The sequence below is a fragment of the Heteronotia binoei genome, chromosome 2 (genome assembly GCF_032191835.1).
Source record: "Heteronotia binoei isolate CCM8104 ecotype False Entrance Well chromosome 2, APGP_CSIRO_Hbin_v1, whole genome shotgun sequence".
Classification (NCBI taxonomy): domain Eukaryota; kingdom Metazoa; phylum Chordata; class Lepidosauria; order Squamata; family Gekkonidae; genus Heteronotia; species Heteronotia binoei.
In genome coordinates, this window is record NC_083224.1 from 118,226,388 (window position 1) to 118,355,886 (window position 129,499).

At 44.5% G+C, this 129,499-nt stretch overlaps 2 protein-coding genes across 4 annotated transcripts; both read right to left on the reverse strand.

The window, feature by feature from the left end:
* Window positions 1-14,179: 14,179 nt before the first annotated feature.
* On the reverse strand, window positions 14,180-81,845 carry OMA1 (OMA1 zinc metallopeptidase). 3 transcript variants are annotated; one of them, XM_060231890.1, is made up of 10 exons: window positions 81,670-81,845; window positions 76,224-76,314; window positions 74,786-75,307; window positions 69,339-69,567; window positions 65,699-65,872; window positions 65,488-65,595; window positions 61,970-62,098; window positions 54,626-54,700; window positions 50,629-50,778; window positions 14,180-14,709 (listed from the first exon to the last, which is right to left on the reverse strand). In XM_060231890.1, the coding sequence occupies exons 3-10, from the start codon at window positions 75,277-75,279 to the stop codon at window positions 14,500-14,502; spliced, it is 1,569 nt and encodes a 522-aa protein (XP_060087873.1). In that variant the 5' UTR covers window positions 75,280-75,307; window positions 76,224-76,314; window positions 81,670-81,845; the 3' UTR covers window positions 14,180-14,499. The 3 variants fall into 3 exon arrangements, with proteins under 3 accessions (XP_060087873.1, XP_060087872.1, XP_060087874.1); XM_060231889.1 differs by lacking the exon at window positions 76,224-76,314; XM_060231891.1 differs by lacking the exons at window positions 61,970-62,098; window positions 76,224-76,314; window positions 81,670-81,845 and having other exon boundaries at window positions 74,786-75,302.
* Window positions 81,846-104,154: 22,309 nt separating this feature from the next.
* Window positions 104,155-105,508, reverse strand: TACSTD2 (tumor associated calcium signal transducer 2). Its single transcript, XM_060231893.1, has one exon. The coding sequence runs from the start codon at window positions 105,401-105,403 to the stop codon at window positions 104,477-104,479; it is 927 nt and encodes a 308-aa protein (XP_060087876.1). The 5' UTR covers window positions 105,404-105,508; the 3' UTR covers window positions 104,155-104,476.
* Window positions 105,509-129,499: the final 23,991 nt, after the last annotated feature.

Genomic DNA, 129,499 nt, shown 5'->3' on the forward strand with positions numbered 1-129,499 from the left:
CCCCTTCCTTTGTTTGGCCATTACCTTATATATCTCTTCCATTGGAGTGTCTAACCAAAGCTCTCCCTTTTCACTGATCATCTTAACTCTCTTATGCAAGCCTGCTATGTTTAACCAGTATTGATTACCTAAATCTTCTATAATTTCCTGTAAGGGTTTTAGCTTACCACCCCTAAACATATCGTCCACTCTAAAATAGTCTTTGTTTTTAAGCCTTTCCCACCATTTTATAGCATGCACCTCCTTAACAATAGCTTCTAGGGGGCTCCACCTTGAAACCTTCCCTAGCCACTGTGGGTACCATTTCATCCAGGTTTCTAATGCTGCTCTTCTGGGCCCTATAGCTAATTTTAGATCTTTTGTCGACACTGTGGAAAAAAATCCAAATCTTCCAATGCCACTGTTGACCGCATTCTCGAAATTAATCCACTTCTGTACCTTATCCTCACTCAAATCAAGTAACGCTCTTAGTTGGAAGGCCTCATAATATTTACTTAAATTTGGGATTCCCCAACCTAATTCTGATTTAAGGTTTTATAGAATTCTCTTATGAAACCTACTGTTTTTATTATTAAAAATCCACACTTTGATTGCTTTATTCCATTGTTCAATTTGATTTTTCCTCAAACCTAAGGGTAACGTTTGGAATAAATACATTAACTTTGGTATCATGAACATTTTAAGAGATCTTATTCTAGATGATATCCCTAGTATTTTATGATTCCAATTATTCATATCCCTCTCTATTTTCTTCCATATTTTACCATAGTTCTCCTTTATCATTTTGTCCATATTTTTTTTGAGGACTATCCCTAAATATTTTAATCTCTTGGCTCCCATTCCTATATTCGTAATCCTATTTATTTCCTGTTTTTCCTCTCTATTAACATTAAGGTATAGAATTTCTGATTTTGCCATATTCACTCCGAGCCCTGAACACTTTTCAAAATCATCTAAAATTATCTTAATCTCTTTAACTCCGTCTTTTGGGTTAGACATAATTACTATGATATCATCCGCAAATAAATTAATTTTCATTTCTTCAATACCTGACTTATACCCCTCTATTCTCCCGGCATTCCTAATTCGCTCTGCTAGTTGCTCTATAGCTATTATAAATATAAGCGGGGATAGTGGACAGCCTTGTCTTACCCCTCCTTGAATTGGGAACGCTTGTGAGTGGTCAGTGTTGACTCTAACTTTGGCCTTACCTCCGTTGTATATTTCCTGTATAGCGTGTAAGAACAGTTCCTCTAAACCTATCTTCTTTAATATTTGCCACAAGAATTCATGTGAGAGAGTATCAAAGGCTTTATAAACATCCAACTTTAACAGAGCTATTTTTTTCTTTTGGCCATGGTGCAATACATTTAAGATATTTCTAATAGGATGGGCAATAGATCTACCCTCAATAAAACCGTATTGGTCCCCTTTTATTATTGACGGGATAACTCTCTTAAGTCTATTTGCTAAAATCTTAGCAAAAATCTTATAATCTTGATTTAGTAAACTAATGGGCCTATATGAACCTACTTCTTCCGGATCTTTCTGGGGCTTTAATATCAAAATTATTTCTGTTTCCTTCCATGAGTCCGGGGCTTTCTTTCCTTCCAAGACTTCGTTAAAAACTACCTGCAATTCAGGTGCTATAATTTCTACCATTTCTTTATAAAAGTCAGAAGTAAAGCCATCCAGCCCTGGTGATTTACCCTTTTTGAGCGCTTTTATTACTTCCTTTATCTCTTGGAGTGTAATCTCAGCACCCAGTGAGGCTTTTGCTTCCTCCTCTATAATTAGCTTAGGTGCGTCCCACACCTCCGTTATATTCTTTTTCATATATAAATTTTTATAGAAGTCTTCAAATGCCTTAGTGATTTCCTTAGAGTTTTGAGTTGTACTATTATTAATTTTAATAGTTCTAATTGATTGTTTTGCCTTTTAACTTTCAAATAATTAGCTAATCTTTTTGCTGTATTAATGCTATTCCTCTGGAAGTCGTTCTTAACCATTATTTCCTTTTTCCACATTGTTGCCATATCTAGGGCCTCCAACTGTTTTTGAATCTCTTTAATTCTAATCTGTAAACTAGGATTACACTTTCCCACTATTTCTTTTTGTAACTCCTCCAATTCCTTAAGTTTTGTTTGCCTTTTTTTATACCATTCACTTTTTATGTCTTTTTCCTTCCTAACCAAATGGCCCCTTATTACCGCTTTAGCAGCGTCCCACAATATATTAGTTGACACAGTTCCTCTATTTTCCTTAAAATATAATTTTAACTGTGTCATTAAGTATTCCCTATCCTCTTCTTTTGTCATTACCAAGTTGTTATACCTCCAAGGTCTATTTTTCGAGGGAAGATTTAATTCTAATTCAATACTTAGAGGGGCATGGTCAGAAATCAAAATTGGATGGGTCTTGATCTCTTTAACCACCATATTATTATTTTTTTCCAAAATTATATAATCTAAGCGGGATGCTGTTTTATGTCTACAAGAAATATGTGTCGGGCTGGGTCTCGTATTGGTGAACTCATGAGCGTCCTTCAAGCCCCAATCTCTTAGGTTAATACTATTGTTCTTAGTTATGTCCATATTTAGATCGCCCACTACAATTAGTTCGCCCTCTGAAAACTGTTATATCTTCTTAAAAACCAAGTTTAAGAATTTCCTTTGTCTTTTATTTGGTGCATAAACATTTACTATAGTGATTTTTATGGCTTCCAGCTTAAACTTAACTAAGAGGTATCTACCTTCCTTATCTACTAATTTTTCCATGTTCTCCACCTTAATATCCTTACGAATCAATGTAGCCACGCCTCTAGCTTTGGAAGACCCTCTTGCTTCTGCTAAAACCTGCCACCTCAGATCTTTTATCAATGGTTTTCTATTATTTATTTTTTTGTGAGTTTCCTGTAGGCACAACAAATCTATTCTTTGTTCTTTAGCCATTTTAATTACTCTGAATCTCTTAAGATTTGATGATAGACCATTCGCATTCAGTGAAAGGACTCAAAGATCTATCCATTCTCTTTATATGTAACAGACTTGGGCCCTAATGGCTGAGGGTATTTTTCTATACTTCTTACTGAACCCCCCCCCCCCCCCCTATTCCCTTCCCCTGTGGCACAGACAACTTCCTGGATGAAACCATCATCCTGTCTTCCACCTTCCAGGGGGCACGCATCCCGCCCTCCCCTTCAAGCTTATAGCTAAATTTAGCTCAAAATATTTTATACTTCCCTTTAGTAGTCCGTTCTTGGCCTTTTCTCTTGTCTACTTGAGCTTCCTTCTCCCGGGTCCACACCGAGCTCCACTGTTTCTTCTTCTTCTTCTTCCTCTCTCGGGTCTCTCGGGTCTCTTAGGTCGTCTGTGGCGATGCCCAGGCGAGTGAGGAGATCTCTTGCTTCTTTAGGGTTGCGGGCCACCAGCCTTTTTTCATCTTTAAAAATAATTATTGAGGAGGGGTACCCCCAAGAGAATTTAATCTTGTTGTCATATAATTTTTGCCCAAAGGGTCTCATTAGCCTTCTCTTTCTGATGGTTTCCTGGCAGAAGTCTTCTCTCACCCAAACTTTCCTTCCTCTAAAAGAAAGGTCTTTCCTTTTTTTCAAAGTCTTGAAAACTGTCTGCTGAGTCTTTTCCATTGAAAATTTAATTATGACTTCCCTTGGGGCACCCCCATCTTGTCTCCTTTGCAGTCTATGAGCTCTCTCAATATCCTGAGATTGCAGAGTGACTCCTTGCTCACCCATCCAGTCTATAAGGGTTCCTTCCAGGAGCTTATTATTTATTTCCTCTGAAATTCCACCCAGGATCAGATTCGCTCTTCTGTTACTATCAGAGAGCTCTGTAAGTTGCGAATTCAGCTGGAGTAATTTTTGTTTATTAGATAAGGCCAGCTCATTAGCAGAGATTGCAATGTTCCGTGTGTCCTTGAGCTCTGCACTCAACTCTGTAAAAGCGTCCCTCAGTGATTTAATTTCAGATCTCATCTGGTCCTGGGACGACATTATTAAAGTCTGGAAAGCTGATATCTGCTCAGATAATTCTTTAATTGTCTTAGCCATGATGATTATTTTCCAGAGTTACCCGCGACCGCTGAGTAATTAACCAGGGCGTTGCCTCATTAATTTGATAGTAAAAGTTGTTGTCTTACCCTCTGGGACCCCAGAAAGGAATTCTTATGATCTTCAGACCTTCGTAAGTAAGCTCGTTCTTCAAATAGACTTGCCAAAGAGCTATTTACATTCTTTTGAGCTATTTAAAATTCCAGTTCGAAGGGGAGGACGAGCACACAGCCGGCTTAGTTAACGCATGCGTACAAACCCCGAGCAGTTGGAATTCCTGAAGGTCAACTTGCCTCTGTTCGGCTCCCCAAACGTAGACTTTGAGAGTGAATGAAGTGAGCACCTACTTGTGCCTGCATCCTCTCTTGGCCCATGCTTGGAAGATGGTTGTAAAACGCTCTCCCACTAAACATAGACTAGAGTCCAAAAACAGCCCAAAAACTCACTCACAAATTGATTGGCAGTGCACCCCCCCACCCCTCATCCATCCCCAAACCAAAAGTAAATGCAGGTTTAAAATCTACAAAGCAATCCAAATTTCCCCAGTCCCCAACCACACATGCCTAATAATAATGAAAGGGCCATTACAGCCCCCAACTGTAACTGACAGCACCCACAAGCCTAGCCAGGATAACCCAGTTTTTTTTTCAGGGGCAGGAGGAAGAAAGAGGGAGGTGACAGTGATGATGACAGGCAGCCAACAGCCATACCAATGCTAAGGTCCCTCTAATGGGACAGTGATAGCTGGTGTGTTGCTGCTGAGCTGAGAGAGAAGGAATGGTTCCCTTCCTCTCACACAATCTGAGGCCCTTCCAGTGATCTTCCTAATTTGGGGTGCAACTCTGGCTCGCCTCCTCATGGTGCACCCTGGGTATCACAAAAGAGTCAACCATCCATTACTCAAGGTAAGTCTAAATGCTTCTTACTTTGTGTCAGATACAGAATGATGTGGAGCTAGGTGTGGTCAATCGCTTCTCTTGTTTGAGAGTTTTGTTGTTTGGGGCAGGGCTGGAGAGCTGGCATCTGTAGATTGTGTGTTTTGTGGCAGGGAAGCTGGCATCTGGGTGAGAGACCCAGAACCAGCATGCTTGTTGTGCTTGGCCAGCTCTCCCCATATTGTTTGGGGCAGGGCTGGAGAGCTGGCATCTGGATTTGCTGCAGCCAGCTGAGCAGATTGTGTTTTGTGTGGCAGTGACGTTGTGTCAGAGTGTAGGAAGTTCCTTGTGTAGAGCACTCTGGTCAGCCCAGCCCCAGCTATAGTTCTAGTGAAGACAAACTCAACAACAGCCAGTTCAACAAGTATATTAGGGTTCAGTCGGCCAAATGCACGGCTTGCCTTTGCCAGCCTGTTGTCAATTTGGCCGACTGCACAAAAGAGTGTGGAGCAACAAGCATCTGAAAAAAGGCACAAAGATCAATGTTTACAAAGCGGTTGTGATGACAACCCTCATCTACGGCTCCGAATCGTGGGTTTTATACCGTCATCACCTGCGACTCCTTGAGCGCTTTCATCAGCGCTGCCTTCGCACCATCCTCAACATCCACTGGAGTGACTTTGTGACCAACACTGAAGTCCTCAAGAGGGCAGAGGTTACAAGCATTGAGGCACTGCTGTTGAAGACGCAGCTTCGCTGGGCAGGGCATATTTCTAGGATGGAAAACCACCGCCTTCCCAAGATTGCTCTGTATGGCGAACTTTCCACCGGCCATCGAAATAGAGGGGTGTCATGGGTGCTGGGGGCCCTGCAGAAGAAGCCGAGCCTGCAGAAGAAACTGTGCCCCTGCCACCTGCACCAGTGCCCCTGCCTCCTGCTGGAGAAGATCCAAGCCCCCCTGCCTCGCCCTCTTGGGTGGCTTGTGTGCGTGACCGCCTTCGTCAGGACCTCAGGGATCGGAGGAGGGTGGCACGCTCACGAGCAAGACGCTCCCTGAGCCCTGAGTTCTATTACCTGCAGAAGAAGCTGAGCCTGCAGAAGAAACTGTGCCCCTGCCACCTGCACCAGTGCAGGCCCAGATCTACACCAAGCTGGACCTCCGTGGAGCGTACAATTTGGTACGCATACGGCCAGGAGACGAGTGGTAGCCAGGCCAATGGTAGCCAGGCCAATGAGCCTGCAGAAGAAACTGTGCCCCTGCCACCTGCACCAGTGCCCCTGCCACCGGCACCAGTGCCCCTGCCTCCTACTGGAGAAGATCCAAGCCCCCCTGCCTTGCCCTCTCGGGTGGCTCATGTGCGTGACCGCCTTTGTCAGGACCTCAGGGATCGGAGGAGGGCGGCACGCTCACGAGCAAGACGCTCCCTGAACCCTGAGTTCTAAAAGGATCCTGGCCCCTCTAGAAGTGAGGATGCTTGAGTCTCAGCAGGATCCTGGCCGCCCTCTGAGTCAGCAATTAGTCCAAATGGGCAACAGACAGCAGAGGGCTATATAGCTGTGGGCTTTGGGAGAAGGCTTTATGGAAGTAACTAGTCACTTACCTGATGTTCTAGCATCCACTTCGGCTTCTGACTTTGGCTTCTGGACCCCTTGACGTTGGCTTTGACTTCTGGACCCCCTGACTTCGGCTTCTGAACCTCTGACCTGCAATACTTGGACTGTGACTTGGTTTTGGCGCTTTGAACCCTCTTTGCTCACCAGCTACAGACCTTGGACTGCCCCTGGACTTCGCCTGGCCTGGCCCCAGCTCGTGACACTCAGCAAGTACTTGTTTCACAGAGCTATACAGAGGGAAAAGCTTTCTGTTGCAAAAAGAAAAACAAAACATTGTTGCACTTACCTGTAACTGATGTTCATGGAGTGTCTTCTGTGCAGGCTCACATGAGGACTGCTTCAGAGCAGGCCTGCTGCAGAGTTTTCTACAAGGTTCTAGAATTTACAGCCAAGTGTTCCCCATCCCCTCAGCACAACAGAGCTACGAGCTCTGTTCCCACCCAAATGCTCACATGACAAGAGGTGGAGGGAGCATCTTTCCCTCAGTCCTCTTTCCTCTGATATAGAGATTATGAAGGAGACACTCGATGAACATCAGTGACAGGTAAGTGCGACCATATTTTCATCTCTATGTTTTCTGTGCAGTCTTACATCAGAGATTAGCAAGTTCACTTACCGTGGGGGTGGGCTGATTAATGAAACAGAGATTGTTAACACTGCTTTTCCAACAGCTGCTTCTCTCATGGAATCTACATCTAAGATTAGTTTTTGATGAATGTCGATGGAGAGGATCAAGTTGCAGCTCTGCAGATCTCCCTGATGTCAAGGTTGCATCAAAAGGCTGTTGTAGAAGCCCTTGTTAAATGCACTTTTAGGGGAAATGGGCATTCCAAACCTGGTCTAGTGTAAGACATCGTAATTGCAGTTGTCACCTGTCTAGATAGGGTTTATAAAGACACTGCTTTTCCTGTTTGGGTCTTCAAAGCAAACCAAGATGTTAGCTTTTCTGAATGCTGAGGTATGATCTAAAGAAAATAATAATGCTGTCCTGATATCTACTGTGTGCACTGCTTGTTCTGTTGGGGATTGAAGTTCAGGGGAAAATACTAGTAAAATTATGTCTTGAAACAAGTGAAATTGGGAGACCACTTTTGGAGTGAATTCGAAACTGGGTCTCAAAACAATTTTATCCTTGTGAAATCTAGTAAATGGTGGGTTGTATTTGAACACTTTGATCTCACCCATTCTGCATGCTGATGTTATTGCAACCAAGCATGCTGTCTTATAAGACAATGAAGAAAGATCACATGAGCCATGGGTTCAAAAGGTTTATATATTAACTGAAATAATACAAGAGATATTAATACAAGAGACATTGAGGGATTTGATTGGTGGGTACAAGTGAATGAAAACTTTGAGGAATCTCTTAGAGCATTTGAAAACACAGGCTTCAAATTCACACCATTGTGGAAGCCTGATATGGCTGCTAGGTGAACCTTAATGAAGGAGGTATGTAGACCAGAGTCTATCAAAGAAAGGCTAAGAGGCAGGACTCTGGCCTAATCCTCCTGTCCCTTGCCAATGTTGTAAAACATTCAGGCCCAGTGCTAGGGGGTTCTGCCGCTCCCGGTAGACCCCTGTGTCACCCCCCCCCCCCCAACCTTCATTTTTTTCACACGCACACAGCACGCATGGCACGATGACATCACTAGTAACATCATCATGCAGGGTGGAGTGGGGGAGAGAGTGACGGGCGACGCACAAGAGTGCTGCCACTCCGCTGCTTTCCCCCTGCATAGCCTGGACGCTTTCAAGCCAAAAGTGGCTGCCGTGCTCTTTCCTTGGAAGCCTCCACATAGCACGATGTTTTAGTGGCGCACAGCCGCTTTAGGTTGAAAGTGGCCAGGTGCTGCTAAAACACCATGCTTTTTGGAGGCTTCTAAGGAAGCCTCCAAAGAGCGTGGTGGCTGAATGGCACCTTCCAGCTGAGGAAAGGGCAAGGGGAGTAAGAAGACGCCTAGTGGCACTCCCAGGCAGGGTAGCAGCCTAGGCAGCTGCCTACCTTGCCTACTCCCACGAGTTGGCCCTGAAAACATTGCCATTTAGCTTTGTAAGATTTCCAGGTGGCTGGTTTGTGTGATGACACTAAACCTTCAGCCACTCTTTCTGACCATTGGTCTACGGTGAAACAAACCATGGATGGAGATGTAATATCTCTACGTTGTGGTAATGGATTGGTCCCACTGAGAGTGTTGTAGGTATTTTTCTGCCCTTGGCCAGGCTCCACAAAGTTGGGAATCATGTCCTCCTGGACCATAAGGGGACTATTAAGATACATACTGTGTTGTCTGATTTCAGTTTCAATATCACATAGGGAAGGAGTAGGAAGGGTGGGAAGGCATAATAAGGGATGTGGAACCAATGCAGATGGAATGCATCTCCCAGGAAGTGGTCATCCATGGCCACTCTTGAGCAGAAGGCTTGGTGTTTTGTGTTGTTTGAGTTCCCTACCATTTTAACAAAGCATCTGTAAACAAATGAAAAGTGGAGGAGGGAATTGCTAGAGATATCCCTTTTAATAGGTCTGAATCTAGCAACCACCAGGACAGGGATTTACTGGTCTAGGTGTGAAGAGTTTTTGCCATTGTTGGTCTGTTCCCATTTTGAGCTTTCTTAGAAACAAGTTCTGTAGGGGATGCATGCAAAGTCTTGCATGCCAAATTGAAATGAAATGACATCAAAAGATATTAGCACCTGTTTTAATTTAAATATGTAATTAATATGTTAAAGTAATGTGTTGAAATATTATTGTGATTTTATTGGTTGTGAGCTGCCCTGAGTCTGAGTCTAATAAACCATAAACCAAATTGTAGCTGTGATGGAAGGAATCAGGCCTTAAAGCTTTTGAATGTTAACCACTTTTTGAAATCTTGAGGAAAATCTGATGCCCATTTTTGTATTGCTCTAGCGCTAGTTATTGGGAGATATGTTTTACGTAAGACAAAATTTAGTCTTGCTCCAATGAACTCCACATCCTGAATAGGGACTAGAATGGATTTTGGAAAATTTATGAAGATGCCCAACCATTCTAGGGTGTTATTGTCAAAGATATATGTGATGCGAATTGTGACTTAGATTCTCCAGTGAATAACCAGTCATCCAATAAGAATAAACTGAACAGCCCCACAAACACAAGTAAGCTACAATTGCTGAGGAATATTTTGTGAAGACCCTTGGGGCTGTAGCCAAGCCAAATGGCAACACTGTGTACTGTGAACCAAAATCTCAGTAATTTCCCTCAAAGTTTCATAAATAGTGATGTGGAAGTAAGCATTTTTAAAATCCAGGATGGTAAACCAGCATGCTTTGTTGATAAAGGGGAAGATATCTTCTAGGGTTAGCATATGAAACTTGCAGATGTTCAAATGTTTACTGAGTTCCCTGAAGTCTAAGACAGGCCTCACACCACCTTCCTTTTTATCTATCAAAAAGTAGTTGGAATAAAACCCCATATGAGGGGGGGCATGATCTACACAGCTCATTTTGAGATTTTTATATATTTTTTTTGCTATAAAAGCAAATTGGAAGTAGTCCCTTTGGGATTAAAATAAATACAATAAGGAGTGGATTTAAATTTCAGAAAATATCCAAACTTTATTATATTTAGAACCCAAACATCTTGTGTAATTGAACTCCAGAGGTGTGCAAATAAGGAAAGCCTATCAGAAAACTGTGGAAAGCTACCTAGTTATTGGGGTGCCTTTCCTTTAGATGAGGGGTCCCTGGGAAATTGTCCCTGACAGCCTCTCTGGCTAGGCTGTTGCCATCCAGGTTGGGACTGGGTGGTGAAAGGGGTACGATAGTGCTGATAATTCTGGACAGGTTAGAAGCTTTATGTCTTCCCAAATTGAGGTTGTTGATTGTGTCTTGGGAAGTACCTGTGTTTAAAGTTCTCAGATTGCTGGGAAGTGATACCCAGAGACTTGGCTGTCAGCTTGATCTTACTGATTCTGTGTAGTGGAAATTACATGAGATAAGTGGTGAGCCATACAGCCCTTCTCCATGTGAATGCAGTCCCAGGGCAGCAGGGGGTTAAATCCTACACATCAGTGTAAATGAAGAACACCTGGGATGAGAGAGCTGTGTAGATAAGAAGCAGACAACTTCGGAGAGAAGGGCAAGAGAAGGGTGGCAGCTTCAGATGGCAGGGGGAGAATGGCTGCAAGCACAGAAGACAGCGTGGGAGAGAAGAGAACTCAGCGAGGGAGGACAGACTTCTAAGCTGCTTGGAAGCTGTAGAGAAACCTTGCACTCCAGCAGGGCCGGCACTGGGCTTTCTGCCACTGGAGGCAGACCCCAGCTCAGCGCCCCCCCCCCAAATCTTCTTTTAGGAAAAAACATTCGTGCATGCGTTCTGTGCACGCGCGGCATGATGACATCACAAAAAGTGACGTCATCAAGCAGCCCCCCCATCCCCCTCAGGCTTCCAGATCGGAGTGGGAGGTGTGGGGAGCTGACACTTGTGTCCCATGCGCCATGCAGGATGCAAGCCCCTTCCCCTGCTCAGCCTTCCTGCTGATGGGGGAAGTGGGGGAGCCAACAGTTACCTCCCATGCACCTTTCAAGGCACGTGGAATGCAAGCCCCTTCCCCCGCTTCAGGGAACTCGATGCAGAAAGGCTGATTGGGGGCCGAAGGAGCTGATGGCTGCCTCCCCCACACCTTTCAAGGCGTGTGGGATGTGAGCCCCAGCCCGGCTCATGGGGGCGCACCCAGCAGCTGCCTACCCCGCCTACTGGGATAGGGATAAAACTGGGGAAACAGGAATTCAGTGCATCACAACATGTGGCAGATTCATGTAGCCGAACTATGGCCTCAGCAATAGTTATAAGATAGCAGTCATGGCTGAGAACTTTTGGCCCTACCTCCAGACACTAGGACCCATGTGGGAGGATCTTCCCTTAAAGGGGATAACTCTGTTTAGTGAACAGATGGATGAGGTGCTTGACAGGATGTATTACCCATGGTTCTAGAGATTCCTACAAACAATAAATTGTGGCCAAAGAAATGCAGCTTTATTCAGCTTTAACAATGAGTAACAGTGAAAATATCCCTCACCCACCCAGTGAGCTTTATAAGGAGAAAGAAAAGTCTACTTCACAAGGCTAGCAGTCTGTCCAGGAAACTAGGCTGGCTCTTTTTTGAGGGGAATCTAGAGTTTTCAGAACCCCAAATGACTGCTTCCACAAAGCAGCCTTGAGGCAAACAGCCCTTTCTTGCTGCATTTTTGGAGTGAAGAGGCTACATGCCTGAAAAGAAGACATGTTGTGCTTTTCCCTCAAGCACATAAGACACTGGTCATGGTAATTTTTTTGCACCATTTTTGTGCCACAATTGTGGCATTTCTTTAAAAGTACATCTATATTATTATAAATAGGAAATGGTTGGGCGGGGGGGGGGGACATACACATTCATCAAAGAAATATTTCTGAAGTTATAATATGTCCTTTCTCCATAGTGGCAGATAAAGAACTGAGGGAAGGGTGCTCCCTCTGCCCCTCATCGTATAATCATTTGGGTGGGAACAAAGCTCATAGCTCTGCTGTGTCAAGAGGAATTCTAGAAACTTCTAGAGAACTCCAAAGCAGGTCTGCTCTGAAGCACTCCTCATGTGGGACTGCATAGAAGACACAAGGATGAACAATGTATGATTCAGAAATAAGGGGTGCATTCCAACAATCACACACTCCCCCGAAAAGTCAGAATAGCAGAAAATTATTTCGGTGTTGGTAAACACTGAAACATCCTCTAACATCTACAACTGATATAATGAAACTTGTTGGCAGAAAGCCAAGTACCGTGCAACAGCATGAGGCAAAGGAATGACTTAAAATATTTTGGGGGTAGGGGAGAACTTCAAACCACTGTGAGAAACAGTGATGCCACCATAAAATATGTGGTACATAAGAGAAGCCATGTTAGATCAGGCCAATGGCCCATCCAGTCCAACATATATATATATATATATATATATATATATATATATATATATATATATATATATATATATATATATACACACACATACATACACACACACACATACACACTGTGGCTAATAGCCACTGATGGACCTCTGCTCCATATTTTTATCTAACCCCCTCTTGAAGGTGGCCATGCTTGTGGCCGCCACCACCTCCTGTGGCAGTGAATTCCACATGTTAATCACCCTTTGGGTGAAGAAGTACTTCCTTTTATCCGTTTTAACCTGTCTGCTCAGCAATTTCATCGAATGCCCACGAGTTCTTGTATTGTGAGAAAGGGAGAAAAGTACTTCTTTCTCTACTTTCTCCATCCCATGCATTATCTTGTAAACCTCTATCATGTCACCCCTCAGTCGACGTTTCTCCAAGCTAAAGAGCCCTAAGCGTTTCAACCTTTCTTCATAGGGAAGGTGTTCCAGCCCTTTAATCATTCTAGTTGCCCTTTTCTGAACTTTCTCCAATGCTATAATATTCTTTTTGAGGTGCGGCGACCAGAACTGCACACAGTACTCCAAATGAGACCGCACCATCGATTTATACAGGGGCATTATGATACTGGCTGATTTGTTTTCAATTCCCTTCCTAATAATTCCCAGCATGGCGTTGGCCTTTTTTATTGCAAACGCACACTGTCTTGACATTTTCAGTGAGTTATCTACCACGACCCCAAGATCTCTCTCTTGGTCAGTCTCTGCCAGTTCACACCCCATCAACTTGTATTTGTAGCTGGGATTCTTGGCCCCAATGTGCATTACTTTGCACTTGGCCACATTGAACCGCATCTGCCACGTTGACGCCCACTCACCCAGCCTCAACAGATCCCTTTGGAGTTCCTCACAATCCTCTCTGGTTCTCACCACCCTGAACAATTTAGTGTCATCCGCAAATTTGGCCACTTCACTGCTCACTCCCAACTCTAAATCATTTATGAACAAGTTAAAGAGCATGGGACCCAGTACCGAGCCCTGCGGCACCCCACTGCTTACCGTCCTCCACTGTGAAGACTGCCCATTTATACTCACTCTCTGCTTCCTATTACTCAGCCAGTTTTTGATCCACAAGAGGACCTGTCCTTTTACTCCATGACTCTCAAGCTTTCTAAGGAGCCTTTGATGAGGAACTTTATCAAAAGCTTTCTGGAAGCTGACTTTCTCCAAGCTGACTATGTCCTGATATAACTAATTTCACCTTGTTTACTTAAGACAGCAATAAATAATTTAACAGTCCCCAATGCTACCAGTCAGACTGTAATCAGCAACATTTCACTTTGTGCCTTACATTTTTACTCCACAAGGTTAACTGCTCAGTCCTTTGAGATTACATTCAAGTGAAGCACTGACTCAATCTGTCTTTTAAGACATACAAAACAAGACAATCCCAGCAGTGAGCCAAACAGCAGTTAGGTGGAATTCTGCACAGCCCACTATTCAGTTTATCACATCTTGCTTTTTGTAGCAGGTAGAGAATTCTTATTATTTCCTCCATACACTTGGGTACAGATAACTGAAGTTACAGCAAGCTCAAATGGATATCATAGTTAAGAAAGATGACTTCGTTGTGTGTCTCTCCCCCACTTCATTTAACTGGTAGTTCCTTTGAGACCTCTCTTTTCAAACAAAATGGGAGATTACAACACTGTTATGAAAATATATATTTATTGCCAGAGTATACTCAAACATATATTTGCACAGGTGAGCACATTTCTGCCCCCTATAAATGCATAGAGTGCTGCACGATGCCACATTTAAATAGTTGTTTCCATTTTATCGCTGTGAAAGCAACTGCTTCCCACATACAGAGATTTTCACATTGGACACACTGAGTATTCCATGTGTACATTGCAATCAAAGGACAGAGTCATGATTTATATCCATCCCATCCATATGTTGTTATACCATTTCAGAATCCCTGGAAAGTTTAAGAAGTATACAATAAGCATTCTAATAGAATTATTGCCTTCATCTTGACAGTTCTCCAGATGAAATATCCACAGGCATCTTCTTCTTTTGAATGAAAGGACGAATCACATTTGTTTTACCATGATCGGTAACATTTGGTTCTCCATCTTTAGATGTTTGCAGAAGATGCTGCATACTCAATCTGAAAATAAGACGCGGGTCCTCACTGGCCAAAGCAGGGCAATTGCAACACTCTCGTATTTTAAGAGCCTGATTTGGGAGGGGGGGGGGGAGAGAAAATACAACCAAAAAAAGAAAGTCATTATATTAACAAATAGAAGCACTGCCATTTTATAAAACAGAGAAACACTTTTTCAGGGCTGATGTGAAGGGAAAAACAAACAAAGGCAAAGTATAACACATGTTTAAAAGCTGTATACAAATACTTAATGAAATAACTAATGCAACTCAGCAATGCAACCAGGAGACAGGATTTGCACACCTGGATCTCACAGAACAGATGTGGTTGATACTGGAACCTTAAACATACTGATAATTTGTTTAGGGAAATGCAAATCTTAGGAATAGAGTAAATTAATACATCATATGTCATTTTTTCAGGATGCTTTTAAAATCATATTATTCAGAATGTGTGTGTGTGTAAATTTTGTAAACAGGACATGTGATTGATGAATTGACTGGATACAACAACAACAACAACAAATTTTATTTGTATCCCGCCCTCCCCGCCGGAGCAGGCTCAGGGCGGCTAACAACATGGTTCAGGGTTGAATTATACAAGTGGATAAAATTACATTAAACATTATAAGCATTTAATTAAAATCTGGTTAAGTTTTAAAATTAAATTAATTAATTTTTAAAAGTGCTAGTGCTATGTTTACTTTTTCTGATGGCGGTTTCCTTTGCAATTTCCGTTTTCATCAGGGAAAGCCAGTCTGAAGAGGAAGGTCTTGCAGGCCCTGCGGAACTGTTCTAGGTCCCGCAGGGCCCGCATTTCCTCTGGAAGTTGGTTCCATAGGCTCGGGGCTATAGAGGAGAAGGCCCGGTTACGGGTGCTTTGCAGCTTCACCTCTCTCGGTCCGGGGATAGTCAGCAGGTTTTTCCCGGCTGACCTCAGTGCTCTCTGGGGTTCATATGAGGAGAGACGGTCCCTAAGGTAGACAGGTCCTCGACCATATAGGGCTTTAAAGGTAATAACCAGCACTTTGTAACGAACCCGGTATGTAACTGGCAGCCAGTGCAGTTCGCGCAGCCCAGGCTGTATGTGCTCCCATTTAGGGAGTCCCAGCAACAGTCTAGCCGCTGCGTTCTGCACCAGCTGCAGCTTCCGGGTTCGGTACAGAGGCAGCCCCATGTAGAGGGCATTACAGTAATCCAGTCTCGAGGTGACCGTTGCATGAAGCACCATTGCCAGATCTTGGCACTCTAGCAAGGGAGCCAACTGCTTTGCCCGCCTTAGATGGAAAAAGGCTGACTTGGCAGTGGCTGCAATCTGGGCCTCTATTGATAATGCAGGCTCCAGTAAAACTCCCAGGCTCTTAACCCGGTGCGCCGCTTTCAACGGCGCCCCGTCGAAGACCGGGAGAGGTATTTCCCCTCCCCGAGCGCCCCGACCCAGACAAAGGACTTCTGTCTTCGCTGGATTTAGTTTCAGCCCGCTCTTCCTCAACCAGGTTGCCAAATCCTGCAGGGCCCGGTCTAAATTCTCTGGGACGCAGTCAGGCCGGCCGTCCATTAGCAGATAGAGTTGGGTGTCATCTGCATATTCATGGCACCCAAGTCCATGTCTCCTGGCAATCTGGGCAAGGGGGCGCATATAGATATTAAATAGCATTGGTCAGAGAACTGCCCCCTGAGGCACTCCACAATCCAGTGTGCGCCTCTGGGACAGCTCGCCCCCAATTGCCACCCTTTGTCCCCGATCCTCGAGGAAGGAGGCAAGCCATTGTAAGGCAGACCCCCTCACCCCTACATCGGCGAGGCGGCGGGTCAGTAGCCGATAGTCAACCGTGTCGAACGCAGCCGACAGGTCCAACAACATCAGCACCGCCACACCGCCCCGATCCAGGTGCCGTTGGAGATCATCTACCAGGGCGGCCAGTACTGTCTCCGTCCCGTAACCCGGGCGAAAGCCGGACCAGCAAGGGTCTAGGATGGAAGCGTCATCCAGAAAGCTCTGCAACTGTGACGCCACTGCCCTCTCTATAATTTTACCTAAAAACGGTAAATTAGAGACTGGTCGGTAGTTTGCCAATTCGGCTGGATCCGCTGTACTTTTTTTCAAGAGGGGACGGACCAAAGCCTCTTTTAGAGATGATGGAAAGCGCCCCTCCGAGAGGGATCTATTTATGATGTCCCGTAAAGGACATTCAAGCTCTCTCAGGCAGGATTTAATTAGCCAGGAGGGGCATGGGTCCAAATCGCAAGTTGTAGGGCGTGCAGAGGAGAGAATTCCGTCAACTTCCTCCAGGCTGAGCGGGTTGAAGTGATCCAGGATTAAATCCGAAGACAGGCACGGGGCCTCGGGCTCACATACTGTATCCAAGGTGATGGGCAGGTCCTGGCGGAGCGACGTGATTTTGTCTGCAAAAAATTTCGCAAAAGCCTCACAGCCTATTTCCAATTCTCTAACATTTGGTCTGCCTTGGGGCAGTGTGGTTAGCTGTCCAATTATTTTAAACAATTGTGCTGGGCGCGAATTTGCAGACGCAATCTTGGCCGCGAAGTACTTCTTCTTCGCGGCCTTGACTGCCACCTCATAAGACCTCATAAACGTTCTATAGGATGTTCTCGCCGCTTGGTCACGAGTGCGCCGCCACTGCCTCTCTAGTCGTCGGAGTCCTTGTTTCAACCGGCGTAGCTCCAAGGTATACCAAGGAGCAAGCCTTGAACGAGGGCGCAGAGGACGTCGAGGTGCGATCTCGTTGATTACCCCGGATAGCCGATCTTGCCAGGCATCAACCAGGGCATCAAGGGAATCGCCAGGGGGCCAAGGATCCCGAAGAGCCATTTGGAACCGTTCCGGGTCCATCAGGCTCCGCGGGCGAGCCAAAATAGGCTCTCCGCCCTTACAGGGTTGTGGTAGCGTCTCCATACGAGCCTTGAGGGCTAAGTGATCCGACCATGGTATCGTCTCCGTTGCGATTTCGTTCACTTGAATCCCGGTCGCAAAGATCAGATCTAATGTGTGCCCAGCCTGATGCGCGGGAGTCGTAACAAATTGGGAGAGTCCCAGTGTCGCCATGGAAGACACTAGGTCCATCGCCTGTGTGGAGGCCGCGTCATCGGCATGGACATTGAAGTCGCCCAGGACCAGAAGCCCTGGGTACTCCAGCGCCCAGCCGGACACCGCCTCCATCAGGGATGGTAAGGCGCTGGACGGTGCGTTAGGCGGACGGTACACCAGCCAGATCGCCAACCTCTCCCCGACGTCCCACGCAAGGCCAACACACTCAATACCATCGATCTTTGGGGCCGGGAGAGCCCGGAAGGAGTAACCCTCCTGTATGAGTACCGCCACCCCCGCCCGCTAATCTGGGACTGGTGAAAGACCGAGTAACCTGGGGGGGTCATCTGGGAGAGTGCCGTCATCTCCCCCTCTTGAACCCAGGTCTCGGTCACGCAAGCCAGGTCTGCGTCCTGTCGAAGCAGGAAGTCCCTAATGGTTTCGGTCTTATTATTTATAGACCTGGCGTTGCATAACACCAGTGTCGGACGCGGGCAATTTCTCTTGGTCCCACTACTTGTCACCGTCGGGATGGGAAGTAGACTAGAAGGGGGCCGAGCACTGTTTTGTCTCAGCCTCCTTCTCTCACATCTCCATCTATTCCCACCGTCATATCTTCCCCTCCCCAGGAGCACTGGGATCCCCTGACCGGACATCCCGACCTATTCTCCCAATGATCGTATTCCACTGACTAATTAGTATTGATACACAGCATAGATCTCCTGCCCACCTTCGTCCTCTGTTCCCAGTTGTCTAGTTCACCATAATCTTCCAATTTGATTAGTAAATAATTCCTACTTAGCACTATAATAAAATCCAATTCCTAACTAATTTAAAGTGCTAACGTGAATAAATAATCAATTGAATTAATTAATTCTATATGCATTTAAAAGCATAAATACATAATAAATCCAGTTTCTAATCAATTTAAATCTAATTCATTCTTAATAATAATTCTAGTGGTGATCTATAGTCAATGGGCAGTGGGGATGAAAGTTGGAGGTGAGGTAGGGTTTAGTTCTTAAAGTGCTGGTGGTTGGTATAAGTATTCAAAATCGAATGTCCAGGTTTTAGGCGTCTTTGGTGCTTTGTGGTGGCTTTTAAAGTGCAGGTGCTGTTTTCTAGTATAGGGACCGTTTTAAGCACAGTTCTTAATATAGTTCTTAGAGGCATGGGTGAGAGAGCTTCTCGGTTGATGACCTTGTCGCGGGTGGGGGGGGGCGGGGGGGGGTGGGAGCGTGAAGGAGGCGAGGGGGGAAAGCCAGAAGAGAAAGGGGAGAAGGGGGGGCAAAGACAGAGACCGGGGTGTCCATCGGGACCTACGTCCCGGGGCCAGTCCACTCCTCCGCTCACTCGCACCCCTCAGCTCCATCTCCCTCCGCAGCTGCCCCTCTCCCTCCTCGTTGTATCAGTCCATGCCCCAGTCCTTTGCAAAAGACCTGCTCCTGCCGTTTGCCTATGGCCGCGCCCGATCCTTCTTAGTCTCGGCGTCGGCCGGCAATGTTTCTCGGCAGCAGCGCTCCTCCGCAGCTTGAACTCAGCTGACGCCCCGCCGCGGCCCCAGTTGGCTCTACGCTCCGTTCTCCCCGCACCTCTACGACCTCTTCCCCAGCACCGGCTCGATTTCTCCCGGCCTCTGCCCGACGCCAGCCCGCGGCTGCGTCTCGGCCCTGTTTCGACTGCTCGATGGACCCCTGCGGCCCGACGCTCGCACCTCAGCTTTGCCGACAGCCGCCGCCTCGTTCTCAGTTTGGTTGATGGTTTGTTGTTATCTCCGATTGTTCTTCCAGTTCGCTCGCTGATGCTACTGGTTGCTATAGTATAGTAGTTGTTATTGCTATTAATTGTTATCAGCCAGCGGGAGCCCTAGCACTGGGCTTCTACCGCCGCCGCCATCTTTTCCCGGCTGCCCATTTTCTGTTGGTGACTTGCTGTTTTCTGTTGGTGACTTGCTGCTGTAGAGAACAGTCTCTGGAAGGGATGAAGCATCTCCCTTTGGGGCCTTTCAGCAAGACAGAACAACAAAATAGTGCCCTTGGGCAACTTCAATAGGTTCTGGCATTTCTATTGATATTATCTGTTTTAAATGGCACACTTCAATTATTGTAATAGATGATTATTTTTGTATTATACTGCTCTCAATCCTGACTGTTGGGAAGAAAAGCTATACATAATTTCTCCAATTATGAACATATTACCCTGGCTGCAGAGAAGAAGCAAGAGCTAAAGAAGAATTCCATTTGAAGTGCTTCTGTGGTCTGTTTGGTTTTTGGAAGAGCCCAGAAAAAGTCTGTCTCTCAAAGCTGACTCTCAAAGCTGTCTATGGGTTGGTTCAGATGTAAAGACCCTAATACGGTAAAAACTATGGTTTGGAAAAGTGTGATTATGCCACAGGCTCACGCAGACCCCTTCTCCTGTCCCCCTCAGTGTACTCACATTCCTTTTGGAAAACAATTATTTGCTGTTATCTGCAAATTTAGCAAACTATGGTTGTTTCAAGACCATAATTACAAACCATGATTTGGATCAAGGTTTGCATTTCTGTTTTTGGGTGTATGTTTTTTTTAAAGAAAGCAGTGATTGTATAAGACAAACCATGAAGGGAAAGGAAGGAGGCAAGCTGAGTGTGCAAGAGGGAGAAAGAGGTAGGGGAGTATGCAAGCTTGAGGGGGGGCAGTGCCAACAATTCCAAACCAATAAATTTCAAAGTCACATGTTTCCAATCATAATTATCTTTCCTAGGTAGGCTTCCCAAATCCCCCGCCTGGCCAGGGGACCTAGATTTGGAGCCTCCTCCCCCCACTCGCGAAAAACCCAGAAAGCGGGGGGTGGGTGGGTGGAAATGGCGGCCCTTCCCACCCAGCCTCACAGCAGCATCTCCTTGCCGCTTCCCTTCCCTAGCGGAGGAGAAGTGCTCTCCTCTCTATCAGTGAAGAGAAACCACTTCCAGATTTTGCAAAGGGCAAAAGAAACCCCCTGCAAGCTCGCCAGGGTCCATCTGAGGAAGCGTCCATTTGCGCTTGAGAAATTTCCCTGTGGGGGTGGTGGAGAGGGCGGATCCTGCTCGGTTGGCGCGGATGGGACTTTGTGGCGCTGGGAAGCAAGCCCCACGTCTCTCTGGGTCTGTCCTTGGAGCAACGAGGAGGACTGTATCGCGGCTGCCAAGAGTAATCTCGCGCTACAGTCTCCTTAGGGGCGAGAGCCGCGTGCTTGAAAAAACGGGAAGATTGCTTGGAAGGCTTGGGAGGAACACCTTACCCCCAGGGCAGACGAGTGGGTGTGAGGAAGGCAGAACAGACAAATGGTTGTGCGCTCTTTCAGAAAAAGAAGTGACCCCGTGAGGGAAGAATAGTGCAGGAAAGTGAGGCCAGTCCCCCTGCGGAGATAAGTGAAGAGAGAATGGGTGTTTGTGTGTTCGTCAGGCTGAGGCCCCTGCAGGGGAAACTGGTGTGACTTCAAGCACTTTGTGACTTCACCCGCAAGGCGGCTAACAAGCCCTCCAAGATGCAGTCTCCGCCTCCACGCCCATTGCCGACGAAAGGCAGCCGCTAATTCCCAAGGGGACCCACCCTGGGTGGCACGGGAGGATGCCCTGCGCCTTTACGCAGGGAGTGGCCTTCGTCCCCACGCTGCTGGTGTCCTGGTCTTCGGGGGAGAACTGGGTTCCATTCCCCACCTTCACCAGCAGCTGCTGGAACGGCCTTGGGTCAGCCATATCCTTCACAGAGTTGTCCATGAAAGGGCAGCTGCTGCAAGAGCTCTCTCAACCCCACCCATCTCACAGGGTGTTTGTTGTAGAGGAGGAAGATAAAGGAGACTGTGAGCCGCTCTGAGATTCAGAGTGAAGGGCTGGATATAAATCCAATATCTTCTTCCTCTTCTTCTTCCTCATCTTAGAGTGTTACTAGTTAACTAGGAGTTTGGAGACCTAGGTTCAAATCCCCATTCTGCCATGGAAGCTCCCTGGGGGACCTTGGGCCTGTCACTCAGCTTAACCTACCTCACAGGGTTATAGGCTTCACGGTGTTTTGCTTTCTTTCAGACAAGCGAGTGTGTGTGTAAAAGAGAGCAGCATAGCCCCTGTACTTTCCAGACCTTGTTGTGGAGGCACCAGAGACAGTTAAGCATGTGTGTGAGTGAGAGAAAGAAAGCGCAGGGGGGAGGGAGGGGAGGTAACTATTATTCCCTATGGAGATTTATTTTCATAGGAAATAATGGAGAATTGATCCACGGGTATTTAGGGCTCTGGGGAGGCTGTTTTTTTTAGGTAGAGGCACCAAATTTGCAGCATAGCATCCAGGGCCTCTCCCCAAAATACCCCCCAAGTTTCAAAAAGATTGGACCAGGAGATCCAATTCTATGAGCCCCAAAAGAAGGTGTCCCTATCCTTCATTGTTTCCTATGGAGGGAAGGGATTTAAAAGATGTGATGGCCAGAACTCCCTTGACATTCAATTATGTTTGTCACACCCTTGCTTCTGGCTCCGCCCCCAATGTCTCCTGGCTCCACCCCCAAAGTCCCCAGATATTTCTTGAATTGGACTTGGCACCCTATTCCTAGGGCAATAAAAACATTCCTGGAACTGGATCTAGCCTATCATCAGCCTTTACAGACTGTCATGATCCTGAGCCTAGTGAGGCCTACAGGCTCCAGAGAAGCCTGCCTAGGAATATTACAGAAATCCTGCATTTCTCAGGATCCCTTCTGTCCCTCTGATTGGGTGGCAAGGTTTTAGAGGGAAACCAGCCCAGAGAGGAGTGGAGTCTGGGAGAAGAGCATTAAAAAGCCAAGCTCAGGCAGGGTGTGTTCTTTCCTGAAGGGGCTGCAATAGGGTTGCCAAGTCCAATTCAAGAAATATCTGGGGACTTTGGGGGTGGAGCCAGGAGACATTTGGGGTGGAGCCAAGATCAAGGCTGTGAAGCATCACTGAACTCCAAAGGGAGTTCTGGCCATCACATTTAAAGGGATGGCACACCTTTTCAATTCCTTCCTTCCATAGGAAATAATGAAGGATAGGGGCACCTTCTTTGGGGGCTCATAGAATTGGACCCCCTGGTCCAATCTTTTTGAAACTTGGGGGGTATTTTGGGGAGAGGCACTAGATGCTATACTGAAAATTTGGTGCCTCTACCCCAAAAAACAGCTCCTCCAGAACCCCAGATACCTGCGTATCAATTCTCCATGATTTTCTATGGGAATAAATCTCCATAGAGAATAACAGAGTTCCCAGTAGACATTTCCCTCCCCTCCCCCCGCTTTCTGATGCCCCTGAAGCGGGGGGAGGGCCTCCAAACCGGGGGATCCCCTGCCCCCACCTGGGGATTGGAAACCCTAGGCTGCAGGCAGGGAGGTTCTCTGTCTAGAGAGGTTGCAGACAGAGAAACACTGATCTCTGGAACAGGCAGTAGGAAGAGCCCTCACCCAGGGGAAGTGTGGTGAGCTTGGTATTAGAGTAAGGACTGCATAGCTAAATGCATCAAGGCTTTTGTTTATTTGCACCAACCTTTACTGTTTCATATTCACTTTGGCACTAAATCTTTATCACCCACTTATTGTTTTTGAGCACTAATAATAAACTTCTTTTTGTTGTTATACTGCCTGGGTTCTCACATCTCCTTAGTTAAAAAGTATTTATTAATAAGGAAGACAAGGGTGGTAGGGTGCTCTGGGCCCTCCACGCAGACCCTTACCAGAGTGGTGGCAGCCAGTAGAAGGCCCTGCTAGGCTCCTGCTGTGTGACACAGACATATGGCAAGTATTTTCTCATCTGTGCAAGCTGGTTTGAATGTAATTTTATATGGTTGCCAGCAGGGGCAGATTAAGCACGTGCTTAGGGCACCAGGGCCAAAGGGGGCACTACAACATTGGAAAAAGTGTGAAAAGAAAAAAAAATGAAGATTTGTGAAAAAATAAATAAAACTAGTGCAAATTGATCATGATGCACTCTAGGGTTATCTTCTATTTTTTGTTGGCGAGGTGCGGTGTCATAGGTTATGTTTAAAAGTAAAATGCATGTGTTTAAAAGTGAAATGATGGAGCCAAATTAAGTTGTAATGACAGTCATTTCAATTACCCTCTCTGCCTCTTTTTAATTTCAGCCCCATGTAAACGTTAAAATGAAGCACATTTAGTTGAGTAGTGCGCAAAAGAGAAAACGTGCAAAAGAGAATGAGCAAAAGAATCTGCCGGCTGTAGCCAAGACAGGAAAGCTGACAGATTTTTTCTTACAAACTGCAGAGAAAGATGATCCAGATCAAAACCAGTGCCAGTCTTCAGAGACAGGAAGTGAATCAAATCTATCTCCTTCATCAGAAACAGGCAGTTTTGGTGCAAGACCAGATTTTTATGATGACGTTGCACATGATGAAGTGCTACAACCTGGATCTACTTCCACAACAAGATGTGTAAATGCTTTTGAACTGTCCAAGGAGTTAAGAGAACTTACCAAGGATGAAATGAACAAAGCTAAGGACCCAGGGTTGTGGGATGAATTTTATGGTGTTGATGTAACTTATTGGGTTGCTTGTGGACTCAGTGAATGTCAGCACCACAATGGGCCATTTGACAAATCGTGTCGCAATTTCATCAGTGGGAAGCCAAAGAGGTACTGTCCACAGAAGATATTATTTGGAATAAAAGCCAATGCTGAACACTACAAGAGAGAATGGCTGTTATACTTTCCTTCAAAAGGATCAGTTTAATGTTTTGTTTGTAAACTATTTGTGCCCAAAGGGTCAATGCATTTTGCTAGAAATTAAGGATTCAGTGACTGGTGAAACACTGCTGTAATTGACAACCAAGAAAAAAGTACAACTCACCGAGATGCTATGTTGACATATTTAACTCGGAAACAAGGCTTAGGCTTGACACAGCCACTGGAAAAACAAATTGAAGAGGAGTACAATTACTAGGAGAATATGCTTCAGTGTGTAGTAGCAGCCATTTGCACACTGGCTGAATGAGGATTGGCATTCCGAGAAAAAGTGGAAAAATTTGGGTTCTCTCAATAACGTGAATTATTTGGGGTTACTCGAATTGATAAGTCGGTTTGACCCATTCTTGGCTGCTCACATATCACGGTATGGCAATGCTGGAAAAGACAACCCTTCCGTACCTGTCTAAAACGATATGTGAGGAACTTATTGAGTTAATGGGAAAGAAAGTGCACTCTGTCATCATTGATGAAATTAATGTTTCTGGGTACTTCAGTCTGTCCGTGGACTCAGCGCCTGATCTTTCGCATGTTGATCAACTGAGCATGGTGCTCAGATACTTGCAAGATGGACAGCCAGTTGAACGATTTATCACGTTTTTGGAATTACAAAACCATACTGGTGAAGCTATGGCACAGCAGGAGTTGAAGTACTTATGTGATGATTGTAAATTAGATTTTGCTAAATGCAGAGGGCAGTCATACAACAATGCTGCCAACATGTCTGGACGTTACAATGGCAAGCAGCAAAAACTTTTGGATGCAAATCAGTTTGCCATTTATGCACCCTGTGCAGCTCATTCACTAAATTTAGTTTGACGAAGTGCTGTGGATTGCTGTCAAGTTGCAGTAGATTTCTTTTCCACTGTACAACTGCTTTACACATTCTTTTCAGCCTCAACTGCTCAGTGGAAAATTCTCAAAGATTGCATTGGAAATGAAAAAGTGTTGAAATCACTTTCAGACAGCAGATGGGAAGCACATGCTGTGGCAACTGCAGCAATTATCAACTCTTTCTTCAAGATTCTGGAAGCTTTGGAAGATTTATCAGATGACCAGTTGCAAAAAGGTGACACTAGAAGGGAGGCAAAGAATATTGCAAACAAGATGCAAGAACTGGAATTTGTGTTCATATAACAAGTCAACTTTTTCAAAGTGAAAATGTGATCTTGCAAACATGTGCAGATTTGTATTCATCACTGGCAGACCAGTTGCACACATCAAGAGATGAGTTTGAGAAATTTGAATCACTTGCAAAGGACATGCTTCCTGATGTAGAATACAAAGCAACTCAAACGCGTAAGCATATAAGAAAGATAATGTCCAACAATGGAAATGCACCAGAGACAAATTCCGTACGTCCACTTTTTATGTAATTGTTGAAAAGTTAGAAACGGAAATGAGGAGGAGATGAAAGGTGTACACTGAAATAGCAGACAGATTCTCTTGTCTGACATGTTCCTAATGCCACCCAACAAGATGCTAATTCCCAATTATCAGAAAGTGAAAGGTACTCAGATACTCATTGATGCTTATCCAGATGACATGAACAACACTTTGTCTACAGAGCTTCAGTAGTTCCATTCATATGTTCTTCATAAGTTTAAAACAACCAAGAAAACATCTTTCACTCACATGGAACTTTACAACACAATTACTGAAGACAAACTAGAGAGTGCCTTTCCAAATGTTGAAATTGCCTTAAGAATATTTTTAACATTAATGGTCACCAACTGCACAACAGAGAGGTCTTTCTCACAACTGAAACGTGTAAAAAACCTAAATAGATCAGTTATGCCTCAAGAAAGACTCAACTCACTGTATATATTAACAATTAATTTTGATAATGTTATCAATGATTTTGCAAAAATGAAATGTAGAAAAATGCCTTTCAGGTCATGAATATTGGAACTTTGATACATTTAACTTGTGAAATATTAAAATAATGTTGTATTGCATTTTTGTAGAACTTTATGTAGCCCAAACTTGACCTAGTTTGTACAGTATATTGTGTTATCATATGAATAAATTTTTGTATTGCTGCAACCTGCATTGTATATCTGGTCAGACGGGTCAACAACTAAAATGGACTGGGTCAGTGTGGAAAGGAGGGGGGCACCAAGATTGGTCAGTGCTTAGGGCACCAGTGAGCCTTAATCCGCCCCTGGTTGCCAGGACCCCCTAGCCACCAGTGAGGGATGGGTGGGGTAGGGTTCTCAGATCCAGGTTAAGAAATTTCTGGAGATTTGGGGACAGAACCTGAGGACAGTGGGTACAATAACATAGAGTCTACCCTCCAAAGCATCCATTTTCTCCAGGAGAACTAATCTCTGTAGTCTAGAGATGAACTGCAATTCCAGGGAATCCCCAGATCCCACCTGGAAGCGGGCATCCCTATGGTTTGCATATCTTCTCTGACACAACATTCCAATCTTCTCCCCTTCCTCACCAGTAAATTTTAGGGGGGGAAAGTCCAACTTTGTTTTTGCAGACAATCACCTCATATTTATGCAATGGATGTGTATCATGCCATTTCCACTTCAGTTACCAATCAAAGTCTTAACTGATATGTATGACAGACCAGAATTTTCTCTTACTGAACATAAGCCACTGCAAGACTGCATTAATGTCAAACAGCATTATTCCAGCCAAGAAGAAATAGAAATATTTAAGTTGTATCTTGAAAAGGGCAATGTAATCCTCCTTTAAATTAATTTAGCATTTTTAAACCTCTGTGCTTTTTTACACTGTACAGTCCCTACTTTCCCTTACCTAGTTTCCAGAGTGATCTAAAATAATAGTATACACACGCACAAACATGCACATGATCAAGAATCCCCCTGTGACAGCTCAGAGGAAACATGGCTCTCTGTAAAGGTCTTTGCTTTCTTATTCCACATCAAGCAGTCTGAGGGGCCCAGAGAGGCCTGATTAAACACACCACACTAATTTAATACAAGATGAAGACTCAGGCATGACAGGGATGGTTATGCTCAGCATGGACCCTCCTGCAGCTACACTCCACTCAGTTCTGCTGTTATCTAGATGCACATTCCATATGTAAATCAAGCTGAAATAGCAAGGAACATACCTTCATATGACAATTCTTGACCCCTGGATTTCACAGCAATTTTATGATATCTAATTACCTGCAAGCATTTTCTCACAGATCATAATTACAAAAGTTTGGTCAGTCATTTGCACATAGCTGTGCCTGTGCAGTCAACTCAGATACAAGGGTGCTGGACTTGGATAGGGACTCCAATTCATTTAACCAGGAAATGCTCAGGAAATGCTATTTCATTTGGGATGTCACCATCTCTCAAACTAGGCACACAAGCAAATGTAAGAAGAAACTGCTGTTCTGCATTCCTCTCAGCAAAAGGCAGAATATAATGTTTTATTTAAAACCAAACAATAATAAATCAAATGTTTGCAAAGCAGAAAGAGCATGACGAAATCCAGAAAGAACCAAGTCAACTACTATTGGATTGGACTGTAGCCAAGCAGACTGAGTATCCTAGAAAGTACACTAATGCCTGTTTTCGTGTCCTCAAGTTAGTACCAAGGTCAATATAGAGACTCTGTTGCCATTTCCCATAACAGCCATAAATTCACTGTCATTAAAAAAATGACTACCATGCTAAGATCTTATCATGATGCCAATTTTCTCCCCGTGTGCTCAAGCTGCTTCATCTAGTTCTATTAATCGTACATTGAAGATAATTTCCAAAAGTACCTAGTGAGAAGATTTCCAGTTCTTTAAGATTCACCAGCCATTGGACCTCATGGGATTGGTTTCTTCATATCCATGGACTTTCTCCCTCAAATCCATACACAATGTAAAGTAACTATCTATTTTCCTCAGGCAAAGGCAGGAAGGAAAATATCAAATAAGCGATGCACTATAGTATTTAGGGCAGGGGTGTAAAACTCAATGACAAGAGCTAAAATTACTACAGAATTAAAATTACAATTATTATCTAAACTAGGGGTGTCAAATTCATTTGTTATGATGGCCAGATCTGACATAAATAAGACGATGTCGGGCTGGGCCATGTCAGGCCAGGCCATGTGTGTACCTATTTAAGATCAGGTGGCAGAGATATAAACTTTTTTAAAGACACAGAAAAACACAACTAAACATTTATTTTTTTAAAGAACACCTTAAAACATGCTTAAAACATTAGCACTTGTTGGTCTTAAAGGTACTTTCTTTGTATTTCTCCCATGGGATCCAGGGAACTGGGCAAAGGAAGCTCTGGCTCTTTCCCTCCCTCCTCAGGGGACCAGAAGGGGAGGAGCCTCAAACAATGGAGAAAATGGAGGTTTTGCTCTATAGCTCCTGCGAGATTGAGCAAGCCTTGCAAAGCAAGCTGTGATGCAGAAGGAAGCAAGAGAGAGGGAGAAGGAAGCAGACAAGAGTCAATTGCTCAGGAACCTGATAGGAGCCCTCTGGCAGCCTAATTTAGCCCACGGACCCCAATTCTAAACTATTACATTTAGATAAATTTAAAATAACAATAATTATTAAAAGAATATGGGGAAGCTACACTATTTTTAAAGTTTTTCCAAAATCACATACCACTTACTCAAGAAGTTTGACTCAGACATAGGATATTCATTTAGCCTCTTAACAGCTGCTATTTTATCAAAAACTATATGGCCCCACATATACCACACCTTTACATCAGGCAACTGGGAGGCCTTCCAATGAGAAGCAATTACTTTTTTTGTCTACCAATACCAATTACTTTTTTTGTCTACCAATAATAATGCTTCAGTTGTTTTTTTGTATGTTGAGTGTGTCTAAATCAAGCCAAACATCCAACAATATTTATTGTATAATAAAAGGAATTATGTGTCCAGTAAAGTAAGTTATTTGTTGCACAATATATTTCCAAAATTTAGAAACAATTGGACAAAACCACCAACAGTGAATTTAAGTTCCTTCCTTTCCACATCCTTGCCGACAATGAGAATTGTATCTCAAGTTAATATGAGCTATTTTAGTAGGTGTGGAATACCATCGGATCATGAATTTATATGACTAGTACACGTATTTTAGAGAAAAGAGGACCAAATGCTTTCCCAAGTTTGATCTGTTAAAGAGTTCTCACAATCATGCATCCAGGATTTATTAAAAGATAATGAAGTAGACCTACCACAGCTAATTAAGATATTACAGATTTTTGAGATCGAGCCTTTTGCGGTCAACCAGGGCTTTTTTTTGTAGCAGGAGCTCCTTTGCATATTAGGCCACACACCCCTGATGTAGCCAATCCGCCTGGAGCTGACAACCGGCTCTGTACTATGAGCCCTGTAAGCTCTTAGAGGATTGGCTAGAGCAGGGATGTGTGGCCTAATATGCAAAGGAGTTCCTGCTACAAAAAAAGCCCTGAGGTCAACAGAGTACTAAGCAATTTTTCAAAGGTAATGGAGGATTTTAACAAATCTTTCTTCATGTCTGGTGTACTGCATAAATGCTGTAATTGGAAATAAACTATTCAGGGGATTTTCTCCTGAATTTTAGATTCTAATTGCAATTTACTGCATATTATTCAATTTAAAATAATCTCAATAAATCTTATATTATTTTTTCCAGCGCATATAAGATCTACCCTTCATAGGAGGGAACCACAATTGATTGGTGAAGGAAGAACAAGAGGACACCTTTGGTAAGTTTTTCCTAAAACTATCCCACACTTTCAGAGTGGTCCCTAAATGTATATTTACATCAGCTAACATTAGTCGCTTACTATTTGGAACCCAAAAGATTTCTCTCAATTGTAAGGGGGCAGTGTAGGTTTCATCAATATATTTCCAATCAGTACATTTTTCTGCTTCATTATATTTAAGTATATTTGTGAGGATAATGGCCTTGTAATTTTAATGTCTGGAATTGACAAGCCTCCTGATTCTATTGGCTGTCAGTGCCTTAAAAGTGATCCTAGGAGCCTTATAATTCCACATAAATTTAAGTAATAAAGCTCGCCATTTTGTTAACAATGGCTTAGGAATATTTTATTTATTTATTTATTTTATGACTTCTATCTATATTGACAGGTAAGGTCCTTAAAATATATAATCTTTGGGAATAAAAAAGATTTTGTAAGAGAAACTCTTTCAGGCCAAGATAATTGCATTGTTTTCCAATTCTGTATTGTTGATTGGATAGACTTTACCATATTCAAATGATAAATTCAGGCAACTTTGACAAAATAACCACCCCAACATATGTCCAACCATTACTGGCCCAAACAAAATTAAAATTAGTGTTGAAATAAGTTTAATCCAGTTCTGATAGAGTCATCAATAAAGAGTTGTTTTATTAACATTAACTTTCAAACCAGAATCCCTCTCAAATTGTGTCAAGAGATCAAAAATTGCAGGAAACATAACTTTGGGGTCAAATACATAGTAAGATGATCAGCAAACATGCTAATTTTTGACTTAGTTTGGCGTATCAAAGAGGCCAAGGGATCTACTGCCAAAGCAAAATGCAGTGATGATAGAGGATTGAGAATTTACATACTCATTCCTGCAGTCAGAAATTTTACAGAGGAACAATGCAACGAAGTTTCCTTCTTAAACACAGAGACTCAATGAGTGGAGTCTGACAGTGTCATAGGTGGTGGTCCAGCAAGTAATGGAATGTTACATTGAACAGTTGTACTTTCACACACCATTAAGTATGTCCCACATGACATCTGTATCACAACCATGTGGGGGGGGGGGGGGTTAGGGGAAGCTATTTAGCAATAACATAGAAATTTGTTATAGAAACATATAACATAAATATGTTATAGAAACATATTTATTTAGCAATAACATAGAAATAAATTGCTTTCTAAGTGTAAAATGTAATTGAGTTCTCAGTGCCAAGTATTGTCTCCCACTTCCAATCTACATCTCAATTAGGCATGCATGGAAGTCTTGGAAGAAACCATATCTGCAATACAGAACATCATCAGCTATCCATGGAGGATAGGATTGAAAACTATATTGGGAAAACTGGGGTGGGAGTAGGGTTGCCAAGTCCAATTCAAGAAATATCTGGGGACTTTGACGGTGGAGCCAGGAGACATTGGGGCAGAGCCAGGAGCAAGGGTGTGACAACCATAATTGAACTTCAAGGGAGTTCTGGCCATCACATTTTAAGGGACCACACATCTTTTAAATCCCTTCCCTCCATAGGAAATAATGAAGGATAGGGGCACCTTCTTTTGGGGCTCATAGAATTGGACCGCCTGGTCCAACCATTTTGAAACTTGGGGGGTATTTTGAGGAGAGGTACTGGATACTATGCTGCAAATCTGGTCCTCAACCTCAAAAAACAGCCCCCCCAGAGCCCCAGATACCCACGGATCAATTTTCCATTATTTCCTATGAGAATAATAATAAGATATTGGATTTATACCCCCCCTCCACTCCGAAGAGTCTCAGAGCAGCTCACAATCTCCTTTACCTTCCTCCCCCACAACAGTCACCCTGTGAGGTGGGTGGGGCTGGAGAGGGCTCTCACAGCAGCTGCCCTTTCAAGGACAACCTCTGCCAGAGCTATGGCTGACCCAAGGCCATGCTAGCAGGTGCAAGTGGAGGAGTGGGGAATCAAACCCGGTTCTCGCAGATAAGAGTCCACACACTTAACCACTACACCAAACCACCAAAGCCAGGTTACCCTGATCTTGTCAGATATGGGAATCCAAGCAAGGGTAAGGGAGACCACCAAGGAAGTCCAGGATCGATAAGCAGAGGGAGGCACAGGCAAACCACCCCTGGATGTCTATTGCCTTGAAAACCCTCTGAGATCACCGTAAGTCAGATGCAACTTGATGGCAAAAAAAAAAAAAAAAAGGATTTTAGTGGAGCCTATGCAAGTCACTTGGCATTGTGGACTCCCATTATATCCAGTGATCTTTCAACCCCCTCCCATTGTTTTCAGTGGGTATTTCTGTCATTTGTTTTATTTAGTGCATTCCCAATGTGTGATCCTAGCAATGCAGTCTTTTGTTGAGTGGCGCACTGGTAGATTTGGTGTGCAGGGGAGGGGCACCAGAAGTTAGCTTTGCCTAGGGCACCAGATAGTCTAGGGCCGGCCCTGGTTGTCTGGAGTTCAGTTGTAATACCAGGAGATCTTCAGGCTCCACCTGGAGGTTGGCTATACTAGGCTTGGCTACTTGCTTCTGTTCAGCAGCAGCCCCCCACCCCACCCCATGACAGCCCGTGTGCCATAGGAGTATGAACTTCAGAACAGGGTTTGCCAGACCCAGATTCTTGTGGTGAAAGCAGACTGGGTGATTTCAGACCAGTCACAGAGTTTCAGCCTAACCTACCTCACAGGATTGTTGTGCAGATCAAAAGGCGGAGAGGAGAACGATGTCAGCTGCTTTGGTTTCCAAAGCTGCTTTGGTAAGTTGAAGTCAGCGGGACAGATAAAGGTAGGCTGATGGTTGGCTGGGAAGGAGATTGTTGTTGTTATTATTATTAGTTTATTTATATTCCGCCCATTCCCCCATGGGGGCTCAGAGAGGAGTACATAAAATATATGATAATAAAACAAATAAAATAGCTAAAATCATAATAAAATCAGTTACAGCATTAAGCCCAGAAACTAATTAGCACTTTACATACCATACATTATGATGTTACATAACTCACTGGCCCCCGTCAGAAACAACAGTTCGATAGGGTTGCCAACTCCAGGTTGGGAAATTCCTGGAGATTTGATGGGTGGAGTCTGGAGAGGGTGGGGTTTGAGGAAGGGTGGGAACTCAGACAGGTACAATGCCATCAACTCCACCCTCCAAACCAGCCATTTCCTCCTGGGGAACCATTGGGGGGGGGGGGTAGACACCAAGAGCAGGGGGAGTGAATAGCTTCATTTTGGTGTGTGGGTGGAAAGACAGCAAGACTAGGGGGCACTCGCCCAGAGACTGTTTCTAGAGCCCATCATATTTCCCCCCACAATGGGCCTTATTCCTAGTTTATAAATAAATAGTACCAGCCCCCTTGTGGGACCCCACAGCTTACTTCTCTACATTGGAAGAAATGTCCATTGATCTTTGCTTCCTGTCATTTAACCACATTTTTTAATCCATAAGAGAACCTGACCTCTTATCTCATGACTGCTAAATTTACTCAGGAGTCATGATTTTGCACCAGTTGCTCCGTGCTGGCATTTTGCACAGGGCAAACCCACGACTTGCCCCGCCTCAGTGTAAACCTGAAAAACAAGTTTACACTCCAGTGGGGCAAATTGCGGGTTTGCCCCACGCAAAATGTCAGTGTTATGTATGTGTCTTAACGTATGTACTTTCTGCCGGCTCACTGGAGTGGGGAAAGCAGAGCTTGGAGACTGTATAACAATGGGTAGTGGGGGACTTCTGGGGGTTGGAGAATGGCGTACTGAACTGCTTCTCTGTAGGGGAGCAGACTGGAACTTCTGTTTGGGGTAGAAAAAGGCAATCCAGTGCCTACTGCCTACTTTTCTCAGTCAGAGATTAGTCCAAGACATGCTCGAAAAATTCTGAGGAGATTTACTTTGGCTTAAAAGGGGGGGGGGGCTCCCGGGGGGGGGGCTCCTTTGAGGCTTTGAAGGATCTCCGAAGACAAGCTGCATTCCAGCATCTACAGAGGTTTCCAGAGTCACTCAATTGACTTAAGCTCATCAAGATCCAAACCTTTTTTAATTCTACTGAACATCTACATTTATGCAAGACTGGAGCCGTTTTGGGTAACCACAGCAAAAGGTAAAGATCGTTATCTATCATTCCGGGACTAATAAGAACTGTAAAAATTAAAATTAAAAGGTGGAAGATTGAATACAGAAGCTATTGATAAAGAAGCGGAGAAGGGGCGAAATTGGGACTGCTAAATACTAAAAGGCAGTGCTAAAAAGAGAAAAGAAAATTATTGTTTGGAATACTTGCTGTTTTGGTTGAAATGCCCCATCATCATAGAACTGCAGATTTAACAGACGACACAGGAAGTACATCACAAACATCGTGAGATCTCTCTACCAGCAAGAACGGGACTTGGTGGCAAGTAAAGCAGGAAGTAATCAGTGAAGGGAAAATTGTGAGTCAACCAGCCTACTCTAAGACTGAGAAATCATAGAAAAACATCGGCAGCTCCCAGATAAGAGTCTGCACACTTAACCACTACACCAAACCAGCTTAACCACTACACCAAACCAGGAGCAATTTATTAAATACGTGGATAAAATATAAGAAATATGGAGATGAGAGAAAACCTTTATGGATTGTGCCAGCTGAAGTGATAAAGATAACGGATTAGATAGGCAAAGAAAAGTGGCTGTCATATAATCAATTATTAAAAATACAAAGTGGGAAAACAGAACTGAAAACTGCTGAAGAACTGAATCATAAATATGATTGGTTTCAAATGCAACAAATAAAAAGTTTGGTGGAGAATGACATCAAAACTTAAAGAATAAGGAAAGAACAAACAGAAATGGAAAAAGTTCTGCTTGGAGAGAATGAGAAATTAATTTCAAAAGTATACAAATTACTCTTACAATGGTCTACAGAGGATGAAGTAGTGAAATCTCAAATGATAAAATGGGCAATTAATGTAAATAAAGATGGAATCTTGGGAATATTTGTGGAAGAACTCTATGAAAGTCGCAACATGTCAAAGTATTAAAGAAAACTGTTTTAAGATGATGTATAGATGGTATATGACTCCTAAGAAATTAGCAAAGATGAATAACAAGATGCCAGACAGGTGTTGGAAATGTAAAAAGCATGAAGGTTCTTTCTACCATATGTGGTGGACTTGTGAAAGAGCTAAAATGTTTTGGCAGATGATTCAGAAAGAGATTTCTAATATCTTGGGATATGAGTTTAATAAAGTTGCAGAGACTTTTCTGTTGGGACTACATATGGAAAAATTTCCAAAAGAAGATAGAACTTTAATTTGGTACTTGCTCTCTGCTGCTAGGACATTGTATGCACAATTGTGGAAGCAAGAAAAAATACCAGAGAAATCGGACTGGATTATAAAAGTTAGTATGTCATGGAGTGAAATGGACAAATTAACTAGAATATTAAGAGACTATGATTAGAACTTTTTAAGTTGGAGTGGAAGAAGTTCAGAAGATACATAGAAAAAGAGTGGGGAAAAAAGGGACATTGGACAATCTTTGATAATGATTAAGTTTTTAAAACAAGAGTATAACTTTTGGTTTTTTTAATAGTTACGGGTACCTTTAATATTTGGGGGGGGGGGGTTTAAGTAAATAACACTGGCGGGGGTCAAGTAACGGGGGGAGGGGCGGGGGAAAAGTAAGATATGGGGTAGATAAATTTTTCCTTTTTTAAGTTGTAAGATATAGATATAACTTTGCTACCATATGTTACTAATAAAATTGTTTATAACCAAAAAAGAAAAAGTGGCATCTCTAGAGATAGAAACTAAAGCTTTTTTCCAAATAAATGATAAGGAGGATATCGAATTTCAAACGGTTTGGGATACGTATAAAGCAGTAATGAGAGGGATATTGATCACACTGAATAATAAAGATAAAAGAGCAAAGGAAAAACAATTGCTGGACATTCAGAATGAAATAAAGAAAAGAGGGGGAGCTGAGGAAGAGACCTGGGGGAAAGAAAATTATGAGGGAAATTACAGTACTTCAAACACAAACGAGACAGTTGTTAAATAAAGAACTGGAATGGAATCTGAAAAGATTGCAGCAGAAATCTTTTGAAAGAGCAAATAAACCTGGAAATATTTGGCTTGGCAAATGAAAAAAAAAAGAGAAAAAATTATTAACAAAATAATAGTTGGTGATAAAGAGATTGTGGATCAAGAAGGAATTAAAAGAGAATTCTTTAAATACTATGCCAACTTGTTTAAAGGCTTTAAGATAAACAACGAAAAGATGGAAATATATTTGCAAAAAAATAAAATAGTTTTGAATGAACCAATTGGAAAAATAGGGATTAAAGCGGCAATTAATTCAATGAAAGTGGGAAAAGCACCTGGTCCAGATGGATATACAGCAAAAAATGTTGAAACCCTTAAAGAGGAGTTAATACCGAAGCGTCAAAAACTGATTAATATTATAAGACTGCAGGGGAAAATACCAAATACATGGAAGGAAGCAATAATTTCGTTGATTCCAAAAGAGGACAGAGATGTCACGAATGTAAAAAACTATAGACCAATCTCATTGTTAAATAATGACTATGAAATATATACAAGAATCTTAGCAGAACGACTTAAACAATACTTGATGAACTTTATTAGAGGAACGACCCTTGACACTTACCGTGAGGGGTCCTTCTCCTAAGAGGACAGGAGGACATCTTGGGTGTTTCCCACCGTCCAATCAGGGAGGCAGGAATCTTAAAAACTTCCTCTTCCTGTGGCTGTGGGAACCACCCTTCTTCCAGTTCAGGTGACTCTGAGAAGCAGTAAGAAAACTATCGTATCTAACGCTCCTAATGTAACAGGAAACTAACAGTCGGTTGGAAAAAACGCGGCAGTAGCCTTCCAGACCGACTAGAACAAACTCTTCTGGAAAGTGACAGGTAAAAAACAGGTAACAGATCTCAGCAGGTAAGAAAGGCCGTAGGCGAAGGATACAAACGGCCAGATACAGAAAGATGCTGCCCAAGGTAGGGCGAGAGAAGGGAGGGCAAGATGTCCTCCTGTCCTCTTAGTAGAAGGACCCCTCATGGTAAGTGCCAAGGGTCGTTCTCCCTAAGAGGCGGAGGGCATCTCGGGTGCTCCCATAGCAGTATGTTAGTCAGGGTGGGATCGCCCTACTCAGGCAGTACTGCCAAAGGCTGCGTCCGCTGGGATTCGTCTGCCAAGGGCTGCGTCCGCCAACGCATATGCATTCAGTTTATAGTGGCGGATAAAGGTGGAAATAGACGACCACGTAGCTGCCTTACACACCTCCTCGATGGAGGCATTCTTATTAAAAGCTGCATTGGTAGCCGCACTTCTGGTCGAGTGCGCCGTGATCCCTGACGGTATCCGAAGATGCAATGACTTATATGCCTCCACTATACACTGCTTGATGGCGTAACAAATTGCCGACTTGGATATTTTCTGACCCAATCTGAGCGCTGCTATGTTAATGAACATGGAGTCTGACTTGCGAATAGATTCAGTCCTGATAAGGTAGACCTTGATCGCTCTACGCACGTCTAGAGTATGCCATGTGCACTCCTTGGGATGCTTTGGGTCCGGACAAAAGGATGGCAGGTTGATTTCTTGGCTTTGATGAAACCTAGAAGAAATCTTCGGTTGAAAAGTAGGGTCTGGATATAGAACTACCTTGTCCTTGTGGAACACACATAACTCTCGTTTAATCGATAAGGCTCCGATCTCTGATACTCTTCTGGCCGATGTTATTGTCACCAGAAAGATGGTCTTCATGCACATCATCTTTAAAGGCACAGACATTAAAGGTTCAAATGGTGGACCTGTTAAGGTTGAGAGTACTAGATTCAATCTCCAGGTAGGAAAGCGATGCACTTGTGGTGGAGAACTCATAGAAGCCCCTCTAAGGAAACGACGAATATGCGGGTGTGATGCATGATTTACGCCGTCCACTTGCTGAAGCACCGAAGATAAGGCCGCAACCTGACGTTTAAGGGTAGCCGGCTTCAGTCCCGAACGAAGACCGTCCTGAAGAAACTGAAGAATCTTAGGGACACAAGGATGTAATGGGTCCACAGTTTTTCTCCAACACCTGTGAAAGGCTTTCCATGACATATCGTAGATCCGCGTTGTGGAGTCCTTTCTGGAAGCTAGGATGGTATTCGTCACATCGCTTGTATAATCTAGCTCTAACAGAGAGTGCCTCTCAACCTCCAAGCGGTCAATCTCAGCCAGTCTGGATGAGGATGCCACACTGGCCCCTGTAACAGAATGTCAGGCCAAGCTGGTAGATGAAGTGGCTCCTCTACCGACATCTGTTGGATTGAAGAGAACCAGGGACGCCGAGGCCACCAGGGAGCAATCAGGATGACCTCTGCCCCCAGCAGCCTGATCCTTCTGAGTAACCTCGGGATGATCGGTATTGGAGGAAAGGCATATAGAAGACCTTGTGGCCAAGGAGATGTTAGCGCGTCTGTGGACTCCGCTTGACTGTGGTAGTATCTGGTGTAAAATCGAGGAAGCTGGTGGTTCTGAAAGGACGCAAATAGATCCAACACTGGTGGACCGAAGTACTCCACTATCCTTAGGAAAAGCTTCTTGTTGAGAGGCCACTCTCCCGATTGAATGCTCTCCCAACTGAGCCAGTCTGCCTTGACATTGCAAGTCCCCTTGATATGTTCTGCTCTTATCGACTTCACATGAGTCTCCGCCCATTCGAACAGCTTCCCGGCCTCCTTGTGGAGAGAACTGGACCTGGACCCCCCTTGATTGTTTAGGTAAGCTTTGGCTGCTATATTGTCCGTTCAGACTAGGATATGCTTCCCGGCCACCTTGTCCTGAAAATGTAGCAGAGCCAAACGAATGGCCCGAAGTTCCAGGAGGTTGATCGGAAGATTCGATTCCTTGGCTGTCCACTGACCCTGTGTGGGGATTTCGTTGAGGGTCGCCCTCCCATCCTGAGAGGCTGGCGTCCGAGAACAGCTGTATCTCCCTCTTTACGAAGTATGTTCTCCCCTGACGTAGGTTGAGGTCCTTGGTCCACCACAGGAGACTTTCCTTGACTATCTTGGGTACCGTCAGTGACATGGGACGCTTCTCCATAATCTGGGTTTGATATGGGCGCAGAAACATCTGAAGTTGTCTGGTGTGAAAACGCCCCAGACCTCCTGACCAGGATGAGGAGGTGAATGCTGCCTTCCTTGAACAGCTTGACAGGGTATCCAAACAACATGGCCTGGTAGTTATGGGTGACTTCAACTTTCCTGATGAGGGCTAGGAAACCAACTCTTCAAAGCATCCACAATCATGCTTTTTCCTGACCTGTATGGCCAACAACTTCCTTCATCAAATGGTGGAGGAAGTTACAAGGGGCTTGGGCTATACTTGGCTGTACAGTGGAACTATGACATCTTGCAGTATCAGCATTCGAAGAGCTCATTATTCTTGGCACAGATTTATTTAGACCTCTCAAGACCTGATTTTTCTTTAATGGGAGGTGCTGGAACTTAAAGCTGCCTAGAAGTTATGCTTTCGCCTTCTATAGTAGAAGACTTCTTTTGTGAAATGTTCTACAATTTAAACCTGGCTGAGCATTAGGCTTCTTCAGTACCTTAGCTGAATGTGGGGGGAGGAGAAGAAGAGATCAAGAGCATGACAGCGATGATTCATTAGTAAGTAAAATGCATCCTGTGCATGCTCAGAGGCTATCAGTCCTGCATATGGCCAAGTTACCGGAAGGTGGTTTGCAAATTCAAGATTAAGATCAGATATCAGATCATTTTTCTGCACCTTCTTCCCTTTCATAGCCCACCTACTTCTGAGACAAATTTTCCACTCCGAAGGGAAGAGGAAACCTCAGAATAGTGCAAACTAACTCCAATTTTTATTACTTCATTTAAAGTCCATTAATTTCATATATTTATTTCATTTAGTGATACTTTTGTGTTCAGGGTTCTCATTTATCACTGTGGACATTTGAAAAGGGGCACAAATAAAAAAGAACAAGCAAAGGAACCAGGAAGAAAAAGGATGGCACAGAGCAGGTGAGAATCAATTTGGTCAGTAAGACATTAAAACAGACTCAGTTGCAGTCATCTTGTAGCTGCCCTCCCCCCCTTTCCAGGCAACCTGGACAAATACAGTTTGTATATTTTCTCTCATCTCTGCAATAAAAAGTGCTAGAGATTTACTTTTCTTTAATCAGTGTTGAGAATTCCAAGGTAATGCATGATATATTTCAGAATCTTTGCCACCAAATGCCTCCTTCCCAGATACAGGTCTACATATATTTGGGAGACTGGAGACTGTATTAATGATACTTGGACCTCACATGCTGACTTGTGTAGATATTAAAGTGCTTGGACTAACTCCACATGAAAAACTGAAAATTGGTAAGTATACTGTTGAAGACATCCCAAGAGGCCTGCAGTAGCAGAGTTTGTGCAATTCACAAATCCAGTGTAATAATAAAAATAAAAAATAATTTAAAAATTACATATTGTCTTTCCAAAAATTTAAGAAAATCAAGCTTAACACATTAGATCACAAGAACAGAAAGCCAATATGGAAGTACTTCACTGTTTGCTCTCACAGCCTAATCATGACATCCAAAGTCACCCTAAAAGGATTCACAGAAATGTGGGACATTACCCACAGCCCTGTGATAGAACAAAAACAAACTAGGATTATTTTCCAAACCAAACAGAATGACCTTTAGCTGAACTGGCTTTCAGCCATAAGAAAGCACAGGAGACTTCAATTTTAAGTGAGAACAATATAGAAAGCCACAATTCTGCCCAGATCCAAAGACAAGCACTGCAGTTGAGTAATACAAACTTTCCATACACCAATGGCTATAGGAGTGAGTTGATTAAGAAGATCCCTCATGTCACACACTTATGATCCTGGTCACAGGACATTTAACTGGAGAGGGAACTGGAAGGTAAATGATATGAATTACATTCAGGCTTTCTAAGGATATGTCTGTATCAGCCAATGTATGTATAATTTATTTCATTATATACACTATAATCTTGCAGAGTCTGCATCTGATATAAGCGTTTGCAATTGGCATTCTATTTCTAGATTTTGTTTTGTTTTGTTTTTAACATGAACAGCTAGCAAAGCAGCATATTTAGCATTTACCAGACTATTTAAGAAACTACAAAAGGCATTATGTATCCAGCTCTGCATATATCTGCTTCTAATCTCATTCTGAAACCAAAGCCTATTTTACAGAATAAACAGGGTTCTCAAAACAAGAAAGAGGAGGATCAATTCACTTTTGCTTTAGAACACATATTTTTTGTAAGGGAGGTGCACAATGGTATGACCACCACCTAAAAAGAACAGAGTTGCACTTAATTTGTAACTGTTATTAATCAATGTCTTCTGTGCACAGGCCAGCCATAGACAAATTTTCTTCCAGCTAAAAAGCCCTCTGAAGACTCCAGAGCCAACAAGAATGGTGTTTCCTGCCCAAACTGTCATGTGTTCTGGAGGCAGGAGCCCTCTTTCCCTCAGTTCCTACTAGGCCACCACAAAACACAACAAAAGCGATCATGTGAAAATTCACAGTGGCACAAGAGGGAGAGAACATGTGTCTGAACAGAAGATATCAATGAACAACAGTTACAGGTAAATGCAATCTATTTACATCTTCTACCTTCAGTGCAGCCCCACATTGGGACATTAGCAAAGCTGTTCACTGAAGGAGGCTGGGCGAGGCTCTCACTGGAAAAGCGACTGGAGAACTGCCTTGCCCACATCTGCATTCTTCCTTGTTTGCAGGTCCAATGCATAATGCTTAACAAATGTGTCTTCTGCCAACCATGTTGCAGCTTTGCAGATGTCCACCCACAGGACCCTCATATGAAATGCAGCCAAGGAACCTTGTGCCATCATAGAACGTGGCTTAATCTCTAATGGGTCTACCCTCAGAGCTGCTAACTCACTTATTCTCCTGGCCATGGTAACTGCTACCAGGAAAGCTACTATTCTGGAAAGTAAGGCTACAGGAGTCCAAAGCCAACAGCTTGAAGGATGGCTTCATTAATTGAGCCAGTAACAGGGAGAGAGACTACCGTGGAACAATGTGAGGAGCAGGGGGAAGCATATTCAGCAGACCCCTGAGAAAATGCTGTGACAGCTTATGAAGAAATAGTTAGGAGCCCCCTACATCCTCATGACACACTAAAATGGCTACTGTGGACCTTTGCAGAAGATACAGCTAACCCATCACCAGACAGGGAAAATAGGTAAACTAAAGGAAAGGGGCAGGTAAAGGGCAACAACCCCTTGGACTGGGCCCAGACTTGAACAAAATTTACTTTTTAGAATACGAGTACTTGGTAGAAGATTTTCTAGCCTGGACTAAGAAATCACACACCTCAAGTGAGAACTGCAGCCCTACAGTGTATCCTCCATGGCATAGGGGCAATCAGGTGCAAAACAGGCCCCCATATCAGCAAATCCAAGGCTGGAGGAAGGGTGATGTACTCTGACCTTGCAAGGCAGAGGAGCTCTGAGAACCAGATTTGGCATGGACAAAGAGGAGCTATCAGGATACTGTCTGAGTTCTCTGCTATCAGCTTCCCTATAACCCTGCTCAAGAAGGGAAAGTGAAGGAAATCATAGAGCAGAGTTCCCAACCAATGTTTTTGGAACACATCTCCCAATGAGGCCAGATCACTGCCTGCAAGGCAGATGCTATAAGGCCCAATAGAAACTGGACAATTTAACTGACTGCCACCCCTTTTGTAGATGGGCATGTCATAACCTTCATAGCCTCGCCCCATCCAGGGTAAGAAAGCCCTCTATTGAAGCAAATTTAGTGATGTCACAACAAACAACCTGGCAGGAAGGCTCCATTAAGCCCACGCCTATGCAAGTGGGGAGAATCAAATCCAAATGAGCCCTAAAGAGGTCCTGGGAGTGGGCTACAATGAGCCAGTCATCCAAACTGAGGGAAATGGTACAACCCCTAGTTCTTAAATGGGCCACAACAACTATCACCATGCACGACTCTGTGGGAGAACAGAGTACTGAAAAATATTTGAGTCTTGCCTGAAGCAAAGATATTTTCTGTGTGAGGGATGAATGGCAATGCGAAAACAGGCATTCTTTAAGGTCCAAGACAGCAAACCAGGAGTTGGGGCTGAGCAACTCAATTTCAGATGAAAGAAAAACCATTCTAAACTTAGAAACCTTCAGAAACTTGTTTTGCTAAAATTGAGGATTGCCTGCATCCTCCATCTTTTTATCCACCAGGAAAAAAAACTGAAGTGAAACCCCCTTGAGTGTAGGACCTTGGTAACTCTCTCAACTGCACTCTTTTGCATGAGCTCATTCAGCTAAAGTTGAACTCAAGGGTATGCATTATCCTCCATCGCTTGTGCCTGGAGACATGGGGTGAGTGAACTGAACTCAAGAAAACAACTGCCACAAACAACTGACAAAACCCAAACAAACAGAACACCATGCACCATAAAAACAGACTAACTTATCCCTGAACATGGGAACATCCAGGACATCTGAACAGATTGTCAGAACTTTGGGAACTGCTTACTCTGCTCCTTATGAGGTTGCTGGTCTGCAGACCTAGGTCTCAGGGCACTCCTCCTCCTTTGGAAGGAGGGTGGCTGCTATTGATGCTGAGGATATTGGAAGGGCACCTGTAGCTGCTGGTGCCTCTGGTCCTTATAAAAAGGAGTAGTGAACCCATGTTGGCTTCAGGCAAATCGCTGCTTTGGGGCAGAAGATGAAGAAAAACCACTAAGGAACTTTGCAGTCTGACTACTCTTTTTGATTGTAGATAGGAACTTGTCTGTGGTGTGAGAGAAAAGGCTAGATCAGGAGTGGCCAAACTGTGGCTTGGGTGCCACATGTGGCTCTTGCAAACATATTGTGTGGCTCTCGAAGCACCAACCACCCCACTGGCCAGCTTAGAGAAGGCGTTTCTCTCTTTAAATCACTTCTCCAAGCCAAGCCGGCCAGTGGCTTAGAGAATGTATTTAAAGTTAAAGTTGCTTTCTTTACACCTCTCCCACCCTCCACCCATCTATTTGCCTGTCTGCCCCTCCCTCCTGTCTTTCGGCTCTCAAACATCTGATGTTTATTCTATGTGGCTCTTACACCAAGCAAGTTTGGCCATCCTGGACTAGATCCTTTGAAGGGGAATACCTCAACCCTATAGTGCATCTCTATGGGAAGAGCAGTTGTACACAGCCAGGAATGATGTCTCAAAACAACAGCTGAGGCCCTTCTCTTGTATCTCACATGGTTTCATCAAATCTTGGTTGATAATTATTTTTGCAATTTGTGATGTATGAACTGACTAAACTCATTTTATAAAATGTTCTCCAAAATCCATATCTTCCAAGACGATAAACAAGAAGGTCCAATTCAAATTATCAAAAGCCTTTTTTGCATCTTAAAAAGCCCCCATTGCAGCTCATTTTTTATTCCCCCCCCGGATATTCCAAGATATTTAATATAATCTTGAGATTGTCTCTCAATTGTCTCTTGAGTAGAAAGCTACTCTGATCTTCATGTATAAAGTCCTGAAGAAATAAGTTTATCAGCTAGTATTGTTGTAAACATAGTCTTTATTCAACAAGGAAATCAGTCCATAATTACTTGGAAACATCAAGTCCTGCTTTCTTTAGGTATCAATGCTATGTTAGCCCTTTCCATGCATCCTTCCTTCTTGTAAAATAGAAGTCATTGTCTTTTGTAAAACGCTAGTAATAATTACCCAAAAGGTCATCTGGTCCTGGAGACTCACCCGGTTTAATTTATTTTTTAATGGCTTCCGCCATTCTCTTATTGTAATAGGTCTGTCTGTAATTGGCTGTAGTTGTATTTTTTGTTGTTTTTTATATATTCATCTATTTTTTCCAATGAACTATCATGATTCTTATATAAATCAGAATTAATATTTTACAGGATCTTAAATTTTGTGTGATTTACACACATACGGCTAAACCTTACAGTTCTGAAAATGTTGCTCAAATTTTATTACAGAAGGTGATGGAATTTATTTTTAAATTATAAACACTGTCCCTTCTGGCCTGAATCAATGTTTAGATTTCTCTTCCTTTATTTGTGATGTTTAGATTTCTCTTCCTTTATTTGTGATCTTCTTCTTCCTTTATTTAGGAAGTTTTAAGAAGCAGAGCTCTTGCACTGGCTGCCTATTGAGTACCAGATATGTTTCAAGGTGTTGGTGCTTACCTTTAAAGCCCTACATGGCCAGGGGCCAGCATGCCTGGGACCATAGGAGCCCTGCAGGGCTCTACAAACTACTAATCAACATCTTCTGGTGGTTCCCAGCCACAGGGACATTTGTCTCGCCTCAACTAGGGCCAGAGCCTTTTTGGCAATAGCTAAACTTATAGACTTTTTGCAGGAAAAAGACAATAATGATTTGATGATTTGTGGCTCTGATGATTAAAGTATAAAGATACAAAAAATAGATTAGATTAGATTTATATCCTGCCCTCCTCACCGAAGCAGGCTCAGGGCGGCTCACAACAATGAAAACAGTAAATTACAATGAAACATCAATTCAACAATTACACCTATTAAAACAATATAAAACAATAAAACAGTTTGGTGCTAGTATCAAATTTTGTAAATGTTCTTTATTCTGTATAGAGAACAAAGGAAAACTTTGTAATCAAACTTATATTTGTTGTAGAGAAAATTGGAAGATTTCTATTTTATATATTTTTTATTTCCTACCTTTTTATTTTCTCAATAAAAAACTAAAATTGAACACAAAAAGGACAATAGCTGAGGCCATGCTGCACATCTCCCTGCATTTATCTACTGTTAGGAAAGCCTAACTGCTTCACAGACTGGATAAACTTGGCCAAGGATCTTGGCTCCTCAGGAAGAATGTCCAGGTAACTGGGACAGGTTCTCTCACAGGAAGAGCTGGTAGCCACCCATGATGGTTTGATACTTTGCAATCCTGAAATTCAGGGCTGCAGAGGTATACGACTCTTTCTACCTAAAGAATCTAAATGATGACTTTCTCTATCAGATGGAGAGGAGTGCTGACCAGGCTTGTGACCCACTTGCATGTCCACAGTAACCAACGAAGGAGACCGATATATTCACAGAAATGCACATGAATCTTGCTTGACTTTATATAGGTTCTCTACCCTACAAGAAGTAGCTGGAGCAGATGCCGGTTTTTGCCAAATTGGTACTGTAAAGTCAGTGAGGCCCTCCAAAACAGGAAACACCAGAACACCAATCGGACATAGAGGTGTCAATGTCAAGTGCCTTCACCATTCTGAGCATTTGCTCATTGTAAAACCTTAAATCTTCATTTGGAGAAATGGGCATTGGGTCACCGACCCTTTCATCTGGAGACAGTGCCAACATGCTCTCTGAGCTATAACAGAATGCCACCATCCCTACATCCTCAGGGTCCACATCAAGTGGCACTAAAGGACAATGGTCTTCCAAGTACCCATGATCACCAGGGTCATGCCCAAAAAACAGTATGGGGGAGGTGGAATCTGGAATTGCTGAGCTCAAGCCACTGCTGAAATATAGTATGAGAGCCACTGGTGGACCAGACTGTTGCCAAGGTGAAGGTATGGTCAGTTCAGATTGTATTTGCTGCCTTGCCAGGAGACTAGAGTACTTCTCTTCAGATCCTGGTGGAGACCTGACCAAGAAAGCACCACAGTAACATCGTGCTCCTCAGAGGAATGTCTCGGTGAGGGCAACAGACATCCACAGTGTTTGGGAGTGGAGCCCACCTTCTCTGTATGCTTTGCTTTTTTCTGCCTCTTGACTGCTGGTCCAATGAGGAACAGGCTGGGAAGGATGGGGATGAGGACTGAGGACATCTCCAAGGCAGGGGTAACTGAAGGCAGGTGTGAAGCCTGCTTAAATGTCAGAGCCATTTGAACCAATTGCATGGATGGTTGTCTGGAATGGAACTCTGATGCTGGAACAGACAAGGGCGATCAGCTTGAAGAGAGTGGTTTCAAATGTGCTGATCCCTGAACCGACTTGGATGGGCCCATGGCAGACAGAGCCTTTTCCCCATTGTGCAGCCTTCGAACAGGATGCCCTGTGCAACCATGCCTTAGGTGTAGGGAAAGGAAAGGTCCCCTGTGCAAGCACCAGTCGTTTCCGACTCTGGGGTGACATTGCTTTCACGTTTTCACAGCAGACTTTTTACCGGGTGTTTGCCACTGCCTTCCCCAGTCTTACATTTCCCCCCCAAGCTGGGTAAAGCCCTGGCAAATTTTGCAAGCGATGACATTATGTGATTCTCTCAGAAACATCAGACAGAGTTCATGCTCATCAGTGAGGGTCATTTCGGTCACACATTTTTGTACATTTTTTAAAAGCACCTTGGATGCCATGCCAGGTACCACAACTGACATGCCAATGAAAGTCACCTCACCCAGGATAAGCAATCCCTCTCAGAGAAAAAAAATCTGTTAAGACAAGCTAGGAGGAAAAGATCATCAGAAAGCCAAAAAAAACCCCGGCAAGTTTGGTAGGTACGTGAGCAAAAACCAGAAAAGCTATGCTGGGAAGCCCCTATCCACGCAGCAAAAAAGGAAATGAGGGAAAGGGGGCATCCACCTCCAGAGCACATGATAGTTTGGGCAGGAAAAGCCGCTCACATCAGCTCCAGAGGGCTTTTGAGCTGGAAGAAAATCTATCTGTGGCTGTTCTGCATAGACACAATCTCAATGTGGGGCTGCACCGAAGTCAGATTAACCACAAAAGTGGAAGGATGTGAAGAAAAAAATCAGAAGGGGTCTCTTAAATGTTTCCGTGAAAACTGGGGTTTAGCTGTTCCACTGGGATCAAGCCTTTTCCTTTAAATTAAGCATTAATGCTTGTTGTTCAGTAATTAGGCAGCTGAATCCAAGCTATATGAAACAGTTTTTTACTCATCCATTTGACGGGAAAAGAGAGCAAGTTGCTCGAAATGACGCCTGACCAGTTATTTGAAGTCTGCTCCCACCATTCTGGGTCCTATAGCTTTACAACTGAGATCACATTGGATGTCTGCCCACTTCAATTTCTATTAAATTTATTGATGGTAAACAAATCAGCTAGATTAACCAGGCTCTAGGATATCTAGGTTCAGATCACAGTCATAGGTTCACAATGTGTGGCTTTTAAGCAAAACACTCATCACTTTTAGGAAGAAGTGCAAGGTCACTCTTTCACAGGGCTTTTACTTGACACTGCCTTGATGTTTGGTTATGGTTTGGTTTTACTGATGGGATTTCAATTCTTGTCAGCGGTACTTATTTGATGTAGGCTACTGTCACATTTTGCTTAGTCTCTGGCTCCCTTACATGAAACACCTGTAAAGACACTTCTCTGAGTGTTATGATGCTTCCTGTCTTCCTTAGCATTCCTACTTATTTTCACTGCCACCAAAGGCTCTCATGTCAGACGTCTCAGTTAAGCACAAAGAACAGGATGGCTTAGTTGTAACTGGTAGAATGATGCAATGGTCAGCAGTCAGTGGGGATCTTTTACTCTAAATAAAAAGTTGTTTTAACTTAAACTTAAGAGTTTATTTAGAAGTAAAGCGGTGTAACAGTTTCTGTATGGTTCATAAGCATAATGGTTTCAGATAGGTAGAGTTCTTTCTTTAGAGTTCCTTAACAGAGCTAGCCAGACAAACTTACTTCATCACTTGCCACTTTAGACTAAAAACTTAAACAAAGAACACTTTTCACAGCACCTTATTCAATCTCTTCATCCATTCAGTTCCCTTTTCCACACACAAACACTCTCTACAAACCAATCACTGCCACCCCCTAGGGTACAGCTACCATCCATCAGTGTTCCCTCTAAGCCAGGGGTGGCCAAACTGTGGCTTGGGAACCACATGTGGCTCTTTCACACATACAGCTTGTCGGCCAGCTTGGAGAAGGCATTTGTCTCTTTAAATCAGTTTTCCAATACAAGCCAACTGGCAGCCTGGAAAATGCATTTAAAGTTGCTTTCTTTCAATCTCTCCCTCTCCTCTCTATTTGCCTTCCTTCCTACTCTCAAATTCCTGACACTCATGTCTTGCAGCTCTCAAACATCTTATATTTATTCTATGTGGCTCCTATGTTAAACAAGTTTGGCCACCTCTGCTCTAAGCTGGTTAGTGTGACTCAGCTCATAGTTTTTAGCATTCAGCTCACACATTTTAATCTTAGCTCAGGAAGGATGTCCTCAGAGCAAACTAATCTATGCAGTAGCTCACAACTTTAATGCCAGTAACTCACAAAGTAGAATTTTTGCTCACAAAACTCCACAGCTTAGGGGAAGTATTGCATCCAATCATAGCACATTTCAATCACCCACCCAGCCCCTTCTTTCTTACTATAGAAGTCTGCAGTCTAAACCACAGCAACAAATATATATAAAAACCCACATTAAATCACTGAAATAAAACACACACAAAATATGTACATAGCAAAACACTACAATTACGGTATGTTATCCTGTTCTTGGTGGTTTGAAGTACTTGCTATTTGGGGCATTTGTTAGCTCCATTCAATCTTTGATAAAGGCATGAAATAAATGTTTTAATAAATAAATACTGTGCGACAGTCTAAAGCATGACTAATAATAACCTGTAGGTTTCCAGTGATAAACAGTAAGCAGGAGCAGTGCAGAAACTGTCAGAGAGATAAATGATCTCACACAGAACTATTGAAGGTTTGCAGCCCAGTAACCAAAATGGATTTTTGTCACTGCTTTATGTACTTCTAGACACCTCTGCAAGTGATCAAGCAATCCAGGGGGGCTGCTAAGACATTAACCCACATGAGCACTGCACTGAAAGAAGCTGAACTGGATACATCCCAGTGCAACTTCCCTGAGGCTGGGAAAAATATACATATAATGAGTGATATTGCTGCTGGGGTGCTCAATTTAAACAATAAGTAGACAAAACCCAAAGCCATGGGTAGGGAACTCCTGACACGTGCCAACAGCAAACACACCAGACCACTTCACTTGCACCCTGGGCCACATCTGTGCTCATGCTACCAAGATATTGGCTGTACTGCTGGGACAATAATGTAAGAGAAAGCTGCAGGCAAGGCTTATGCCCATTATCACCTCCCAAATCTGTGCAGCCATCAGCCTAGGAGCCCAAGGGAAACCCCTGAGATGCTGGCAGTGGTGCTAGGGCTTAGCTGACCCCACGTGTGTCTCCATGTACAACCCTCACATGCACCCCACTACACATTTTAAGAACACAAGACCCTGCTGGATCAAGCAAGTGGTCCACCTAGTTCAGGATCCTGTTTCGCACCGTGGTCAACCAGCTGCCCTAGAAGGCCAACAAACAGGGCATAAATGCCAGGTCCTTCCCTTGATGTTGCCACTTAGGACTGGTATTCAGAGGTTTACTACTTCTGAATATAGAAGCTCCCTTTAATCACCATAGCAAGTAGCTATTGATGGACCTATCCTCCATGAATCTGCCTAATCCCCTTTCAAAACCTTCACGTAAATGTTATACTTTTTCAGTGCCTGGGCAATGAAAGTTTCCTATGCCTGTCAAAAACCATCCTCAATTTTTACTTACTTCTGGTATAAGTCTGTCCAAATGCTCAACTCGGTTCTCATGAGAAGGGTGTGTAGAAAGCCATTCTGGTAACCTTGGGTTTCCTTGAATCGTCTCAACCAATTCCATTTGCTGCCAAAATACAGAACTTGCTCTTACATCCACACATGCCTAGAAACAAAAAAGGAGGAGATACGCAGGATACTGCATAAGTAACAAAGTTCTCAGAACTGCAAAATAAGCTTAGAAGCCCTGTAACTATCCCTGGCTGCTTCCTTCACATGCAGTAAGCACAGATACAGCTATAGATATAAATTTTGCTAGTTTTTTGAAAGTGCTGAAACTCATAGGAGTTACATTAAGTAGCCAATTTAATCTTTCTGAAACAAAAATTGTATTTAAGAGTTAAATTTTATTTATTTTTGCTGATTTATATTCCACCCTCCCTGCAAGTGAGTTCAGGGTGGATTAAACAGGGCTGATTCCAACATGCTTAGTAATCACACTGCCTTTATGCAGGGACTATCTTGTCACTTTTTGCCTAGTCATTAAATTAATTCCCATGGAGTAAAAAATGTCATGTCATGTCATGTAAAAGAATGTCAGAGGCCTTCTGTACAACATAAGTTTTGGAACAATTCTGACATAATAAATTACTTTTTGAAAGTGCCCTTTGTAAAAACTGAGATATGTTTTAAAATATTTTAATTGTATTTACTGTTTGAAATTTTAAACTATTTAACTGTATTTATTGTTTGAAGTTTTGAACTGATAGTTAGCTTGCGGAGTTTGCTTGTGGAGAGGGCAGGATATAAATTAAAGGTAACAACAACAACAACAATAAGTAAAAATACATCTGCTGGGGTGAAAGAAGACAGGACAACACCTACCTTGCAGTTTAATATGAGAAACATGTTAAATCTCACTACATTCAACAACATACTTACTCAGAAGCACAGATTTCAATTAAAATAATAAACTAGAAAATACAAATTATTGCATCTTCAATTAAAATTCTAGTTTCAAATTGTGTCAACATTTAGTTGCTATTTATTGGTGCTACTAAAAAGCAAACTTTGTTTTAAAAAATGTACAATAACAGAAAGGTCTCTTCATCTGTCTTTTAGAAGGAGGTTGCATGCAAGTGAAAATTATTCTTTTTATTGGCTTCATGGCAGTCACTCAGCAGAAGTTTTTTTTTTTCTTAGCTTGGAGATACAGTGATGGAAAGGCTCCCCGGTTGCATTTTTGCCTGTCATGCTGCTATTAACAGTGCATGAACTCTAGCAGGATAGATAGATAGAGAGAGAGAGGGAGAGGGAGAGGGAGAGGGAGAGGGAGAGAGAGAGAGAGAGAAAGGGGGGAGAGAAAGGGGGGAGAGAGAGAGAGAGAGAGAAAGGGAGAGAGAGAGAGAGAGTGCAACTACAGATACCAAGCACAGGGGGCCTTGAAAAATGGTTCACTAAATCTCAGGACAGCAGGGCAATCACAAAATCTCAGACACAAAATATTCATTCCAGAGAGTTCAAAGGAGTTCAGGTGTAAAATGGAAGGGAAAAAAGGGGGACTGGCTTAGGGTTGCCAAGTCCAATTTAAGAAATATCTGGGAACTCTGGGGGTGGAGCCAAGATCAAGGCTGTGACAAGCATAATTGACTCTAAAGGGAGTTCTGGCCATCACATTTAAAGGGACGGCACACCTTTTCAATGCCTTCCTCCCATAGGAAATAATGAAGGATATGGGCACCTTCTTTTGGGGCTCATAGAATTGGACCCCCTGGTCCAATCTTTTTGAAACTTGGGGGGTATTTTGGGGAGAGGCACTCGATGCTGTACTGAAAATTTGGTGCCTCTACCTCAAAAAATAGCCCTACCCTGAGCCCCAGATACCCACGGATCAATTCTCCATTATTTTCTATGGGAATAAATCTCCCTAGGGAATAATAGATTTCCCAGCAGATATTTCCCTCCTCCTCCACACCTGCTTTCTGACGACCCTGAAACGGGGGGAGAGCCTCCAAACCGGGGAATCCCCTGCCCCCACCTGGGGATTGGCAACCCTAGACTGGCTGCTCCCACACTCATACATGTTTTTCTCCCCCCTCCCCTTAGGACAAAACCACACATCCTTCAGGCAAAACGTACCAATCAATTTAAGCAAATGGTTCAGGCAGAGATTACTATCTTCTTGAGTAGCAAACAAGTAGCACCATTAAGACCAACAAAGGTTTATTCAGAACGTAAGCTTAAATATGCATGCATACTTCTTCAGACGAGGGGATGGGGTACAGACCAACATGGCTATCCACCTCGGTCTATCTTCTTCAGCAGCTATAACTGATGTAGATTGTTCCAAGCAGTTTATCAGTCACTTGCTCATAAGCCATTTAAAACATTCTGCCTGAATCCTGAGATCTAGTTAGCAATCAAGTCAAGCAGCATGATTTGGAACTGCTCTCTGCTATGGATGCCTACCAACTGGGAGGCACCCTGTTTGTATCATAGGAAGCAAGATGTTCACTTCTAGAAGGCTTCAGAACACCATAATCATTTGAGCTTTCTCTTCCAAAACCTGTTGTACCTCTTCCAGTGTTTATGATCAGCAACATGACTCAAGAGCATGGAATGACCTCTAGAATCCACTATCAAAGTCAAACACTTTTGCTAAAGTGGGTAAAATTAAGATAGGGAAGATGCAGGAAATGTAATTCCCCATTTGTATTTATTTTAAATCTGATGAAGGGCTAGAGCTTGCAGAAGGTAATTATTAAGCAAGTAGGCATTACTGGATCATAGGTCAACATATGCTTCAATACAGAGGAAGACGAAATAACTGTTTGACATTACTTAATTAGCACTGGGAAATGATTTTTAAAATCTATTTCATTTTTAATAAAGCTATGAGTCAGAGTAACTCCAATCATAAATAAGCTGCCCCATATCCAGAAATACAAACAACTCTTGAAATGGAACAGGTGGCATTTGTGCACTTATGCCAACATAAGAGAAGGAGATACTATTATGCTAATGAACAGAAAACCATCTGGGTTAAGATCTTGACCTTTACAAGCAAACAAGGAATTGCAAAGTGTACAAAACTGAAACAGACTTACAAAATGCTCTAGACAAAACAAAGACACTGAGTGAAGGGTTGACCTTATATATCTATATCTATCTAATCTATCTATATTTATATATAATTATTTGTGGCAGCACTGTTTCCACTGAATGAGATTTGGACACAGTTCATAAACCTAAGCTGCTGAAAATCTGCTTAACACAAGCTTAATACAGCGAATGAAAGCTGTTCCCAATATAGTTAGAATAATTTTTCTCAGTGTCAATGCAACACCTTGAGAAAGAAAATTTGTGATAGAACAGCTTAAAGAGAGACAGGGGGGAAAAATCACTGCTACCATGTGTGAAGTCTTGGCTTTGAAGAGAAGCAGCCATGAGCATGAGTTTTCAAGAAGCTACCAAAGTGCAAATTATGTATATGAACTGGCCTTAATGTTTCATATTTTAAAGTAGTTAGTAGTTTGTGTACTTAACAGATATCATGACAGGTTCAAATGTATGGATACTTAGCAGGGTACCACAGCTTTCACTTACTCTCCATTTCTAAGTAAGCAGTTACTGTTTTATAGCCATAAAACTTCTCAAGACTGCTGTAAATCTCATTTCTTAAATATTCTTCACAATGGCACTTCCTCTCTCCAATAATGCTTTGAAAAAGAATTTGAATAATTTTTAATCTAAAATTAAAAGTTACATTTACACATCTTCTAAAATATGAAAGTCAATGGTTTATTAGAGTAATCTCTTCCGGCTGGCAAAAGCAGTTTGTGTCCCTCAAAGGTCTATAAAAATACAATTTCTTATTAACACTAGGTGGCACTACAGGCACAGTTATGAAATTCATTTTGTAAAAACCCACAAGTTTTTCATATTTTGATGAACTCAATAAACAAAAGGAAGCAAAAGGAGCATTTGGTATTTTATCCACAAAATGATTTTACCTTAGCTGCAAAGTGAAGTCCAACTTCATCCGCTTCAGCTTCTAATGTCCTGCTATATGGCCTATCAAACAACAACTAAAAAGAAAGAAGACACACCAAACGTAAAGAAGGCACACCAAATGTTTGTTCTTGCTAGAACCAAAGGGCTGGATATTAGAGACTTTTTTTAAGAAAGTAAGACTGTAAATGCTGTGCATAAATAAAATATTGGCTAATGGCAGAGCTTTCCATGAGCAGCAGAAATTCTGCTGTAAATGGAAGAAAGCACAGATCTCTTTATTTGTACTGAATGCAGCAGCTGCTTGAGAGAAGGACTGGATCCCCTTTATTGTAAGAAACCAGAGAATGTCACGGATGTCATAGGCTGAACAGTGGCTCACATAAATACCTAATATTCTTACTAGCAAACTACCTGACAACGGTTTGCTTCTTAGTTATAATGCTATTCACAGAGCCCTGACAAACTGATGTATTTTGAGTAGGGTTGCCAGGTTTGACTCAGGAAATATCTAGGGACTTTGGTGGTGGGGCCAGGAGACTTTCCCATTCCCTAAATAAATAAAAATACAGCAGTGAGGTTCCCCTGAATAGTCTTCATTTCCTCATCCTCTATTTTTGCCTACCCCGGCAGCTGCACTTCCACTAAATGAAAGTGAAATTTGTCATACCCCCACAAGTTCCCTTGTCAGGCTTTGGAAGCAGTTCCAAGCACGGCTTTTTTAAGGGGCACACACACACAATCAAAAAGCAGCCAAAATAAACAGTTTGCAAACCTACACTTTTGTGTGATCTCATTGAGGTAATGTACTCACTGGGCACTCCTGAATTTCAACACAGGAACACAAAAGGAGAGCAGCCTAGGGGGTAGAGTTTTCCTCCCTCCCATTAACTGGTTCTAGCTAACTCTTTACTATCCATTCTACTGTAGAAACGATTTCTGGAGTAAATTTAAAACAAACATAGGGACTGTGCTGGTTCCTCTGCTTTTCTCACTGGCTGATTCCCAGCCAAACGGCTCTGCCTGCTCACCTCACCCCCTTGTAACTCTTCTCAGCTGATTTAAAGGCATATACCCATTTGGAAACAGAAAGAGTTGCAAGTGTCTCCTAACCCTAAGTTTTAAAAGCACATGGAGGCCTTTGGGGGGGGGCTTCCTCCCCTGGCCAGCTGACTGCCGGCAGGGAGGAGCCTGCAAAACTGGGGGACTTTCCTCCTTCCTTGAGGCTTTCCTCCTTCTTTTAGGGTCGGGGACAAAGGGTGGCGATTGGGGGTAAACTGTCCCAGAGACACACGCTTGACTGCGGAGTGCCTCAAGGGGCGGTGCTCTCCCCGATGTTATTTAACATCTATATGCGCCCCCTTGCCCAGATTGCTCGGAGGTATGGGTTGGGTTGTCATCAGTACGCTGATGACACCCAGCTCTAACTGCTTATGGACGGCCGGCCTACCTGCGTCCCAGAAAATTTGGACCGGGTGCTACAGGCCGTGGCTAGGTGGCTAAGGCTGAGTGGACTGAGGCTAAATCCGGTGAAGACAAAGGTCCTTTGCTTGGGCCGTCGTGGCCCGGAAAGGGAAATCCCCCTGCCAGTTTTTGACGGTGCGCCGCTGACAGCAGCGCACAAGGTCAAGAGTTTGGGGGTACTATTGGAGCCTTCCCTAACAATGGAGGCTCAAATAGCAGCCACTGCTAAGTCCGCATTCTTCTATCTTAGGTGGGCGAGGCAGTTGGCTCCTTTCCTGGAGCATGACGATCTAGCAACGGTGATTCATGCAACGGTCACCTCGAGGTTGGATTACTGTAATGCCCTCTACATGGGCTGCCCCTGTGCCGAACCCGGAAGTTGCAGTTAGTGCAGAATGCCGCTGCCCAGCTGTTATTAGGGCTCCCAAGATGGGAGCACATTCGGCCAGGGCTTCGGGATCTGCACTGGCTGCCAATAATATACCGAATCCGGTACAAGGTGCTGGTTATTACCTTTAAAGCCCTATATGGCCTAGGACCTGCCTACCTTAGGGACCGTCTCTCCCCACATGTTCCCTAGAGAGTGCTGAGATCGGGCTCTCAAAATCTGCTTGATATCCCCGGACCAAAAGAGGCCTGTCTGAAATCCACCAGGGACAGGGCCTTCTCGGTAATGGCCCCTTGCTGGTGGAACCAGCTGCCGGAGGTGAGGGCCCTGCGCAGGGCCTGTAAGACAGCCCTTTTCCAGTTCCGCAGGGCCTGTAAGACAGCCCTTTTCCAGCTGGCCTATAACTAACTGGCATTGGAAACTCTATAGAAGATTGCAGTGCAGTATTCTGATAGATGGTTTGTTTTATATGTTTTACCATTTTACTGTTTTAACCGTGTAATTTGTTGTATTTTAAATCCAAAACCTATGTTAGTTCTTATGTGTTGTAAGCTGCCCTGAGCCACTTCGGTGGGAAGGGTGGGATATAAATTGAAATAAACTGAAACTGAAACGGAAGTGGGGACTGCTAAGCCTAATTTTGAGGAAACTGAAAGTGTGCAATTAACTGTACATGTAGTCATATCCTGCCAAAACTCCAAGCAGAACATCAAATGCATTTATATTCACACTAAGCAAATCTTCATCCTTCTGGGGTTTTGTGTTTCAAATACACGAAGAATCTGATCAAAACAGTTGTGGAAAGACTAGAGAGACACAGGGGCCAGTGTACAGTGTATTGAGTTCAGGGTTGGTGAAGGTATCACATAGTCACAAGGTCAAAGAACAAAAGGAATGAAAAGACACTGCTCCACCCCAAACAGCAGAAGTTCTTCTCAGCTCTGATCCATCTACTACCCAGTTCCCAAAGTGTGATCCGACATTGCACAACCAAGATTTTAAGGCCTTGCTCTATGATTATGAAAGACAACCCAGACTTGAGTAACTAGTTTTCTGAATAATAGCTAAATTTACTTGCTAGGAGATTCTAGATGACCAAGGTACATAAACTCCTGATAGCAGCCCCAAGATTTTGCTTGGTGGTGCTTCTTCCATTCAGTTTTTATACATTTAAACTGTCTCCATCAGTTTCTGTCCTGCTCTCCAGAGTATTGTGGGGTTCTTCCTGTTTTTGTTATTGAATATTTACTTCAAGAATCTACTCTTCTTTCAAAACACCAGTTGACAATACTGACATTTGGATAATGATCTATTTATCACAAGAGCCTCTGGTTATTGACTTTCTGAGATCTGAGTACATTGTCAGGGCAATTGTTTCAGAGAGGCATTTGCATATTAATGAATAACACTCTGAGCAGTTATTCCCATTCTTAACCCTCCCCCCCACACACACACCAATGTGACTAACCAACAATTGTGGGTCACCAGAGCTCACATGCACATTTTTAAAACAAATGAATGGTAAGTGGCTCCCCTCCCCCTCTATACAGCAGAAGTCCTACAGTTAGATAGTTTTGGAACCATTTGGCCACAATAAATTTTAAAATCCCTGACAGAAGGACTGATACGGGTTGTTTGTTGGTACAAATACCACACCTGAAGGAACATCATAACCAGCCCATATAGTTGTGGCAAACAGGAAACAGCAGCAGTATAATCATTAGGTTCTTGCAAATTCAGTTTTTCTACCTCCTCCTTTTAAAAACTGCCACCATTATGGATTTTTTTTCCGTTTCTGGAACATGCAGGGAAAGAAACTGCCAGTGTGACAAGGAGCAAAGAAGTTTGGCAATGTGCACTTTAAAGTGAGTCTGGCAATGTGCACTTTAAAGGAAGCCTAGGGTTGAAGTACCATTAATCATCCTAACAGTTCTCTCAGCCATTGTAAGTTAGGTCACTGAACTGCCTTTTCATGAGCATCTGATTTTATTCCTGACAGGCAGGAAGTTCAAGTATGATTCAAAACTTTGCAAGGGGGCCAAGACTGCTTATTCTCTTCCCTGCTTCTGGTTAATGAGCCTTGCAGCACTGAGCCACGAGAAGCCAAGCAGAAGGTTCTCAAGGCATCCGCCAGGCCTGTAAGACTGAATTATTTAAGCTTGCCTTCAATAGTTAAGGGGAGGTAGCAAATGTCCCACAGCACTGACAATTCCACTGGACAAATATAGATATTCAGAAACATCGACATGTATCTTGGATTTTATGGTTAAAATGTGTGGATTGATTTTATTGTATATTGTTTTTAATATTCTATGTGATTTTTAACTATTGTTAGCCACCCTGAGCTCGTTAGGGGAGGGCAGGATATAAATTTGACTAAATAAATAAAATACTAACTGCATTGTTTGGGGAAGTTCTATGGGGTTCGCCGAATAATTAAAGCACAATATTGGTGGCACAGCTATATGGTCTTTTATATGGACTTCTGAGTGCTCAAGCCAACATTTAAAAACACAAGGCTGATAAGCAGAAGAAAGCTCAATCACAAAATACAGAACATCCCACAGGGAGGAAATATTGTAGGTGAATTTAAATTATTTTTTTCTAGGTAAAGATGCCGCACTCAGTAGTATACCAGGGACCAAGCATAGCAAGTTCATGAGAAAAATGTTACTGGCTTAGAGCATCGGCCCAAGGAAAGAACAGAATACTTAATTTCTAGACATTCATTCCTAGCTTACAACAATCTGAAATGTAGGTAACACAAGCCAGGAACCCACAAAGATTTGCTAGGGGTCACTTCGTTTTCCCCTGCATCCTCTTTCCCATGCTATTTCTTCTTTCTCTCCTCCTGGCAATCACTATAGAATCCCTGCTTCCTTTTCTCTTTCCTACATGCTAACCAACCTTTCTTTCATCCCCCAACCCTAGTCTTCAGCTTTATTTATGATTTACTTCAGTTATACCCCACCTTTCTCCCAAACAGGGAATCCAAAGCAGCTCTTCCCCATTCACATCTCTGTTTTATTCTTACAACAACCTTGTGAGGTAGATTAAGCTGAGAGGGTATGACTGGAAGAAGTGACCAGCTTTCCCACTCAGTGACCAGCTTTCCCTTCTACCCTCCCCCTGGCAGCCTCTTCCTGGGAAAAGTCTGGCTAAGTTACAAAACTTGTGTGGTAGCCAGTCACTCAGGTGAGTTGTTGAGCTGTGTGGTAGCCACTCTTGTGCCCAACCAAATTGCATGAGCTGTGTGGTGTCAAGTTATAGCCATCACTGCCCCTGACTGAGTTGTGCAAATTGTATGGTAGGAAGTTGCCTGGTGGTTTCTGCTAAGCTTGAGCCCAATGAGTCCTCCATCCAGGGCAGGAGGGGTGGATTGGAAAGATAGCCCTAGAAAAGTCCCCACCCCGACCACTGCCCTTTTACTGACAGAAACCATGGTTTGAAGACTGGCAATATTGCTGTGGTTACCTAACAACCCTTACAATGGCCACTGAGATCTCAGTGGACACCCATTTCTTAAAGTTCCAGGTGCTTCTATTATTTTGGAAGGCTTAACTCCTAATTTTGCAGATTTTTCTGTATATCTAGAGCTCTTACCAGGTTTATAGAAAAATCTGTCTTGTTTGTTCATGGCTCCAGTATGTGGATCTAATTACCCGCAGAAAAGCTATGGTAAGAATTACTGTATCTTTCATGAATGAGTTCCATGCTTTATTATAATATTGCTGATTTTAATGTTGGTCAGTAGCTATATGGAAAATGGAGGTGATGACAAAATGGAGGTGTACTGGTGGATGGAAGGTCTGACCCAGGAAATGGGGCTTCTCCTGTTCTGGATGGGGTTGCTCTCCCACTAAAGGAGCAGGTTTGTAGCTTTGAGGTGTTGCTGGACTCAGACCTCCTGTTGGCTAAAAAGAGGGGGCAGTGGCATTGCCTGTGCGTGGGAGTAGACGAGGTAGGCAGCCACCTAAGGTGCCACCTCACCGCAGGAGCAGGGGCAAGTGCCTCCACCCTGTCCCCACTCACGCTGACCCTTATACCCTACATCATCCTTTCTTTGCTCCGAGCAATCAGAGTGAAAAAAAGATGACACTGTGCCTGCCCAGCTCCCTCTGAAGCAGGAGAGGGCTGGACACTTGTGCAAGCACGCCATTGCAATTACGTCACTTCTAGTGATGTCACTGGGCCCCATATGCTTTACACATGCGAATATAGTCCTTGAGAAGGGCGGGGGTGCAGGATTCTGCTTGGGGTGGCAGAACCCTTAGCCCCGGGGCTGGGCAGAGGTAACCAAAGGCGCCTTTTACCAATTTCAACTGCCGAGCCATCTGCAGCTATTACTGGGCAGGAAAGATCTTTCCCACTGTGGGGCATGCCCCGACTCACCTAGATTAGATTAATAAAAAGCATTTTATGTAGGACTGCCTTTGAAGACAGTCTGGAAACCATATCTGGAACAGAATGCTGCAGCCAGAATGTTGACTGGAGTTGGTCATTGGGACCATATAACTCTAATCTTGTCCTATCTACACTGTCTCCCAGTTTAAGGTGCTAGTATTGACCTTTAAAGCCCTATACAGTTGGAGCCAGCATACCTGAAGGATCACTTACTCCCACATGAACCTACCACTCTGGTCATCTTCAAATGCCCTGCTTCGGGTGCCCCCACCATCTGAGGCTAGATGGGTAACAACTCAAGAAAGGGCCCTCTCTATGGCAGTGAAATTCTAGAACTACCTTCTCAGAGAATGTTGTCTGTTTCCCTCTGTTGTTGCATTCTGTCAACGCATGAAGACACACTTCTGCTTTGTTTGGCATTCCCTAATTAGCCCCTTCTGCTTTGTTTGGCATTCCCTAATTATCCCCCCTCCTGATTTCTTTTTATGTTCTTATATTTGTATGTGTTTATATAATAGCCATATAATAGTCACAAAAAACTCACAGCAAGTCAGGATCATATTGTTTTGAAGGCAAAAATTGAGCAGCAATGGTTTGCTATTCTGTTCCTCTGCATAGTAATCCCAGTGTTCCCTGCTGGTCTCCCATTCAAGTACTAACCATTGCTGACCTCTGCTTAGCTTCCAAGCTTTGACAAGACCAGGTGTGTGTATGTATGTGTAGTTCAAACGGCACAGAAATTATTTAAATAAATAAAATGTGTAATGCAAAAATCCCTACCTCTTTTATAACTTCCTTTCACTGTCTCTTCTAAGCAGAGAGGTCAAACCCTTCTTCACTTTTTTATAGAAAAAAGGCAAGCTCAATCTTGCAATAAGTCACCCATCCAGGCTGCATTATGGTTTCTTCCAGTTTTCTAGGAACCAGCATTCAAGCTGCTTTAAGAATGTAAAGAAAATTCTGCTGGATCAGGCATACGGTCCATCTAACCCAGCATTCTGTTTCCATTGTGTTGTACCAGAGATACAAAAATGTTACTGACACTCGGGAAAAAAATAAAAAATGAAGCAAAGTGCAGAGCTTTTATTACCTCCTGAAACTTGCCCTGGATCCATTGGCCTAGAATTGCTAAGCTGTCTCGAGGACAGGCAGCCCATATCATTGTGAGAAGAATGAGAGAGAAGAAATCCAAGAAATGTGCCAAGCTTGCTTTCTCTGCCTTAAAACAGAAGAAAATGACATTTTAATAGTATTCATGTACTAATGTCACATGCATACAACTTCCCATAATCACAAGTGACTTCTTAATAAAAGAAACAATTTAAATATTTTTCCCCCTTGCCAACATATAAGCATTTATCACTTGAAAAGGACATCCAACAAGAAACTACTGTTTAAAAGAGAATTCAGAATATAAAAATTAGTGAAATGGACACAGATGTGCTTAAACAGCAGGGGAGGACAGCATGAACAAAACATCCTTCAAGCTAGTTTGTGTGTATTACACTGCTGGGATTATCTCAGCAGCTGAACTTTATACATGTGTGCTAGCCAATATCCTGTCATAACAGGAAGCTTTTATTCTTGCCACAAAGTTGTTATGTTGCTGGGATGGTATCTCCTGGATCCCCACCCCTTCCAACAGCCAGCTGTCAGGATGACCTGCTGTTATGTTCCTGAAGACCTGTGCTTACAGCTGAATCCCTCTACCAACTTGATCCAGGAACCATTTGACGAAGAAAAAAAATAGTGACTTTTAAGCAGCAGCACCAAGTTCTACTTCCAGACAATTCTATAAAGTTGCTTGGCAGGTAGACCTAGCAGCAAATGTATCACCTAGTCTCCAACCTGCCCTTTCTTAGGCAAGATGATCAAGAGGGAAGTAGCAAGGAGCCAGTGTGGCATGGTGGCTAGAGTATAAGACTAGGATCTGGATGATCCAGGTTCAAATCCCCACTCAGCTATGGAAATTTCCTGGTAACCTTTTGCCATTCACACACATTCATCCTAGCCTACTTCACAGGGTTGTTGTGAGGATAAAATGGTGGTAAAGAGAATGATGTAACCCACTTTGGGTCCCCATTGGGGAGAAAGGTGGGATATAAATGACGTAAACAAAGAACAAATCTAGGCCTTCTTTGATCCCTCATATGTACAAGCCATCTTTCCGTCTGGCTTCAGACCAGATATTGAACTGACACAGCGCTTATAACTTTAGTTGATTATCTCTGTTTAAATGCAGGCAAAGGCTATGCCTCTCTGTTGTTCTCACTGGATCTCTCAATAGCCTTTGATACAGTGGATCATGGCATCTTATCAAAGCATTTGCAAGATGAAGTTAGGGTTAAGGGATGTGCTTTACTGGCTTAAATTACTCCTTACAGATAGAATTCAGAGTCATTTTTGGAGTCCAACTGCCTCCAATACGTGACTTGCTTTGTGGGACCCCACAAGGTGTTATTATCCTCCATACTATTCAGTCTCTTTGTAAAGCCCACAGGAGAAATCATTCACCATTTTGGAGTACGTTGTCATCAATAAGCTGATGGCACCCAACTCTGTATTTCTTTATTCAATGGAGATCTTGAACCAGTGCCTTACTGCCATAGTTAAGTGGCTAAGGATGAACATGTTGAAACAACCCTTATAAGACAGATGACGCTAGTGAGGTCTTGAAGGATGTTGCGCTCCTTCCTTTCAATGAGGTCAAGTTCACACTCTCAGATTCAGTTATTAGCCTAGAAGTTATACTGGACCCAGCATTACTACTGGAGAAGCAAGCCAACACAGCTGCAAAAAAGTATTCTATCAGCTTCACCTAGCCTGGCAGTTGGGCCCCTACCTTGACTTGGCTCATCTGCTCACATGGTTCCATGCTATGGTTACCTCAAGGATAGACCACAGTAATGCATTCTACATGGGTCTTCCCTTGAAGTCAGAAACTCCTGTTGACACAGAACGTAGCAGCCCAATTACTGGCAGGTGGCAAGCAGAATATGCATGTTATATCCATCTTACAAGATTTTAAAAAATCTTATAAGGATGGCAGTGGATGCAAACAGTTCACTGTATATCTTATACTGTATATTCATATTGTTATTCACAATGTCATTCCATTTTCTATTCCTAGACCTATTGCATTGTTCATGTGACGTCCAATACTGTATGATTACTTCCCCCCTCCCCCTTTCTGTACTCTGTAATCTGCCTGGAGTCTCAGTGAGAAAGGCAAGCTATCGGTTAGATAAATAAATAAAATACTCAGTAGAAAAGCACTGTGGCACAATGTGCTGTTAAATCTGAAGGATAGGCAAATAAGAGTGCATGGATTTAGTGAGACAAGAAAACATTCTGACTTCTAACCTGGGTCAAGCCATGCAGCCCTTCTTGTAGGGTGCTGCTTGAAAAGAATGGTAGCATCAGTACATGAGACTAGCCCATGCCCACAGTTCAAACCCTACAAAAGTACCAAACGATAATAATAATAATAATAATAATAATGGCCATTATATACAGTATGTTTGCATAGTTATTTTAAAATGCTTGTTCCTTGAAATAACGAAGCATTCTAAAAATGATGGCTTGAATCCAAAAAACTGTGAGAAGGGCTCAGATTAGGTCTTTGCCCTCTCACCCTCCATAATGCAGATCTAAAATACACTGGGGTCTGCTATGGAGAATGTAAAAATCTTGTGACAGTAGGTGCAAACAGAAATTTTACTTCAATTAGAACAAGAGATTGGATTTATACCTTACCCTTCACTACTCAAAGAAGTCTCAGAGTGGCTTACAATCTCCTTTCCCTTCCCCTCCCCACAACAGCCACCCTGTGAGGTAGGCAGGGCTAAGAGAGCTCTGACAGAAACTGCTCTTCCCAGAACAGCTTCTGACAGAGTTATGACTGACCCAAGGTCACTCCAGCAGTTGCATGTAAAGGAGCGGGGAATCAAACTGGTTCTCCCAGATAACAGTCTGCCTTTCAGTTTGATTCCCCACTCCTTCAACATGCAACTGCTGGAGTGAACTTTGGTCAGAGCTCTCTCAGCCCTACTTACCTCACAGGGATAATTATGGAAAGGACACCAATGTGCCCACAGCTAGTTTAGTGTAGTGTTTAAGTGCATGGCTGTGGGCACATTGGTGTCCTTTCCATAATTATCAACTATGTCTGGATGCTTTACAGTGATGTCCTTATGTAGACTGAAGTCAGTGGGTTTAGAAGGGTGTAACTTTATGTGACATGATAATGAAAATCGTGCGGTTTACTTCTGAAACATCCGTCTGATACTAAGCAATACTACAGACATTGTCTGAACCATTCTGCTTTACTTCCTTGCTCAAAACCACAGGTTTAAGCCTTGTTCAGCTGCAGTGTACATCTCTAGCATCCAATGATGATTACATCAGTTCAGTATATGACATAACCACACAGAGCTAGAAGACAACAGATGCAGCCTGCACTTGCCTATAATTCATCCTGAAGTAGGCGGTAGACTGCTAACCAGCAAAAGAACTGTTTCATATTACTGAGTGCAACCATTAACAAAAAGTATCATCATAAAGAAGCAGCAGTATTTAAGCAAAAAGTTTTTTTAAAAGAGCACTTACAGCATGTCCCAGAACAACATGAGCGATTTCATGTCCCAAAATGAAAGACAGCTGATGAATATCTGACACAGCAGTCAGCAAACCAGTGAAAACAAACAGTTTTCCATTCTGTAGACCAAAAGGATTAAAAAATATATACCATAAACAAGCTGTTTCAGGTAGCTTCTTTCCATGCTGCAGTTTCTCATTCTTGGTTTTCCTTTTTACTTACTGGAAGTGCAAATGCATTGATACTTGAGTCTTCTACCACGTGGATAGTCCATTGAAACGCTGAGATTTGTGGAACATCTTTGTTGCTTTCAGTTAGGTGACTAATAAGTTTTTTTACAACCTGATAACGAGGATCTCTTTCAGGTAACATTTTGTTTTTAAATTCTTCCATCCACTGAAATTACAAGTAGGTCAACATATTTTAATTGGCTTACATACAACCCCCCCCCCTTACTGTTGACGGATATTAACACATCAATGTCAATGTAAGAGCATTTGGCATCACACATAAACAAGACAATCCAGTTCAATAAAAAAAAGAGAAGCTGCATGCTATGGTATATGTTGCTTGAGACAAGCAACATTCTGTGGAACATAAGATTTATGCTCTTTTTGAGTAGAGTGCTTAACCCAGGAAGAGGAAACAGATAGATGGAATTAATACAACAGTACATCAATAAAATATTATGCTTATATTTTGAAAACTATTGCTTATTAATCAGTTGGAAAGCAAAGTTTCTCAACCTGCATAATTGTAACCTTCCTTACTAAACTTCTGTATGCTCATGGCAGCCCTAGTATAGCTTGCTGCTGTGCTCACATGTCTTGCCACCACCCCCTGCCCCCATGCAGTGTGAATGGAAGCTTTCTGGTTTGAGAAACCCTGAATCAAACTCCAGTTTGTTCTGACATTGAAATACAGGCTCTTGGACAAACTGAAGTTTATTTCTCACAAACCAAGATTATAAACTGTTGTTGACATATGCTGTAGAATCCCAGCGATGGGCACAAAACAAACTCGTATTTACTCTGGTGCCCACATTTTGACATCACAGCAAATCAAGCCTTCCAAAAAGAGGAAGCCTTCAATTCATGTTCTCCATATGAGGGTAGGAAGAAGGGAATGCATTACCATGGCAACAACCATGCCCATAATGAAAAGACATGTCTGAGCACAGGAAGAACAAAAATGACCTGAGAACCTGGACTGTTGCTGCCAATCAGACCCAAGTTAGAGCTAATAAACCAATCTAATTCAGCACACTCTCAATGATAACCCCCTCTGAAATTACTATGTAAAGTGAACTATTTCACAATACTCAGTGTCTATTAATAATTACTACTAAACTACTGATCCAGTGAAGAATCTTCAGAAAGCTCTTTACCCTTGACTTTTTATGATTCCTCTCTTACTTCCTGACTCTCGTTTCTCTCTGTGCTTACACTTCCATCTTTACTACAAATTTCTATGTCCCCAAAGGCAACTTGGAAAACCATAGCTATAAACTGTTTACAGTAGTATTCCTCAAACTGCAAACTAGTGCTACTTTGATTATTGTTGCAAGATAAAAGCAATTAAAATATCAGCATTATAGCACCTTAGTCTGAACTGAGGTTATCTCATGACAGCATTCAAAATTTAGGTTTACTGATTTGTTCTCTTTATTGAACAAACATTGCCCTAGTCTCTATTAAGAGTCACACATTAAAGAGTTCTAGATTATTTTGGGTGATCAGTCTGACTTTTCCAAAGACCCTAGATCATGGTGGCCAAACTGTGGCTCAGGAGCCACACATGGCTCTTTCACACATATTGTGTGGCTCTCGAAGCCCCTACTGCCCCATCAGCAGGCTTGGAGAAGGCATTTCTCTCTTTAAAACATTTCTTCAAGCCAAGCCAGCCAGCAGCTTTGAGAATGCATTTAAAGTTAAAGTTGCTTACTTTCCACCTCTCCCTCCCCCCTTCTCCATCTATTAGCCTCCCTCCCTGTCTTGAGGCTCACAAACATCTGATGTTTATTCTATGTGGCTCTTATGTTAAGTAGGGTTGCCAAGTCTAATTCAAGAAATATCTGGGGACTTTGGGGGTGGAGCCAAGATCAAGGCTGTGACAAGCATAATTGAACTCCAAAGGGAGTTCTGGCCATCACATTTAAAGGGACCGCACACCTTTTCAATTCCTTCCTTCCATAGGAAATAAGGATAGGGGCACCTTCTTTTGGGCTCACAGAATTGGACCCCCTGGTCCAATCTTTTTGAAACTTGGGAGGGTATTTTGGGGAGAGGTACTAGATGCTATACTGAAAATTTGGTGCCTCTACCCCAAAAAATAGCCCCCCCCCCAGAGCCCCAGATACCCACAGATCAATTCTCCATGATTTTCTGTGGGAATAAATCTCCATAGGGAATAATAGAGTTCCCAGCAGACATTTCCCTCCCCTCCCCCCGGTTTCTGACGACCCTGAAGTGGGGGGAGGGTCTCCAAACCGGGGGATCCCCTGCCCCCACCCGGGGATTGGCAACCCTAATGTTAAGCAAGTTTGATCACCCCTGCCCTAGATTAACCTATACCCAAAAAGCAGTCACTATTGCAACTGCATGAGGGAGGCTCCTTTAATTCAAACATGAATGCATTGGGAACTTTTGTGTCTGCCATTCTTAGTGTTTCACAAGAGAAAAACTGGTTTATTTTTGGGGTGGGGTAAGGTATGCTTCTGTTCCCATGAGGAGTTTACAGCTGAGCTAAAATTATCCAGATTCATTTCCAAAGGAAATTCTGTAAGGAAGGGGTCAAAGCATTGTGACATGCATATAAATTATACAAAGGTCAATTATACGAAGTACAATCATCTATTTATTTCAGATCGTATTAAGTAAATAAGACTAAGAATTTCAATGGGCTTAGACAGATGAGGCTATTCCTAGGATTGCACAGTTTCTTACAGTGAAGAAAGAAGAGTAAAATTACAGTCAACACAGGGCAAGAAGGGGGTGGTTATGACATATATTCTGCTGACATCACAATCAAGATGCCAGCATCTATACTATTCTGCACAACCAGAAAAACTGAACAAAGAAAAGCAAGGAATTGACAAGTAGGCAAAGCAGTTTCTGAAGATGAAGATAAAATCATAAATAGTAAAACCAATAGGCAGGGGGAAACAATAAACATCAGACTTCCTGAGAATCTTCCTGAATGCTGGTGATGAATTTATTTTGCCATGCAGTCCACAAAACTCTGGAGTTTTCCTCTCCAAGAAGAACCCAAACACCACCCGCAGCTCTACCTCATTTACAAAAACTGAAAGTCATGATCTTGCCTACTGTGCCTAGGTTCACTTAGGAAGCTCAGAGACAGGGCACTGTATCCTGTCCTAAGATTTCTTTATTAATCCACATCTGTAGACAAAGAAACTCTAGCCAACTGCAGTTCAATTTCAGATGGAAAGCTCACTCCTCTGAACAAAATGACTTGAACCTGTCTATGAGAAAAAAGGGGCTAGAGGCAGGATCTGAGAAGCAGACCTTCTCCACAGGCTTGAAACACAAACCAGCCTTATAGGACTTGAGAGGATTCCTAACTAATTAAATGTTCCACAATAAGTCATCCAGCTGGTTTGGCAGCTTAATTTTAAAATGAGACTTGGGTGACAATAAGGCAAAACAAAACAAAAACCCCACAGCATTCCATACTCCTAAGATCTGGGGTGTGTTTTCTTTAAGGGTTATTTCATCACCAATATTTATCTCTCACCACTGCAAAAAAAGAACTTAGTTCTATTTTGTTCTTTTTTTAACAAAAAAAATACAGAAGTTAGGCAGAATTATTTTTTTATTTGCTTGCATTTTAAACCACCTACCATGTTATATTCTATCTGGGACAATTCAATAAAATGCTCCTTCCCAAATACCAAAAGCCGAGCACGTCCAGTGATTGGTGTCTCCTCCAAGTGTGTAAAATAAAACATGATAAATATGATTCCTAGGCTACACAGGCCCAAGATAATCTTCCATTTATTTCTTCTTGCAGCTTCTTTGAATAACTCCTTCTTGTTTGGAGGAAGGGCATGCCACCATTTTCTTATGCTCCTGTAAGGTACAAGTATTAGAAAGTTAAAATAAGACGGGGCTGTAGCTTGGTCCTATGGAAAATGTGTACCTGACCCATTGCCACACTCCTACAATGCAAATCCCTTCTGCGGGGCAATGGTTCAATGGCAAATATAACAGCACTACACATGCATTATAAGGTGCTCAACCCTAGACTAGTGGAACAGAGGTGTAGGCAGGTTCCTCCTGAAACTGTAGAATCACTAAAGAATGAAAATCTACTTCAAGAAGACCAAAATTTAACACTACAGCAAATAAAGATCCAAGTGGGCAGCCATGTTGGTCTGAAGCAGCAGAATAGATTTTGAGTCTAGTGGCACCTTTAAGATAGGGTTGCCAAGTCTAATTCAGAAAATATCTAGGGACTTTGGGAGTGGAGTCAGGAGACTTTGGGGGTGGAGCCAGGAGGCTTTGGGGCAAAGCCAGACTTTCCCATTTCCAAAATAAATGCATAAAAATGCAGTAGTGCAATTCACCTGAATAGTCATCGTTTCCTCATCCCTCAATAGATGCAATTCTAGTAAATGAAAGTGTAAACACACAAAAAGCAGCTAAAATGCACAGAGTTTGCAAGCTCACATTTTTGTGATCTCCCTGGAGCTTTACTCACAGGAACTGTTGTTCTTCAGGCTAACACAAGCAAATAAAAAGAGAGAGAGGTGGAGTTTTCCTCCATCCCATAAACAGGCTCCTATACACTGAAAACAATGTAAAACAAGCACAGAGACAGACACACATTATTACTGCCTCCCCTACAGACTTCTGAAAAGTACACACACACTCTCTCTCTCTAACTGGGTCTGGTTCCTCCACAATTACATCTGAAAATTACAGGGGCTATGCTGCTCTCTCTCTCTCTCTCTCTCTCTCTCTCTCTCTCTCTCTCACACACACACACACACACACACACACACTTACTTGCTCTGAAATGAAAGCAAAACAGAGTGACTATTTTCCAGAGGCTGCTGCTGACCCTTCCCCATTAAGTACTTCCGGCTTCCTGCTCAACTTTAAAGGCGCACAGACACACACATTTTAAAACCAGACTTGTTTCTAAACCTGCGGGAGATCTAGAGGTACTAGTGGCTGTGGAGGCGGGGCTTCCCCCCACCAGCCAGCTGGCTGGGGGCAGGAGGAAGCCTATAAAACCGGGGGAGCGGTAAGTGCTTAGTCTGGTCTCCCCCTGTGTTCTCTTTTCTTTGCCCACTCATTACTGTTGCCCACTCATTACTGATATTACTGTTGCATCTGATACAAACCCTCTTGTGTTGTATTAACTAGTTTTACTGTTTCAGCTGCCATCTAATATTGTTTTAATTGTTAATCTATATTTATTGTTTTAGTTGTTTTATTGTAAGTTATCTGCCCCAAGCCTGCTTGCAGGGGAGGGTGAGCTAAAATTAACTGAACACATTGGGGTCTAGTCCTGCCACTAAGCATGCGACTCAGCAGCTATGCCTCCCTCCCCCCATGGACTACCCGGTGGCCCTCAGCTGTAGGTGGCTGCTGCATCATGGAGGGGAAAGTGTGGCAATCTCCAGTTACACTGGTCGCTAGGTGGCCTGGGGCCTCTCCCACATGTGTAGCTTTCTGCCCATGGTATCCACTCCCCCATTAGGTGATTTGCAGCTGCCGCTGCATGAGACTGGCATTGGTTGCCAACAATCTCCGGCTTGAAACCCCAGCATCACCCCACCATGGATTGCCTGGCAGCCTTGGCTGGAGGCAGCCACTGCTATACAGGCATCTTTGGCTTACTGGTTTTTGCATGGTCTGGGTCCTGCTGTGAACATGGCCTCAAATCTGGGCTGCCCCCCACCCACTTCCTCAAGCAGGGAGGGTTAGTTCAACTTGCCTTTCCAATCCCCTTCCATGGTGACTCAGGCACAGGGGGAAGCTTGCAACGCTGAGTCACTTCATGTTTTTATCTTGGAGCCTGGACTCACAGCATTGGCAGTGGGAGCAAACTAGAGAAGGGGTTTGCACCCCCTCTAGTCAGCATGGGAGCATCTGTCCAGTCTACCCCTTGTGGGATTTCTTCTGCACCTTCCTCAGCCCATGGTGCCTTGCACTGAGGACATACCAATGCGAAGCTTACCAATTGCTATCCTTTATAAAGTTTGAAACTCTGGTGCCTGGCATTACATTTTATTGTATACATGGCCCAGCCCAGCAAAGTGCCATTTATGTCAGATCTAGTCCTCATGACAAATGAGTTCAACTCCTCTGCCATAGAGGGTTTCTGCTGACAGAATTTTCAAAAAACCCCACCTCTTGCCACAGACCTCCAACTCCATCCTTATGCTGTTCCTGAAACCCCCAGTCCCTCAGGGGCAACATCTCAAGGGATATTGTGGGCTCTAGTAAAAGGGAGGTAATGAAGCCTCAGTCCACTGACAGAAATCCTTCTGCAAGCACAAAATTTTGACAGTATCCAATTCAATATATTGTATAGATTTTTTTTAAATAATCTCAAAGAAGACTTTTCAAAATGGAAAAGGAACACAAGGAAGTAAAAATAAATATATGAAATGGAGAAATACTTAATATTACACAGAGTTTTTACACATTATGTTATATTGTGGAGAAAGTGAGGACACCATGCATGTCAAAACATTTTTAAAAATGATACAGTAAAAGTGTTTTTTGTTTACTAACAAAAATTGATTAGGGGGTGAAGATTTTTAAAAGTTCCCATACACACCATGACATTTTTTCAGAGGACCTACTCATATATTATTTATATCCAACAGAATATAGACAACAAAATATAACCACAGCAGCATTTGTTACTAGTCATGCCTAGTGAATGTGAAGATTATGGCAAGAATCCAACTAAATATGGAACTTGTTCCAGGAGCCTAAAGGCACCTTAGACTTCTTTTTCTCCTACAGCAGTCTTCTAAGCCATAAGGAAATCTGCTTTTCAAACTTAGAAGGATTGCAAAAGAAGCTTGTGGTATCAGAGGGGTAGATGAAACCAGTTGCAAACAAGAAGAAGAAGGCTGGGCTAGCACAAGCAGCCATGCATGAAACTTTTATAGCAGTTAGAATCCTGGCCTAAACTGATTAAAAAGTGACCTCATATTTTATGATCCACACATACATCTTAAAGTCAGTTTACACCTTGCCCTTTTGCACTATTTTTCGCACAGAGACCTCAGATGTGTCAAATCATAAATTAAAGGCTGGATATCAAATGTGCCTAAAGGTGAATTCAAGATGACAGCAGTGGTTGCTAATCCAGAAATACTTTGTGCAAGACAAGGCAGATTACACTGACCCCTCCCTACATTGCCTATACTCCCTATAACAAGCAGGGGAATAGGGAGGGCCTCTACAGGTTGTCACCATTCTGATATGGACCTGTCTGGAATGGCCCAGAACACTCACCCAAACCCCTTTATCTTCCTTCCCAGCAAGTCCTTTGATCTGTGACCATAGAAGTGTGCTCACAAACAAATGGGTTTTTGTGCAACAGTGAACAAAGAAACACAAGACAGTCCCACCCCTCTGGACAAGCTTTCCCTCCAAACTGCTGCCCACTCAATCAGAAGGACAGAAAAGATCCTGGGAAATGTAGGCCCTGTAGTTACTCCTACACAGGCTTCCCTGAAGCCTGCAGGCCTCACTAGGCCTAGGATCATGACACTCCCCATTTTATGTGGGTATTTACTTAATCCTTTTATGAGGTAGAAGGTTATGAGAAGCTTTGTCAGCATATGCCTAAACTGCACAATACATTGCAGATCCATGGAGTGGGGGAGTGACGCACACAGACCAGCTGCTCTGAGACAAGCACACTAATATCCAAACAGGAGAGTGTGAAATCTGGCTGCTGAACAACAAAGAGAAGGAGAGATCACAAAGTGATTCCTCTGCCAGATTCAGTTTTTAATCATTTGCAAACAGCCTCACTACAGTAAGGTGGACAAAGCTAAGAATGAAACTGAACACACTGAAGTGCTATTAAAAACTGGAAGGTAGTAAGAGTTAACTCAAAAATGCAAAGTATACAGTGAAGTGATTCTCTACAGCACAGGTCACAAAATACTCTATTTTACAACAAACATGGAATACTATCAAAAGATTCTCATATTTGGAGGAAAGATCTCTGGCCTTAGCCCTGTACTATCAAACCCACATAAAAAACATTCTTCATCTAGGCTGCAGATTAGGTGCGACTTCATGCCAATTATACTTCAGGAACATTTTATTTCTTCTAGGTTTTTTCTTCCAAGTGACTAATAATTTACTTATGCTTTTTTTAAAAAACTCAGGCCCCAAAGCAGCTATAGTATTCCTAATTTAAAACGAGTAGGACTCAAAACTTCATAAATGCCAGATGCTTGTAATTCCAGTTTAAGTGGTTGGTACTTCCAATATTTTAAATATGTTTAACCTGACAATCTATGTGCTGAAAACTCAATATTCCTAAAAAGCAGGAGCTGCTGTTATATTTTACAGGCATAAGGTACATATTTAAATGATTAGCTACAGAGGTACAAATAGTTACTCACCTGGGGCAAGTAGCTCAGCCACACAGGTGAATAGCAGTATCCACTCTCTTCATACAAACTGCTGCCAATCCTCTTTCCTAGAATCAGAAATAGCACTCTAGGCCTAAATCCCACATTTCTTTGAGACAAGAGATGCAAACACACTATAGGAGGGAAAGAGAGCCATAGCGCCACTGCTAGCCCAGCATCTTTTCCTGGCCGTTTAAAGGCTGGCTGAGGCAGGGTTTGTGGGCATCAAGTCACAGCTGACTTATGCCAACCCCATAAGATTTTCAAGGCAAGAGATGTTCAGAGGTGGTTTGCCATCACCTGCCTTTGCATCACAACCTTGATATTCCTTGGAGGACTCCCATCCAAATAGTAGCCAGGGCTGACCCTGCTTAGTTTCTAAGATCTCACAAGATCAGGACAGCCTGGGCTATCTAGGTCAGGGCTTGAGTCAGGTAGGATAAGTTCCTTAGTATTTGCTTGGCTGCCTCACCTGGGTTTGAACTGGCAAGCAAAAGGGGAACAGGACAACACTGTAAGTTTCTTAATAACAACAAAAAGTATCTGTAAACTTCACAAACACTTGCATGAAGTGATCGTAAGTTGCATCCTATGTTTATATGTAAATTCCTGTAACAGCATAGTTACATATATTACATTCCATTTTCTGAGTAATATTCATACCTTACCTCCCAAGTATGATAGCAAGAAGTTTCTGAGCTGGCTTCAAGATCATCCACAAGATGGGAACAGGAGCAGCTTTCAATGATGGTGATCCATGAAAAGACCTTAAAATCTGAACATCAGCAACATTTTGTAACTTCCAAGAAGGAAGTGTTCCAGATAATGCATCATTTTTCAGCCACTTCTCAGAGAAGATGCAAGGCTTTACAGAGGAACTTTGTGCAACATTGCTTATTTCTGTATTCTTCACATTCAAAAAACATTCTTGGCTTTTACTAATAAAGTCTCTGTGGCATTTAGAACTTCCAGTCATAAAATAGCATCTTTGACTATTGCTTTTATTCCATGTCTGGCACTTATTCACTTGATGTTCCCATTTGTTTAAGGTTTCGCTGGAAATCTTGTAAGGATTAATGCACATTCCCCAGTTGGACAAAGATGTTAATCGAATTAAACTGAAGTTCCTGGCTGCTAATCTTGAAGCACCAAAGGTAGCCATCTCTCTCTCATGCACTCAACTTCAACACCTAAATAAAGATCATCATAAAGACATGACTATTACAGGAATATGGCATTAAGCTATTTCATAGTATACTCTTTTGCTTAAATAAAAACATAGGATATCGAACAAGCCTCCAGGCAGGTTAACCAAAATGTCAGGAGTGGTTGCTGGGAATAGTATGAAGAGGTGATTTCTCGTTCATTAGCTGATTTACACATAGCCAATATGTGGGGATTAAGCTCACAAACTTTTCAGCTGAATATTTATTTTCAATGAAAGACAAGTACAAAGACACTCAGGTGACTTCTTAGGCAGATAAACTCTATTTGTACAATAAGTGTCCCTTTCTTTAAGGTGGATGGATATAATGTATACCCCAATTGGCACTACAGATTACACTGTACTGGGAGACAGCCTGTACAGTGTACACATTAGTGAACTGGCCCACACCTCTACAGCGAGGCAACTACCAGAGTCCTCATGTTAATTTCTGGTCATGTTTCTGTATGTGGTGGCTCTTTTTTTTTCAGTTAAGACTGAGCATGGACATAACGTAGCAAAAGGTCAGTGACATCATCACATAGAATGTGAAGACAGAAGTGACTGGGCAGGACAGTAAAAAGAGTTAGGGCTGCTGGGAAGCAGGACCAAGAGATAAGGTAAAAGAATAAACAGACAGTTATAACTCACATGCAAATTGGCAAGACAAGAGTAAAGAACAGCCTGAGGGATAGAAACTGAGCGAAGAACTGAGAAAAACTGAAACATGATTTAATTACAAGACTGCTGCTGACAGCTAACAAGAAAGCAAAATGAGTGGAATGGATGGCAATCCAAGGTGACAGACTTGGGACAAGGGCTGAATTTCAGTGACCTGAACTAATCAGCTCAACCTCCACCTAGCAAATGGAACACTAAGATCTGTGACTACTATCACATACTAGTTCCTGGTTCAACAATTGCTTCTTCTGTGAAATCACAGATCATCCTTCGGCAAGGTGTCCTCTCACAGCTTCAGTTGCCTTTTCTTATCTGCAATACAGAAATGCCAGAATCGATCTATCTTACATGGCAGTTGAATGGACTGCTGAAGTGAATGCTCCAAAGCAATATTGTCATTAACAATGCATGCATCCTCCAGTAAATGAAAACTTATACGACATACTGGCTCTGCCTGTAACAATGTCAGGAATGTCAATCCCTATAATAATGGACAAGGTAACACAATATGCAAATGTATCCTAGAGGCAACTGCAAGGAAAAGCAAAGCAAAAGATTGCTGGAGATATAGGTAATACTAACAGATTGAAATGCCGAAAAAGAATAACACAGCTAGCAAATGAAAGAGTGCACAACCGTTATCAAAAACATGCACAAAAGTAGTTCTCCCCACTGCAGGTTTAAAGTTACATTCTGAGTATTAGCGAAAACAGCCACAAGTTTTACAACCAAAACCCTATTTCTGCCCAGCTTTGTTCATATGAGCAAGGCCTTCTACAGGTATCAACTGGAAAATGAACAAAATCAACAGAGGCGGCACCCTGCCTCTGCACTTACCAACAACATCAGAGGCATTTGGGGGCCAGACACAGCAAGAAGGGCCCTGCAGGAGCCAGCAACCATGGCCAGCAGCATCTGAGTTATTTTCCAGCCTCCCCAGAGCCTGATGTGGCCAGGGTAACCTAAGCATGCTGTGGCTGCAGAGCAGCCACAGGAGGCACTGCAAGGAAGCTGCTAGAAGAGGCAGTGACAGAAAGGACAGCTCAGCAGTAGCCAGGCTCACCAGAGGCCGCTCAGCTAAGGGAGCAGCCCAGGAACATATTGAGGTGTCAGCTGGGCCTGACAGATCCTGAGGGCAAGGCAACAGTAAAGGAGGCATGGTGGGATCCAGCCCAAAAAAAGGCAGCCTCAGATAGGGAGTCCTTATCCAGGGGAGAGCACCTGATGGGGTAGGAAAGGCAACAGGTAGTCCTGGCCTCAATGAGCCCAAGTGGGGTAGAAGCAAGCTCTTTTAGGGGAACCATGGGAGTAGGCTTCCCAATCCGCAGGTCCCAGCGGGGGATCATCCAGTTTTACAGGCTTCCCCCCGCCCCCAGCCAGCTGGCCGGCAGGGGGGGGGAGCCACGCCCCCACAGCCACCAGTACCTCTAGATCTCCCGCAGGTTAAGAAACCTGCAAACAGGTCCCATTTTAAAGTGCCTCTTTGTGTGTGTGTGCCCCTTTAAAGTTGAGCAGGAAGGAGGAAGTACTTCATGGGGAAGGGTCAGAAGCAGAGCCTCCATTTGTTTTGCTTTTATTTCACAGCAAGTAAGTGTGTGCGCGTGTGAGAGAGAGAGAGCAGCGTAGCCCCTGTAATTGTCAGATGTTGTGGAGGAACCAGACCCAGTGAGAAAGAGAGAGAGTACTTTTCAGAAATCTTTGTAGGGGAGGCAGTAATACTGTGCGTCTGTCTCTGTGCTTGTTTTACATTGTTTTCAGAGTCTTTGTATAGGAGCCTGTTTATGGGATAGAGGAAAACTCCACTTCTCTCTCTTCTGTTTGTCTGTGTTAGGCTGAAGAACAGCAGTTCCTGTGAGTAAAGCCCCAGGGAGATCACAAAAATGTGAGCTTGCAAACTCTCTGCATTTTGGCTGCTTTTTGTGTGTTTACACTTTCATTTACTAGAACTGCAGCTATTGGGGGATGAGGAAATGACAGGGCCGGATTTAGGGAGGGGCAGAAGGGGTATTTTGTTCTGGGCGCCAGGAAAGGGGGGGTGGCATCAGCATTGAAAGACAACAATTGCGGAAGGGGAAACTTTTGCATCTGCCTGCGGCGCTACCCCTGCATTGGCCATTGGTGTCGTGCACTGCAGACCAGCTGGCCTGGGTATACCACCCTGCTCGGCCTGCCCACCCACCCATGCGGCTCCCCCTCCATCTGAGGCCAGTCACACACGCCGAGATGCACGCAGGCGTGCTGCTGGCCTCGCCCCCTAGGCATCCTTTTGCCCACCAGAGCAAGCAAGGAGCCTTGGAACACGCCTGCCACCTGTCTGCTTTGCCGACGCCTGCTACCCACCAGCACTTTCCCAGCTGACTGTGGCTGGTGTCGCTCACCAGCTCGAACTCTCTGCCCCCAGCCCTTTGGCTGCTGCTCTCAAGGTTAACCAGGAAGCAGAGAGCAATGGCGAGGCACCGGTGACAATGGCCTGCTCACCGCCAACAGCAGGAGCCCCGAAACTTTCTGGAGCTGCTTCCCAGGTGTTGAATCCCACCTCTCCAAGCAAGACCATATGAAAATGCAAAGCAGGACACCGCCTTGTTTGCCCTCGCTCTTGTCTGTCCGGCAGGTGGAGGCGCAGAGAGAGAGAGAGAGAGGTCCAGTGGCTGTCAGGAACAGCTTGGGCTTGAAATCAGACACATCTTTTCTCCTCCACCCCCCCCCGCTTTGGTTTACAGGCAACCCCCCCCCCCCGGTGTTTCTCCCCAACTCAGCTTCTTGCCTGGACCCCACCCCCCCAGGCTTCAATCTAGAGGTGCTTGGGGTGGCTGTGAAAGGGGGCTGCTGCCACACCAGCTTTTGCCATCTGCCCGTCAGGAAGGGAAGAAAACTGTAAATGGGCAAGCGTGGAAGGAGAAGGTGGGGAAACAGGTTGCAGCCCACTCTAGGGCAAGTTGGGAAGCCAAAGTGCTTTAACTTCCTCTTGCTCGGCAGCGGAACGGGTCTCTATTTTTTCCTTTCTTCTCTTTTTTTTGGGGGGGGGGGGACAGGGCGGGAGGAAGAAGCCTCCAGCTCCCCCCCCCCCATTCCCACACTCATTCCTTTTCACAAGAGAATGAAAAAAAATGCTTGGGGGGGATATCTAAGCCTCTGTGCCTGAGAGATTGCAGAATGCCCTTCAAGTAGTCTCTTTCTATCTCTCACTCACAAACACACACAGCCCTCTGACCAGCCATGGTAGTTTCTCTGTAGCAATCAGATTAGTCCTGCCAAGGGAGGGTCAGAAAGCAGTGGAGGGGGTCTACAAGGAACAAAGAAATTGCCTGCACAGGTTAGCTCTGATTCATAGTAAAAGAACATCAGTTTGCTGATTTTAAACTCAGACTGTTCTTAGTAATGAACTGCTATCATCTGTGTGGATTTTGCTTGTAGTCATGGCTTTATCATGGATTTCCAGAAGCTGAACTGCTAATATGCACATAGAATGCACAGTAGATTGCCCTTCTTTCCTTACAATCTACATTCTGCTGTATCAGTACTCCTAGTAGATGAGGGAAAGTTGTTAAGCAGATCATAGAATCATAGAGCTGGAAGGTACCCCCAGGGTCATCTAGTCCAACCCCCTGCATAATGCAGAACTTCACAAGTACTTCCTCCTAAGCTCACAGGACCAGCATTGCTGTCAGATGGCCATCTAGCCTCTGTTTAAAAACTTTCAAGGAAGGAGAGCCCACTATGTCCCGAGGAAGCCTGTTCCACTGAGGAACTGCTCTGTCAGGAAATTCTTCCAAAAGTTGAGCTGAAAACTCTTCTGATTTAATTTGAACCCATTGGTTCTGGTCCTGCCTTTAGGGGCAACAAAAAACTATTTTGCACCATCCCCTATATGGCAACCCTTCAGCTACCTCTTCTTCAGGATAAAAATATCCAGCTCCTTCAACCTTTCCTCCTAGGACTTGGTCTCCAGACCCCTCACCATCTTCACTGCCCTCCTCTGTTGCTTATTATATATCTACATTAAAAACATGAGAGAGCAGTTGTAATTCTGAGTGATTTCCAGCCTTCACCTGGGGATTGACAACAGTGTTCCCTGGGAGGAAATGCTTGGTTTGGAGGGTGGAGTGTATGGCACTGTACCTGTCTGAGGTCTCACCCCTCAAACCCCACCCTCTCCAGGCTCCACCTCTCAAATCTCCAGGAATTTCCCAACCTAGAGTTGGCAATGGCTAAATTACACTGGCTGTCAAAGGGGATGCTGCTGAACAGGAGCAAGCAGCCAGACCTACTTAAGTCACATCAGTCAGGTGGCATCAAGTTAGCCAGAGGGTGCTGCCAGGCCTTGATAGCCAACCTCCAGGTGGAGCCTGAGGATCTCCATGGATGATAACTGAACTCAAGACAACAGATCTCTCTCCTTCTGGAGAAAATAAGTGCTTTGAAGGGTGGATTCTATGGCATTATATTCAGCAACAGCCTCTGGCTAGCAGCTTCCCCAGTGGGGAGGAAGGAGGGAGTGCAGGAAAGAGGCGGCCGTCATGGCCTCTGAGGAAACGTTCCATGAGGCCACAGTAGAGCTGCTGCCCTTTCTGTGGCCGGTTGATGGAGAGCACACAGAGAAGCATTGTAGATGTGTCTCTTTCTAAGGTGAGATTGTTTTGGTAGTTTGTTCAGTGTTCCCAAGCCTGCAGTCGGCAGTGGACAGGGGAGTCAGCCAATGGGAACCCAAAGGCAGCGACTGATGCATAATTGACCAATGGTTTGTTGAGTGCACCCATCAGCCAATGGGAGTGCTTCCTTTGGCCACCACCATAGGGGAATGATTCTTTGTGGTGATGATGATCCTAAAACTCCCACACAGCATCCACCACGTGTGGTGCTCTTATATGAAGTAGTGGCTATAAAGAGGGTTGGAAGCACTACCTGCTGCGAGATGTAGTATGGTAGGACAAGAAGAAGAAGGCAAGAAATCTGGCCTGGGCCTATGCAGACACATTTTATCACAACTAGTGAGCATATACACCAGTTAATTGTATTGGAGCACTCCGACTTTGTAATGCATGAAATCTGGCCGAACTTGTGTTATCTTTATAAATTTAGAACAGCAGCAGTTAGAGGGAACGAGAGGTGTTGGTTTAGTTTCCACTTTGCTTTGAGCGAATTACCGTTAGCCTAACCCACTTCACCGGGCAGACAGATAAAACGAAGAAGGAAAAACAATATATTTTCCCGATGTCCTCTGGGAAAGGACAGGACAAAAAAAAAGAGGCCAAATAAGAATTACAATAAATATGTAAGCAGTTTTTATGAATATCTGATGTTTCGGGGAAGGGGCGGGGTCTTAAATACCAGACGCTTGTAGCAGTTTGAGATCGACAGGGGCGAGAGCGCACGGCAGCTACTCTTTCCATAACCAGGAGAAAACCGAGCAAGAGATCACAAAAGGGCGCACCAATCGTGATCACAACCTTGGCTTCCTCTTCACCTACTAAAGCAAGCCAGGCTATTCCGGGGAAATGAGCGGAGAGAAGATGAAAGCAAAAACATCATAGGTGCGGCTGCAAGTTCCTGCCTCCGCCCCGTTCTGGTTTCTACGGAAAGAGCCGCCTAGAAGCTCGGCCCCACCCTTCCCGTAAATGAGAAAACTCGGAAGGCGACTGGAGCCTAGAGCAGCTTCGCTTTACTCACCGCCCGACCCCGGAGCGAGAGAAAGAAGTCCTTCCTCATAAGTGCAAACACGACGAGCGGCCGCCGCCTCCTATGACAGAGCGAGGCAGGGCTTTTCTGCCCTATCCTTCCGAGGCTGTTGCAGCCACAGAGACAGAATCCTGAAGGAGGGGGAAAAGCAACTGCTTCTTGTTCCCAGCTCTATGGTGCTTGCTTTACTTTCTCTTCCGGGGCGGAGACCTGCCGCCTTGCTTGGTAGTGGCTGAAGGAGCAAGGTCGCGGTCTCCGCTTCGACGGGACGCCATGTTGGTTTGGCTTCGGTTTAATGTGACTCCTAAATGTTCTTTCGAAAAACTCGTCCTCGACTTTAGCCTGCCCATTCCTCCGTCACAACGGACGTCTGAGGGCGACATGCCTTAAACCACGAGGGTCCCAAGGGGACGGTTGAAATTCCTGCTGACCGCACCTTCCGCGCTGTAACGCTTCAGGGTGACGCACGGATTCTAATCTGTCATTTAGGCTAAGCAGTGACAAAGAGCGGCAGGTGGTATTTCAGGTTGTCTCTGGGCGTGTGTGATGTAATTCTGCAAACCACTCAGCGCCCACAGTCACGTCCTTGTTTCATCAGCTCTGCGAACAAGCTATTTACTCTGCATTTTTTAAAAATAGTTATCTATAGGAAAGGGGCATCTTTGAAACAAATGCTGTATCTAGAGAACACACACACACAAAGCTGCCTTTCAGTGGCGTAGGGAGGGGGTGGCGGGGGTGGCGGATCGCCCCAGGTCTGCGGGGTCTGGGGGGCCCCTTGGGGGCCCCTCAGAAGCCGGCTGCACTTGCCGCCTTCCCCGACCGCGCGCGGGGGCCGGGCGGCGGCGGCCGGGAAGCAGCGGAGAGGCCAAGGGGCCCCTCAGAAGCCGGCTGCACTCGCCGCCTTCCCCGACCGCGCGCGGGGCCGGGCGGCGGCGGCGGCCGGGAAGCAGCGGAGAGGCCAAGCGGCCCCTCAGAAGCCGGCTGCACTCGCCGCCTTCCCCGACCGCACCCGGGGCCGGGTGGCGGCGGCGGCCCCTCAGAAGCCGGCTGCACTCGCCGCCTTCCCCGACCGCGCGCGGGGCCGGGCGGCGGCGGCCGGGAAGCAGCGGAGAGGCCAAGGGGCCCTTCAGAAGCCGGCTGCACTCGCCGCCTTCCCCGACCGCGCGCGGGGTCGGGCGGCGGCGGCCGGGAAGCAGCGGAGAGGCCAAGCGGCCCCTCAGAAGCCGGCTGCACTCGCCGCCTTCCCCGACCGCGCGCGGGGGCCGGGCGGCGGCGGCCGGGAAGCAGCAGAGAGGCCAAGCGGCCCCTCAGAAGCCGGCTGCACTCGCCGCCTTCCCAGACCGCGCGCGGGGCCGGGCGGCGGCGGCCCCTCAGAAGCCGGCTGCACTCGCCGCCTTCCCCGACCGCGCGCGGGGCCGGGCGGCGGCGGCCGGGAAGCAGCGGAGAGGCCAAGGGGCCCCTCAGAAGCCGGCTGCACTCGCCGCCTTCCCCGACCGCGCGCGGGGCCGGGCGGCGGCGGCCGGGAAGCAGCGGAGAGGCCAAGCGGCCCCTCAGAAGCCGGCTGCACTCGCCGCCTTCCCCGACCGCGCGCGGGGGCCGGGCGGCGGCGGCCGGGAAGCAGCGGAGAGGCCAAGCGGCCCCTCAGAAGCCGGCTGCACTCGCCGCCTTCCCCGACCGCGCGCGGGGCCGGGCGGCGGCGGCCGGGAAGCAGCGGAGAGGCCAAGCGGCCCCTCAGAAGCCGGCTGCACTCGCCGCCTTTCCCGACCGCGCGCCGGGGCCGGGCGGCGGCGGCCAGGAAGCAGCGGAGAGGCCAAGCGGCCCCTCAGAAGCCGGCTGCACTCGCCGCCTTCCGCGACCGCGCGCGGGGCCGGGCGGCCGGGAAGCAGCGGAGAGGCCAAGGGGCCCCTCAGAAGCCGGCTCCACTCGCCGCCTTCCCCGACCGCGCGCGGGGTCGGGCGGCGGCCGGGAAGCAGCGGAGAGGCCAAGCGGCCCCTCAGAAGCCGGCTGCACTCGCCGCCTTCCCCGACCGCGCGCGGGGCCGGGCGGCGGCGGCCGGGAAGCAGCGGAGAGGCCAAGCGGCCCCTCAGAAGCCGGCTGCACTCGCCGCCTTCCCCGACCGCGCGCGGGGCCGGGCGGCGGCGGCCCCTCAGAAGCCGGCTGCACTCGCCGCCTTCCCCGACCGCGCGCAGGGGCCGGGCGGCGGCGGCCGGGAAGCAGCGGAGAGGCCAAGGGGCCCCTCAGAAGCCGGCTGCACTCGCCGCCTTCCCCGACCGCTGCGCGGGGGCCGGGCGGCGGCGGCCGGGAAGCAGCGGAGAGGCCAAGCGGCCCCTCAGAAGCCGGCTGCACTCGCCGCCTTCCCCGACCGCGCGCTAGGGGGCCGGGCGGCGGCGGCCGGGAAGCAGCGGAGAGGCCAAGCGGCCCCTCAGAAGCCGGCTGCACTCGCCGCCTTCCCCGACCGCGCGCGGGGCCGGGCGGCGGCGGCCGGGGAGCAGCGGAGAGGCCAAGGGGCCCCTCAGAAGCCGGCTGCACTCGCCGCCTTCCCCGACCGCGCGCGGGGGCCGGGCGTGCGGCGGCGGCCGGGAAGCAGCGGAGAGGCCAAGGGGCCCCTCAGAAGCCGGCTGCACTCGCCGCCTTCCCCGACCGCGCGCGGGGCCGGGCGGCGGCGGCCGGGAAGCAGCGGAGAGGCCAAGGGGCCCCTCAGAAGCCGGCTGCACTCGCCGCCTTCCCCGACCGCGCGCGGGGCCGGCGGCGGCGCGGCCGGGAAGCAGCGGAGAGGCCAAGGGGGCCCCTCAGAAGCCGGCTGCACTCGCCGCCTTCCCCGAACCGCGCGCGGGGCCGGGCGGCGGCGGCCGGGGAGCAGCGGAGAGGCCAAGGGGCCCCTCAGAAGCCGGCTGCACTCGCCGCCTTCCCCGACCGCAGCGCGGGGGCCGGGCGGCGGCGGCCGGGAAGCAGCGGAGAGGCCAAGCGGCCCCTCAGAAGCCGGCTGCACTCGCCGCCTTCCCCGACCGCGCGCGGGGCCGGGCGGCGGCGGCCGGGAAGCAGCGGAGAGGCCAAGCGGCCCCTCAGAAGCCGGCTGCACTCGCCGCCTTCCCCGACCGCGCGCGGGGCCGGGCGGCGGCGGCCGGGGAGCAGCGGAGAGGCCAAGGGGCCCCTCAGAAGCCGGCTGCACTCGCCGCCTTCCCCGACCGCGCGCGGGGCCGGGCGGCGGCGGCGGCCGGGAAGCAGCGGAGAGGCCAAGGGGCCCCTCAGAAGCCGGCTGCACTCGCCGCCTTCCCCGACCGCGCGCGGGGCCGGGCGGCGGCGGCCGGGAAGCAGCGGAGAGGCCAAGGGGCCCCTCAGAAGCCGGCTGCACTCGCCGCCTTCCCCGACCGCGCGCGGGGCCGGGCGGCGGCGGCCGGGAAGCAGCGGAGAAGCCAAGGGGCCCCTCAGAAGCCGGCTGCACTCGCCGCCTTCCCCGACCGCGCGCGGGGGCCGGGCGGCGGCGGCCGGGGAGCAGCGGAGAGGCCAAGGGGCCCCTCAGAAGCCGGCTGCACTCGCCGCCTTCCCCGACCGCGCGCGGGGCCGGGCGGCGGCGGCGGCCGGGAAGCAGCGGAGAGGCCAAGGGGCCCCTCAGAAGCCGGCTGCACTCGCCGCCTTCCCCGACCGCGCGCGGGGCCGGGCGGCGGCGGCCGGGAAGCAGCGGAGAGGCCAAGGGGCCCCTCAGAAGCCGGCTGCACTCGCCGCCTTCCCCGACCGCGCGCGGGGCCGGGCGGCGGCGGCCGGGAAGCAGCGGAGAGGCCAAGGGGCCCCTCAGAAGCCGGCTGCACTCGCCGCCTTCCCCGACCGCGCGCGGGGCCGGGCGGCGGCGGAGGCCGGGAAGCGGCGGAGAGGCCGGCGCAGGTCGCTGGAGGGCCTCCAGCGACCAGCGCCGTCCTCTCCGACGCCTCCCCGGCCTCTCCGCCTCGTCGTGGGGCCAGCTGTGGGCCTGCTTCAGCAGAACTGACAAACTCCTGCCTGGCTCCAAATGCCAGACATCCCATTGCCTGGTTCAGCAGGGCCTGCATCAACTCACTCCGAATGGATGCTGCCCCGCATGGCAGCTTAGAGGTGAGGAAGGGGTTCTTCCAGGGCTGGGAAGGGGTTGATGCGTGGGAGCTTGCCAAGCCCTTCAATACAAGCAGCTGCCATCTGATTGCACATTGTGAGGGGAGGATTAGCAAGGGGTCCATGTGGGCAGGGGCTTCCATCTCTGGGTGGATGTTGTGGGGTGCATGTAAACATAGGATCCTTCTTCCCTTGCAGATGCCTGAAACAGGCTGGAAAGGCATGATTCAGGTATTAATTCATCTTGGAAATACTGAATGCACATCCCTTCTCACCAGTTCAGCTCACTATCTGCTTGCTTGTTGAAGCAGGGAGTTGATCTAGTGCCAGGCAGTTCAGCCATTCAAGAGCATCTCAAGACTACTGGCCAGGCAAGTTTTTGCATATTCAAACAGCACAGGGCAATTGGCAACATTTCACACATCTTGATGGGCGGGGCTTTTTTGTAGCAGGATCTCCTTTGCATCTTAGGCCACACACCCCTGCTGTAGCCAATCCTCCAAGAGCTTTCAGGGCTCTTCATGCAGGGCCTAACTGAAAGCTCTTGGAGGATTGGCTGCATCGGGTGGGGGTGGGAGGTGGCCTAATATTCAAAGGAGTTCTTGCTGCAATAAAAGCCCTGCTGATAGGAATCCTGCCTCCCCCTGAAAGATCTGCGATCTCTGCTGGCTGCTCAACAGCTGCTCTTAAAAATGAACACGGAGGAAATTGGTCGGTCAGTCAGTGATTATAACTAAATGCTGTTTAAAGAAAAAAAGTCTAAACAGTTTGTGTTCATTTAAGCGTATGTTATCATGGAGATTTTTGTGCATGTACAAGTTTGCCTCTCATTATGGGAGTTGAAGAATCATCTGCACGTGATTTGTCTGGAGAAGCCTCAGTTTCAACGTCTGGGCAAATGCCAAAGCAGCTTGACAGGAGTAATCAGCAACTGCGGAACCTACCTGGTCTCTTCCCCTGCTCAATCTCTTCATCCCTAGCCCTGGGATGGGGACAGAGAATTTCACTTGAGAGTATCCAGGGAACCAACTCCTAAATTGGTGCAACTGGAAGAGTTTGGTGAGCCATGATCGCTGGAGCTCGGTGGGTCAATCTCTGATGTCTCCTGGCTGCATTATGACTCTGGTAAGTGAGTGGAGAAGTTTCCTGTCCCAGAAGAGGGGAGCAGACTATCTCCAGAGGAAATGTCTCTGTTACATCCGAGGGGCCTGCAGCTGAAATCAAGCCTCCGGGGTGCCGTGCGGCACGCTGAAGCAGCCTGTCGGTCACTTCCGGGTTCCTGTCCTGCATCTCGACCTGTGTTATTAGTGACAGGCTGCTTCGGTGGGCCACTGCGCCGCCCCCCTGGGTCCCACAACGATGGGACCGATGCCACAGGGACGGGCTCGAAACACTCTATAACCCCTCAAAAGAACAGCAGTCTAGCTCGCTTCCCCCAAGCCCTGCCGCCATAAGCCTCAAGGGGGCTCATTTTGCAGCATCTCCCGGCGGGAGGGTGGCACCCGCACAGGACACATATCAAATGAAAGAGGGGGCGTAGGGCTATCAGAAACAGCCGGCGGAGGGAGTCGGGAGCCCACCCCACTGGGGGATCCACACCCCGAAAGTGATGAAGGTGGCGCAGATAGAGCCAACAGAGCAAACAGGACAAAATATATAGGCTGCATTATGCAGCACAGTTGAGAAAGTGCCTTACCCCATATACTGATGAAGTATATACAGGATTTGAGAACAAAATTGTTTCCGGCGGTGATATTTGGGGGATTTTTGGGGACGTCACAGGAAGTGCTGTGAAGTCACTTCCTGCTTCCGGCAGGTGGCGCGGGGGAAATGATGTCACACGAAGTGATGTCACTTCCCGTTTCCGGCAGGTTGCACGGGGGAAATGATGTCACAGGAAGTGACGTCACTTCCTGTTTCCGGTGGCGTGCACACACGTAGGGGGGCCCACATAAATCTTGGGCCCCGGGCCCCCAAAGCCCTAGCTACGCCCCTGCTGCCTTTACTGGCCTTTTGGGGTCAGTACTGACGATTCTGAGTGGTAATATCTCTCCAGGGGCTTCGGTGTCAGAGGGCTTTGGTTATCACCTGCTACCTGACCCTTTTGACTAGAAATGCAGAGGACTGAACCAAGGACCCTCTACAAAGGAAGTGACTGAGCCATAGCCCTTCCCCCAAATTTCAGTAGTTCCTGGGACTCAGGATATGAACAGTGGACCTTGGATATTATCTTTATTTAGGCATTTATACCCACATATGTTTTTCATTTGCATCTTATCCTGTGAAGTAGGTGACTGTTGGGAGAGTGACTGACCTGAGACACCTGCACCAAGTGACTTTCCATTGCTGAGTGGGGATTTAAACCGGGGTCTTTCTGATCCTAGCCCAGCACACTCATTAGGCCTGCCAGGAGGTATGGAGAAGAAATGTCTTTCCCATTTTAATAAAGGCTTATCTTTTGGCTATGACTGTTGCACACATGCTAATGATGCAGTTTCAATCCACTTTCAATGCACTTTTCAACTGAGTTTTGCCAGTTCACACGTAAAATCCAGTTGGAAAGTGCATTGAAAGTGGATTGAAACTGGATCATTTAGCATGTGTGATCGCAGCCTGTGAGTAGTTGAAGCTTTTTATGGCATGAGATAAATAATGAAGTCTCTATTAAAGGGACAGGATTTTTTCTCCAGACAGTTGACAACCCTACGTGATTCTAAGCATGTCACCCTGCTGGCTACATTGCACTATGCCTTCCTGTAAATCCCCAGAGTAGGTAGACCCTTTGACTTGTCTATGGGTGTCAGGTTTTCCTGCATTCCTCATTCTTGCAAAGGCCAGCCACTATTGTGTAATAGTAATGCTAAACTGTTCACAGCATTTTAAAGGACAGGCTTATTTTAAAGATTTGTTGAATTTTTATTTTTTTAAAAAGGGTAAATTTATACACCAGTCTGAAGAATAAATTTACAAGCTGGAAAGGTTCTTTCATTGTGACAGCAGACATAAAGGAGTCTAGAAGCTAGGCATTTAAAAATAATTGTGGAGTAAAAGCTATGAGGCTTGCAATACAGTTGTTCCAGCTGCAGCCAGCAATACCACCAGTAAAAATACTAGTGTCTCCATTTCTGTTAACTTCTTAGTATTCTTATTGGATCAAAATGTCAGAATCCAGAGATATATTGCAGAGGTCCACAGTCACAGTGATGAGGGGAGGTTGTTCACATTATGCACCCTGATTTTCTGAAATTCTCTTGACTGGTGCCAGTCCTACTTAGTGAAGTTGCAAAACAGTTAATAAATACAGCATACATAATTACCTTTACATAATTACAGGATATCTCAATTGAAAACCAGCCGTGAATGCTTCTTTATATAAAAATGTGGCTTGTACAGTCATACAATTAGTTATTTGTAAGTGCCCATTTTTCTTTAAGTAGCTAGATCAAAAGATATTACAAGTAGTCATGGGCAATAGCTCTTAAATTTTAATAAAGATGTAAGAGCTTTCATTTTGGGGAGAGAATCAAAAAGATTTAGAGAAATAAAATGAACTGGCCTAAGGACAACAAGTAAAATTGCTTTCCCAAATGGATGCTATACACCTGCGATAAGCACAAACCTTGGGTTCTGCAGGTCTACTACAGGGAACATTTCATCAAGTGCAATCTCTGAAGTAGCAAGGGCATAGCCAGCAGGAAAAGGGAAGATTGGGTGAGGATGCTGCAGATTCTGTGCCCCCCTGCTGACTACAGCTGTGGAAGTACCACCCCTTGAACATATTTCAGTACCATCTCCTAATGTTCTTTTAGAGAACATATAAAGAAAATGTAAATGATATCTGCATTTCATTACTTGGGTTTTAGTTTGTCTGTCAGACACTAATTTACTAAATCTAAAAGTGCAGCGGCAGTAACAGCAGTGGGACTGAACTTATATTTTGCTATAGAGTTATTTTTAAATTAAAATTCTGTAAAATGTTGATGTTAAAATCTGGATTCTTGGTGGAAAACATGAAAAGAAGAGCCATATTCAGTGTCTGATTTTGTACTGTTATCCACTTTAGAGGCAGAAGTAAATACTGAATGTATTACTCCAAGAAACGCCTAAATATTGTCACTAGTACTATTGCAAAACTTTTATATCTTGCATATAGTATTTTTGTTAATGCAGCTATAAATGGAATTTACCTTTCCTCAAAGCAATGCTACAACAACAGCAACAGCTGGAGCATATCACCCCTGATATAATAATTGTGGAAAAAATGAGAGATAAGGTTTGGATCAATCCCAGGAGTCAGCAAAATAGAAAAGAAAGAACAAAAGGCAATGAAATACCATGAAAGACCTACGAATGAAATTAGAGCACCTTTGGGAGAAGAAGAATATTATCATACCAGTTGTCATTGGAGCACTTAAAGCAGTACCTAGAAGATTCAAAAAACACCTGAACTTTCTGGGCATTGAACAAATAACACCAGCTCAGCTCCAGAAGACAGTTGCTTGAAAAAGCAAGAATCCTGCAAAGATATATCTACAATTCCCAAGAACTTGGCTGGATCTCAAATTGTAGAGTACCATCTACCAGTCAAATATCTGATTCTGAGAATTCATAAATAATAATCAGGACTTTTGTAGCAGGAATGCCTTTATATATTAGGCCATATCCTTCTGATGTAGCCAATCCTCCTAGAGCTTACAGTAGGCCCTGTAAGCTCTTGGAGGACTGCCTACATCAGGGATGTGTGGCCGAATATGCAAAAGAGTTCTTGCTACAAAACTAAGCCCTGATTAATAATAATGTCTCTTAAAATTTAGTTTTTTCCTAGTGTTCAATTTCTGATTGTTTACAAAACGATACTCACTAAATTTCTATTGCATTTAGATATTTTGTGAAGTAACTTTTTGATAATTCCATTTAAAGCATTAACAGTTTTTAGCATTCTTAAACATTTATTTTGTTTAGAGCATTTTATCCTGCCCTTCCTCCAAGAAGTACAGGACATTATACTTTGGTTTCCCATCCCCTATTCTACGTCACAGAAATCCTTTATCATAGATTAGGCTGGGAGTGTGTGACTGGCCCAGGGTCACCCAGCGAGGGTCATGGCAGAATCAGGATTTGACTCTGGGTCTCCCAGATCTTAGTCCAACACTTAAACCATTTTACCAAGCTGGTGCTCAAAAGATATTGTAAGCCAAAATGCCCTCAAAACAAGGCTGGGGAATTGTCAGGTGGGCACCTGGCTTAATCAGGATCTTTTACCTGTGTATACAGAATTCCACGTCCAGAAATTAATGCTTAAAAATATTAGGGACTCTAATTAAGTAAAACAATTAAAATTTATTCCAGAAAAATATAGGCTTCCATACAAGATAAAATACTCATCATACATACAGTCCTAAGAAAAATAGAGAGATAGGGAAACACATGGGTAGATGAACAGGGTGATATTTACCGATCGTAGTCTTCAAGGAAGGCTCCAATGGCGACGAGTGAGGAAGTGGGAGAGGGGACCCGAAACTGATCAGAAATCGGGGATGGATCTAGACAGCGGAATTCGGATACTGCTAGAAGCACACCTGTGGGTAGCTAGTCCACAGGTTATAAGTGCTATCTTGAGCCCTTAGGAGATGGGAGGTACGAGGGAGCTGATGCATGACCTCCCAAAAAGGGGAGGCTCCGCAGTGACCATAAGGGCTGGACTACTGCGATAGCCAATAGAAAGTTCATTGGTGACACCTAATTGAGTGCCCATTCCTGACCAATGAGCAGGCTTGGGTCCTGGATACCTGAGTGAACTTTCAGGTTGAAATGGACCAGGGTGGGGATGCTCCAAGGGGACAGTACAGAGAAGAATGGGGGAAATCACTGGGTAGAAGTGTGCTTGAGTTTACCACACTTATCTAAAAGGGTGACAATAGAGGGCCACATTGTTATCTAAGGTAACACCCGGTTTACACAAAGGAACTTGGCTCTGGCTGAAGATGGTCTTTCTCTTCTGTCTTCTTGGCACCAGTCTTTGTCTTGAGTTCCGCTGGACAAAGACAGTGGCGGTTGGGCAATTAGCCAAGCCTGGGGTGGATCAGTTGCCTACAATCACAGGTGACATCTGATGAGTACGTGAGCCGTTCACTTTGCTGGAATGGAGTCTGGCCTGGTAGGAAGATGGCTGCTTGTGGTGTTAGCCCTCCACAGTGGATTCCATGGTCAGTGCTTCAAAACCGTTCGCCTGGATAGCTCCTAGTGGCGCAGTCTCCTCTGCTCCATGGCCGAGATGGACGTCATACAGAATGGTGGAAAGCCCTCTGTTCTCCTGGTGGGCACTCTTGTACCGGTCTTGAGTGCCTTCATAGTGTTATGGCTGCCAGTACTGCATAAGTCCCTTTCGTCCCTGGATAGGTTCATTCACACTCTCTGGCCAGACGTGTGTGAGCTACTTCTCCAGGTGCTCTGGCAACCAAGTTGGTGATTATGTGTTCTGTAAGGGGTTTTTCCTCACAATATTACAACTAGGGTGTGCAAAACAGAATTATACATATGTAACATTGTAAGTAGTTATGCAAAAGAACTATGCAGAAATATTGATAAATGAGAGTACTTTGAAATTTTCCACAGTTGGTGAACCGGAGACCTCATTTAGACCATTTACTAGAAATACTCAGTTATTATACGCAGTGCTTTTGTTTTAAAAAGGAGCTTGTACTCATATTTAAGGTTGCACTGATTTCTACCAGTTCCTCCTCAGGACTTGGGAGAGCCCACCCCCTCCAATGGTGCCAGTATTCAGTACTGGTTAGTGTCACTGGCTGGGGGTGGGGGGAGCCCTGAATAAGGTTGTAATGATTGTTCTTTTCCAGCAGCTAGATCAGCAGACACACATACAAAAAAAAACATCTTTAAAGTAAGGCTAGAGGGGATAAACATTCTAAATAAAAACTGCCTGAGTAATAATGTGAGCAAATGTTACCCATTCTTTTGAGGTCCTTATTTAAAAACTCAGAGGGGGATTACAAATCCATTTTTATTCTGCGTCTCACTTAGATAACAACTGTGTTTTTCTTCATAATTGTTTCCTAGGTAGTGAAGTGTGCTGGAGTATGATTCTAAAGTGTATTGTCCCTCAGGGAATAAAGACCTTCATGGAAATGAAATGAGAATCTTGTCAGCTTATTCAGAATGTGCAAAATTTTAACAAGGCAAAATTGTTGCATAAGGAATTGTGTTCAGGCTGCCAAATAATATTTTTAAAACCTGGAAAAGTCAAGTCTCCATGCTCTGATAGGCTATTGTAGCATAAAGATTAATTTTAGAATTAAAAAGAGGTAATTGCAACTCTCAGAAATTTATCAAAAAACCTAAGGCAGATAGATTAGTGGAAAGGCTCTGAAAGGGGTAATTGTACCTGCACATTATTGCTGTAATAGTATTAATTCAATTAAGGAATAGAAGCTGAGGGGCAATTTGTTACTATTGCAGCCATTTACAGAAGTAGTTAAAATCTAAGATATAAATTACTTTTGTTTTAAATCATCGTTCTATCATAGCTGTTTAAATACTTAAGCCATTACTGGCACACATCTAGGTGAGGGCAAAGTATTTGTACTTTGCTATATATTATTCATAAACATACCAAAGGACAAGGATTCAGATTCAAATAATAACTACAATATGATTGTGCTAAAACTAACAATCTTGCAGCACCTTAAAGACTAACAAATACATTGTGGCATAAGTTTAAGTGGGCCCCAGGCTATTTTGTCTGCTTCATGAAGAAAAAAAATGGTTTCTGGCTAAGGTTGCCAGCCTCCAGGTGGGCCTTCGAGATCTCCCATAATTACAACTGATCTCCTGACTAGAGAAATCAGTTCCCCTGAAGAAAACGGCTGCTTTGCAAGGAAGACATGGCATACTCTCCTGAGGTCCCTCCCAAACCCTGCCTTTTTCAGGCTCCACCCCCAGATTTATAAGAATTTTCCAGCCTGGAGCTGACAACCATAGATCTGGTTTATGAACATTTTTATTTCATTAGTTCTAATTCTTTTTAAGATGCCACAAAATTATTTTGTTTTTTTCTGCAGCAGATTCACATAACTACCCCACTGGAATACCTGCCTGTAAATTTAAATCATCCATAATGTATAAAGTTTATCCTTCCTCGTTGTTGTTTAGTAATAATGTTTGAAATCCCCTAGTAACTCCTTTACTCATGTCTGTATTGCAAGATGTTGCAATCTGTGTAAGGAATCTGTATCTTCAGTTCAGGGATGACCACTTTGTGCTTTCTTTCAGACATAGTTTTGTTGTTTTTGGGGTTTTTTTGGGGGGGGGGAGCGGGATGCTCTTTTCAACTTCTTATGGCACAGAAATTGTCACCTTTTCCAGACTCATCTGAGATCTGCTTAAGAAAGGTTTTGCAGGTGCCAAAAGCTACGATTGTCATCCTCCCTGGAGATCTCCTGGGATTACAACTGATCTCCAGGTGACGCTTGAAGAAAAGAACCACTTTGGAAGGTGGACTGTATGCATTATACCCCACTGAAGTCCCTCTCCTCCCTAAACTCTGCCCTCCTCAGGTTCTATGTCTCCAAAACTCCAGGTCAAGCCCCAATCACTAACTTCAGAGTTAACATGCAAGAGTAAAGCTGTTTAATATGCCAAACAATAATGCCCAAAGCTGAGAAATTCCTTCGCTCAGCAGCCAGCCCAGGAACCTTAATTCTGCACTGTAACGCAAAGGAAAAGCAACCATAAACAGCAACTTGAAGCCAACTGAATGTTACTACAAAGTTTTCAGCTGCCTGAAATAAAATTTGGTTGGTCTTAATTAAAAGCTGCCATGAGACCCAAGGGAGGAGACAGTCAATGGGGGAAAGGAAAGTTGTTTTATTTCTTCTGTAAGACTGAGAGAGCCAGGCTGCCACAGCAGCTCCCCCCCCCGCCGAGAAGAAGTGTGCACACATAAGCTTTTACCTGGAATAAAACGTTGGTCTCATAAAGATGTCATAGGACGACTTGGACTTTGTTTTTGCTCTCTCTGAAGCATGCAGTCTCTTTCCCTCCCCCCTTTCTCCCCAAAAGAGGGGGCGGAGAGAGAGCCAGCAGCATCAGCTCCAGAGAAGGACACAAGAGAGGCAGTTGCTTGTGACTGGAAAAGAGCCCTGCACAAGCCATTTCTGCCCCATGGGCCGTATGTTTGACCCTCCTGATTTAAAGTGTAAAGTGGCCGTTTTGGAGTCTTCAGCAGGTGGGTCCATTTGCATTTCCTTTTCCAATTCCCTATGCACCAATTCCCTTTTCCAATTCCCCCTCCCCCCCCAAAAAAAAATTCTGATTTATGTTTCCTCTCCCCCCTGCCGACGAAGTGGCTAGGCAGTCCAGAATTTCACAGACACCATATTGGATCTAATTTTTTAATTGGTCTTGCTAACTTTATTAACTCTATTATATTTATATTTTAATGTTTTATATATCTGTTTTATGGCTTTATGCCTCATTGCACACCACCCAGAGCCGTAACCCTAACCCTAACCCAGCTAAGAGAGGCCTATTAATAAATCAAATAAATAACTATGATGGCTGAATACTCGCTAGAGCAGTTGACAGGATGGTTCCTTCTCGGGAGCAAATCAATTCCCCCCTTCCCACCAGTCTTCTGCCAAAAAACAACCCCCTTCCCCAAAAAACCAATAACTAAGTGGTGGGGGTTTGTAAGTCTCAGACCTCAATATGCTGCAATGTAGCCCAGAAGTAAAGTGCATTTCTCCATGCCCTTGTATCTGCAAGGCTGCCACCACACATAGGTTCAATAGGCAGCTCCATTCAGGAGCTGCAATGCCCTCTACATGGGGCTGCCCTCTACATGGGGCTGCCCCTGTGCCGGACCCGGAAATTGCAGCTAGTGCAGAATGCCGCGGCCCGGCTGTTACTGCGCCTCCCAAGGTGGGGGCACATTCGGCCGGGCCTTCGGGCTCTGCACTGGCTTCCAATAATATACCGAGTCCGGTACAAGGTGCTGGTCATCACCTTTAAAGCCCTATATGGCCTGGGACCTGCCTACCTGAGGGACCGTCTCTCCCCACACGTTCCCCAGAGAGTACTGAGGTCTGGCACTCAAAATCTGCTCGTCATCCCCGGGCCCAAGGAAGTGCGTCTCAAGGCAACTAGAGACAGGGCCTTTTCCACAATGGCCCCTATGTGGTGGAACCAGCTACCGGAAGAGGTGAGGGCCCTGCGGGACCTTGCTCAGTTCCGCAGGGCCTGTAAGACAGCCCTCTTCCGGTTAGCCTATGCCTGATGAGATAATGTAGCTACCAGATTTTTGTGTTTATACTGTATAGTTTAATGTTTAATTTTAAGGTTTTTAGGTTTTAATTGTCTGATTTTAGAGGTAATAATTTGCTCTGATTTTACTGTTTTATTGTTTTATTGTTGTTGTAAGCCGCCCTGAGCCACTTGTGGGAAGGGCGGGATAGAAGTCACCAAATAAATAAATAAATAGGAGACCAGGTATTGTTAGTAGATTATCCACTCAGGTAAATGAGAATTGTTCGTCTTTGGGCTTTCTAAGTAGTTGTTCCTATCTGTAAAATAAGCTTATTGAGGATGTGAATAAGTTCCCAGTTTTGCAAAGTTTTTGGAGGCTGTGTAAAGTTTTTCTCTTTGGTTTTGGTATCTCATTAGTTGAAGTTAGTATGATAGGCAATGGATAATGCCTTGCTCTTGTCTTCGTATTTGTATTGCATTTCTTTGAGCTGACATTTGAGCTAGTTTTAATGATGTAAGCCATAAACATAAACATAAATTGAACATAAATAATGAGGATATAAGTAAGTAAATAAATAACCATACTATATTTCTTATTTGAACTGGGCAAAATCTTGATTAAAAATCAGTAGAATCTCCTCAGAATTCCTTTAAAATGAGATTATTTTAGGGAAGGAATGGTTTTTAACTGCCCATGCTGAAAGAATAAGCATTGGCAAGATATGTTTTGAATAATGGAATGCAAAAAGAAAACGATGGACTGCAGTCCTATTAAGTATATTGGGCGCACAGTAGTTACAGCAAAAGCATTAAAACAGTGTCCATGCTATCTAACAGCTAGCACATGAATCTTTTACTAGACACAAAATTAAGTTTTGGTGTGTCACAGCAAGTGCTGAAAAATCAGTACTTTGCAGTAGTGGGATCAAAGCTGAAATCCTGTGCAGAAGCACATAACTGGCCGACTGCAGGCTGTAAGTGTGACACACAAGATATGCTTCTGGTTATTATGTACTGAAGCAATTTTGCAAGAACTCTCTACACTCAAATGATTGTATCAGATTACAATATACGCAGAACTGAAAGCCCAGAAGCTTGACATCAGTGCAAAAGTTTCTCCTTTCCCTGGCTGTTTTCTGGTGGAGTGGTGGATTTCCCCTCTCTCCCAGAGCATTCCATTCTTGTGTATACCTTCCCTGCGTGCCGCCGCGTTCGCTGGGGCGCAGACTGCCAGTCGAGTCGCTGACCGGGAGCCCCACGACTTCGAGGCCCTGTTGGGGGTTCGAGTGGCATGTGGAGGCCTGGTGTGCTGGATTGCGGAGTGGCTGGGCTGCCACCCCGAGACGGCTGTGGAATTTGTAAGCAGTTGGGAGGTGTCTATTTTCAGCAGGGAACCGGAAGGACTCAGCCGTACAGCTGGGGAGGACACGAGGAAGAACATTCTACGAACAGCCGCACTTTAAGAACAATCTGCACTTAAATAGAAGGAAAACATCTTGCACTACAGCGCTCTTATCTAATGACACTTTAGCCTCTTCCTACTCGCCAATATGAATGTGGAATTGTATTGCTAGCTACTAAATTGATTGTGATGAAATTGTTTTTAGTTGATTAATTGGATTATTAGCTTTGGGTTCTGATGAACTTTATATTTTTTGGCAAATTATTTGAAGGAGGGTATTGATTGGGAGGGTTTTATCTATTAAGGAGTTATTGAATAAATCAAGAAATTTTGTAGCTAATCAATTAGAGGGGAGATTGTAGGGTTGGGATTTTAAATTAATTTAACTATTAGATTAAATTATTAGTAAGCTAGCCAAATCTGATTGGCAACAGATGGGAGGGGTTGGAAGTTTAACATCTGAAATAAGGTGGTGAGTGAGGACATATCCACGTTGGTTAAGGCTATAATGGAGACCAGTGAGGATGCCCGACTTGGGGATTCCAGTGCTCCTGGGGAGGGGAAGGTATGACGGTGGGAGCAGACAGAATTATAAAGGAAGGAGGTCGAGACAAAATAGTGCTCAGCCCCCTTCCAGTCTGCGTCCCATCCTGACAGTGACAGGTAGAGGGGTCAAGCAGAATTGCTCGCCTCCGTCGTTGGTGTTATGTAATGCCAGGTCGATAAATAATAAGACCTCAATCCTTAGGGAGTTTCTGCTTAAGCGGGATGTGGACCTGGCTTGCGTAACCGAGACCTGGGTGCGAGATGGGGAAACTGTAGCTCTCTTCCAGATGGCTCCCCCAGGATACTTGGTCTTTCACCAATCACGGACTAGCGGGCAAGGGGAGGGGTGGCACTATTCATACGAGAGGATTACTCCTTCCGGGCTCTCCTGATCCCAACGATCAATGGTATAGAATGTGCCAGTCTGGCGTGGGATGTGGGGGAGGGGTTGGCAATCTGGCTGATGTACCGTCCACCTAATGCACCGGCCAGCGCCTTACTATCCCTGATGGAGGCCGTAACAGACTGGGCATTGGAGTACCCAAGGTTTTTGATCCTGGGTGATTTCAAAGTCCATGCCGATGATGCGACCTCCAATCAAGCAATGGACCTAGTGTCATTCATGACGACACTGGGACTCTCCCAATTTGTTACAGCACCCACTCACCAGGCGGGGCACATGTTAGATTTGGTCTTTGTTCCACCCCAATCCCCGTTTGGGCGGAGAGCCTATTTTGGCTCGCCTGTGGAGTTTGATGGACCCTGAGCGGTTCCAAATGGTTTTGCGGGATCCCTGGCAATTCCCTTGATGATCTGGTTGAGTCTTGGCATGGCCGACTATCCAGGGCCATCAACGAGATCGCACCTCGACGCCCTCTGCGCCCTCGTGTTAAGCTGGCTCCGTGGTATACCCCGGAGCTGCGACACCTAAAACAAGGGCTCAGATAATTAGAGAGGCAATGGCGGCGTACTCAAGATGAAGCGACTAGAACATCTTATAGAGAGTTTATGAGGTCCTATGAGATGGCAGTCAAAGCCGCAAAGAAGAATTAGTTTGCGGCCAAGATTGCGTCTGCAAATTCGTGCCCGGCACCATTGTTTAGGATAATTCAGAATCTTATAACACTGCCTCAAGGCAAGCCAAATGTTAGTGAATTAGAGATTGGCTGTGAGGCTTTTGTGAAATTTTTTGCAGATAAAATCACATCGCTGCGTCACGACCTTCCCGCCACATTGGAAACAGTACAAGAACTCGAGGCTCTGTGCCTGTCTTTGGTTCAGTTCTGGATCACTTCGACACACTTAGCTTGGAGAAAGTTGACAGAATCCTCTCTACTGTATGCCCAACAACTTGTGATTTGGACCCATGTCCCTCCTGGCTAATTAAATCTATGCGGGACATCGTAAATAGATCCCTCTCAGAGGGGCGTTTTCCAACACCTCTTAAGGAGGCTGTGGTTCACCCTCTCTTGAAAAAGGTGTCATCAGATCCAGCCGAATTGGCACATTATTGGCCAGTCTCGAATTTACCATTTTTGGTAAAATCACTGAGAGGGCAGTAGCGCTACAGTTGCAGAGTTTTCTGGATGACGCTTCTGTCTTAGATCCTCACCAGTCCGGCTTTCGTCCGGGTCATGGGACGGAGACAGTCCTTGTCGCCTTGGTGGATGACCTCCAGAGGCATCTGGATCGAGGCGGCATGGCAATACTGATGTTGTTGGATCTATCGGCTGTGTTCGATACGGTCGACCATCAGTTGCTGATCCACCGCCTTGCCAACACAGGGATTTGGGGGTTGGCCTTGCAATGGCTTTCCTCTTTCCTTGATGGTCAGGGACACAGGGTGGCAATTGGGGGAGAGCTGTCCCAGAGGCACTTGCTGGATTGTGGGGTGCCACAGGGGGCAGTGCTCTCTCCGATGTTGTTTAACATCTACATGCGCCCCCTTGCCCAGAAGTATGGGCTTGGGTGTCATCAATATGCTGATGACACCCAGCTCTATCTACTAATTAACGGCTGGCCTGACTGCACCCCAAAAAATCTGGACCTGGTGCTGCAAGCCGTGGCAGATTGGCTCAGGCTGAGTAGGTTGAAGTTGAATCCAATGAAGATAGAGGTCATTTGCCTAAGTCGGAGCGGTCTGGGAACTGCACTGGCTGCCAATTGTATACCAGATTCATTACAAAGTGCTGGTTATTACCTTTAAAGCCCTATATGGCCGAGGACCTGCCTACCTTAGGGACCGTCTCTTCCCCTATGTGCCCCAGAGAGTACTGAGATCAGGAGCACAAAATCTTTTGACAATCCCCAGGCCAATGAAGGCCAAATTGAAGACAGCAAGAGAAAGGGCCTTTTTGATTGCAGCTCCGCACTGGTGGAACCAACTACCAGATGAGGTGTGGGCCCTGCGGAGCCTTGCTCAATTCTGTAAGGCCGGCAAGACCACTCTTTTTCAGCTAGCCTTCTCGTAATGTGGATCCTAGCCTATTATATCCGGTCATCATAAATTGCAAGAGGAGAACATCTAGAATATAGCACCTGGAAATGTTAGAATCTAATTAAATTGATGGTTTTAATTATAATGTTTTTAATATAATAGCAAATATCGTTAACGGTATATTGTTTAATATAATGTTTTATTATTGCAACCTATTTATATCATATTTTGTGAGCCACCCTGAGCCTGCTACGGCGGGGAGGGAGGGATATAAATAAAATATTATTACTATTATTATATTAAAGGAACAAATACACTGAATATAGAAACTGAGGAAGTCTGAGGTATAATCATATAAAATTGCTACGCACATTGTTTTAAAAGTTGCTAGGGTAAGAGAGTTATCCTGGGATGTTCTTTCGAGGATCAATGAAATGAAGGTATCCAGTGGCATGCTTGCTACAGCAAATTATTTGGCTTTTTAAAACCCACTCAGTGAAATGAGTTATGGCATGAGTCCACTGCACATTAGAATGGGTATGTGACCATCTTTACTGCTTACTACTAAGAGTAATAATGAACTGATCCAGGTGTGTGAATACTATAGTTAGAACTTGTCATACACTACTAACTGATGTATGGATCAGCATCTGCCATAACTCAGCACTTGAAAGGATAGGCCCAGCTAGATTTGACAGGGAAATCTATTTGTATTTGTCCATGTGCCCACCCTAAAAGCATGAAGCAGGAAATATTGTTTTACAAAAAATGGAGTATATGGATGAGGGAAGTGAAGTTCTGCACTCTTGCTCATTCCATTACTGCATTATTGCTTTAACCATTTTTCTTCCAGTCTGGCATCAAGTATCAAAACTAAGGTTGCCAACTCAGTCTTCAGGAATTCCTGGGGATGGGGGGTGATCTTTGAATGTTTGAGAGGGGGCAAAAAACTGTTCTCAGTCACAAAGCCCAAAATTAAACCTTATCTGTAATTAAAATTAAATGGGAGACAAGGCATATTTGGGTAAGAAAGGAACAGCCTGAGAGGTATGACTTATTCTGGGAGTACATGAAGTTTGTTAAAAGTCATGTTCCTACTGTGTCTTTACTCCAGCAAGAATGATATATGGCCAGAGATATATGATATATATATATGGCCATCTTCTGTTCTTTTGATTAATTACTGACATATACTGTATCATTCCCCATTTATGACCTCAGAGTTTTTTCTGTCCCTTAGTAGTACATGCAACTATTTGCAATGACATGTATAGAAATGCCAGGGCCCATCCATTTTCAAATGGGGTTAATTCATTATTTAAAGCAGCTTTGATAAATCTGTAACTATGTCTGCCTCTGTCCTACCTTCATATGCACACAGATCTTTCTTTTACTCCTCAGTCATCTATGTTTTATTTCCTACCTACAGTTTTTCTTTTGTGGCACTATTTTAATTATCTCTCATTCTCCTTATCCATTAAATCAGTTTAGTTCTTCTCTCATCATTTGCTATAACTTGGGGGGTTTAGGAAAATAGCAGCCCTTAAGGGAATAACAGTACCCTTTATATCTGACATATTGTGAGTAAAACTCTTTTTAAAGATAAATTGTCTTGATGAACAGGTAAAGCAGTTTAACATGCTCTCCCTCTCAAAACTCATGGCCAAAGAAGTCTGTCATGGTCTCTGAAGATTGGGTGGTGAACTGCTCACAATTATTTCAAAAATGGAGACTATCTGAAATATGTCATGTGTACGGAGAAGCTGTATTTATCTATAAAGCCTATCTTTGAAAATATATCAATAATAAAACATGTTAGTTTGAATCCAACTGTTTACTAAGATTGAAATGGCACTGGAGAAAGTGGAGTCGGTGTAATTTTTTTTCAAGCCCACCGTCTTTGACATTTCCTGAACCCTGGAGGCAAGGATTTTGTGTGGTGGGCTGAAAGGGGAGATGGAAACATTCTATGCTCTGAGAGGCATGGTGCTCAGTCAGTATAGACGCTGAAGCAGCAGAGTATGTTTCCATAAAGCCACCTCCAGTTAGGATTGTTTTGCCCCATTATTTTGACGCTCGTCTTCAAGGAAAGTTTCATTAAACATATACTGAAATAATCTTGCTTATTGGTAACAGTGATACACACAGCAATCCCAATATTCAAAACGGTTGTTGCCTTCATTATAGATGTTAAAGGCTACCTGGCTATCAGCATAGCATAGCAAAATTCTAGCATCAGGGAAGCGGAAGCAAAATAAGAAAATCTAAAGAGAGTACAGTACACCCCGACAAAACTCAGTATCACTTTGACTGTTCAGATGCATAATCTGGTACAATAATTGTATTTTATGTTATATAAAATATTAGGTAAAATAAAGTCTGAAAAAGACAAAAGGGCAACAAGGAAAACACTGAAATGCAATGGGTTGACATTTGGATTTTCCATGAAAACTGGGTGAATGAATCATGGCAATTTCATACTAACAGGCTAACATGAAAGCTCCCTGAGAATACCCAAGGCTATAAACGTGGGGTGTATTCATGCTCCTGAGAAATATTCTCATATAACTATACCATGAAAGTGGGAAGGCTGTTTGCCTTACACTATGCCAAACATCCTCCATGGTACTCATACAACTTAAGACTGAATTCAAGAGAAAATTAATTTTGTGTATTTTTGGAAGGCAATTTTCTGTGCACTTCCGGACAGTGACCACGCGGCGTTCACTACACCGGGAAGGAGAGGCTATGTATTGCGCATACACATTCCCTGGGGGGGGGCAGGATACCCAAGAGGGAGCCCACCCCTCCCCCCCCCGACTGGTGCTTGCACAGGGGACTACCTTTATCTTTTTTTTTTAGATCAGTATACTGATAATGAGAAGCACTTTTCTCAGCATGTTCTAAAACGCTGTGTTAAATTACTTCAAGGTGGATAAACTATTCCCAGTTAAACTTGTGAGGAATGGTTAGCTAGGAAACAATTAGTACATCATAAACTAGTGGTGTTCTTGAAAGCTGCACCAGCTTAATTGCAAACTGTGCAGTCACCATACCAAGACTGGGGACTATTTCCAAGAAATGTCAGCGACTGGTTACTACATAATTATAACTATTTCAGATGCTGGACAACTTGATATCATTAATCAGTACAGTATTGGAAAGTGCGATAACAGAGCTAGGCTCAGATAGATTTTGCAGAGATAAACAAATTGAACCCCACAAGAAATAGTTGACAATATTAACGTCCTTCAGAATCACTTGAAGCTCAGCAACATTTTAAGGTTAAGACAATTTATTTCAAGCAATACACACGCACACACAAACACACACACCAATTCCATAGGAAAGGTTATGCTGACATTAGTTCACATAAAGCATTATTATTCTAAAAAAAATATTTTGGAACAGTAACATAAACTATCATGTTTAAATGGTAGAGGAAGGCATATCAGGAAACCAGCTACTTGATCAAAAGCAACATCTTTAATAAAGTCAGCAGCTTATCCAAAGAAACACAATTCAGCAACATATCCAAAGAGCACTGAAAAGATTGCCAAGCACCCATACAGAGCAATCCTAAGAAATACTAAGAAATAAGCCCCATCTTATTGAATTGAGTTTTTCCTCAGGAGAGTATTTCTTAGGATTGCAGCTATAGACACACACAAAGAGGCAGAAATGCAGATAATATAAATTAAACTACCTGTGTAGCTGTGAAGAATATGGTTGTTTTTTAAAAAAACTAATTATGGAACAGGGAAACTCTGAGGTAGGGAACAATACACGGACCTTCTCTCTGAAACTTCAGTACTCATTTCAAATTAATTTTATCCTATAGAATAACATATTCAAGAAAATACTAAAATTCCTATATCAGTCTCCCAATCTGTTGTCATAGGAATTTCTAAAAAAACTGTTTCCTTTATATTTGATTACAAATGTAAAAAATAAAAGCTAACTCCCACCTTCCCTCCCTCCAAAAAAAAATGTGGAATCATCTTGCCATCTTCCTTCCATTTCCTTAATGCCAAAGTCTTATTCTTGCCTTCAAATTGAGGCAACTATGAATTTTGTCCTCTTCTCATTTCTCCCATCTCCTTAATCTCAACCTTCTTGTACTTGCCAGAGCTCCGCCTCCTGGTAATCACAAGCACAGTAATCCCAATTATAATGGCCAAGATGACCACCACCACCACTGCAATAATGCCAGGTGTCAAGCGTTTCATGGAGAACTCTGGTGGTTTTTCATCAACATAGTAGATAAGGATTTCTTCAATATCAAGAGGTTCTTCATTGACAGAGACATTAAACATGCCACGATAAAAAACAGAGTCACCCTTTATATCTTTTTCAAAGTAATAGGCTACATCTGCTATATCCACATCTTCATGAGACTTCTGGGTAGCATTCTGCTTCAAGTCAATATGGATGAATGGGGAGTCATACTCAATAGCTGTGATGTAATTTTGTTGGAGCTTGTATCGGTTCTGAATGAACTGTTGAAGACCATTTGCCAGTTCACGCTCAGAGAAGGGAACTTCCCTCTCTTTGTGCTTCAGATTAATGAAGATCCAGTTTGTTCTGACAAGCTCACTGCATTTCATGCTTTTATCCCCCTTATCAGTTCTCCTTACTCCAGCAGAGTTCACACACCAACAAGTGTCTGTCTGATTGCATTGCCTTGCCTTGAAGTTGCCGTTGTCATCACAGTCGGGGTTGTAAAGTCCATCATTGTCCGGAAAGGCACCTTCTGGCTTATGGAAGTTCCTGACCCTTGAGGGGACCATTTCTGCTCTCATCAGTAGACATTTTGAAGTTAGTGTAGTACAATCCACTGGCTGTTTTGAACCTACTGCTGTGCATTCACAGTTAGAAAATTGGTTCCTGGTACAACTAGTCCGTTTATTTGTTTCACAAATGCAAGCATTCTGGGCTGCTGATGCAGTCACTAGTATCAGAAACAGTGTAGCCCCCAAAACTGACTCCATGGGTTTGGAGAGGAAGAGCAGAAGTCAAATAAAAGTCAAATGGATATAGCAGCTTGAAGACAAGATCCATCCACAGCAAGAGCCTCCTGGTTTCTGTGTGGCAGGGTGCGGCTCCCTCTCTTTGTAAACTAACATCAGACTTGCCTGACCAGTTTAACAGGTGACTCACAATCAAGAGGCCTATGGTAACACAGTAAACCCACAGAGGAGCAATAGCACTGCACCTTTTTCAACTATGATCATAGGGAGTGGCAGCAACTCTTCATTGCGTGTCTTTCTTTCCACCCACTGAATGAGGAAGCATTCCAGTAAGAAACACAGAAACCAATACCAAATTAAACTCTTGCAAATAGAAACATGCCTTCCTCATGGACTGAAGCAGAAGTGTCAGATTACTACCTAATGTCTGACCAAACCCCATCCACCCTCCTCCTGTCTTGCTTCTTGCATATGCACAGCCACATGAAATGGCCCTATGGTCCTAACAGATTCTGCTCAAGGTGGGTAGATTTGGGAGCAGAGAAAGAACTCAATACTACTTCTTTTTGCAAATATGTTATATTATGGTATAATGCAGAAGCATCACCATATTTATCCTACCAAACTACAGTGAGTCATCAGCAGAGGCCTTAAACCCTGAACCATTTTAATAGTACTTTATATCTCAGATCAAAATCTGGTACCCCAAATGCTGGTATCCAACACAGTTACACTTAGTACTTATGAGTACTATGCTATGAGCTAATATGTACATTCAACAGGAAATGAGATTTGATGCAGCTTCCTACTGAGTGTACTGTATAGACACTAGAAAAGCAGAGAATATTATGTTAACTGATCTATTCAATGCCAGATGACATGGAAATGGCACTCCAATTAATATTAATCTGTATTATGCTGCATCTCTTTGAGAACTACTGTTCAGCAATGGAAAGTTTATCTAGTGCAAACTTTCAGAAAATCTGTGTTATTAAGTGAAAGACATTCCAATATGAGGAAATATCTATTATAGTTTCCTCTTCTATTCTGGCCAGACTAGAGATGAGCCAAGACACTCATCATTCAGATGTTTAGATGTAAAGGCTAGAAACTGCTGTGACAGAGCCCATTTTAGGTGAAGACCATGGAACAAATGGTAGAAGGTAGTTTAACCCTTTCCCTTGTGCCATTTTCCTTGAGCAGATTGCTTCTGTAGAACAAGTTGCCAACTAGGGAGAAAAAACAGGTACCCATATTATCTAGATCCTTTTCAATCTTTCAACCTAGGTTTGCAAATCAAATTGCTTTCATCACACTGATGGATGGCCTGCACTAAGAACTGAAGAGGGAGTACATTCTTGTTGGTTCTTCTGGACCTCTCAGCAGTTTTAGATAACATTTATCATGGTATCCAGACCAGGATGGAATTAGCAGGCATGATGCTATGGTGATTGCAGTCCTTAAGGGTGTAGATTGCTGGAGATGGTGCTGTCCATGGCTTTTAAATTATGGAGGATGAATCTACAAGGTTCCATCTTGTCTCCCATGCTATTTAATACATATATATTACATATATATATATAACTGCTAAGGGAGCTGTATGATTAATACATCTATAACACCTGATCTACCTCTGTTTATCTAATCCCAGGGAGACATTTGAGGCCCTGAGCAACTGTGTGAGCTTAATGATGGATAGGATGAGGAATAACAAACTAACATTCCATTCAAAAGAGGCTCTTGGCTGAAAATCTAATTATGGATAAGGTATATTACTTGTGCATCCCCCTCCCCCCCCCTCAAGATTTGCAGATTGAAGGGTATTCTTGCATCCAGCATAGTTCTTGGATGATCAGGTGGTAGCAATGCACAGAGTGCTTTTTACCAGCTAAGGCTGATTCACCAGCTGTGCCATTTTCTAGAGGAAAAGGATGTATTGTAGTAGTTCATGTAGTACTGACTTCTCAATTAACATGCCCTGAAAGTATGTGGCAGCTACAGTTGGCTTTACATGTGGTAAACACTCAGATTGACAAGGTGTTGCTTTGGTTTTGAGCAAAACTGTGGTTCTTCCCAAATCCAAGGGCATCTCCTTGATGTCACACCAGTGATGTTATGTCAGTTCCAGGTATTCACCAGAAATGATGTTGCCCTGCCAGTACTGTGCCATTAAGAAGAAGAATTGCAGATTTATACCCCGTCCTTCTCCCTGAATCAGACTCACAGTGGCTTACGATCTCCTATATCTTCTCCCCCCACAACAGACACCCTGTGAGGTGGGTGGGGCTGAGAGGACTCTCACAGCAGCTGCTCTTTCAAGGACAACCTCTGCCAGAGCTATGGCTGGCCCAAGGCCATTCCAATAGGTGCATGTGAAGGAGTGGGGAATCAAACCCAGCTCTCCCAGTTAAGAGTCCGCACACTTAACCACTACACCAAACCGACTCTCTTTAAAAAAAACACTCTTGCTGGCCCTTAATCAACCAGTGGGCAACAAGAAATTAAAGTGGGAGGTATCTTTATTATAGGTCCAGACAAATTGCAATCAGGATAAATTGCAAGAAAACTATGGCTGAGAGTCTCTAAGAAAGGATTAATTCTTCCCCTCCCACCCTGCAACAAAACTATTGATGTTAAGTATCACTGAATGAGAGATCTGCAAGTGCAAGGACTTATTGACATGCAGTGTTGTTTAACAGAAAAAATGGCTGCAAAAATGAAAATGGAATAGTACCATGCCCAGGGCTTTTTGTTTTGTTTTAATTAAGCAGGAAAGCACAGGAATGCAGTTCTGGTTGGCTTGGCATCAGGGTGTGTGGCCTAATATGCGAATAAGTTCCTGTTGGGCTTTTTCTTTTTAACAAAGCCCTGACCATGCTATTAAGAAGGCGTGCTGGAGAAGCAATAGCATGAAGAAGCAACTGGTGAAGAAAGAATATTTGCAGTGGAGTTTGGGAGGAAGGGGGAGAGAAAGAGTAAACATAAAGTTTTACTAAAGAGTTTTGCCCAGATCCTAGATCATCACATGTGGCCTGAAAGTGAGATTGCATTGCCCCAAAGAGTTTTGTCCAAGTCCTAGAGTGTCATATTGATGTGATGTCACACACCAGCATGGCATCAATTTTAAAAACATTATTAAACTGTAATACTCTTTATGTTCAGAGCCTACTGAAACCTTCTCTTGTTTTCATTCTGCCTCTAGTGCTTCTCCTCTCCCTCTGGTTTGCAGTTAGGTGATTTTTTTTTGCAATCCTATTATTTCAGTAAATTTTATTGAAAGCAGCTCTGCATGTTTGGGACTGAATTATTTTATGCTTGGTACTGAATTATTTCCCCAGCTCTGCTAACAAGTTATGCATGATAAGATGTTCTGAGCTGTGGCATCAATACTGTGGAACTCATAATTCATTTAGCCTCCTTCTTATTGATCTTCAGATGACAAATCTGCTTGTTTTGATGGATTTGGTTTTCTCTGTTTGTTTTGATCTGTTTGCTTGTTTATTCATTTATTCATTGTGTTTTTATGTACTTCTAGGTCAACTGCAACACTCCTGTAAAAGATAGAGTGGAAATATTTAGCATGCATGTTTTCACACATGGAACAAACAGTGCTTCGGGTGAAGAGAGAAGAATGGAAATTGAAAAAAAAAATGGCACAAGCAAGTGATTCCATCTTTGCCAGCGGTACAGCCCAGCAGGTATATTTTCCTATACCTGCACCTCACAAATTCTAAGAAATCCTAATTAAGGAATGCCCAGCATTGCATGCAGTTGAACCCTTAGTATCTGGATTTTTTGTATTTTGCTGTGATCATCCAAAGTTGTTATTCGTAGAGAATATAATGATGGGCCTAGATTTGATTTGTAGCTCCTTCCCAGTGTCTGTGCCTAGTTTGTTACAATTAGTTTGAGATATTCTTTTCAGTAAGCTGAGATGACTTTTTGCTCTGTCACAATAAATCTTCAAAACAGTTACCATTCATATATCATTCTGATGGATTGATTATTCCTTCCTTTAAAAAACTGCTTCATTTATGGACAGCCTCTACCTTCCTCTCCTCGAGATGTCCATGTTTAGCCTAGGCCCATAGAGATTATGCAATGATGTTCACATTGTTTGAACAGACTTGAATATAATGATTAACATCAACCTGGCAGTTTCAGGAAGTATTTTGCAACCAAAACTCTTGAGTAATTATTTTATAGGTGCTAGTGCTTAAGAGTACTGACATATCTGTATTACTGTCTAGTTTAAAAGTCATCCCCTCACCCCTGGAAACTAGCTCTGCAAGAAAAGCCAAAGTTCTTTAACCAGCTCCAATAACGTACTTTATTTTTTATATATAAAGAACTGCACATGGTAAGCCTCATGTGAACTAAGAATGCCAAAGATCTTCCTTCTTTCTGCAGCCCCAAAAGCCATTCCAGAAACGACTCTGAGAAGTTATGAAGATTGCTGCCTTTGTTTATGGCTCCAGTGGACTGCTACAGCAAATCCTTTAGAAAGCCTTCTGAAATGGGCAAGAATTATCCTAATATTGAGGATCAAAGGAGATTTGCCTCTGGCCACCTAGTGAATTAATGGCTGAAAGATTTTAACTAGGGAACTCCTGAATCAGTCTGCCACTCTATTAAGCCAGTGTGCCACATCACCTTTTAGACTGAGAGCATATGCCCACACAGTGGCTGGAGCTGCAGCAAGTTGTTAAGACCGTCAGGATGTTTTGTCATTTCCCTGTTGCTAGGCTGTATTATGTTGCAAGCTAGCTGAGAAAAACAGAAACTCTCCAGTCATTGAAGACCAAGTTAACAATCTCATACCACCATCACCACTCTTGCTCTCTTAAGCTATCCAAATGGGCAGTACCCTACCCAAAGAAACACTAATAATTCTATGGTTGCCAACTCTGGGTTGAGAAATTCCAGGAGATTTAGAGGTGGAGACTGTGGCGGGTGGGTTTTTGGAGTGGATGGACGTTAGTGGGGTATTATGCCAGGGTGGAGTTTGGGAAAGAGGTGATGTCAATTCTGGGAGATGTTCTAGAAATTTCCCATGATCTCTGCAGTTAAATACCACAGAGACATGTGAGAAATCCTGGGTTGTTAGTATGAAGACCATTTTTCCTTCTACTCCAATTTCCTGAGGGTAGAAAATTGGGGCTGGGAATTCCCTGTTGTACCTGAGCAACTGGGAAGCCTAATTGCAGAAGAGTGTTAACTTTGCAGGTAATATAATTTCTACAAAAGCAGGTAGATTTTTAGTTGAGCCAAAAACACCTGGACAATAGGTGGTCAAACTTTAAAGATCTGATGGGAAAGAGGTGTCCAGAAGTGATAGCCAGGCATAGAAAATAACAGGGCAAAACTGAAAAGCACAATGGAATTACTTCCACCTTGATTCAATCATTACTACGGTAAGCAGGGATATACATCAATACACTGAAAAGTCTTGAATATTCTTGTACATTCACTGGTGGGGGGAAAATATTTGCAGTGGCGTTTTGGAGGGGGAAAGAGAGAGAGAGACTAAACAGAAAGTTTTACTACAGAGTTTTGCCCAGATCCTAGGTCATCACACCAGTGATGTGATGTACCTGAAAGTGAGATTGCACTGCCCCAAAGAGTTTTGTCCAAGTCCTAGAGCAGGGGTGGGAAACCTTTTTTCTGCCAAGGGCCATTTATAAATTTATAACATCATTCGTGGGCTAGCAGGAACTCATTAGCATATTAGGCCACACCACCTAATATTATCATATTAGGCCACGCCATCTGGGATAATCAAGTGCAAGTAGAACTGGTGATAGCTGGCTCCCACTGCCCACCCCTCCCTCCCTCCCTCCATGCAGAAACTGCAGCTGCTCCCTCCAGACCCAAGGCTACCACATACCCCACCAGCCATCCTTTACAACACCCATCACTCAGGCTCCAGAGACTCACACAGAGAGAAAAATAAAGGGAAATAAAGAAATGACAGGGAAGAAAGGGAAATAAAAAAAATGTGGGGAAGAAATGGGAAGAAATGAAATAAAGGGAAATAAGAAAATGAGGGGGAAACTTACTCTTCCAGGCTCAGCGGCCTCCCCTGATCACTGCAGGGCAGTGATCACTGCAGTGATCTGGGGAGGCTGCTGGGCAGCACAGCTGGGCCCCATGACCCCCAGCAGCCAGCTGGCCCTGGGGAGCCCATTGCACAGCCCAGCCCACTGATCTCCGCTGGCCAGCCAACACTGGGGAAGCCCCTACACATCGCGGCCTGGCGATCCTCACCAGCCCTAGGAAAGCCCCTGAGCAGCGCAGCCTGGCCCAAAGATCTCAGCTGGCCCTGGGGAAACCCCTGCACAACGTGGCCTGGCTCAGCGATCCCCGCCAGCCCTGGGGAGGCTGCTGCACGCCTGACCTGCAATCCTCGCTGACCAGCTGGCCCTGTGGAAGCCGCAGCACAGCCTATCCCAGGGATCCCTGCTGGCCCCGGGGAGGCTGCCGTGTGGCATGACCTGGCCCAGGGATCCCCACTGGCCATCTGGCCCCAGGGAGGCCACCGTGTGGCCAGTCTAACAATCTCGCCGGCCGGCCTTGGGGAGGCCGTCATGCTGTGCGACGAATCCTGCTGGCCAGCTGGCACCAGGAAGGCCGCCACATGGTGCGACCCAACCCAGGGATCCCCGCCGGCCCCGGGGAGGCCGCCTGGCTGTGCAGCTTGGCCCAGGCATCCCTGCTGGCCAGCTGGCCCCCGATCCCAGCCAGGCCCACGGAGGCCGCCAAGCACCCAGCCCAGCAATCCCCGCCATGCAGCGCAGCCTGGCGATCCCTTCTGTCCTAAAGTGTCATATTGATGTGATGTCATGCCACCAGCATGGCACCAATTTAAAAACATTTTTCCTTACACTGAATCTCAGTGGGCTGGCAGGCAATGGAGACCTGGTCTTCCCTATTAGGACAGGTTTTTCATGTAATCCCAGTGGGGCAGATCTCATTGTAACTGCTGGTTCAGTCTCGATCCAAATATTTCTGTTCTTAGAAGGCAAACATTTAGATGAACAAGCTAATTTGACATCCAAGACAACTTTTAGCAAGGCACTCAAAATCATCCAGAGAAAGCCAGCTTTCATTGAAATGGCAGCTGACTGGATATGTATGATTTACATGAACACAGGATTATTCGATGTATTTTGATCTCATACATATCCTGTGATGGGACAAAGCAGTACATTTTGTCATTTGCAAACTTCATTTCTGTAGCATGAATGATGCCTTCTGTTCCACAGGAGAGAATGTTGCATAAAAGCCACAGAACAGTCAAGGGACCATGTAACACAGCAGATAACAGCATGATGTAGTAATACCCAGTATTACTCTTGTCTTAGTTGAAAACTCTGGGATTGCATAAACCCTGACTTGTCCACTAGAAACGCAGAGTAGGAAATAAAATTTTGTTTAGCAAAACAGCATTGCAGTATTTGTATTCTGCTTACATTTTCTGCTTACAACTTTTCTCTATTACCTGATAAAAAGCACAAACCAAAGTGTAATTTTGAGAGCACTGGCAATTTCTGGATTATTAGTAAATAACTGAATAACATCAGTCTGGTAAATACATGTTATCCAAAAAACATTGAAAGAAGGTGAAAGTATCAAGTGCAGGTAAAAAATGTTATCAGGAAACCATATACGCCTTCTTCCCATGCTGCCAGGGCCCCGCAAGAACCCCCAGTGTACAGGAAAAGGTCATGCTGACTCTACCACGTCGGATCAGTTATCTGGAAACTGGGTCAGTGCTGAATCAGCATATATCACTAGCAAGTGCAGGAAGGAATAGGCTGCTGCATATCCTCATTTGCCTAATGCAACTAAAATCTGCAAATGCAGGAAAGATTGCCTATTGAAGGAAGTACCGATCTATGTCCCTATTGCACTTCTGTTCACTATAGTTGATTTCTAACCTCTAGGAACTGTGATGGTCAGGAGGGCAAAGTCACTTCTGGCTTTCAAAAAGAAATGTAAGGCAAGTCTATTTCCAAGAGCTTTTAGCTGATCTGTATGAGTCTTTTGTTGATGAAAATTTTGTGATCAACATATCAACAATACAGCTTACAAGAAGCACAATGAACAACTCACAGTTTGAAGTTTTAGCCTTTGTAACTCTGTGTGTAAGCAGAAGGGAAAATGACAGGAGGAGTGACTGGGAAAGAACTCCAAGCTGAATAGGAAAAGAAGCCCAAATGGGAAAGTACCTGCAAGATGAGGAAACAAGAATAAAGTGTGCACTCAAGTTCAGAATACAGAAAGACAGAGTCAGCAAGGACAAGTAAACATGAAGTCCTTGAATAACAGGGTTCAAGGCTTGCAGGCTGACTGGTTCCAACCAGAACCAGATCTGCCAAGATACTCACACACAGAAAAAGGGAGGGCCCCGGAAGTGTATAAGGAAACCAATATTAAACTAAGTAGGAAAGAGAACATTCAGCAATCTGACACAATGGTGTTCACACTAAAGACTCTCCTGAGTCAACTCTTCATATGAACGGATAAGAATGCGAATGTAAAGACCTTCTGCTTTTGCATGTTAAGGTTTCAATTTTAATCACAATATTTTTTTTACATAGTGAGTGGACAATTATTGTCTTTTATGTAATTCTTACCTCCTAAAACAATCCCCCAGAGTTAGAATTATTCTCTAGTGAGTGAAGTACAGGTACCTGTAATGGATGCTGATAAAGCATGTGGTTAAGTTTTTAACTCTTATGCTTGCCGCATTTTATTGTAAACCACCTTAGACCATTTATTTATAAATATTTTCATACAATAATGCTTAGAACTAAGATCCATCAATAAAGACCCTACTTCAGGTGCCCCAACACTAGAGAGGAGTCATGTAGTTACCAAAGATATGACCTTTTTTGTGGTGGTATCCTACCTTATAATTTTGTTTTTGGTCTTGTGCTATTGCTGGCTTTTATAACTTTAAAACTATCTTATAACTTTTTTATTCTTGTAAACTTTCATTCCATTCACTTATTTTACTCTTCCTACTGCAACCAGGTGTTACCATATCAGCATTTTAGAATTTAGAAAAACTAACTGCAAAAGGCAAACATGCTATATGCTGATAAACATGCCACAAAAACTCACTTTCAGCCTGTTTCATTTTCTTGTACCACCCCTCATTGAAGAAAAATAATCAAACTTTTACCTTTTTTAAACTACAGGAACTATTCTGTACCAGAGAGCCAGTTTGGTGTGGTGGTGGTTAAGTGTGCGGACTCTTATCTGGGAGAACCGGGTTTGATTCCCCACTGCTCCACTTGCACCTGCTAGCATGATCTTGGGTCAGCCATAGCTCTGGCAGAGGTTGTCCTTGAAAGGGCAGCTGCTGTGAGAGCCCTCTCCAGCCCCACCCACCTCACAGGGTGTCTGTTGTGGGGGAGGAATGTAAAGGAGAGTGTGAGCCACTCTGAGACTCTTCGGAGAGGAGGGTGGGATATAAATCCAATATCATCATCATCTTCTTTTCAAAGTATGTTGTCAATGGGGAATAACATTTGTGCACATCTTTATAAATGGAAGCATATTTACTCTGAAGGCCAAAGTACATACCCAGATATATACATATTACTGGAGCTTAGCTCTCCCTTCCAAGATTCCTCTTGTGAAGCACAAAAACTTTGATTACCAGAACAGCACCCTGACCAAAAGATACTGTGGAAAAAAAATTAGTAGAAATATGCAAAGCCTAATTAATAGAGAGAGGTTTGGCCCTGGCAACTCTGCATAAAAATTACCATTCTGCTACAGAGTGGTTGAATAGCTGACTATGACTGAAGTATGAGTTATATAACTACTTACTTCATATAATGCTATTTGTAAATATTAACATTGAAAACTTGTTACATAATGTGGAATACACAATAACTATTGTTCCTTTTCAGAAGAAAAAATAGCTGATTTGCTATTCTCTTTCATTTATGTTTAATCTACAAGTGACAAAACACTTACCATATGAGTACCCAGCTTGCTGGGGGTAAAGTGTAGATGACTAAGGAAGGCAATGTCAAACCACCCCGTAAAAAGTCTGCCATTAAAATGTGAGCAACATCACCCCAGAGTTGGAAACAACTGGTGCTTGCACAGGGGACTACCTTTACCTTTTTACTACATTCTTACGCCTTGCTGGCAATTTTGAGGGATCTGAGTTTAGTTAGGGAAAAGCTACTTCTAGCATGTACAGAGAAGACCAAGACATTATTCTTGCAGTCTGACCTAGAACTTGTGGAAATTTTAAATCAAATTCATATAATTATTTAACACTTATTCCTCCACTTTCCTTTTTGTTTTGTTTAATAATAGTTAAAACATATCCAGCTAAAACCAAAGATAAAGTAACAAGCCCCAAACTCGTCTCTCTTCTCCTCCCCTTAAATGATGCCTACTGTTCATACCCCTTCAAAAGTCCTGAAAAACAGGCAGGCCTTGAAGCACCACCTGATGATCTCCAGGGATGGGGCCACCACATCTCTTTAGGGAGCCCATTCCACAGAGCTAAGACAGAAAAGGCCCAGGCTCTGGTTGATGCCAGACAACCTGCCCTGTATTATTAGCACCAAATTGTTTTTAAAATGTTTTAATTGTTATATTGTTTAAGGTTTTAATTAGTAAATGTTTAATATCTGTACATGTTTTTACTGTTGTGAGCTGCCCTGAGCCTGCTTCAGCGGGGAGGGCGGGATATAAATCCGATTGAATGAATGAATGAATGAATGGTACAATAGCCAACAGATGGCTGCCTGATCATCAGAGCCAGTTTAGTGTAGTGGTTAGGAGCATGGACTCTTATATGGGAAAACCAGGGTTGATTCCACACTTCTCCACATGCACCTGCTGATGTGACCTTGAGTCAGTCACAAGTTCTCACAGAGCTGTTCCCACAAAAGCAATATCTGTCAGAGCTCTCTCAGCTTCACCTACCTCACACTGTGTATGCTGTGGGGAGAAGGGAAAGGATATTGTAAACTGCTCTGAGACTCCAAGTGCAGGGAGGGGTATAAATCCAATTTCCTCCTTCTCTTCTTATTATTCATATGGAGGGAGGCTGATTTTCAAATCTGTGGGTCCTAGGTCATGAAGAGCTCTAAAGGTCATAAATGGCACTTTGAATTGAACTATGAAACAGACTGGCAGCTAATAAAACTGTTTCAAAATGGGCAATGTATGTTCCCTGAGCTAACACCTGATAGCAGTCAGGCTGCTACATTCTGAACCAGTTGTAGTTTCTGGATTGTCTTCAAGGAAAGTAATCTAATTGTGAGGTTACAGAAGCATGGATCATGGTTAGATCAGCTGAGTCTAGGTAATAAGAAAGTTGATTAATCAAATGCAGCTGATAGAAGGCACTCCTGGCCACCATGCTAACCTGCTTTCCAAAAAGTGAGGCAGGGTCCATGAATGCCCCCAAGCTTTGAAAAAGCCATTACTCCACTTAGGACAAGTGGGTTTAGTCCCTCTAGGATATCAGCCTTCCCAACCAGCATTAGCTCCCTTGTTTGGATTCAATTTCAGTTTGTTCTGCATTAGCCACCTGATTACAGCCTCACAGCATTGGTTCAGAACCAAGAAAGATGCATCTGGAGGCTTGGATAATGAAATACAGAGCTTGGTGTCATCTGCATATTAGTGACCTCCAGCCCCAAACCCGACAATCTCATTCAGTGGCCTCATATACTTTTTGTGTTCAGTCCAATAAAAAAAGAGTGAAACCACTGAAGAGTTACCGGTAAGCCTTTAGTACCGTCTCCATATTTGAGTCAGGGGAGAGGAATGGAGTGGTCAACTGTATCAAAGATCACTGAGAGGTCAGACTGTATCAGCAGGGAAGATTATCCCTATACAACTTTAAATGAAAATCGTCCACCAGTGCAAATGAAGCTGCCTTTGTGCCAAGCCCATGCTCGAAACCAGTTTGAACTGAGTCAAATGCAGTTGTGTCATTCAGGAAACCTTAGAGCTTGTCTGTCACCATTTGCTCTATCATCTTCCCTAGAAAAGATAAATTGAAGATTGGCCTGTAATTGACTCACTCATCCTTTTTGAGCAGAGGTCTAACTGCCTCCTTCAAAGGCCTAGGGAGATTCCTCTCAGTTTACCCAGATGTGTTTATATTTCCATTTTTTTTAATTTCTGAAAAGCATAAAAGGTATTACTCAACAAGGCTATTATATAAGTAGTAGGAACTGAACAGTTAAGGTGAAAAAGGCTGACTTAGTGTTAAAACCTGACTCACAGGGCAACACAACTCTGACCTTGTTTGGTAGCAACAGTTTCCAAAATGCTTAAGATATAGGTAGAATTCAGATAATATTATTACAGTCATTGACCAGAACATTTTAGTCATCTAGAACAACCTTAAAAGCACCTTATAAAAAGTCCCACAAAGAATCTGCATGTTAAAATTTGATGACTTGAGGGTTATAACAGTAAAAAAATTTTTTAAAGATTATTATTTAACCCCTTAAACTATTTTAAAAAGTCATTTTAAAATTTATTAAAAGATTTACAGTTTGGCCTATTTGTCTTGCTTTCTGTGTTCTAATAATACGGCACTTAATTTGTGTACATTTCATACTGGTCATAAATTAGCTCTCATCTTCAGTATATTATTTATTTACATTACAGCTGTACTGCCTTAGAGACTCAAAGCACATTACAAAATGTAAATCATTCACTAGGATGGTCTCTCTAGTAAGCAATGAAAAGGACTAGGAATTGTTCAAACGGAGCTGTTGTCTAAACAAAGCATAAGAATTAAACATGTTAAACTATGCAAAACATAGTATTACGTTAGTAGAAACACTACTGGGCCAGTTTGTAGTGATATAGTCCTACTTCACTTACAAAAATGCTCTCCTGAACAATTCTATTTTACATAGTATGCAAAACACCAGAAGTGGGGAAGCCTTCCTGACCTCCTTAGGCAAGCCATGAGACATGGTGGGGGCCACTATGGAGGAGGCACATGCATGGGCAAGGTGATTGTGCCCATCTGTAGGGTACACATGCAGAAGGTCCCAAATGAGCAAAGTTGTCGTCGTGAGACACAGATGGAAAAGCTGCCCTGCAGGTATGAGGGTCCAAGACCTCAATGTGATTTGTATGTAATGACCAATACCTTGAATTGAGCTCACTAACTGGTAGGCAGTCAGTGTAGTGACTGCAGAGTAGGTGTAATATGCATGCTTTTCCTAGCTCCTGATAACTGAGCTGTGACATTCTGCACCAATTAAAGTCTGAGTTGATTCTAAGGGCAGACTTGTATAGCGTCTCAGTGTTACTATGACATGGATCCAGGTGACCAGACTGGCCAATTCAAGGTTGGGAGCCATTTTCTGGTCTAAACTAAGTTGGAAAAGAAGCATTTTTGTGGCTGCATTAATATCCTTCTCCAGTAGTAGTGCTGAATTCAGTATAGCCTCTAGGCTCTTAATAGTTAGCAAGAGGCAAATGAAGAACATCAAAAATGGGAAGCATGATGTTGTTTAAGGCTTCAGGCTTTCCAACCAACATTATTTCCATCTTCAGTTCAGTTTCAATTTGTTCACTTTCAGCCATTTAATTACAGCAGTCAGGCAATGGCTCAAGGCCTCTCCTACATCACCAGGAGATTTCAACACAGAGAGATAGAGCTGGGTATCATCAGCATATTGATGACATATAATTCCAAAGCTATGCATGACTTTTCTAAAGGTCTTACATAAAGGTTGAATAACATGTGGGATAAGTTTTCAAACTGAGGAATCCCCCATGACAATTCCTGCTTTTAAGATAACTGATCTCCAATGGCAATCCCTTAAGTCTCATCTATGAAGACGAATTTAAACCAGTTCATGACATATCCAGATACCTGTTTCTGTCTCCAGATGCCTCAACAGGATGGCATGATCTGCAGTATCAAAGGCTGCAGATAGGAGCAACGGTAGGACCAACAAAGAAGTATGGCCTTTGTCTACATTCAGATGGAGCTCATCAGTGCCATCCCCGATCCATGGTCTGGTCTGAAGCCAGACTGAAAAGGGCAAATGAGTTATCCATGATATAGAGTTATCTGTTGTTGCTCTTTCTATCACTCTGCCCAGGAAGGACAGAATATTCACTAGTTGATAACTGACCACATCATTTTTCTATAGGGATGGTTTTTAAAGTAGTGGATGGGTAACTGCCCATATCAGCATTTTCAAGGGCTTTTTTTTCTTGACTGATGGAGAGTCTGGGTTATATATGTCAATGTCAATATTACATTAATACTTGTATGGCCAGGGAAAAACAGGTAAAATACTAATTACTGAATTCCTATCAGGAAAATGGTTGGCAATGAATCCAAACTTTAGGTGACCTTATTTCTCACCTGGAACACAGCTTGAAATTCTGCAAATGTCATATTTTACTACAGTATGAGCAGTTGCCAAGTAAAAAATCATTAATTAGCATGGGAAAGAACACTTCTGTTACCATGTATGCAGACCTGGCTCATTTGAGTAGGCTAGGTAGGAAGCCACCTAGGGCAGCACCTGGCCTACAGGGGCACGGGGCACCCCCTCTCACCTTCTTGAAGGCAGCCCAGGCCACCAGTGTGGCTTCCCCAGCTGTGCCAGGGAAGCTCACAAATGTAAACAGCAGGTGGTAAGAAGCTGGCACGGTGGGAAGGAAGCTGCTCTTGGCTCCTCCCCACCACCACCACCCTGCTTCTTCCTGGCCACTTTGGCTATATTGGCAGCTGGAGGAGCCTCTTCTCGTCGCTGCTGCTGCTGCCAAGGGAGGGAGGCAGGCTGGTGGCAAGAGAGGAGCCACCTGGCCTTTCCCAACAGTGTGGCAGTGGGGGAGGAAGAGTGTGTGCGTGGCAGGTGAATGGTTAGGGGCAGTGGCCTAGCACAAGCACTGCATGGATGGGGTTTTGTGGGTGAGTAGGATGCCAGATTTTGTCTGCTTTAGACAAAATTCTGAATTCAAGGCTGATATCTAGTTATGATTTTAATATGAAATTCTCCAGGCATGTAGCTTAAATATTTAAATTTCCAGAGTGTGGACTTTCATGAGAAAAAACTCTCCACCCTGATAAGCCCAGTTACTGTACACTGGAAAAATGCTAATCAATTATTTATCAGCACCTGATCTGAAATACTCCACAGTCACCTCTATATTACCAGCAAGTTCATTTAAAAAGTATTACATTTCTCTTTTTAAAAAAATTGAATTTAGGGAGCTTCTTTTCATTTAAAAATGAACTAATTGGTGAAAATTGGCTCAACCATTTTATGAAGTTGTTTATATAAGCTCTTCCTTATCACAAAAGTTACAAGATCAAGAAACCTTTGTGATAAGAACGTTATGATATCTTAAGGACAGCCGCTGCACCAAATTGGCTGCTATACAGCTCCCTCTGCTGGTTCCATCTAAATCTAAACCACAATTAGGTGTAGGTGTTTGTTGGAATTTTGCACAATGTTTTTTTGAAAAACAGTACCGTTTGAAAAAAATGTTTGCTCAATGATAGCAATGCAATTCTGACTTTTGATATTTCGCAGACAGCTCACATAATTTAACACTCTAGTTTTGTCACAAATTAGATCTACACTGCAAACCACTTCTTACTTGGAAAAGGAGGACATCTTTGACTGAAGGGAGATTCCTTCAATTGGTACAGGAAGCAGGGACAAAGCACTTCCAGTCATCAACAGAAGACAACATACTTCTCCTCCTTCAGCAGTTTCTCTCCAGCCTCAGCAAGGACTGAAGGAATAACCCAAGAGAGCTACTTCATACTGCTCCTAAACCAGTTTTTACCTCTTCTTTCTGCTTCGTGGTGTGCCTAGGCTAAGCTTCAGCATTCTTCCTCTTTGTACTGGTTTCCTTCTCTCCCCCATTTCTCACACTATTGAGAGTATAAATGAAAGTGCACAAGTTGTAACATTTGCACCTTAGCTACAGTGAAGCTGTGAGGTCATCTGAAGAATTTAAATTAGGGATGTTGAATTCATTTGTTACAACTGCCAGATCTAACATAAATAGGACTTCGTTGGGCCATAAAATGTAATGCCAGGTAGTGCAGATATAAACTTTATAAAGGATACAAACAATTGAATATATATTTTTAAATTGAAATACAAACATACTTAAAGACTTTGAGATATTTTGTTTTCTTAACAGTCTTTGATAACTGACACCTCCCAAACCTTCCCCCTGCCCTTAAAAGATGCATGCCTAAAATGGAAAGGTGGGAGAATATTGGGATTTGGCAATGCAATTTTTAATAAAACATCAAGACAAAGCACAAGGATCACAGCAGAAACTAAAAACTTAAACTTAAATATAAAATGCTCTGAGTCTAGAAAAACATGAAATGACTGGGCATTGCAAGCTTCTCCCCACCCCCACCACCCCAAGCCTAGTCAGAGTGGCAGTGACTTTCCAGTGTAATGCCCCCTTTGGCTGTGGGTTTCCAGCTTAGCATTCTCACTCAGGCACCCGTTCTCAGGTACATTCAGCAGTGACAAGCTGGCTCAAAACATCAACCATTTATTCGCAGGGAGACTTCAACAAACAACAGCTTCAGCTAGCATACAAACACTGGAAAGTGAAACTACTTGAGCTTCACTCCATTGAAATACATTGCAGCTCAAAGTTGCAAAGAAAATACGGAATGGATTTTCCATTAAGGTCTCTGGGCCCAAATAGACTTCTCTAGGACTGGAATGACAGACAGTCCCAGAGTGTAATTCTATTCTGAGAACACTGCTGTACTCCCAGGGGCTGTCATTCTACTCTAGGGGCTGTCATTCCAGACTCAGAGCACTGTTTTTGCTGCTATAAAGTCCCAGAGTAGTCTACAAAGGCTGAGGCCTTAATGGGAAATCCATTCTGCATTTACCTTGCAAGCCCAGAAGAGCTTCCTGCAGAAGCAGGCAAAGACAAGGTAGAGGGAGCTGGGACATTTGGCATCCTGGAGCTTTAAATGTGAGGACAGGCAGGTGAGAGGGAGAAAGGGGAGGGGAGAAAAAAGCTGTGGGACAGATTAAAGCCCCAGGTGGGCTGGTTCCATCCCACAGGTTAGTTTGACATCCCTGATTTAAATCCTCAGTAGAGGAGCTTAAGGAAATTTTGCTGGAACCAAGATGTAGAAGTATCCTGAGTCTCCAAACTATTGGTAACAGAGAAGCAATGGCAATTTTCAGGGCAGAACCTTAACCAACACAGCATTTGCCTCCAATGTCAAGGAGCTCCCCCAAAGCAGAAAGGGAGATGGAATGGTTACAGCATTCCTGGGTACAAGAGGTAGCTGGTAAAGTCTCAGAGGAACAGAATACTCTGTAGGGGGATGTCAGAGCACTTCCCTCGTAATCTCCTTGAAGGAGCCCACCCGGAGCTGGATGGGTGCTCTGATGCTGGTCCCGCAGCCTCTGTAAGGACAGAGCAGGAGGATGGGGCCACAGCCCCTTGGCAGGGACAAGAAAGACATGGGGCTTACCTGTGACTCCAGAGGCAAGGCCAGTGGCCAGGGCAGTTGCATAGCCAGACTTCCCCAGAGCAGAAGTGGGAAGCCAACTGGCAATGCCATGGCTTCAAGCCCTAGCAGGTCAGAAAAAAATGAGGTCCAATGGTGGCCTGATGGATCCAGACCAAGGAATAGGGGCCAGGGGTGGCCAAACTGCAGCTTGGAAGCCACTTGTGGCTCTTTTCACACAAATTGTATGGCTCTTGAAGCTTCCACCGCCCTGTTGGCCAACTTGGAGAATGCATTTAAAGTTAAAGTTGCTTTCTTTCCACCTCTCACTCACCCATTTATTTGCTTTCCTTTCTTCCTTGGGGCTCTCAAACATCTGACATTCATGTCTTGCGGTTCTCAAACATATGTTTATTCTATGGGACTCTTACATTAAGCAGGTTTGGCCACCCCTGGATCAGAACAATGTTGACCACAAGGTGATGCAGATCATTCCCAAGCCTTTACCAGGGATGCAAAACAGTCAGAAGAAAGAAGAGGGACTTCTTCATCTATTCAAGTTCCTCTAGTCTACAGCCAAGAAGGGTATGATTGGGATTACTCTCTCCACAGAGATAGCTCAGGAGAGAAGGACAGGAGGGGGGAGGAAGAGTCCCAAAGAAGGTGGACCAGAGTGGAAATTCAACCCACTCCCTTCCCAGGCTGAGGCCTCTGCAAAAGTGGTAGATACATTCAGTACATTCTTTGGTGTCCTCATCTGCAAGGAGGCAGACATACAACATCTTTGTTCAGCAGCCCATCAGCATGAAACATAGGCCATGAAGATAGATCAAGATGGGTAGCTGAATTAGTCTGTCTATAGTAGTAGAAAAGAGTCCAGTAGCAAAAGCTAACAAAATTTATGGCAGGGTATGAACTTTTGTGAGTTACTGCTCACTTCTTCAGATAAAGATGCCACTGGATTCAAATTCTGTTCCATTTTTTCAGACTGTACAAGAAAAAGGAGGAGGAGTAGTTTGGATTTATACCTTGCTCTTTACTCAGTCTCAGAGCTACTTACAATCACCTAGCCCTTCCTTTCTCCACAATGGACACCCTGTGAGGTAGATGGGGCTGAGAGAGCTCTCAGAGAACTGCTCTTGAGAGAGCAGCTCTCCTGAGAACTTGTGGCCAACTCGGTCATACCAGCAGGTGCATGTGGAGAAGTGGGGAATCAAACCTGGCTCTCCCAGATTAGAGTCTTCACACTTAACCTCTACACCAAACTGGCTCTCAGTAAGCTATCTAGTAAAGCTCCTCTCAGACCTGTGCTCCTATCCTAGGCAAGAAATGAATTGAGTATCAGGGTGAGCCCATTGCCAGAGACAGGAAGACATCATACCATGTGTGATTTCTACCAATCAGTCAAGAGGCAGAAGAACTGAAAGTGAGAATGGATGGCCTCTTCCTGTAATCTATCCAGACATAAGTATATTGTAACTACCTTGGTAGAGGTTAATTACCAGTAGTTTCCTGCTCTGGAATTATTGAAAGGAGGATGTCTTCCCTTGATGACTGCATGAAACTGTGCTTTGTCCCTGCAATTCATAGCTCTGAGTATGAGAGCCATGTGGGATCAGACCAAAAGCCCATATAGTCCAGACTTCTGGCCAACTAGGTACCTCTAGAAGATTGTAACAGCATCATCCTGGCAGAAGTGCACTACCTCTGGTATTGGAGGGAACAGATATCCATCATGATTAGTAGCCACTGATAACCACAGTCCTCCACAAATTTGTCCACTCCCTTTTTAAAGTTTTCCAAGTTCGTGGCTTTCAAGAGTAAAAAGAATGATCAAATTAAGTCCAGTGTTCCATTTCTGGTACATGCAGCATGAAGCTGCCTGTGAACTAGTTCATTCCCCATACCAAAGTGGCAAATGTTTAACAATGCAATATGTAATGTAAATGTTACAAAAATAAGTGACAAAAGGTTCATCACACTTTTGATCCAAAGTGTGCAGAACTTGCAGTACTGAGAGTAAAATTTTGGAACTGCTCTGTTTAATTAACTGTAGCTAAAGTTCTTTGTAATAGCATGTCCTTAAACAGGACAAAACTGGACTCTTAAATGCAAATATACAAGACAAAACAAGGAAAGACAGGTTGCTTACCTGTAACTGTAGATCTTCGAGTGGTCATCTGTGCATTCACACTCATGGGATAGAGCTCCTGTGCTGATCCCCGAATCGGTACCTAAAAAGCCTGGGATTTTCTCACACTCGGCACCAACGGGCATGCGCAGGCGTCCCAATGCGCATGCTCGCCGGCGCCAGAGCGAGGATCCCACCAGTTCCTTCCTGACCGCTGGAAGCACCTACTAGAGGGAGACCGTCAGCAGTGGAGAAGGAGGGCCGGTAGTGTGAATGCACAGATGACCACTCGAAGATCTACAGTTACAGGTAAGCAACCTGTCTGTCTTCTTCGTGGTCTCTGTGCTTCACACTCATGGGAGATTAGCAATCAAGACATACCTGGAGGCTGGAAGACAGTCAACCGGAAGAAACAGCTTGCAGCACCGCAGCTCCCAAACGAGTCCTCTGCTGAGCATGCACGTCCAGCACGTAGTGCTTCATAAAGGCATGCGGAGAGGACCAGGTGGCAGCCTTGCAAACATCCGTCAGGGAAACACCTTTCAGGAACGCCACCGACGTTGCCATCGCTCTTGTAGAGTGTCCGTGAATAGGCCCAGGTAATGGCTTCTTTGCCAACAAATAACACAGTTTAATAGTCTCAATGAGCCATTTCGAAAACCGCTGAGACAAGATCCTGGAACCTAACTTAGGAGCAGCATAAGAAACAAAAAGCTGCTGGTCCTTACGAAAACTCTTGGAGCGACTTAAATAAAACAATAAAGCACGCTTCACATCTAGAGCATGCAACCTACGTTCCTCATCCGAGGAAGGTGTAGGATGAAAAAGTGGGCAACCAAACTTCTAAGTTGAGGTGGAACTGAGAAACCACCTTGGGGAGAAAAGAAATATCAGAAGCTAACGACACTCCAGCCTCCTGAAAAACTAGATATGGGTAGTCACAATGCATAGACGTGAGCTCCCCTGCACGGCGTGCTGATGTGATGGCTACCAAAAAAGCAGTCTTCCAAGGTAGAAGCTGTAACGAACATGTGGCCATCGGCTCAAAAGAATGTCGAGTCAGCCTGTCCAACACTAAAGTCAAATCCCACAACTGTGGGGGTGATCTTGATGGAGGATGAAGCCTAAGCAAACCCTTCAAAAACCTCTTAGAATGTGGGTGTGCAAAAACAGAGTGCCCCTCAACTGGTTCATGGAACGCAGAAATTGCTGCCAAATAAACCTTGATGGAAGAAAAAACAAGGCCAGCATCCACCAGAGATAACAAAAACTCAAAAATTACCGACAATCCCACCCTTTGGGGTGAAACTGCAGAAACCTCTGCCACTTCCTATCATAGGAAGCGCGGGCAGAAAGTTTCCTGCTGTTCAAGAAAACATGTTGGACTCTGCTAGAGAACCCACAGGGTCGATGAACCACGCTGTCAGCTTCAGGTGGGGCACGTTGTGATGGAGTGCATGACCGTCCTGAGCTGACAGAAGGTCCGGTTCCGCCGGAAACTGGTAGAAGACCCCCCTCACCAGTTGGAGCAGAATCGGGAACCAGTTCTGGCGAGGCCAACACGGAGTCACCAGGATACAGCATGGTCTCTCTCTTGCGATCTTGTTGACCACCCTCGTCAGTAGTGGCAGAGGTGGGAACAGATAAAGGAACTGACCTTCCCATGGGAACAGCAGACCGTCTCCCAACGACTCTGGATCTGAGCCCCCTCTGGAGCAAAACAGAGGACACTTCCAGTTTTCAGCTGTGGCAAAGACATCCACCTGAGGATATCCCCAGAGCTGAAACATGGGTTGAAGGAAGTGCCACTGTAACTCCCACTCATGCAGGGAAGCCGCACCCCTGCTGAGGGAGTCTGCTTGCAAATTGAGGACCCCTGGGAGATGTGCTGCCTTCACAAAGATGCCATGGTCCAGGCACTCCGACCACAGATCCAGCGCCAGCGCACAAAGCCGTTGAAAGACTGTCCCTCCCTGTCTGTTGATGTAACGCAGAGCAGTGGTATTGTCTGTTAGCAGAGCAACAATCTTCCCCGCCACCATGGGGTGGAAAGACCGAAGAGAAAAGTGAACTGCCAGCAGTTCCAAGTAATTTATGTGGCAGTGAGTCAATTTCAAAGGCCAAGGACCCCCCCACACACAGATCGTCCATGTGGGCCCCCCAACCCCATAAAGACGCATCTGTTGTGATAGTCACAGTTGGTGCAGGTAGATGGAAGGGAGCTCCCTGACAAATGTTGTCCTTTGACTTCCACCATTGCAGTGTTTGAAGTGTCACAGGTGGAATTACAAACCTCTTTCGAGGTGAGTCCCTTAACGGGCGAAACTGACGAAGAAACCAAAGCTGTAGGCCTCTCATCCTCAGCTTCGCAAAGAGCAGCACGCTTGTAGTCGCCGCCATCAGCCCCAGCATCCGCTGCAGCTGCTGCGCCGTGCCTCACTTTTGACTCTGCAGAAGTTCGACAAGGTTGATAATGTCCATCGCTCTCTGCTGAGGCAGAAACGCGTGATGAAGGTTCGTATCCAGAAAAGCCCCTATGAACTGAACTGTCCTTGATGGAGTAAGGTGTGATTTCTCCAAATTGAACTGCAGACCCAAGGTGTCGAGAAGATGAAGAGTGGTGGCAATGTGGGATGACAAACTCTCTTTCAACTCCACCACAAGGAGCCAGTTGTCTATGTATGGAAAGACGACTATCCCTTGAAGCCGGAGATGGGCAGCCACAACGCTCATCATCTTCGTGAACACCCGAGGTGCAGTGGACAGACCGAATGCAAGATCCTTGAACTGGAAGTGCTGAGAACCTACTGCAAACCAAAGGAAACGTCTGAACGCAGGATGGATGCTGACGTGGAAGTATGCATCCTTGAGGTCCAGCGTTGCCAACCAATCCCCTTGGTTGATGAGGGGCAGAATTGCTTGCAGAGTGGACATTCTGAACTTCTGGTACAAAATAAATTTGTTCAGATTCTGAAGATCCATGATTGGTCTTAGACCCCTGTCCCGCTTGGGAACCAGGAAGTAACGAGAGTAGAAGCCTCCCGTCCTGGCCTCCATCGGGATCCTCTCTGTGGCTTGTTTCTGTAAGAGGTTGCTCACCTCCGCCAGCAGAGGTGGGAAAGGGTGAGTGGTAATTACCACAGATTGGTTCGGAATCTGAGCAAAATCTATTTTGTAACCTTCCGCTACGATGGAAAGCGCCCACCTGTCTGTAGTGATGGACTCCCAGGCGGACAGGAATGGGCGGAGGCAGATAGACGAAGGGGTAGAGGGGACAGTGACGCGTGCTGCCAGAAAGTCAAAGGCCCTGCTTTTGAGGGCGAGTGCCCTTGGACTTGCTGGTGGTCTGTGCTGAAGCATAACGGTTTCTGTTGTTCCCCCTGTATGGGGACCTACTCTCAGGTTGAGCAGAGCGAGGTCTCCACTACTGTTCCGGAGAGAACTTTTGGTACGGCTTCTTTGCCCAAGGCTTGTGCCACTGTTTCTGTCTTGCAGCTCTGGAAGATGCCGGTACGCCCAGGTTCCTGGAAGTTTTTATACTTTTATCCATTTCCTGGAGTGCATTGTCGGTGGTAGAGCTGAACAGGCCTTTGCCCTCGAAGGGCAGATCTTCAACCAAGGCCCTGGTGTCCTGCTGAAGAGCCATGGATCTGAGCCAGGAGTGGCGGTGGAGGCAGACAGCAGAAGTGATGATCCTTGCTGAGACGTCGACCATGTGCTTTGCTGCAGCCAGTTGTTGTTTGGCTACAGCAAAGCCTGCCTTCTGCAACTTCTTTGCAGCAGACCTCTTCTTTTCACTCAGGGAAGACAGGAGGAGGGTTAGTTGTTCCCACACTGAGTATAGGTATCTAGTTAGATACTTTTACTCCCAGCGCCCCAGCAGAGTAGAACTTCCTCCCGACGTTATCCAGCTTCTTTCCCTCATCTGGTGGAGAGGAGTGCGTCTTGCGGGCCTTCAATGAGGAGGAAACAACCACCGAATTTGGCTTTGGGTGTGTAAAGAGGAACTCAGCCCCAGACTCTTGGACACGGTACATATGGTCCAACCTTCTCGATGACACGGGTGTAGAAGCAGGCTTCGCTCAGGGCTTCTTCACCGCCTGTAGGATGACCTTCGTCACCGGCAGGGCAACCACTGTAGACGTATCCCACTGCATGATGACGAACATGTTATCGTCTACAACGAGTTGTGGCTGTGTCACTGGAAGCAAGAGGGAGAATGCCATTCTCTTCATCAGGTCCCCGTACGACTTCAGATCCTCCAATGGTGAGATGGGAAGATCCTCAGCCGTATCAGACACTGGTGAAGGTTCCAAAGCCTGGTCCGGATCATCAGCACTGACCTCTCTGCGTAGAGAATGTTCTGAGAGCACCGGAGTTGACTCTCTGACTGGCAACCGGATCGACACCAATGACCGAGGTTGGACTTCCTCCACCACCTCGCCGCGTCTGTCAGGCGGGACAGAGATCAATGCCGAAGGACGCCGTCTAGAGTGTTGAG

Bases quoted from the DNA above. Each gene is read 5' to 3' on its own strand.
- OMA1 (XM_060231889.1), bottom strand. From the start codon at position 75,279: ATGGCTACCTTTGGTGCTTCAAGATTAGCAGCCAGGAACTTCAGTTTA. The intron at 65,873-69,338 runs GTAGGTGGTTTA...TTGTAATTTCAG, and splicing joins CCCAGATAGAATATAACATG to TGGATGGAAGAATTTAAAAA. The intron at 50,779-54,625 runs GTAAAATCATTT...TTTTGTTTCTAG, and splicing joins GACTTCACTTTGCAGCTAAG to GCATGTGTGGATGTAAGAGC.
- TACSTD2 (XM_060231893.1), bottom strand. From the start codon at position 105,403: ATGGAGTCAGTTTTGGGGGCTACACTGTTTCTGATACTAGTGACTGCA.